The sequence below is a fragment of the Haliotis rufescens genome, unplaced genomic scaffold (genome assembly GCF_023055435.1).
Source record: "Haliotis rufescens isolate VD_foot unplaced genomic scaffold, xgHalRufe1.0.p SCAF_15, whole genome shotgun sequence".
Taxonomy (NCBI): Eukaryota; Metazoa; Mollusca; class Gastropoda; order Lepetellida; family Haliotidae; genus Haliotis; species Haliotis rufescens.
In genome coordinates this window covers 11365832-11476236 of record NW_025963835.1, presented here as the reverse complement: position 1 = coordinate 11476236, position 110405 = coordinate 11365832, and the positions used below count along the sequence as shown (strand labels likewise).

Sequence of the window (110405 nt, the reverse complement as noted above, 5' to 3'; positions counted from 1 at the left end):
AACCAAAATGGTATTTGTTCCTTGGAGTCTGAGAATAATTCAAGTAAGACCAGCGTTAGAAATTGGCACTAGTCCTGTAGTCCTTGTCAAACTGCTCAATAGTTAAGGCATCATGAGGACTAGTAGACATTTGCCATTTTTAAGGGTTTTGCTATGTTATCATTATATGGACTAGTGGGCTAAAACTGTTAGTTTCTACGATGCATAAAGCCGATGCATAAAGAATATTGCGTCATCTGCAGTTTATTTCTTGATGACAAGAAAAAGGTCAAGATGTAGCTGGGACTGACAGATACAGGTTAGAGAATATCATTAATTTTGGTCTTTTTTTTCTGTGAAAGTTGAAGCTGAACAGTGGTGAGATTTTTTCGTGTTTGTTTTTATCAAAATCCAGCATGTCCAATGAACATTTTTGCATGTAAAACTTGTCAAAGAACATCTTATGATATCACACAGTCCTTGCAACCATCTTGAGAAATCTTGTTCATTGTACCAACTTGTTATCAAGGATCAGTGGTATCATGGACACCTCTCAATATGGGGTCAATGTCATGTAGAGAACTCCAAAAGCTACATGTTTGGGATATATGATAACTAGAAGTGATGCATAAACCATATGGGGTTTCTACAAAGAACACTGCTAGATTAATATTTATAATGATACAATGACCATTCTTTGCTGTTGTCCTTTAATGTCTGCTTGGTTATGATTGGTAAAATTACCAAAGTGGTATGACTCTCAAATATGCAGATAATTTTTTCCTGTTATGTATTTATGTATCTTGTCACCAGGGGGAAATGTATACTGAGAAAGAAGTCACTTAGTAGTTGGGGAACCAGTGGTCAATTGTGGCACAGTCGTGCCCCTTACCCATGTCAGGTTCCACTGGTCGTTCCTTCACATACCAGATTTACCCAATTATGCTTCTTGGTCCAACATCAGCATTATACATTGAAGACACAACACAACTGAAAATCAAGAAGGTGCCCAGCCGGGTTGTAATAGGGGACTAAATGGATGGGCTGATCATGCCCAGTACTTGATTTATTGGGAGTGGTATCTTGACAGCGGGTACGTTCATCATATCAATCACTGGTTTGTCTGATCAAGAATATAGTTGATGTCTCATTTCACAGGTCTTTTTACTCTGGGAGTCTTGCGTTAGGGTTGTTTAAGGCAGCACTCAGCAATATTCAAGCTATATGACGGCAGTCTATAAATAATCGAGTCTGGACCAGTGATTGACATGATGACCATCGTTCTATGCAATTGGGATACGATGACATGCATCAACCAAGTCAGCAAACCTGTCCACCCGATCTCGTTAGTAACCTCTTACAACAAGCATAGTCGCCTGTTACGGCAAGCATGGGTTCCTGAAGACCTATTCTAAATCTAATCTCCCTAAAGTTTGTATGGTTCATAATTTCTTGAGATAAATTGTGATACTCCCTAACCGTCTCTTCACGTCCATAATATACCCTATTCCACTATCATGGAGTCAAGGCTGTAAAATCCGCTTCTGTTTTGTCTAATGATCAGACGTGTATAGACAACGTGTGTCGATTACCAGATAACAACAACACAGGCATTTTCAAAATTCCATTGCTATTTAATCCCCCTAGCATATTAAATTACGGTAGAAACTATACAGTGACTGTCAAATTAGTATAATGAGGCGCATAATGTTACCACCAAACACTAAAGCATTCTTCACACGTGCATGTTTAACATAATTCAAATCACGTCCGTCGCTGTTATTGATACATAGACACACAGAGGCCAGTGCTACTTCCCCATACCACGGACATACCTCAGCAATATTCCCCGGTCAAGTCCTCATCTATATATAATTGAATGATATTTGACGCCGCGGTCACCAATCGTTTCCGGCATGGCCAGGCAAAGCAGTAGTTATAGTATCAAGCGATGACACCAGTCAACCATGGCTCGCAGCCCAACCCAGACTACCTTTTAGTTGGGTTTGTTTGTTGTTTACCCCGCCGCACTCGGCAATATTTCAGCTAGATGACGGAGGTCTGTAAATAATCGAGTCTTGGCCAGACAATTCAGTGATTGATATCAGGAGCATCAATCTACGCAACCGGGATACAATTACATTAATCAACCAAGTCACCGAGCCTGACCACCCGATCCCGTTAGTCGCCTCCCACCACAAGCATGGATTGCTGAAGACAATTCTTACCCGGAATCTTCACGGGACCTTTCAGTTGGGTCGTACGGCAAGCATGAGGTTAAAGATTTCTTGGGTCCATTTCTGATCCGGAACCCCCATGCATGAGTGAGACAGTTGGATTTAACGCCGTTTTGAACAGTTTTTCGGTAATATATCGCTGCCTGCCAGCTTAAAATGCGGGAGGAAATTAATCCCAATGTGGTATTACTAATGTTGCAGTGGAAATCTGTGGGCGGGTAGTTTCGGATAATGTCTGTTGACTCATTTGGGGTACTTCCCACTTATCTACGACCACCGAAGGGCGACAAATGTGTCCGCTGGTTAACTTGCCAGGGTGAGTGAGTGAGTTGGTCAACGCTGTTTTAACGCGTCATCTTACTGTGGGAGGGACCCGAAATTTCTTCAAAAATAATTATGCATCAGTCTGTACTATACAATAGTTGCCTGCCACAAAAATGACATTGTTGCAATGTGTTATTTTTATTTTTTTAAATATTTAGGCTCATAGTTTGAAATAAAAACTATATCTGGTTTTGTAACTGTGGCTGAACAAATATCAAATCGCCATTCAAAATCCCAACCAACACAATACACGGATGATTATGTTCCTAAAACAGTCCACAGACACACGAGCTTGCTGTTGTCTTATGTTTTCCTTCTGCAGTTCAAACTGACGAACAATCCTATGCGCAAGGACACCACGACTTAGATTGGCATATAAACCTCATGACGATAACTAACCCCAGTTGACCACGAAGACAGGTGGGGTCTGTCCTACAGCTGCACATATTGATGCCGCCTGCCAATGAACAACATAATTTATCACATCATCAAAGTATACATGTAATCCTCATTCACTGTATGGCCACTTTGACCCGTTAAGATCCAGGTTAGATTTGGTCTTCTCCATCAATCCTGCGTGTAGCAAGAGGCGATTATGCTTGTCGTAAAAGACGGGTAACGAGTTTGCTTGATATTAAAAATCCAATCTCTTTTGGATAGGGACCAATTTTAACTTATTAGGCTGGCTCTTTTGATAATTCAAAACTACAAAAATGATAATGATTATAATTAAAAGTGACACTTGAAGTGAGATTGTTTATAAACATTGCTATACAAATAAAGCAGACACGGATATCACGAGCATCGCCGAATTAAACTAACCAATTAAATTAGCAGATATACTTATTATCAATGTGTCGATGACCATACGTTGCCAAAATAAAAAAAAGATATGAAGATCGATGAAGATATGCACACAATAGGGGTGCATTTTAATGAATATTTTAACAGGGGACTTTTGTTACATAATTTGGAGTCATGAAAGTATCTCACGGTTGGGATCCCAACTGTTATATTTTTCTACAATGACGAAAAGTATTTAATATGTCTTTATAATTGTACATTTATATACGACTGGTGTTAACATATAGGGTCTGTATCGCATAATATCAGAATGAAGTAATCATTAATTGATAAATAGAAACCCCATCATTTTTCACTTATACTAAAGCTCAAAGCTAGGACCAAACGACCGATGAAATTATGATTGCACCACAGTAAATGGAAATGTACTTATCACCTTTTATGAACTGTTAACATTTATTTGGGTCAAAATATTGTAGCTAAAGTTTTTGATACATAGCACTTGTTAAGGGGACTTTGAGACACACCTAATGCTTTTCACGTTTCATTTATAACTATTTGCTTGCTGTGTCCACAAGTTATAAATATATCCATTATATTTCCGACAAAGTTGATTTCAAAAGAAAACTCGAGTGGAATGTCAAATTGCTCTATTTTGGACCAATCATCAACCGATATTCTAGTTGGTGCTCGAAGCAACTTCCGGTGACGTAATGCATAGTGTTTCCTTGTTCGAGAGGTGAAAGGGAAAACAAGATTTGATACCCCTATACTCAAACTCTACAACAATGGTTGTGCGCTATCTAATCTTGGAAGTTTGAGGAACGAATTGGTTGTCACACGAGACGGAAACGACCTAAAGTAAGGTCTTTTCAGAACACTTTTTTGTTTGAAAATCGTAACCCCTAACGGCGCATGTCTGAATCGCCATATTGGGTCGGAAAGGAATTTACTGCAAGGTGCTTCATTATAGAAAACATTCTTGTATACAGTTCGTTGCATCGTTGTAGTGCAGATAGTCATTATATCCAATGTATTGTCACATTCTGTATGTTTTGGCGTAGTTTGTCGTACTAATCAATAGTGATCATAACCTACGGAGAATTATTTGGGGTCAGCTAACCGAAGAGTTGACATAGCAGCTAACACTCCCCTTGGCTTGTCTGTGATCGTCCTACTTTGAAATCAACACACCCTTGTTCGAGAAATTCGGCTACCCGTGCGCAACTGATCATATCACCACGAATACTTTACTTTCGTTTGCATGTCACAGTGTCTATTTGACATTTCGTTAAGTTAATGCTTGTCATAAAAAAAGTTGCCATGTACCCCCATGTTTACCTTGTTGAAATGTCAAAGTTGTCACATTATGCTACAGACATTCATAGTATTGAGTTTCAAACTTTGTTAAATTACTTTTAACATCATAGATCCACTGTTAATGCCATTGAGTAGCTATACATTGCATTTCAGTCACATTCGTATAATGCATGTGTTGACTGTTGTTTAGTATCTTAGTTTTATGAAAGTAATGTCCATTCAGATTTCCTGATGGTGATTCTGAATATATGTTATGCTCACAAGTATTTGGAATGAAATGCATAAACTAGAAGGTCTCACACTGTGCATCACATACATGACAAGACACATGTCATGAATATAAGAATAGTATTTTGACATTTTCTTTTTCCATTCCCAAATGATGCAATGATACTTTGGAAATTTCAAAGTTTATCCACACTTACCATGCTTGTATTTGAAATAGACAAAACACTGCACCATGTGTTTGTAATTAATGTTTTGTAATTCAGTGTTGATTGATGTTTAAGGTAATGGCTCATCATGGTAAAGATCAGGATTTGATTACTCACAAGAAAAAAGTGTGTGGGGCTCATTTTTCTTCCCCCACGCAGTGATGTTGTTGGAATACTGTTAAAAGCAGCATAGCACTCTTGTATTTCCCTAACTGTTTTGTTGTTGGTATTTAACAAGTTAAATGACTGTTAACAACATGAACATGTTTAAGGAAGAAGATGCTGAGATCACCGCTGCTCTGAAAGATGGATCAATATAATCAATCTTGTGTTAAATAATTTCATAATTATTCCCAATAATTTAATAATAGACCTTGACAATAATGACAGTTATAATTATTTTATAAATACTTATACGTCATTGTAACATCATGGCAGGCAGAATCAATTGCCGCTCAAGACATTGTTGTGATATGTTTTATGCAAAGGACATTCTATGTGGATGAGGAATTTACAAGAAACTATTAAAAAAACTGAGCTGACTAAGAACTTTTTCAGTCTCAGATCTCTTTGCTGTAAGTTTGTAGTATATGTCTCTGATCTGTCCACAAAGTACCCTCCTCAAAACTGACTGTAGGTTTGTGGTTATGTCTCGGACCCCTTCACAAAGTACCCTCCTCACAACTGACTGTAGGTTTGTGATTATGTCTTGGCCCCCTTCACAAAGTACCCTCCTCACAACTGACTGTAGGTTTGTGATTATGTCTTGGCCCCCTTCACAAAATACCCTCCTCACAACTGACTGTAGGTTTGTGATTATGTCTCTGATCTGTCCACAAAGTACCCTCCTCACAACTGACTGTAGGTTTGTGATTATGTCTTGGCCCCCTTCACAAAGTACCCTCCTCACAACTGACTGTAGGTTTGTGATTATGTCTCGGCCCCCTTCACAAAGTACCCTCCTCACAACTGACTGTAGGTTTGTGATTATGTCTCGGACCCCTTCACAAAGTACCCTCCTCACAACTGACTGTAGGTTTGTGATTATGTCTTGGCCCCCTTCACAAAGCACCCTCCTCACAACTGACTGTAGGTTTGTGATTATGTCTCAGACCCCTTCACAAAGTACCCTCCTCACAACTGACTGTAGGTTTGTGATTATGTCTCGGCCCCCTTCACAAAGTACCCTCCTCACAACTGACTGTAGGTTTGTGATTATGTCTCCGCCCCCTTCACAAAGTAGCCTCCTCAGAACTGACTTTAGGTTTGTGATTATGTCTCCGCCCCCTTCACAAAGTACCCTCCTCACAACTGACTGTAGGTTTGTGATTATGTCTCCGCCCCCTTCACAAAGTACCCTCCTCACAACTGACTGTAGGTTTGTGATTATGTCTCGGCCCCCTTCACAAAGTACCCTCCTCACAACTGACTGTAGGTTTGTGATTATGTCTCGGCCCCCTTCACAAAGTACCCTCCTCAGAACTGACTTTAGGTTTGTGATTATGTCTCGGCCCCCTTCACAAAGTACCCTCCTCACAACTGACTGTAGGTTTGTGATTATGTCTCCGCCCCCTTCACAAAGTACCCTCCTCACAACTGACTGTAGGTTTGTGATTATGTTTCAGACCCCTTCACAAAGTACCCTCCTCACAACTGACTAGGTTTGTGATTATGTCTCCGCCCCCTTCACAAAGTACCCTCCTCACAACTGACTGTAGGTTTGTGATTATGTCTCCGCCCCCTTCACAAAGTACCCTCATCAGAACTGACTGTAGGTTTGTGATTATGTCTCTGATCTGTCCACAAAGTACCCTCCTCACAACTGACTGTAGGTTTGTGATTATGTCTCTGATCTGTCCACAAAGTACCCTCCTCACAACTGACTGTAGGTTTGTGATTATGTCTCGGCCCCCTTCACAAAGTACCCTCCTCACAACTGACTGTAGGTTTGTGATTATGTCTTGGACCCCTTCACAAAGAACCCTCCTCACAACTGACTGTAGGTTTGTGATTATGTCTCGGCCCCCTTCACAAAGTACCCTCCTCACAACTGACTGTAGGTTTGTGATTATGTCTCCGCCCCCTTCACAAAGTACCCTCCTCACAACTGACTGTAGGTTTGTGATTATGTCTCGGCCCCCTTCACAAAGTACCCTCCTCACAACTGACTGTAGGTTTGTGATTATGTCTTGGCCCCCTTCACAAAGTACCCTCCTCACAACTGACTGTAGGTTTGTGATTATGTCTCGGACCCCTTCACAAAGTACCCTCCTCACAACTGACTTTAGGTTTGTGATTATGTCTTGGCCCCCTTCACAAAGTACCCTCCTCACAACTGACTGTAGACTAAGTTTGTGCTTATGTCACTGATCTCTTTGTAAAGTGCCCTCCTAACAACTGTATGTTTGTTTGAGGTTATGTTTATGACCTCTTTCCAGGGTACTGTGGGAATAACATGTTTATGTATATGGTCTCATTATGTAGCTTTAGCCTTCATAAAAGATTACAGATGCATGGCACATCGGTGCATTGTAACTTCTTTTTTTTGTGAAGATGCGGTGCATGATACATATGTATTGATACAAGACAACACACTTGCTAAAATATATCTTACTTCTCGTTTAATGACCTCAGCCTTTCTGTGAGTTGGATATCGCACAATGTGTTGTAATTGGCATGATTAGTATTTCAAGTTTACTACTGAAAATAGCCCCTATGAACATGTGTCTACAGCTGGCCTTTACTTTTGAACCTGCTCTGAAATATATTTTGTCAAGACCTTTCCATGTGATTTGACGTAAATAAGGGCATCGCAATACATATCGTATTGTGACCTAAGTTTGACCTCAGATGTTTCACAACATTACCTGATAAACGAGTCTTTGAAAGGCATTTAGAGGTGATACACATGAGGAAGAGAATTTATGGATATCAACTTCTTTATTATGACGAACACAACGTTTCGGAGAACATTCACGTAATGAAGGAGTAAGTATATACTCTAAAAACGTTGTGTTGCACATAATAAAGAAGTAGACATCTATAAATCCTCTTCTTTAGTATCGGATAATATTGAAAATATTCGGTACTTCAATTTGACAGTAAATCTTATATCAGGTTGCTACTATCTTAGGACAGGGAAGTAGATAGTGACCACTTGTCACGCTATCAGCGTTTTACTGAGCGTCCTTGAGTTTTAATCATTGGGTCATGTCAGTCTTGAACAATCAACGTTCTACATGGTTAGAAATTAATTTTTAGTTTTACTTTTCTGCAAAAATGATCTACTACAGAGCTAGTCCTTATGGAATTTTACTAATCTGGGACAAGCTGTCTTATGTTACAATGGAACTTTCAATTGGGTAATAACAAGGACCCATTCACTTTCATGCTTAATTTTGGAGTTTGCACATTCCTGTCCATTCTTTCAAATCACAGACCTGCCCCATTAATGACCCTCGTCAGGGCTCAGTTTAGCTTATTAAATTGCCCAAGTGCAACCTATTATTAGAAAATGCAACCTAATATTCATGTCTACATGCATCAAGTGCACGTCAAACATTTCAAATTTGTGTTTGACAGAACCTTTTTTGTCCACACACAATTTATCTTTGAACATACTCAGTACCTCGCAAGTTTATTCAGCACACTACACCACTAATCCCTGATCACATGTACTTGTCATGCTTTCTTGTAGGCTTGACATCATCAAACTGTGGGTACTTTAATATTATGTGCACATGTTCCTATTATGTTTTACAGCAATGCGCCATTAGTTTGTGTGACTGGCAGCAGACCAGCCTTTGTTTCAACTTTCATAAGTTTATGGGACCAGGTGCAGCCTGGTTTTGTCTGGTGCAACTTGGTTTTCATGTGGACATGCACCTGGTGCAAGTTAAATCAAGTTCCTTAAATCGAGCCCTGCTGGTCTGTGTAGTGCCATGGCTCTGCCATGTCAGCTGGTTGTTAAATGTCTGTGACCTTTGTCATTGTGGGCTCTCCTCCAAGTCGAATATTGAGATCACACACATTGTTTTAACTGAAATACGATTTCATAATAAAAGCTCAAATATTAAAACCTTTTTCATGTACATTTCATAGTATCAAACTAATATAAAACTTTCAAATATAATACCTAATATACAATAAAATTAAACAATGTTAAAGGGGCGTCCTGGGGTTCTTGAGGTCTTCTATCATGTATAGTCTAGGGGGCCCCTTAAAGTTAAATCTTCAACTTTTAATATTGGGGTTGTGACAGGACCTTTTTACTTTATTGCTTAATTTCAAACACTGTAACTTCTTGGTTTTAATCATGTTAATTCTGCATTTCATGTTGTTGTTTTTTTATCAGAACATTGTACATATTTAATCATTATAATATAAATACCCTCTGTGATATTTACTCCCGTACCTTGGCTAGTGTTGATCAAATAGTCGACTACGAGAACTACTGTTTATGTCTAGTACTGTATAAACATTGAGTTTTCAATTTCAATGGCCTCTTTTCAAATTCAATTTGTTTGTCTGTGAAAAGCCTTCACTGCCGTCTCTCCATGGAAGTGATCCACGGCCCTCTTTATGACCACCAAAGTGAATTCATGAAAACCTGTCTGCCTGTGTCAGTATTTGGTATTGAAAGTTAAATACAATACTAATGTTATAGATTGTGGTGATTATATTAACTTGATCACATTCACTGCTATGGTAGAATCACATGCATCTGTGTTAACATTCACAAACTTTTAGATGCGATTTTAGGATCATTATTATCCTGATCATGTACACAGTCTGTGACTTTAGCCTCTTGTCCGAAGCCCGAGTCTAGTAAACTTCCGTTCGGTTTAGTAATCAATGCAAATGCGAAATCCTTACATTAACACTAAAATCTTCAGAAAATGAGGTTTTGGCAAGTGCAGTGTGCATTAGGATGTTGCCAATAAATAGTAAGTTGAAAATACAAGGAGATATTGTTTGCTCTTTTATCCCAAAACCATCTTCCCCAGGCAAGTGAGTTAACAGACTATAAAAGTCCAGTTTCCACCCTTGCCGAACTAGGCTGGTATTATGGAATTAAATTTTGGCTGGGCTAACGAGTCTATGCATAGTTCAATCAAATTGCGTAACAAAATCGAAGTCCAGTTAAGAAACTGTCGTGGTGATTTCGGTCGATTGCAGGATTTGCAAAGCATGTGCACCGCCAACTCCTTGTCAACAGATATTTTCCAAATCTTTTCATGATTTTAATCAAGGTGCTCACGTGATCTGATGCACTTTGCGATGTAAGACCCGTTTCATCACAATAGAGATCTTGATTATCGATCAGATCGTCTTGTTTTAATCAAATGCAAGTGATACGTGAGGTGGAATCTGATTGGTCCATAGGAGAGGTTTAGAAGGGACATAACTCGTAATAACCACTGGTGGCGCTATGATCGAGCCCAGGAATTCCAGGATAGTTCGGCAAGGGTAGAAAGTGGACTTTTAAAGTCAGTTAACTCTCTTGCTTCGGGAAGATGTCCCAAAACAGAAAAACTATTTCTATTTTATTCGGTTTTCTGTTGACAATTCTCTAACTAAATAGTACTTTGCATGCTTTGTATGGATACTTATATTGAAAAGACAGAAACTGCAAGTTTTTGGCATATTTATGTTCTGAAAATATTTATGTTCTGAAAATATTTTGTTTGAAAAAGTAATGTCATGGAATTAGGCGTTTTAGGGTCAAATGGATTGGGTTTTTTTTCAAGACAATAGGGATGATGAGAGTTCAATCACCAGTAGCTTATAAACTGTGTAAACTTGAAGAAAATCTGGAATATATTTTTAAACAAATCTGATGTTAAGAATATTTATTACAACTGAAAAGTATCACTAAAAGTGAGAGTGTTGAATGCACGCATGATTTTGAGTCAAATTAGTTTTTTGTCACAAGGTTTGCAGAGGCTTTAAGAGGCCTTGAATCTGGAAGTTCAGTTTTGAAAAGGTCTTAGATTTCATGATGCTTTCAAAATGTAACACTTTCTAAACGTGTCCTCAAAAATTCCTTGAATTTGTCAACCAATGTTGGCTGTTAAATACTTTTCTTACAATTATTCATTTATTTTATAAGGTGTGATGACATCATGTAGCAAATAATAAGTTTGTCATAAAAATAATATTGTATGTGAAACACAGGCGTAAGAACTGAAATATTTATTTGGTGTATATGGATGTGCAAATAGAGCCTTTCTGGTGAATATGTTTGAAAGCACACTGGTGTCATACTTTAATCCTTGAACAAATTATTTGATGATTCCCCAGACTAGGCCTTAAGAATACCTCAAGTTTGTAGCAGGTTTTGTACGAACTATGTCTTACCATGCATGTTTGTAATAAGTTTGTATGTTGTGATTCAGGCGGAGGTGCAACTTATCAAGTGTGATCTATGCCGCTAACGTGCCCTGGCGGCGAGCCACTTCCCCGCTACAACTGTCGAGAGAGGTAGAGGGCGGCCGCTGCCGCGGAGTGCCAGTGCTGCACCTGCCCCCGCCATGCCCTCCAAACCAGGCAGCCTCAAAGACCCTGATGTAGCCGGACTGTTTTCCACGGAGGATCCGGAGAAGATTTTCACGGACCTCCGTGAGATAGGACACGGGAGCTTTGGGGCTGTCTACTTTGTAAGTTGTTTCTCTTTTTACGATGGATCTATGGTTTATGGCAACACAACTTTTTGTGCAAAAATGCATATCCTAGATGACAGGATCTGCTAGTTATAGGTTCAGTTTTTATTTTTGGTGTGTCAGCTCTATGCATGTGTAGGTGGGTTTCACAAAAATAGTTACTACACACAACCTTGGTCGCTTTGGGCTTTCCCCTCACATAAAGCTGACCCACTTTATTTATTGTTCGAAGTGATGTCAAAGCCAACATACTGACTTACCTTTTTTAAACGGATTCAAAGGCAGAAGTTAGGTCAACAGTGCTGAATTTTTGTATTTATAGTGTTCGCTAAAATTCCACTTTGTTCCGCCTAGAGCAGCATGGACAGTAAGTCCAATGAAAAACATGTTTGTGCCTTAGGCTAAACAAAAACCAGTCTTGGTTCTCAGGCACTGCCTGCATTATAATAAAGTTCACTGCACGTTTCGTTTTTATTTCCATTTGTAAAAATTTTTTTATTGATTACATACACACACACCCACGCCCCCCTCCAAAAAAAAAAAAATCAAAAGAAGAAAAAGACACAGCCCATCTTCACTATATTTTCAAAAAACATTGCCTGAGAACCAATTCTTTTGTTTTTTAAGCCTTAAAGTAAGATTGCAGTTAATTGGAGCCATATCATTTTTAGGCCTTAATTTAATGCTGTTTGTATATTAACATAACTAATGATGATGATGATGATGATGATGTTGTTTCTAACAGGCCAGACATGTCCACACCAATGAGATTGTTGCCATCAAGAAGATGTCATACAATGGCAAAGGATCAGCTGACGTGAGTAATCCACATCTTGCCTTGCTGTTAGTTGTCTGCCACATGCTTGTTTTAAGCAAATATTTCCTCAATATAAGTCCAGTTTCACACAGTAAATAATATTGACAATTTGGAGAAATAAATTGATTGTACAAGAATATTGTCTAGAATATATGTAATGGAAAAATATTAAATATTTCATCTTAATGTGAAATTAAGTCTCCTCGAAACACTTTAGTCTGCAGCATGAAGATTCAGTGTAAGGAATTAATGCTGATTGAATGTGACAATTTTTCCAGAAATGGCAAGATATCTTGAAAGAAGTCCGGTTCATCAAGCAGCTGAAACATAGGCACACCATTGATTACCGTGGCTGTTACTTGAAGGAGCATACAGCATGGGTGTGTATGACAGCTTTCAACAAACTCATTGACATCTACCTGCACCGCTTCAGGCTTTCCTCCCACACTAAACTGAATTGTTCAGAGCTTTTGACTCAAGTCAGATGATGTGTTGTAAGAGGCTACTATTTACGGACTACTGTCATATAGCTGGAATATTGCTGAGTGCAGCGTTAACAACAAACAAACATTTAAAATGAAGTCAAGTTCATCATGATTAGCTTTGATACAAGTGTAATGAGATATTGATGGATTACAAATGTTTGCCCTGCGTTTAAATTACATCGATAGGAATTTAAAAACACTTTGGATATCATCAATAGTATGCATAACAGTTGATAGTTTCGATAGTCGTAATGACTTATAAATAAAATGTAACTTAGTTTTTGCGGTCAAATTTCAAATCTGTCGTGTCAATAAGCAAGGTTTACAACTTCAGATTAGAGTTACTTCCCTTTGGTTTTAGTTGCAACAGGGAGGAAAATGGCCAACTTTGACTTTGCTGGCAATACTTTGTTCATTTCTATTACATTGATTAATATAGGACCACCTCCGTGGTCTTGTGGTAGAGCGTCTACCTGGCTGTGTCATACCAATAGACGTTAAAAGATGGTACTTGTTGTTACCCTGTCTGGCTCTCGGCATTAAGGGGCTAAAACAAGGACTGGTCGGCTCGGAGTCAGTATACTGTGTCTGTGTGGGATATTCATGTTAAACTGCGGCATGGTATCTCAGTGAGCTAGCACTATAAATCGGCATCAGTCCGGACTAGTACAAGCAGCCACACACACACACACACACACACACACTTGCATGCACGTTGCTATATAAGTGCAATAATCTTGGACGCGACGTTAAACCCCATTTCACCTCACCTGATTAATTTAGCTGTCAAGCCTTAAAGTTGGTTTAATCAATACTTTTGCAGTTGTTGACAACTGGCTCAAAACTATTGTAATAATGTGGGGTACTGTTGCCATACTATCAGGGCATTATAGTGGAAATAGTCCCTTTCATCTCTACGGTCCTGATGGCCTGAAAATTGGGGCCTTTCTTGTGCTGAAACCTGCGAAAACAACATACATATTGCATGTCATTACCATGGCATCTACTATTAGAAATCTTGTGAGGAAACCTACACATACGACTTAATTTGCAATGTTCTAGTAATCGTTGTTTTTTTTTGTGTTTCAGCTTGTTATGGAATACTGCCTTGGATCTGCATCCGACATTATTGAAGGTACGCTGCACGTGTCAGGCTGTTCCCATGTCTAATGATACAGGTGTTGTAATGATACACTCAAGTAGCAGTGGAAACTAAACTTTGACTGATTCACTCGAATGTTGACTGCAGTAATTCACAATGGCCTCTTCTTGATTTTTAGTTTTAAAGATGCCCTTAAAGGAGCTGGAAATAGCGGCAATTTGTCACGATGCCCTTCAGGGTCTAACCTACCTCCACAGCCAGGACAAGATTCACCGAGATGTCAAGGCAGGCAACATTCTACTCACTGAAAATGGCACCGTCAAACTAGGTGGGTCTTGTTGAAAGATTTCAACCAAGAAGGATAAAAAATGTTTTATGATATCAATTGGATCGATAGTATTAAAATCCTATTTATTGCCAGACACAAGTGTGACTGTTTCCTTCCTCCATATTTATACAGCCTGTTGTCACCAAGGTTGAGCTGCCAACACTCCAACAACCTGTAAAAAGAAGGTCATCATTTAGCCTTACACTCTGCTACTTTGGCTAAAACAAATATAGTCTTGGTTCTCAGGCACCGCCTGCATCATCATAAAGTCTGCCGCACGTTTTGTTTTCATTTCCTAAACAACACCCCCCCTGTCCGCACTATTTTTTCAAAAGCCATTGCTCGAGAACCATTTCAGTATTTTTTTTAAGCTTTACATGTCTTGTTTAGTGACTTGTATGAAGTCAATGTAGGGTGATGCATCTGTCAAATCGAGACACTCCACTCGTATTATTGGAAGTTGCTGTAGTCAAAATAACAACGTAATGATAAAAATGTTAACGGAGTTTCGGAATCACATGGCTGTATGTACTGTAGATGATTCATATCATCAGGGTTTGGTGTCCCGACCAGAAGATCTTAACAAAATTCTAACTGTAATTTGGGAAAGATGGCAACTACATCAGCTCATCTTCTGTCTCCGGTGGACCATAGTCTAGTGGTAGAGCGTCAGCCCGGAGAGCGGAAGGTTTGGAGTTCAGTCCCCCAAAGCATCATACCAAAAGATGTTCAGTGATGGTACTTGTTACCCTGCTTGGCGCTTGGCATTAAGGGGCTAAAACAAGGACTGGTCGGCTTGGAGTAAAAAAACTGTCTGAAGGGGGTATTCATGTTAAACAGCGGCATGGTATCTCAGTGGGCTAGCAATATTAAATGGGCATAAGTGCACACACACTCACACAGACACACACACATTATTTATGATATTCTAATATTTGAGCTATATTTCACTGATAACATGACAAATTAGAAGAAAAAGCATTGTGACATACTTATATATGTCAGTTTGTGACGTTGAAGACAACATCACGTTGTATTGTTCTCAACAATGAAGCAGTGTGACATTTCGCTTCAACTGATCCGAACAGTTATCGGAAAGTTATAACACCTGAATTTTCTGCCCTTATGGGTAATTTTACTTCTGTAGTGATCCAGTGTTAAGACCTTCTAATTCTTTTCATATTGCCATCTAGATTAGGACAGTGATACAAAAGATTGTTGAAGATGCTTTCGATTCTGTCTTGTAACTTGTGACTATTGACTGTTTCAGCTGACTTTGGTTCTGCATCACTATGTTGTCCTGCCAACTCATTTGTGGGGACTCCATATTGGATGGCCCCTGAAGTGATCCTTGCCATGGATGAAGGACAGTACAATGGGAAGGCAGATATATGGTCTTTAGGAATAACTTGTATAGAACTTGGTGAGTCTGTTAAAGATTTGGATGCTTGGATGGGATAGTGAGAGAGTTTGTTGTTTAATGGTGCACTCAGCAATATTCCAGCCATATGACAGCGGTCTGTAAATAATCAAGTCTGGGCCAGACAGTCCAGTGAATGGCGTCTTGAGCATCGATCCACGCCATTGGGATAGATGACATGCATCAACCAAGTCAGCGAGCCTGACCACCCGATCCCGTTAGTCGCTTCTTACGACAAACTTAATCACCTTTTACAGCAAGCATGCGTAGCTGAAGACCTATCCTACTGCGGATCTTCACGGGTCTATGTATGGGATAGATTGGTGGAGGAGAAAGGAAAGATGGATGAATGAATTCTTGTAGTTATGTCATGTTGCATTTTTACTTTTCATTGATATGTTAATGTCAAATTTTGTTTCGTCACGATATGGCTGACATATTGCCGATGTGACGTTAAACTTTAACTCACTCACTCACTCACTAGTCATTGAGGTGGTGAAATTCAGAAAGTTTACCGACCAAGCTATTCAGTCTAATAGAAATACAGTCCCTTGATAAACAGGCTATGCTGTGGCATTCAGTAGCTGTGTTTCTGTTTCAGCTGAGAGGAAACCACCTCTATTCAATATGAACGCTATGAGTGCTCTCTACCACATAGCTCAAAACGACTCCCCGTCTCTGTCAGCTGGAGAGTGGTCGGATGACTTCAGAAATTTTGTTGACGCGTGTCTAGCGAAAGACCCAGAAAACAGACCCTCAGCAGCAGAATTGTTACAAGTGAGTAGATGCTGAGACTTCCTGCTGCACTGTTCTTTCCAAGGTTGAAGTGTTGTATACACCACGTTTCACTCTTCAGCTCACTAGCCATGCCACAAACTGTTGGTTTGGAGTCCAAATCCCAAGTGCTGATTTATTGTGATCCTGCTTATTAGAAACATAACCATGGTCTTTCAGTAAAAGTTACTGATTCTTCAAGATGAGCTGAGTAATATTATTATTCAACTTATCCTGCAGTACTACCTTAATGCTTTTACTGCTATTTCCTTGACAGATAGACAGAGCTGTGAGAGGTCCAGGCTGCAGAAGAAGTTGTTCCAACTAGTTGTGTGGCTCACACCCTCCCACAGCTAATAAGTGACCGGAAGTGCCGGTGTCACATATTATCACATTTCTGCTAGTCATCAAACTGTACAGATGTTTGAGAAAAAACTCCCAGTTTCTAACAACCAGACAGCATCCTTTGCTTGTCCTTTTGGTTGCCAATGCATTCATAATTGTATTTGTTATACTCTGGTGTGTTATTGTGGTCCTTTCAGGTTTGCAATTAGCGTTATTTACGCCTGAATTTGGCTCTTTGTCGCACCTTACTTCGTGTGTGTGTTGTTCCATCAGCCATCTTGTTTTTGCCACATTGTCATGTCTTCATGTCTTGTGCTTTGATATTTCATATGTCAATCTTAGCTCTTGTTCATGTGCTATTAACACTTCTATCCTGGGCTTTTTAAGTGTAATATAAACTCCTTGAATTGAAGTTTTCTCTCGTAAAGTTATAAAAGTTTGAGTTATAATTATTTGCCCGTTTTACTTTGTTGGCATACATGTCATTCATGCTTGCAACGTTTCCTTACTTCATAGTTTATGCTGTGTTGCTCTCAGAGTCATGGCAGTAATTCAGCTTGGAATCCCCACCTCTGGTGCACCGATTGTACAGACCCCTGCTCCACGTCGCGGTGTGATCTTGGCCGTTCTTTTTCCCCTCATGACTTCACTGAATACTTTAGGGTCTTGAGAAAAGCCTGCAGACATCCCCAAATGGCTGACGACAACGTTGAGACTTCCCTGACACCTGAGGTTGACTCTGAGGTCTTGTTATCCCCTACCACACTGCAGTTTTTACTACTGTCTCTCTTCCCGACGTTGTCTTCATCGGTGTTCACACCTGTCATGTCCGCCCCCATGGTTACCTCTTTGTCAGCGGGACATCCAGCACTGGTGCCTGTGATGCCTCCCGGTTTTGGCTCCTTCCCTGCGCCGTATCTGGACCCCACTTGGGTTCACTGGATGCAATCATGTTCCCACCATCCATGGCTCAGATGGTGCTTATTGGCCCCTTCGGCGACTGCAGCGCTCACAGTTTTCCCCCCGCTCCCTTTCCAGCTTTTTACTACATCGGCGCCAATGGCGCATCAAGGATTTCTACCATTGATCAGTATGCCTCAGGTGCCCCTGGTTTCCACTTTAGTGCTGTTAGCGCCTCTTGCACATCAAGTAAGTACTTCCTTGTTCCTATAACCTACGACTACTTCATGTCCGTCCCTTGCTGCCTTGAGGATGCCACTACCCTGGGTTTTCTCACCACACTTCCAAGTCCTCTCATTCCTGGCACTGTTATTGCAATCATTCCCCGCTTTTCAGCAATATGACTACCCATCTGACTCTTTGGCGGGCTCCGTCAGTTTATCGTTGAGACTCCTTCTTTCGAGCCGGACATGCACCTTGGACTTAATCAACTACAGGACTGGATAGCAGACTGGTTGGCTATGGTTGCTCCTTCCCAAGGCCTGTATGTGGACAAAAAGGACAGCAGTTTGCTGGCTCAATAACTCTGGCCTCCATCACGCTCCTGCTTCACCTTCGCCCTTACCTTCGTTGGTGGACAGTGAAATTGAATGTCTGCAACGGCGTCTCCTTGACAGCACTTAAGCCGACACTCCACCTGTTCGTCAACACCTCACGCCTGGGTTGGGGGGCCACATATTGATGACCAGACTGCCTCCGATCTCCGGTCAGACGCTAAGCACCAGTGGCACATCAACAATTTGGAACTCGTGGCACTCATCCTGGCCATGTCTCACTAGCAGTCCTGTCTTCGGCACACAGTGATCGCCATATCTAAAGACAACATAAAGGTTGTCTGGTGCCTTGGTGGCCAGAACAGAACTGGTTCGTGGACCATCAAGACATCGTCAATGGAGACCCTCTTGGGCCCCCCGGTCGGCCACATCTACTGGTACATCCCCACAGTCAGTTGCCACATCCAGCTCCAGACAAATTTCATCTGCACGCTTGGTCCGAGTACTGTTTGAGCACAAAGCACATGGTGCTGTCCACCTTGGGCTTCGAATCAACTCCCAGGACAGCCGGACAGATCTTTTACCATTCTCCCCTTATCATCGAAGTGGGTTTCGAGGATGAGGATGAACTCTTTCTCTGCCCAGTTTGAGCAATCCTGGTTGTCCTTTGTCTTTCAGGATTTTGGAAATGACTGTTTATTCCGGTCTCTCCTACATTCCAGACAGAAGTTAGTTGCAACACTATCTATTTGTGGCTTCGTTCCATTATCCTGCAGGCTTATGACCTTGCCGGTATGGACCCGCCTAGAACCAACCCCCATGAGATTCGAGCCGTCACTTCGACCATGGCCGTCCATTACAACTGTTCCATCAAGTCCATCATGGAGGGTTGTTCTTGGCACTTAGATTCTTCTTCGAGATGTGGCTCTTGAGGATGTGCAAGGTGTCCATAGTTTTGGTCCCCTGGTGGTAGGGCAACAAGTCACAAACCCCAGACGGTCTTGACGTTTACACCTCTGAGCTGACCCTGCGACCTCTCTGGTAGAATTGATCCCAGACTAGAGGGTTTCATACTTCCGTTTGTTCCAGTTTCTTGGTCGGAATTGAGTTTCCTGACTGGACTTCATCTCTCCTACTCTCTCTCATGTGGTTCTATCAGACAGGAATGGTGTTTGGTTTCCGGTTTCCCGCTCAGGTTGCTATCTGGTTACCTGGACTGGTTGAGGGTCTATCCTGAAATTACATCTGGTATGAGGTAGGCCCCGCTCCGTTCCATCTGATTAAAAAGCTTTAAGGTAGTAATGCAGGATAAGTAAAACATTTAGTAAAATCTAAATGTTTTTTACATTTTGAATACCTATCCTGTATTACTACGTCTAAAGTGACGCCCATCGCTTTGCTAGCTCCCCACAAAGTGGTTCAGATGTTAGTTTCTGGCAGTAATGTGATTATACGTGACATCGCCACTTCCGGTCAAGTGGTAGCTGTGGGAGGGTATGAGCCACACAACTAGTTGGAACAACCTCTGCAGCCTGGACCTCTCTCAGTGCCGTCTATCTGTCAAGAAAATAGCAGGAAAAGCATTAAGGTAGTACTGCAGGATAAGTATTCAAGTGTGAAAAATATTCAGATTTTACTAAAGTTGATGGTTCATACTCACAGGCCTTTCAACCTCAGCAAGAATATGCTATGTTGACAGCAGAATTGTTTGTAAAGTGGGAGCTTGTCATGTCTTAAGTCCCAGTTTCTGTTGCCCAAATGGGTGTAATTTGAATCCAAACTTTGGTACCCCTGCCATGATGTTGAAATTCGGCACAAAACGGCAGCAAATAATAGTCCTTGGTTATAATCATGATTATATGCCTGATATTTGCAGAACCAGTTTTTAACACGTATTCGACCACCCGATGTGATACTGGAGCTGATACAGAGAACCAAGAATAAAGTGCGAGAGTTAGACATGTCTCAGTACCGTCGCATGAAGAAACTGATCATAGACAATGACGAGGGCAGCACGGAGCGGTCCCCTGCCCCATCCTCCACCGACGGGGGTGAGGAAGATTCTCAGGTAAGGTTCCAGTTTTCAATCTCCTTTACCATTGATTTTAAAATCTTCCCTAAAACCCAATTATTTAGTGTATTTTGAATGATATGACACTCAAAGGGGCCAATGTTTATCATAAGTGTTAACTTAAATCTTGAATGGATAGTAACTATAAGTTACACTCGGTTGCACTTATTCTCTAGGTATCTGTAATGAACTAAATGGAGGGGCCTGAAAAGTGTCACACATTTTTATGTGTATAAGGTAGTATGAGTAACATTAAATAAGTTTATTTTTGGGACCTTATTTTTGGGAGGTAGCTTTCATTCAAGACCTTGTATTTGTGACTGAAATAGTGTAAGCACCCTGTATAAGCTGACATCATCCAGTTGATGTGTTGGTGATGTCGTAAAACAACATTCACTCACTCACATGTTGACATGGTACAGGATGACGACAACTTGGATGGCAGCCGGTCGGACAGCCTGCAAAGTCACAACAGCAACTGCGCCAGTAGCCAAAGCAGCATCGCCAGTATAGGAGCCAACACGAGCGACCTGAATGCCATCCACTCTTTCTATACCCGCGATCGGAGTGTAAGTCATGTCACTAGACAGTACAACAGTTTTATTCCAGGAATTACATTTCAAAACCAGCTCTTGATGAAACTAAAAATGTTGGAACTTTCTTTCCAGTTCTGAAGACATTTTTATCGAAATAGTTTTTTCAGCATCACATTTTCAGAGGATTGACATGACATTTTGTTATGAAAGTGGGAACCAGTATAAAAACTTTGCTTGCTATAGGGACTGTGCTGAGCCTGCTATTACAGTAGACAGATGATGGATAACTGAAGGAACATTTATGTGATTGTGTTATTAACTTTGCATAACACCTGCGAAGATCCGGTTAGTATTAGCCTTCAGCAACCCATGCTTGTCGTAAGAGGTGACTAACCGGATTGGATGTTCAGGCTCGCTAACTTGGTTTGATGCAGGTCTCCAGTTGCGTAGACCAATGTTCATGATGTCAATCACTGGGTTGTCTGGTCCAGACTTGATTATTTGCAAACCACTATCATATGGCTGGAATATTGCTGAGTGCGGCACAAACAACAAACAAACAAAACAGAAACATTTGCATAAGTTAGTATAACTTATTTCAACAAACTATTATGATGCAAATATTCAGGATACTTGATGGGCATAGGATTGTGTTGAGTTTTGTCAAAGATGTTCATCTTTGCATTGTCAGTTGTCTGTTGGTTCCATTTCTTAGTCTGGATGACAAAGATCATGTTTCTGCACATGCTTCATCAACATCAAATTTCCCATCTTGAATCCTTATCATAATGGTAAATCTTCTTGGCCGGCCTTGTCGCAGGCAGGCTGGATTAGGTTGTCGGGTTATGAAGACATTCCCAGAAGGACTCTAATTAATGCTTCATGGATGCTCTCTTCATACATTACCTTGTCATATCAACATAGCTTTATACATGTCATGATATTCATGTTACTATAAACATGATAAATACAAAACATTATTTTGAACATACTACATGTGACCATCTTGGGTGAGGCACCAAAAGGTCATCATGGTACACATACAGCACGTGATAAGAAAGTGTGGAAAGTGGGGTTTTATTTCAACATATATTTAAGGAGCTGTTTTGGTTATAAGTTGAATGTGACATATATATACCTAACAAAACGATTTGGAGTAAAACATTTTTGTGTGCAAAACAGTAGATTTCATATGTAGTTTTAAGCAGTTTGCAGTGAACTGTTATTTTGTTCTTTGTTCAGGGTGTCAATTGCCCTTATCCATTCAAAATTTAAAGAACATTTGCCTTTAGATTGGAAAGAAAGATATGTACTGTGCTTGTATTGTCTTTTTCACTTGGCTAGATTCAGTTCAATCACTTATTCAATTTTGTGTAATTCTTCAAGACATGACAATGTAAATTTCACTAGGACAGATAGCAAACTTTCATGTATATTTTATTTGAAGTAACTTGTATCAATGATCCTGGTTAGGTAGCTCAGGGGTTTTTACTTAGGTTTGAGTCCCTTGTAGAAACATACTTCGAACCCATTGTTGTTTGTCCTTCGCTGTGATGTCATTGAAAACTTTCTCACTCAGATTAAGCACGGTTTTCATATTTTTTCCCCATCATGGGTGGCCCTTTAAGGCACTTCATCTTGTTGTGTGTAATCCTGACCCTTAGATATGCCAGGATCTGCTGATCATGGTTTGGAATACCTATGTGTTGGTCAGCCTGCACCAATTCCGTGCCCAGGTTTCCGGCCAAAGTAACTTGGGATTTTCTGACCACATCTAGTGGACACACCCACTCTCTGCCAAAGCCTACAAGGGGGAAAATTGACACTTGGCATAATTTTCAGTAGCTTTAGTATTGTATGGACTATCATTTGCTGAGCTTACTAGACCTAACAGAAGTTTTCAAGACTCAGGTTTTGGACTAGTGGCATAAGTCACAGACTACACACCATGATGTAATACTGTGCAAAGTTGTTTTATCCCAACTAACTCACTCACTTATGGTGCACAGTTGGTAGTAAGGGTTCCACAGTGCAGATGTAACAAGAATTTAATTGTACTGCTTGTATCTTCAGCCTCCCCCAACCGTACAAGTTGAGACACAGGTAACTATAGCATGGCCGTCACTCTGCATGCTGCCCTTGTCGTACCAGTCTCCCCAGTGGGCCAATATGCAGTATGTCATGTACTCATTATATTGTCCCCCAAGTTACATGTATACCTGTGGAAATTTTAGCCAAGGGAATTATATTGGGGTTCTCCTAGGCAGCTGTTCGGCGTCAGGTCTTCAACAAATGCCAGTAAAAGAGGTCCAATAAACATTCAAATTCTTATGTACCTAAATGTTACCATACCTCCCAATTAGGCATTAGGAAATGTAGACTTTAAAAAACAATCCCTATTTTGGACCAGAGACTCTTGGTTGAAAAGATGTGAACATTTTGCGGTATTTAAAAGACTAAAACAACTGAATTCTTGATCATAAATGTTGTAGGCTAAAAAGACACACTCAGAACATTATTATCTAAATGTGCTTTTGTTAGCAACCTCTACTGAGGTGACTTAATGGATCAGGTAGTCAGGCTCAGTGACTTGGTTGGTAGCATGTCGTAACACGATGGCATGGATTGTTGCATAATATCAATCACTGGATTGCCTGGTCCAGACTTATTGTCAGGCTGCTGGCACATAGCTGGAATATGGCTGAGGTTGGCGTTAGGCTAAATAACAACCAAGTCATAGTTTACAACAGTACATGTTATGGTAATTCTCGGTTCCGCATTAATGGTAAATGTAACTATGGTGTATTGTCTTGTGCTTGTCATCTGCACATTGATCTATAAAATGTTCATGACTGAGATGGGCAACACTTCAGCCACAAGGGTTCAGATGGCAGACATCAGATTGATGTTGTTTACTCAGAGTGGCACTCTACTTTTCCCAATGTGTATTCATATCTGTACAAGCGCTGACCTGCCATGTAGCCCGTCATGTGGCTAGTGCTGTGTTAAGTTTACACATCTTTAACTAGATCAAAAGTAAAACTCTACAAATATTGGCACTCAAACGTAACTACCTCACAAGGTCATGTTGCATGAAATTGATTCGAAGTGAATGTGCTGCTTAACTTCATCATTTGACAATAATTCGGCAGAGCATTTGAATTAAGCCTTATTTTGTTTTTCTCTGCAATCGTCTGCATGTTATCAAAGGCCAATGTACTTCTGTTTGATGCTTAAGTATTAAACATACAATACCAGAGCTGACAAGAGCAAGCATGTTGCATACAGTGTTTCTCAGTCGTCATACCGTAATTACTCTTGTATGAACCATTTAAACATTCAAGCATAAATATGCTGAATTTATTTAATGTTTCAAATTGTTTTTCTTTTTTATAACGTGATGGATATGACAAGTCATATTCTTACAAGATTAGCATCTGTAAATAGATAAGATATTGCTGCTGCAGGTTTAAACATTCAATCACTCCCTTGACTAAAATTTGACTGTGAAATGAATTTTATTTTATTTTTTTATGTAAGTGATGCGAATTAATGATAAAACATATTTTTAAATCATGATATGCCAAATGTGGTTGAGACTGCCTTTTTTAATTGTACTATAATCCCAGAGTACCACATACCAATGTTAGCCATGTTGCTTTCCTCGTCAAACCAGCTGTTGAATATTGTTTTTATTTTCCTGTTTATGTTGATAGTGTTATGAAAGTGTCTGATATTTATTGTAAGAATTATCATTTTTTTATGGTTGTGAAATATACATACATGAGATTTAATGTCCCATTTTGCATCTGGAAGTTGGCTGTTTGCTGTCTTTCACATCTGTGAATGAAAAACCGTCACAAATACATTAGATGAAAAATGCTATAAAAATATTAAATGAATTTATGGTGTCATCAAGAGAGTAAATCATCTAACCAGGAATCAAAGTAAGATTCCTTCCTCTCTTCAACAGCTGTGTTACCATCATGATCAGGGATCTATCTAGACTTGCTCAGAGGATGATAGTCAGCCCTCAGTAAAAAAGCAGAATAGTCAGAATAAATAATTTCCCAAGTCATGTTATTACAGTTGCAACTAATTATTATAACTCTGCAGAGGTGAGCTGTATTTTGCTGATAGCAGGACCAATAAGGAGGATGGGGCTCTAATGCTTAGTTTTTCATTTTTGCATTGAAGGAAATGTTAAAATACCTCTGACTTTAATATAATAAGAACTTCAGAACAAATTCCCAATTTTGAACCAAGTTACATGGTTTCTCTTCCCAATTTGCCTGCCAAAAGCACTTAGTTTGGAATCCTAGATAAATCCCTGATGTCATCTAATTACATTACTGAGTTCTGAAATACTGACAACTGCTTGTAGAAGAAAATAAAATGCTGGTACTGTTAATTATTGTAATAGTAGTCTCGGATATCCACCTTGCCATAACGCTGTTTGGCCTCAGTTTCCACAATAATTCACTGCTTCTGTAGTGTATTTGGTTCCTTCACTGATGAATGAATACAGCCTCTGCTCGCTCGCCCCACTGTGTTGACATCATGTGTGTGTGGCCTTATTTTGTTGTTGACTCACATTATGACATCCCCTGCTTCGTTATTAGGGTAATGTGCCAAATACTGACCAGTTCCCTTCACACGTGAAGACATGGTCATGGTTTTCACGGAGCGGTTCGTACAGTCCAAACTCACCAAAGGTAGGCTGGTTTGTGGGAATGAGATGTGGCCATAATGGCTTCAGTCTTTCACTGTGGCTGACGTCTTGTCGTGGGTCGCCTGTTTCACGAGGGCTCCATTATAGATGCGTCTTTAGATTCCGTTTTCCTTTTTTTCGCTTGATTTTGTTTCATCTGTGGATATATAAGTGTTGTTGACTTACTTTCCGATTATTTAGTTAACATAGCTGCTATGCATGAATGATATGACATTTTGTTTTGCCGTATTTGCACGTACCACAATTTACACTGCACAAGCCGTGGGGAGCTTTATCTTTTCACAATGACCTGACCAATGAGGACACCTTGGGATGCATTAGTGCTCATGTAGTATCCATTCATTATGTATGTTATTGATTTGGAAGAATTTGTCATTTAATGACATGTTCTAGTTTTCAGCCAGTTTTGTAACAGAATTTGATCTCTCAGCATATGTGCAGTTACAATTGTGTGGTTACCATTTGGACATAACCTAACCTAATGCTTCATTATATCTTGTAATAACATATCCCCCAGTATCTGTAAATAACTTATGCATGTTACCTTCTACCCTAATGCAACAGAAAAGTATTTAAACTGTATGGCTACTTTTCCTATGTGCATATATTCCGAGGTACCTTGTAGCCATGGTGGCATGTGCATGTTAGCTGTGTCATAACCAACAGGTACATGTACAGGATAATTAACACTTTGGGGATTCTGGATCATAGCTATTCCCTGTACCCAATGCTTGGTCACTGAAATGAGGATTGGATTGGCTGAGTATCTGATTAGGAGATAAACCTACTGCTTTCAGTTTGGAGGTGTTGAACATGCATTTGATACCTGTAAATATAATTCTAAACCATAGTGTGAGATTTCTATTTTGAAACATTTTAGGTATCAAATCATATTTGTAACCGTGTAAATTGAAAACATTCCATTCTACTATGACAATAAAATGAAGCTCTTTTGTAATAGTGAAGTGATGAGTGATGTGGAATCAGTCGAGTCTAGTATTTGTAGTAGATTGAATGGTCTAACTTAGCGATCGGTGATGACTGATTTTATCAGCTTATGTTTGCTTTCATATATTCAAAACATGATTTACACCATAATTGATAATGCTTAAATCACCTTGATAATAAAATCATCTACAGTCTAAGCATTATTCAATCCTTCTTCCTTAGAAAATATGAAGTGACCTATGCAGTACAGTATTATAGTGATTATATTCTCACATGACGGACTTGGTGTCACGCTATGTGATATGTAGGACTGTATGCCAAGCTCTGCTCATGAAAGTGAATCTATGAGTAGACTCTTGTGGACGATGTTGCTTTGAATAATTTGCCACACTTTACATAATTGAGAAACCACCTGCAGATGTTATCCAAAGCTTTTAAGCAATTTTTAAACTTATCCTATCTAACTCTATGCATTTCATCCTTCTTCTTCCGATCCTTGTTTGGAAATGCCCTAAAACAAAGTTTCCAGCTTCTAAGTTGATTTCGCCCAAACACTCCTTGCATCACCATAGCGCCCACACTAACAATCAGGCCATGCACCTGAATCTCGTGAGGCAGAGGGTGTCAGGTGATCAGATCTTGTAGGTCAGGCTACACTGGATTCGGGTGCAAGACTTGATTGTTAGGCTGGTTGCCATGGTGATGCAAGGTGTGTTTGGGCAAAATGAGCTTAGAAGCTGGAAACTTTGTTTAGACGTTTCCACACAAAGATCAGAAGAAGAAGGGTGAAATGTATAGAGTGAGATAGGATAAGTATTATAAATATACAATTTACTGTAAAATTTACAATAATTGCCTACTGGTTGGTATCGAGACAGAAGTGCTTTTGAAATAATTTCTTTTGCGGTGATGTGGTCATTAGTAGGATCATGGTCTAACATTGATTCAATGCCATTGACAGACTGATCAGATTGCAGGATTCTAAAATGTCATGGTAGAAAATGGTTTTGGTGGTCCCAGGCCTGAATGACTACCAGGCCATAGATGGCCCAGTGGTCATAGATAGCCCAGTGGTCGAGGATGCTAACACGGCCTGTGCTGTTGGTGCCCTATGATGGTCCCAGGCCTGAATGACTACCAGGTCATAGATGGCCCAGTGGTCGAGGATGCTGACATGCCCTGTGCTGTTGGTGCCCTGTTGTTGGTCCCAGGCCACGGATGGGCCAGTGGTTGAGGTTGCTAACACGGCCTGTGCTGTTGGTGCCCTGTTGGTGGTCTCAGGCCTGAATGACTACCAGGCCATAGATGGCCCAGTGGTCGAGAATTCTGACATGCCCTGTGCTGTTGGTGCCCTGTTGTTGGTCCCAGGCCACGGATGGTCCTGTGGTCAAGGATGCTAACACGGCTTGTGCTGTTGGTGCCCTGTTGGTGGTCCCAGGCCTGAATGACTACCAGGCCATGGATGGCCCAGTGGTCGAGGATGCTAACACAGCTTGTGCTGTTGGTGCCCTGTTGGTGGTCCCAGGCCTGAATGACTACCAGGCCAGGGATGGATCCCTTTGCTGCCCTGTTGGTGGTCATTGGTTGCAATCCTATTCCTTAAAATTATAATCCAAAGTTTGTTTGCAGCATTCCCAGGTTTCACAAAAGTGGTAAATGTTTGCGGCCTTCGGGTCCCTACTTACTAGAAATAACTGAAATACTGTTGTCTTGTTTATTTAGCTGAATATTTCATAATGTTGCAGTGTATACAATAATTTTGACCTGATTTTAGGAAACTGGAAAAGGTTAATTATTTAATCACTAATCATGTTAAGTACAAATTTGAGGTAAGAGGTTAGAAAAGAGATAACAACTGGCTGTTCGTAACATAAAGGACCATGTAGGTTTATGGGAAAATGAGGAAAATTATTTTACATTTAATCATGATGTTTTCATGAGTATTAAGAAGATAGGTTTTAGAATGATTTTTTTTTAAAGAATTTCTTATATATCTGTGCATGACGTTATTGTTATTGTTATGTCTGCATGATCTTTTAATACAAAATTTAGTTAACTTTTCTACACTTTAACAATTGATCAGTAAAAATTGATTTTCTAAGAAATAAGTTCTTTCTCCATTCATGTAGCATGGATTATTATAGCTTTTGTTAAAACATGTTGGTAGCTTACTCTCTTCTAAGAACAGCTTTTGTTTTGAAACAAAAACATTTTATGTACTTTTCGTTTTGAAAGCCAAAATTATTATTGAAAAGGTGGCTTGATTTGATTTGGTCAATAGGGGTACCTCAAGGTACATCCATTAACTCAGAATGTGAGATCTGGTGATGTTGTCTTTACTCCTTTACACATTTATTATGTAATTGATGGAACACCCAATAGTGAGAATACACAACTGTCTGTCGTCTAATTCATACACTTGTCTCCGTCTCTGTTCTAGGCCTTGTTATCAGAGCTATGTATTAAACAATAACGTGTCTCTTATGGATTGATGGACCAGTTTACATTTTGCTGCACAGAATTGTGTCCCTTAGCAATGGCTGGATACAGTTTTTGTGCGTTGGATCCCAGATTTCACCGTTTATGATCCATGGTATATCAGTAATATACCCATGTGGGTTACGCCATACTAACACAGATAATTTGCATCACTTTTGACTCTCCTGCTATGCTGACAAGCCATGATGTATTGGTAACTGAAATACTTTTACAAGCTGATTTAAACCACCTGTGCTTAAAATATAATAAAGCCAACAGTTATGCCAGATGGAGATATGTCTATGTTTTAGATGATAGATTTAAGCAGTTCAACAAGTGAAGGGTGTGTATATGTGTCTTTGCAGCCATCAGCAAGTAGTGCTCGAGGTATGGAGTTGTACCAACACAACTTTGCCACCATCCGGACACCGTCCATCGTAAGGAAGGAAATTAAGGACCATGAACATAGTAATGAGCTCCGGGAACAGTTTACGGGTTACAAGCGCTTGCGGAAACAGCATCAAAAGGAGTTGATACAGGTACCACATGCTTTTATCCGTTTGTTAACTTGAGGCCCAAGGGATTAGGGGGCAAGTCCCATGATTATGTCAGCACCAAACTGATCCTCACAGGTATTTGAAATGTTTGGTCCCTGCTTTCCCCTCACAATAAACTGATACGGAGATATGACTGAATACTGATCCAACCGGAATTAGACCCAACTCTCTCACCTCTTGAAACATTTCTAAGGGCAGATAAATCAGTGAATTTGAGCCTATTTTGTTCAGTTATGTTGCTCTTTCACCACCCACTCTCTGACACTGCAGATGGAGAGTCGGTTCAAGGCTGAAATGGAAGAACACAAACAGAAGTTGGACAGGGAGTATGAAAGCTTGCGGCAGAGGTTCTCAAGAGAAATGGAAAGACTCAGGATTCAACATTCATCTGAGCTGGACCGAGGGGTGAGTCTGTACTACAGATACTAAGGTGACATTTGACAATGCACCAAGACCTTGCATTTCTACCCTAACTAGTCCCATCACATGAAAGATTGCCTGTATTCATGCTAAGGCTATGGGCAGACAGGGCGGGTCATGTCTGAGTTGTAACATGTTTCATCATGGTATTATGACATGGGTGGCCCAGTCGTCTAAGGCGCCACCATTCACTCTGCAGAGCTCTGTCCCTTGGATACGCTACAAACCTATGAATGTGGATTTCAGATCCTGGTCCGGCCTGATTATATTCCTGGCTTTGTCAGCACCATGCTTTTGGGTTTCACCAAAGTGGCAAACCCTGAGACAAGTATCACATCAGGCTTTCCTCCCACATTAAGCTGACATGCCGTGATGTAACTGAAATACTGTTCAAAGCAGCATTAAACCCAAACTCACTCATTCATCATGATATTTGATGTTGAATCTGAAGTGTGTTAAGAGGGTCATCTATTTAAACAATCAGTAGTCCACTGCAACAACGGTTTTTATTCATACAGTCATCAAAGTAATTCCATTAAACCATGTACATTTCAAGTCCAATGATAGTGAAGCCAGTTGGTGCTTCCCTTTTACGGAGAGACCAATGGTAGTTGCTCTTACCTATTACGGGAGCACGGGTGGCCCAGTCGTCTAAGGTGCCGCGAATCGCTGTGCAGAGTTGCGTCCCTTGGGCACGCCAGAAACCTATGATTGTGGGTTCGAATCCCAGTTCGCCCCTATTATGTTTCTAGGCTTGTCAGCACCATACCCGTGCTGTAGGGTTTCACCGAAGTGGTAAACGTCTAAGACCTGCATCACTTCGGGCTTTCCTCCCACATTAAGCTGACATGCCGTGATATAACTGGAATACTGTTAAAAGCGGCGTTAAACCCAGCTCACTCACTCTCTCTTACCTGTTACAGCAAAGAACCAACCAAGCTCAGGAGAGGAAGATGAGGAAGGACATGAACCAGGCTCACGACAGTGAGAAAAGGAACTTCAGCCTGCTGATGAAGAAGAACTACAAAACAGATAAGGAGAGGAAGAAGAAAGTGAGTTGAGGATCACATTCTGTATTGTGTGTGTGTGTTCTCTGTATGCACTTTATAACATGGGGCAGTAGTTAGTTTTGGCTCATCTTGACCAATAACCCTGCTTTAATTCCCCACATGGGTACAATGTGTGAAACCCGTTCTTAATGTAACCCTAATTAAAGAAAACACTCAAGAAACTGAAACCTCTCTCTGAAATACTGCTAATGCCATATACAAATTTTGATCACTCACCATGCTTACCTCCCTAACTTCTGGGTCATGAGAGGCCCATTAGTCTCAGTTGTAGATCCCATTGCACAGAGTTGCGTACCTTAGTTATCCCAGGATCAGCTGTTTATGAAGTCCCAAATTGCTCTGATTATTAACCTTGGTCTGTCTGCATCATACCAGTTTTCGTGAGTTTAAGCAATCAGAGTTACCATCACACATTAAGCTGACATGTTTTTATAACTAAAATTGTGTTTAAGAATCAAAACAAACTCATTCTGAAACTAATGCAGTGAGGTAGATGGTATGGATTGGCACTAAGTCGGATGAGTTGTTGCAGGACTTGGATGATGCCACACCTAAGAAGGAGCGCGAGGACACAATGAGGAACTACAAGGAAAAGATGCTGCGGCAGCAGAAGGACGCAGAGTTCAAACTGGAGAAGCAGCAGAAGGACACCACAGAGTTTCAGCTGAGGAAGTTCCGCAGGAAGAAGGTCCTACAGTTCCACCAGCTGGAACAAAAGCTCTTGAAGGAGGTGAGCTACAGGACCTCGGACCTTGGAGGGATTCAATTATCATTAGCTCCATTTTCAGTACATGGATTACCTACTGGAGCCTTGACAACACAAGCAAGCAGCTCCAATGTTATACTTCTCTAGCTCTCCTCTGGCTTTTGAAAAAGGAAATTTATATCCATTGCTCTTTCTGGCTTTTAGACACTGTGATGATTCCAGGTCAGAAAAGGTTCCCAGTACCTCATGCTTGTTGTATAAATTACCAGCTTATTGGGGATAGAATAGTCTGTCTGGTTGTACCCACCTTACTCAGTATGAGTGCCTTTTACTTGTAACTATCTGACCAGTAACTGTGTCTGTCCCTGTTTTGTGACTTTGTTTCTCATCTTATCTATTGTAGGAGATTGGTCAGCGTCGGGCACAGCTAGAGTATGAACACACAATGCTAGTGCGGCACCATGAGTCCACGCAGGACCTGGAGTACAAACATCTGGCGGCCATACAGAAGATGAGGGACGAGCAGCTAAGGAAACAACATGAAACAGAGCGAGAGAATCAGAAAGAATACACAATAAATGCTGAAGCAGACCTCAGGAAAAAACATGCCTTGGAAGTTAAACAGCAGCCTCGAAGTTTAAAGGTGTGCCTTGTGTAGTTAAGATGTTGACAATAATGTCTTATAAGTTAAGATCTTTGGAAGCTTTTCATTTTTTATAAGATTTGTTTCCTTTCTGCTACTTACTTTCTTTGTCAATAAGCCACAGTTCAGGAAGCAAAACAAAATCAAAATAAATGCCAGAATTGACACAAGATAAATTTCTGAAAGGCATAGTTTGAGTAAGCATGGCAGCTGAGGTGTTTGGGGGGGGGGGGGTTGAAGAGAAAGAGAGGAAGTGTCTGATCACCATGCACTTTCTGTGTATCAAACTGGGTCATCAGTCGATGTTTCTCCTTCAGCAAAAAGTGGTGTTAATACGGCGGCAGTTTGACGACGCTGTGAAGACGCAGCAGCGGCAGTACAAGGCCTTGAAGGAACACATCCTCCAGAACACACCCAAGGCGGAACAGAAGGCCGTGGTGAAAAAGCTGAAGGATGAACAGATGAGGAAGCTGGCCCAACTCGGGGATCAGTACGAGGCCAGCATTGCAGATATGTTGCAGCAGCAGAATGTGAGTCACACATTTAAAGGTGTACAGACAGATATTGGTACTTTTGTATGCATGGATGAAAAGTATATCAACTTATTATATGACCTAGTTTGTTCAATTGAGAAAAAGTCTTACACTGTGGTGTTTATTAGTGATTGTGTATGTTGAACTCAACTAATTGAGACAATCTTCTGAGCCTAGGCAAACTCTGTATGACAAGTCATTAGTGTGTATTGTCATACCTTATTGGAGGTACTGTGCAAGAATGTTATATCATAACATTGACAACAGTCAGCATTGTTTAGGATGTTTCACAATGCTCACTTGGGTATAACTGGAATGTTTTTGCATCAGCTTGTGATATGCTCATGTCTCTCTCCGGCCCATGACTTCATGACCTTGTGTATATGACAGGTGCGTCTTGACGAGTCGCAGGTCGCTCAGGTCCATGATCTGAAGCAGAGGCTACAACAGGAGCTGGAACTGTTGATGGCCTACCAGAGTAAGATCCGCATGCAAACCGAGGCGCAACACCAGCGGGAGAAGAAACAGTTGGAAGAACGTGTGTCCCTCAGGAGAGCACTACTGGAACAGAAGGTCAGTAAACTCCTCTTGCTTAGAACAGGGGTGGCTGAATGGTCTGAGGCAACCTGCTGTTGTGTTCCTTTACTCAGCCAGGAGCAGTCATGGGTTTGTTTTAGAGTTGTCCCATTGTCCTTTTCTCTTTTTTGTCTATCTTGTAATATTTTTGGTAATTTGTTATTTGAATGCTTGCTCAACTCATCTTTCAATTTAAAGATAAAAGACCAAAATCTGTATATTTCTATTTGTGAGATCACTTTAGTTGTATCCCCCAAATTGCGGTAATATTACATAAACACTTAGTTTAATATGAATTAAGGAAGTGAATTAGCTCTGGTGGTTTTGGGATTCTGTTGGGACTTTTGTCATTGATCATTGGGGGCGGTCGGGTAGCCCGGTGGTCAAAGCGTTCACTTGTCACGCCGAAGACCTGGGTTCGATTCCCGACATTGGTACAATGTGTGAAGCCCATTTCTGGTGTCCCCCGCTGTGATATTGCTGGAATAGTGCTAAAAGCGGCGTAAAATCAGACTCACTCACCCACTCACTCATTGATCATTATCAGTTTGTTTCATCCATGGTGATGATTATTGTCTTTCCGTGTTTGTTCAGGGAGTGCATGTCAAAAGATTTGATTGGAAACTTGAAGTACCTTGGTCTAAAAATGAAAATACTTGATCGGTTGCAAACTAAGGGTGAATGTGTCTGTGTAGTTATTTACAAAGAAATAAATGAACATTTTGAATACAGTTTGGTATCAGTTAGTATATTTCTCAACAATCTATACTAATGATTTTTGACATTCATCATGGCATGGATAGAGAGTTATTATTGATAGTGATCATTCATCGGTAAACCACATTCTGATGGTGTCTAGCCTGCCTTGATGATATTCATGTTGTGTTTTGTCCACAGATGGATGAGGAACGGGTGACCCTTCACAAGGAAGAAGGGGACAAGAAGCGCCAGTTACATGAGAAGCAGACAAGAGAGGTGGAGGAATTTGATATTGAGACAACAAGTCTCGGACTTAATGCAATGGAGATAGCAGAGGCATCTAACATCCCTGATGATGACATGAGTTATCGGGGGAGCATGCTGAGCCTTAGTGGAAGTAGCAGTAGTAGTTCTTTCTCCTCCCAGGTGCCCACATAACTACAGCTCAGTCTTAAGTTTACTGTCCCCCTCCCCCTCCCCCTGATCCCCAGCAGGTGCCTGGGTGTCTGTAGATATATAAATATGAGCAGAACTACCAGAGTGTGCCTGAAGCACATGTGGATGCTCCACCAGTGTATGGAAGACCCGCGGCTCAAGGACGGTGATATTGGATGCCTGGCCTGGTCTTCTTTACGTGGCAATATGTGACAGTGTGATAGAGACAGCGGCGGCGGTGACGACGATGCGACTGACCGGAGGTGGGGGAGTGCGTGCCGGGGTCCATTATGTGCTAAACGGTGATAATACTGGGTGAACACGCCCACCCTACGGGACTAGCCACACAGTCTCATCCCTTTAATTCTCAGGCTTCCTCTTAATGAGACCGATGTACCAGAGATTGAGCAGAGTTATGCCATTCTTACTGTGGCAACCTGGCCAACGACTATCTCTTACAATGTATATATACCCTCTTCAGAAAGCATACATATATAGCCTAAGATGGTCACTCCATTATATATTCATGACATAAGCAAGTGACCATTCGAAACCAGGGAAAGCCCAAGGGGTACCTACTGAATTAGCAGCTAACTACTTTAAGCATTACCCTGTAACCCTAAGATATTTATCAAAGACTTCGACTTAGGATCTTGTCTAAGTTGCTCAAAGACTGAGATAGCTAAGCATAAATTATTGGCCTGTGGTAGCATTCTGAAAACTTATTACATTTTTGCATGTTCTTTCAATTCACATGCATTCAATTTAATTTGAATTCAGAATTTACCTCATATTTTGTACATGGAATAGTGATAAGTGATTATTCTGTTGATTTCTGTGTTATTTGTAATTGCGTAGGCCATTGTGAACTAACAGTTAGCATAAGGGTGACACTAGACCTGTTGCGACTTAACTCATTTCTGAACCCAAATATACTCTTCATGGAATAGGCTTCAATCTGCAGTCAGGCAGATGGTGATGATTGTGATGTTCATCACAAATTTCCTGCACAATGTCCAGGTACAATGTATAATAATTGTATAAATTTTGTAAAAAGGTAAAAGAGGTTAATTACTTGATGCAATCTTGGGAGTGATTGTTGTACCAACGGCAGACTCTGCCATCAGGGAGAGTTGTCTCCCTTGACTACATGCAAATGGAGGCAAACATGCTTACTGTTGGACCTACGTTGACTGGCAAAACAACCAGTGAGATATTTTAATATTAGGACTGACATACAACACTAGTTCAAGTGTAACAGTATACAGTATACATGTATTCTGCCATAAACTACTCAGTTGGTTGTCAACAAGAAAATTGCAATTAAAATGATTACCTAATTCAATCGGGTTGTGTTCTTTCTTACTGCTGGATGTGGTTGCCTGTGTGGCATAACCATGTGCCAATGGTCCAGTGGATGTTGATATATTATCTGTCACAACAAAGTCCAAACGAAGTGTGAGCAACACTTTCAGGACCATACACACAATGTTGCACGCATGAATAGCTCTAGTCTTAGGCCAAAATATATTAAGATTTTATCCATCTAGCTTCGCTTATTAGCATGTTCTAGTCACTTGGACTACAACGTGTATGCAGCTGAAGCTTTGTATTAACGATCCCAGCTATGGTGTGTCTGAAACGTAATTCCGATCCGAATTTATGCATGACTGCAATATGTAAAACAAAATGTCAGTTTTGCCCATCACTCGCCATAGTTTCAGAATAACATATATGTCTTTTGGCATAGTTTAATTTTTCATCCAGGTACGATCTTTTACTTAAATGTTTTGATTTAAGAAATGGTTTGTCATTTGATACACAACCATCTTGAAAAACAACCACATTTAAACAATTGTCTTTGCACTTGTGTGATTATTCCGGTCATTCCTATGCACACAAACACACAGTAGAGTTGGACATACGGCACCAGCCTGCATGTCCCAAGCGGTGGGAAAACTAGATATCAGTTTAGCTGCTGGGAGAACTAGTGCGAAATGAGTCGGGGTTTCACGTAAATACTGTTATCTCTTCATCATTAAAGCATGAGATACGAGTTGTGTACGTATCATGATCCGTTATTCACAGAACAAAAACTACCTACCTGGTGTATATAATAGGAAAATAATGGCCCTTTTAATCAAGCTCATTTCTGAAAGATTGAAATATTTAGAAAATTGGTTTGATTATTGGCAATTTCACCCTTCTTCTGTTTACAATCTGATATTATCTTTTTTACTGATTAATTAATCTACTTTATTTACAATATACTTCAATTTTAACATAAGTAGCTTAAGATGAGTCTGATTACATGGAAGACTGATGAGACAGTCTCTTTCTTTGGAAAACAGTTTGTCTAATTAACATTGGTATGTTTTTGTCGGCACATACAACGAAATATGAGATGCCTTCAATAAACTAGTTTATAAAGCTGATATTTCGTGTATGCTTAGGGCAACTGTTGAGTTGGTCACCCACATGAAGCCATCCCTTTCCAAACTAGACATGAAAATAAGCACACCCAGAAGTCGTCTAAGGCAACACTATGATGAACGATTTTGGCATAACAAATGAAAACAATATCAGGACAAGGGTAAATATTGCACGAGCTGGTAAACACAGACCAAAGTATCACAAGTTTATGAGTTACAAAAAAGTAACACTTTCACGTGCAGGTAACGACAATTGTTTATTGCTCTTTTGAAACAACCTTCGATTTCTGAATACTGATGTGGGGTGAAATGGGGTTTAACGTCCCGTCCAAGATGATTGCGCTTACACAGCGACGTTCTGAATACCGAGGGTCACTAGGTAGGCTAATGGTTAGTGTTTGTTCATCACGCGGAAGACCGAGTTACTTCCCCTACCTGGGTGCCCACTGGAACTGATGCACATGTTCAAAGACTGGTTACCGGTGGGGATTCCTGGTAAGAATACTAGTAAGTAGTATATTGGTTGATGGCATGTCGTACCCCGATTGCGTGCGTCGATGTTCATGATGTCAACCATCTTCACTGGTATCAGTGTATGACATTTAATGTTTCATATGCAAGTCTTAATCATATAATGCGTTGTCATATTCAGTGTTGCTGTTGATTAAACACATCTTAATTAACACCCGAAAGTGTGAGTTGCTAAACAGCGTACAGCAGGTTGAAATTGTATGGCTATCTGACCAACAACCTGTTTTGAAGGTTGGAGCTTGAAGTGTTTTCGCTGCGTGATAAAAGAAATAGGTTTCCATGTTATTTATTTCCCCGAATTCGTTACTTATTAAAAGTAAGACATTTACGAATGTTGTGAGGTATATGCTTCATAAAGAAGTAGCCCCGGTGCGGGTTTAGAAACAATAATCCGTCAGGACGTCATTGTGCTGTTTAAAACACGAGAAGTATAGCTCTTGTGCGTGTTTAGAAACAACAATGTAGTTGTTCCCCGTGCACAACATTCTAGATGTATGGAGGTGAAATAGAGAATCTCACCCGAGTGTCTTTTGATCAAATATATCAACACGAGTTGATAAAAGTGGAAAAATTCCGAGGCTCGCCGAGGATTTTTGCCACTTTTATCAACGAGTGTTGATATATTTGATATCAAAAGACACGAGGGTGAGATTTTATTTATCATCCATCATTCTTTCAACTTTTTCAATTTGTAGGCAGTGTCTTCAGTGTAAAAAGTATTGCAAACAGCTTCAGTAGCAGAGCCATTAGTGATGCCATTTGAATGTGACGTCATGGTAACCAGTGACGTCACAATGGTCTGCAAAGCATTGTTATGTAATTTCATTGCAGCGATATCTACAGTGTAGATATCGCTTGATCTCATCCAAGCAATATCTCCTGTGGGAGCCAGTTTTGGATGATAAAGTGTTTTAACAGCCAAACACGCGAATGTCTTAAATATAGGAGAATGGTCAACATGTTAGTTTTAAACACTTTTATAAGTACGATAAGATATTCACTTGAAGAGAAATTAAAACATTCAGCAAACTTTAGGTATTTGATATTTAGTGTGTGAGAGTAACAGATAGTTGATGCTTTACTGTAGAGTCACAGAAATAACGGTCATACGATTTCTCCTGCAACACAACCGACATATCCGTTAACTCCGGACATCCGAATCATAACCTTTATCATTATTATAGAAATGTATTACCTATAAGTTGGCGGAAGGATGACGTATGTCTCCACGTGTATTGTTGTTCACTTACGTTTTGAATTCGGTCAAAATGGTATCAGAGAATGAAGAATAAACTAATAGACATGCGCAGATTATTAACTTGGAATTTCAAATTGTACGATAATTTATCTGACAGCAGGGTTTAACCGGTCGCAAAATATTGCGTTCTATACGCATACGAATGAGTGAGTGAGTGAGTGAGTGTGTCGGGTTTAACGCCGCTTTGGACAGTATTCCAGTTATATCACGGCGGGTCAGCTGAATGTGCGAGTAATGTCCGCAATGCCACAGGTCTCAGATGTTTACCACGTTCTTGAAACCCACGAGCACCTATAGGCATACCAATTGAGAATTGACGCAAATAATGTGCACTGCGAGTCCCATCGATATTCATAAGAATATGACATTAAACTCAACTGTACCCCACACGTTATATAATTCTTTCCTGATAGATAAGTTCTGACATTCTGCGTCATATGTTTACTTTGCTTTCAACCATTCAAACAAGAACATAATAAACATTTCTCTCTAAACGTACTGGTGTTGGTCACCCTGCGTAGGACCCATTGGCTATTATACCAATGTTGGCTCTTCCAATTAGAAACTTCGTATGTCAATTTAAATAAATAATGAGCATATTTGCTAGTCAAGGAACCCCCGAGAAAGTTCTTTCATTATTTATCATACAATGTGTGTGCGTGTGTGTGCACGTGCGTGCGTGTGTGTATGGCAGGCAGGATAACAAAAGAGATAATCTTTTAACGTATTTTCATATGCCACAGGACCATTCAATGTAATTTGTAAACATATACTTGTAATGATAAACATAAAAACATTTACACTTTAGCACGGTATAATGCAGCTATTGGCGTACTGAACCAGCGCAATCGTACGTTGCTAAAGGGCGAAAAGATGTGCAGCAATACGATGTTTTTCAAAACCTCCCTTTCCCTGTGAAAATTATAGTTATTCGGAGTTACTCTACTTATCTGTTGTGGAAAGTGCTTTCGGAGAATGCCTGTTATGTGGTGTTAACTTGTGTCAGATCCATTTCAACACTGAAAAAATAATGTCGGTAAACATTTGATTCATTCACTCACTACAGCACTGAATTGTTACAATTTGAGAAAGATATTGGTTACAGTGAGTGAGTGAATATGGTTTTACGCCGCTTCTAGCAATATTCCAGCAATATCACGGCGGGGGACACCAGAAATGGGCTTCACACATTGTACCTATGTCGGGAATCGAACCCGGGTCTTCGGCGTGACAAGCGAACTCTTTAACCACTAGGCTACCCGACAGCCCCCGTATATTGGTTACATGGCATAGGACCACAAGCATCTTTTTCAAATGTTACTGCACTTACCCAATTGTTATTTCCGAATTTTCCTTAAAAAAACAGGGGGCACGGGTGGCCCAGTCGTCTCAGGCGCCGCGATTCGCTGTGCAGAGTTGCGTCCCTTGGGCACGCCAGAAACCTATGATTGTGGGTTCGAATCCCGGTTCGCCCCTATTATGTCTCTAGGTTTGTCAGCACCATACCCGTGCTCGTGGGTTTCACCGAAGTGGTAAACGTCTGAGACCTGCATCACTTCGGGCTTTCCTCCCACATTAAGCTGACACGCCGTGATATAACTGGAATAATGTTAAAAGCGGCGTTAAACCCAACTCACTCACTCACTTAAAAAAACACCATCCGGGGAAGAAATCACGTTCAAGAAAGTTGGTTTTCAAACATAACGTTCATTGCAGCCCGTTCATAGTAGACACAGCAATAGTGAATGTCCACCTCATGCTCCTCTCAGTTTTAAGTTAATTCACACCAATTCTGAAATTAATTTGACATATAATGGTGCAGTTGTTTTATATACGCCACGTCTGCTTCCATTCATGTCGTCTGGAATAACGCGCATTAAAAACTCGTGCAGCGAAAGTGAGCCCCGATTGGTCAAACTTGTATCCATGACTTCACGTGACATTGCTATTCATAGCGAACACCTGCGTGAAATATACAACGTTTCAACACTGATTTGAGGTTTGTTTGAGTAAACAGTCAACGGAAGAACCCGACTGAAAAAATGGAGAATTTCCTATTTCCAGCGTGCAAAGCTTATGACCTCTTTCAGGTTAGTTAAAAATGGCTTCGTCTTGGCTTTAATATAAGAGAAAGCCTACACAGTATTGATGTATGCTGTTTAAACTGAGAAACAACACCCGATCCGATATTATACATATCAGTCCTGATTATTACATAACAGCTCAAGATAAGTAATTTGTATTGCCTTAGAGAGAGAGAGATTACAAAGACACATATCACACATCCCTTGATTTTTACCATTAAAATAAAGTGTAATAATTACTATACAGGGTTAGTAATTCCCTACATTGTAGTGCTGATTACAGTTCAAATCTTAATATCACAGGTATACTAATTTCCAGGTGCCTTACTTTGAAGACTCAGAAAGGTTCATCTAGAAATCATATCATTTTTTAAAAATATCTTGTGGTGGCGTATAATATATGAAGCCAGTGATAAATGTTTTCTAGCAAAAATAGTGTACGCAAACATTCAAAACAGTTTTTTGGCAAGATTAACGAAATCTTGTAAACACTGTATAAAACTGCGCATCTTTCTTCAAGGTCACGCGGTAATTCTATGACGTCATTCTAAAGAATAAAACTAAAGAACAAAAATATGTAACGTCATCTGAGCCGGGCGATAGCGTGAAACAGGTTTTGGCATTGACTGCGATCCATGTGAAATCGATATCTATTGCTAGCATGTGAGGGCAGTGTATTGCGTAGCATGCTGAATAGGTCCTATGTGAACGTAAATGATGACGGTTGTTGTCACGGCGTCACACGCGATAATAGCATCAGGCTTGGTGTGTATCAGGTGGTAGCTATATATCTGGCATAGGTCACCATATCTAGTAGATAGTGGGAGAAGTATATATTTATTAGTCGTTGTAATATAAGTATTTTTGTGTTGTTGTTGTTGTTGTTGTACAGATCAAAATAAATGAATGCAGCATTTAAAGAGGGTTTAGGTGATCCTGGCACAGTCGGTCTGGTAAGGCACATCATCAGCTCAGAGTCCATGCTCCCGCTACACGCAGTCCAGACAGCGAATGGGACTCCTCCCAGGAAGCGCTGCTTTGTCGAATCCACCGGGAACCTTAGTAGTAGTAGTAGTAGTAGTAGTAGTAGTAGTGATGGTGGTGGTTGTAGTTGCAATAGAAAGGTATAGTCCTCGCCACTTGAAATAGAATCACGAAATATCGCGATGCTCAGTTAACAACGATAGCTACATGTGTGCTAATACAGTAAATTATGGTTATAACGAACTCAAATGGACCACTAATTTTATTTTGTTATATCCGTAGTTCGTTATAAGCTATCGAATGTCACACATCTTGGAAAATACATCTTATAAAATGAGCACGGCCACCCGAGTAATATTGCTGTTCTCCCTTTCCTAGTGCCCACGCAGTAACATTCCTGGAATATTGCCAAAACATACTCGATTATCCAGTACCTCTTTATCACATCTCTATTCTGGTATGATATATCATGACTGGAGATTAAATACACAGTATAAGCGAAATGTGCCGTGAGCGGTGTAGAAACAGCTCAATCGCTCAATGAGGCACACGTAAAATCTCTAAACTCGACCACGTATTCCTCGTCAGCACCAGTTGGTTTCATTTTTGCACAAAAAACGTTGCAGACTAAACCAATGAAAGGAACATGACTTTCTTACCTTCTTTGGGAAATTGTGTGTGTGGTGGACTATATCACACAAGTGCTAAAAGTGTCTAAAGAATATACGGTAAACTACGTTTATAACGAACATTTTTTAGTCCCGGCCATTTGTTGTATATATGCTGTCTATATGCTTACAACGAACTACGGTTATTACGAACTAAAATGAGTGGTCCCTTTGAGTTCGTTATAACCGAAGTTTACTGTATTTCTTAGTTTACAAGGGAAACATGACAACTAGACAACATAAGGACGCGCCATGTGATATGCTCGTACAGCATATATACATTGAAATCTCCCAGCACAGTACACTACGCTTCCTTCAACCCTTGTGTACTCCGTGTGTCCGTTATGGAAGGGCTTCAGTTTGATTTGATGACTTCAGTTGCCAACGAAGTAAAACGTGTTGTAGACATTATCTGAGACACCTGTCGTTGGAATTGGACGAAATAAAATATAATAGTTTGTTTCGTCTTCATGATTTCCATGCTTTAACATCTGATTCGTTTTATAGGACCTATTTGTAAATTTTGGTTTTGTTGTAAGTTCATTGTATTCAAAAACATAAGGCATAGTCGTGTTTTTTATCGTTTGGTCTGAATAGGAATGCTCTGAGAGAGAGTGAGAGAGGCAAGTGTTTTCCGAATTTGCAAGTGACTGAGTGAGTGTTGGGTTCTATTGCGTGATACTGCACTCACTTGCAAAAAATGATGGAGTCATTCACAGTGGACTTCTGTGCCATACGTCATACACTAACACCAAAAGGCATTCGCCCCTCATGGTTTATTCTGCCTGCAGTGTTTTATTTTACAAAAACAACCACCACGAGTCATTTATTTCTTATACCAAATATCAACATTTTGTAGAGCCACTTTAAGGATGTTAAAGAAAAGTGTACAAGCTTTAAAATATTTACCCTTATTTTAATAATGACGACTCGCTGATTAAAATCCGACCTCGGAAAAAGTCCACTTTATGAACAGGGAGTAGTTAAGTTTGGTATTTCCCGGATATTCTCACAACTTTAACGTCGATTATCTGTACCTTTTCCCCCAATACCGAGTGTCACATCCCTGCCCCTTCAGGATGCGATCGCTCGGCCATTGCGTCAATCTACACTGCCCAACTACGTCTATGGGGAACAATTCACTTCCTTCTGATAAAGACTTTAATCATATATTCGGAAGGTTCTTCGGCAGGATAAAACCAACGGATAAAAACGATATCAGCTGGGGTCATATGCGGATAGAGATGCAACTACTTTCAGTGTTTATAAACAAACCTGGCATCGCCGTTGTCAGAATTAACCATCGGGAATCGTGAGTGGTAGTGAGTGAGTGAGTAAGTAAGTTTGTTTTTACGCCGCTTTTAGCAATATTCCAGCAATATCACGGCGGGGGACACCAGAAATGGGCTTCGCACATTGTACCCATGTCGGAAATCGAACCCGGGTCTTCGGCGTGACGAGCGAACGATTTAACCACTGGGCCACCCGACCGCCCCCACCGTGACTGGTCAAGCTTTGGGTCAACCAAATACATAAACGATGCAGGAGTATATTACTAGTGAACATTAAGAACTGTGCACGTTACATGTTAACAACTGTTAAACAATGTATATGTAATACAAAAAATGTGACACAATACTTGAGTTCGTCTTCTTTATTTTTTTTGTGGCGTAATGACTTTACCTTCTGACGGGAGTCTGTTTTTCCCTGCTCCCATTTACACGACATGCATACTGCTTTTCCATTGGACGAGACGTCGGCCACATGACCTCGAAACTGAAGTTGATAAATGTGTGAACGACACAACATGACGTTCCTACGTTTTTAACGAGACTGCATTCTTGAAATGACGTAATCACTGACGGACTACTTCCACATTCCTTGGAGAAACCACTGGGAGTTCCCTAACACGGATACATATACCGAATCGTTGTTCCTGATCATTTATACCCTTCACTCTTGAACTCAACGTTTTAGCATACATTATGAAAAGTAGGAGCGCTGAACTGCATGATCGTGCACGGATACCCACGCTGCGACCCATCCTAATGAACAAAATTTTAAAATGCCAATCCAAACTATCGTATCGAAAAGATCCACCTCCGACGTTCATACAGTTGAGCCCCCACCCTGAAAAGGTTCATACTCCAATGAAATCACACAACGTGAGAGTCAATTCTTAAATACTTTTTTGTCCAGTGGAATAGCCGTATATCCTGTCAACCTCACATTAAAACAATATATGCTGTTAGAACCCTAGTCCAATTAAAGTCCAAAGTGAGACCCTTTCTTGTGAAATTAGTTTTTTCTATTGTTTTCAGCCTGGGTAGCAAGGATTCGAACCCAGGTTTCCGCAGTGACGAATGAATGTCCTAACCACTAACATACCCACTCCTTGTCTTCAGCATGATGCCAATGGTGGGCATTCAGTCATGCGCACTCAGCAATATTCAAGCACCATGACAGTGGCCTGTAAATAATAGAGTCTGGTCCAGACAACCCATGCAGTGATTGATATTTTGAGCAACGACCCGTGTTGTCGAGTATGACGATATGCATTTGAATCACTGGGCCCGACCATTTATTCGCTTCTTATGACGAACAGGTTGACCAATTTTAACCCTGAATCCCCAAGGCGTAGGGTAATCCGTCCCCCAAACGCTTACAGAAAACAGAAGTGCAACTATTTATCAATGTTTTATTGCAAATCCAGATGGTGTACAATGAGTCTATGGCAATCTTGAGCTGTGAATCGGATGAGGCCAACGTCAATACACAGCCGACAACATCAGAATACCAACATGACCAACAAACAATTTCCAGTTGCTGCTTGAATGCCAAAAAAATAATCAATTTAAGCATGATGTAATCTCGGTAATTTGAAAATGTACAAAAAACATTTATTTGGGCTGTCTGGTCCATGAAGCTATTCTGACATCTTCAGCCGGTGTGCTAACCTTTCATAACGTTCGGAGGAGTGAATGTGTCTGGGCGTACATCTTTCACTGCTGCTGGTTGTCGGAGGTCATGCGACTTATCATGTGACTTGTCAGCTGATCATCACATGACTATACATTTTATCATTGTTGTGACTAGTCTAGTAACACTCCGAGGTTGGGGAGGGGCTCGGGTCGAGTTATCTCCCTTTGAAGGTTATTCAGACAGAACTAATTACAGGTATTATTGCACATTAATGGTGGTTGTTGCAGATTTGGAGAAAAACATTTGAAGACAATCTCTTGAATTTACAAAACAAGTTCACAAAAAGCAGTTGAATGTGCTCACAAAATATTGTACACTGACAAAAGTTGAAACTATGCTAAATATGTCCTATTTCACTCACAACAGACAGAATAAGGCTTCAATCATTAATAACAGTACATGTGCTAAGACTGTCAGCTACAACTAGCATATGCATTCAACCTTGCTTCACATGTATTCAGTATTAAATGCTGATTCTAATGGACTAAGTACAAGTTGTACAGATATGCCAAGTACCGAAAAACATTATCACCTGTCGATTAATAAATTTTGGTAACACTACAGATCTTGGAGATATATATGTGTATATGTATTTACAATTAGTGATCAATGATAATTTTAATTATTTGTCAGAATCACCAAATAATCACCAAGATTTCATTTTCAAGTCATAAACTTAACTTACCCGCTGTGGAAAGACACACCCACAAATACAAAATACACCAATTTGCAATCACACAAGTACAGATTAGGAAAATAACTCTTCTACATATTAACAGATACTATAATAGATTTTCATATGAAGAGCATAAATTACTTAGAATAGCAACATTGTGGAACATGCACAGCTATCTACAACATAAATGCAGGGTCAACCCAAGTTGGAGCAGAACACTGGTACTTTTTCAGCAAATGCCACTAAGGAGAAAGCCATGTTAGCAAGGGTTACCTCCCTCTTATTACTGTACAGGTCCATTCTTGGCATCTGGTCTTAATAGTTTGTCAAAATATCATTGACAGATGAACGATACAATGTCAAATAAATCTTCAAGATGTAGATGTGTTGTCATGGAAATGGTTGAGGGGGTATTTTTCTATTATGTTGCAAAAATGTTAAGAATCAAACATTTGCTATTTCGGAACAGAAATTTGAGATGTATTTTCACAAACATAATTAAAGGAACAAGCCGAAATGTCAATGTTTCTGAAACCAGACAATAGTATCCAACATGGCAACTGTCATCATTATGAGTGATGGATTTAATTTCAAAAGCAACATGGTTCTAGTAGTTGTTACTTCAAGTATTTGGATGATAATTTAACGACCTCATCTATGTACCTTGCTACATGCTATGACAAAAAAAAGGATTCTTTTGAATGCCTGATGAGATGCACTTAATAATCACACAGGCATCGGTATATTTGAGGTGAATATGATTGAATTTGTCTCCCACACGCTGCTATCCTGCAAGCAATCCTTGGACTACTACTGTAACACAATGTATAATACACAAGCACGACTGATAGCCGCAAGAGGTAGAAGTATGAACGCTCAACTCTCAACGTAATGCCATACTGACGATTACTCGAGATAAATACTTTCTTTCTATACAGAGTTTTATATAAGTTAGAATACGCTTTTAGAAGTACCCTTTTCATGGTGCAACATTCTTATGGACTAACAAACATTTCACATCCAAAAACAATTTGAAAGACATGATGTGCAATACCTATGAAAAATTGTCTTCACTAATTAATTAGTTAAGTTGATTTCATACTGATATTCAACGAGTAAGAGAGAATTAATATATTCAGGAAATTGCAGAAATGTTTGAAAATGATATTTAGGTTTCCATATTTTTACTTTGGAACGTAGGAATCGAATCGGTGACATATGACTCATTATCAAATACTGGACTACCCAATCAATTTGCAGTGAAATCGCAAATTTGGAGAATCAATTTCAGATTGGTCTTGGCTTTGAACAATTCAATTTTACGACAGGAGGAAGCTGACATCTTGAGTGAGCAATATGCAATATTCCAGGAATATCCTGGCAGCATGTCAATTACCATGCCTGGACCTGGCACACCTGTTTTGACATCATTTCAAGGTAGAGCACATCATTCGTTCTATCATGTCTTTGTTCATATTACATCTGATGTTGTCACATGGTGTCCGACATGACATGGTTTTTACCATTAACATTCACTGTTTAAAATAATCACAAAATGGCTACGATAGTTTCATAAATTCCATTACCAACATCAAACACGTTTGTAAATTTTCAAACAATCTATACTTGTATAAGAAGAATAAGTCATTACAATATATTTGTTACAAAGCAGATTGGGTTGGAACAATAATCTACACACACCCAATATAGATAAAAAGCCAATAACAAAGTTTGTAAAATCGGACTTGGAAATGTTCACACGTTGAGCACTCCCGCTAAGTTTCCGTGGTGACAACATAAACGGCTATTTTGGTTTGGTTCGGTAGAAAGATGTAGATGTTTATCTGCCCCACATATACATAGATGATTGCTGCGAAGCTCACACTAGTAAACAGCACCCAGGCTACATCCTTCATCTTCAACAAGCCACCAAACAGGATAAAAACTGCTACAAAAACCAAGTTGATGACATCATTGACGAATTTGTAAAACTTTCATATTTCAGTACCTAATTACACAAAAACCTAATGTAGGACCTTGATAAACTGTTTTTGGAGAGTGTTTCATCCTGTTTGTTGCCTTGCAACCTATAGAGCGGTTAATCTCGGATGTAAATTGTCTATAAAATGACCATTTCTCGTATATATACATTATGGCCGACTATACAGCAACCGTAAAAGCTCACGTAACAGACAACCACGCCATCTACCCCCAACAGCTAATCCCAGTCTGTACAACACACTCCCCACACATAGTATATATTTACACTAATACTTCCGATGGAATGGCAATTTCTCAAGATGACCACAAAATACATGAGATGATGATGACTGGCTTTCACTGGAGTTACCTCCCTTGGTGTAGTTCATCAGGCAAGGACATACATTATGCCTGTTGCTATGCACATATGACAGCGGTATTATGCGTGAACTGAACCCTCAGTTCGTCTATCTGATGCCATTTCGCATGCTTCATTTACTGTGTTACCCTACCTCGGAGATGGGTATATCCTCGAGCGCTACTTGTGTACAAAAGTACAAAATAGACTTGATGTTGTCTACATAATTTCTCCTCGAAGTGTCTACCATTGTCCAGATACTCTAGAAAGTGTCAAAATGGTATGTACAACATGTCTAGCATATACATCACAACATCAAGAATATCTTGGTAGTTTGAGTCGTAAGGCAAGTCAGTGTTGATTGGCTGCCTGAACGTGTTGAGGATTTGATTGGCTTGCCATGGAAGTAGGGTGTAATAAAGCGTTTGTCACTCGATATTTTGGCGTATTTTTACTGGGAATCTGCCTTTCCCATGTTCTGTTTTGCAAGTTAGACATGCATAGATCTTTGAGACTGTATTGGATCTGATAATGCCACTTTCCAATGTCTGAAGGTTTGTTGTTATCATAAAAGTTAGTACAAAACAAGCAAACATAAATAAGAGAAATACACTACATATAAACAATACTGAACAGTTGCCTGTTTAGAGAGTATACCTAAGTCATGTGATAGTCATGTGACTGTCAGGTGGAATATCGTACGTCATGTGCTCACTGAGGGGAAATAGTGGCAAAATAAATATGGTGTAAAATGAGATCAGGAGTGGGTTCCAGGCGACGACGCACGCACATGCATGTCTACACACATGCGAGGCAGGTAACTGGTCGTAATGGTGTGCTGGCCCGCGCGCCATTGGTCAGGGTCACCACCACCCACTCACGCACATACTTCACAGAAAAAACACACGCACAACTCATGGAAAATGTACTGTACAAAAATAGTGTAGTAGTGATGGGTACCCAGAGAGGATAGCCATTGCTGTGAGCCCCTATCAGCACCAGTCTTGTTGCTTGTATCCTTTTGATGATTTTCAAATACTCGAAGGTCAATGGTTTCGCCAACTCTGTCCAACCTGTACATATTCATATGCCTTGTATGGCAAGTAGTCTTTTTGCTTCAGTAGAAGCCGTGTGATTCACCAGTTCAGCCAGATGCTGGTCTGTAAGCATGGGCCAATCAGCATGCAGCTTACATATTGACTAGGCCATTAGGAGGTGGATGCCAACACATTTCAGAGCAGTATTTCTGAGTGTACTGTACATCCATGTATGGAACTCAGACGAAAACAACAGCCACCTCCACTATATCATCAGTCCATGCTCGGCCACGTGTAGTCAGTGTTTTACCTCAAACAGGATGGTACTACCCACAGGTCTAGTATATCGACCAATCAAACACATTGTCACATCCAGTAGGCTGAAACTGATGTATCCGCGCATCCTGGCCCTGAGCAGTCTGTTCACATCTGGTCTGTCTTCCTCTAACATCCATACGGCAAGTTGGGCCCGCGGGACTTACTGGCCAGGTTCGAGTTTTGTTGGGAATGGGACTGGCTACGTGACTTGCGTCCCTTGACACTGAAATATCAACATGTTACACATTAGTACTATTCAACTCACAAATGACGTGTTCAATGCTGTTATCAACTATGTTTCAGCTATAGCACAATCTGTCAGCTGAATTAGAAACACAGGTTGTATGCTGATTGACATTTGTTTGTTGTTTAACACGGCACTCAACAATATTCCAGCTATATAATGGCGGTCTGTAAATAATCAAGTCTGGACCAGACAATCCAGTGATTGATATGAGCATCAATCCATGCAACAGGGATACGATGACATGCATCAACCAAGTCAGCAAGCCTGACCACCAGATCCTGTTAGTCGCCTCTTGAGACAAGCATAGTTGCCTCTTACGGTAAGCATGGGTTGCTGAAGACCAATTCTAACCCGGATCTTCATGGGACTGATTGAATACAGGAAACTCACACGCAGCATACATGTTTGTCTAGTAACTGTTTTCCAAAAAGTTTAGCTTCACCAATTTGTATAAATGTTAATCAAATCTGATGTAGATACTCATTACATAAAAAGGCAATGAAGGTCTATTCAGCTCAAACCATTTCCGATCTAAACAGTAAGATCAATTTTCGTTACAAGCTTACTCAACTAATTGAATGCATTGAATGATAGAATAAGACCTTAGTATGACAAAAAGAACAATAGGGTATATAAAACCACAGTTAATCTTGAATGAAAAAAATATCAGGTAAAATAACTCACACACACCTTTGGAAACTCTTAAATGAGATGGAATTGGGGTTAAGACAGAGTGGGACTCGCTTGGCTCGTTGCTGTTGTTCTGATATAAAGTGATGGAGCTTCTCTGAAAACAAGAAAACAAAATGTAAGTGATCCTGTTAAAATATGATTAAAGAGAGTCAATATTGTCTGATGCCACAACATCAGGTAAGCAGTCTGTACCAAACATTTTTGTCCGTGCCCATAATATGGCTCTTGCTGTAATTTTTAGGAATCCTTTGTGCTTAAGTGAGCTTACAAGACCAGATTGAATGTTACTAGACTCGGGCTTCAGACTAGCGGTTAAAGTTGCCAGTTGTCACCGAGTGCGGACATCCAGCAGCTGATACAAGAGCACTGATAGGTCAGCAAACACTCAGTACGACTTCACATAGAGGGCCGTTAAGAGCAGACTTGACATATTTGTAGTTCAGTATTGGCTACTAAAATCTGTACAGCTTTTCACATAAAGTTAATGCTGCCTCTTGAAAATTTCAGCTTTGACGATCTTGACTCTAGAATTTCAGCTTGATTTGTTGGAGAGGTATTGTGTAGTTGTATCTCACCTTTGACCTTTGCTACAGATGTGAGCTCATCTTCGAAGCTATAACTGAAGGGTTGGTGACAGGGAGGCTCGAAGTCCGAGGTATAATGGCGTCCGGCAGACGTGTTATAGCAGCACTTGCACATGCACGAGTGATACCGAAGTCGACCTTCATCTAGGTATGGGTGCGTTAATGCATCACTGGCTGTTATTCGTTTTTCCTGAAACACAGAGGGGTGAGTGAGTGGGTCTGTATAACAACAATAATCATGCTACATCAAATCATAACAAAGTGGCTCAGATAAACCAGTTGTCTATAGTGTGGGCAACTATCAACATCTAGTAAAGTTCTGATGACACACAATGTTTGTTTTTGTTGTTATTGTTGTTGTTGTTTAACGCCGCACTCCACAATATTCCAGCCATATGACAGCAGTCAGTAAATAATTGAGTCTGGACCAGACAATGCAGTGATTGATATGAGCATTGATCTACGCAATTGGGATGTGATGACATGCATCAGCCAAGTCAGCGAGCCTGACCACCCGATCCAGTTAGTCGCCTCTTACGACAAACATGGGTTGCTGAAGACTTGTGCTAACCCTGGGTCTAGATGTCACACAATAAGCCATATGACATGAGTTGCCTCTTTCCTATGAAGTGAGGTAGTAGTGAATGAGTGAGTCGATGACTGTACTTACTGGATTAAACACTAGCATCCTACAGAGTAGATGGACTGCCTCGTGCGTGGCCTGGCCAGAGAGGGTGTAGAGGGCTGCCAGTGAGGGCTGCTTGTGCGGCTGGCGGAGGATGTGGGCCTTGGCACCTTCACATGCTGTCCGCATGTCTTCCAGGTTGGGGGTGCCGAGGAGGTCGGTGATGAGATCAAGCTGCAAAAGACAGACACTTGATAAATACTCAACAGACACAATACTCATCAGCCACAAACAAGAGTGAGTGAGTGTGTGAGCTAGGATGAGAGTGTGTGAGCAAGGATGAGTGAGTGTGTGAGCTAGGATGAGTGAGTGTGAGAATGAGCTAGGATGAGCGAGTGTGTGAGCTAGGATTAGCGAGTGTGTGAGCTAGGATGAGTGAGTGTGTGAGCTAGGATGAGTGAGTGTGTGAATGAGCTAGGATGCGTGAGTGTGAATGAGCTAAGATGAGCGAGTGTGTGAATGAGCTAGGATGAGCGAGTGTGTGAATGAGCTAGGATGAGTGAGAATGTGAGATAGGATGAGTGAGTGTGTGAATGAGCTAGGATGAGTGAGTGTGTGTGAGCTGGGATGATTGAGTGTGTGAGCACATTTAACAGCAATTTTGCACAAAATTCTTTTCGCTAGGCCTTACATTTTTTATTTGTGGGTTTACTAAACCAAAATTCAACTCAGGTGGCTGAATTGATTTTCTCTAAATTTCAAAGTGCTACTAATCAATAATCTTTTTTTTTTTTAAAATGACAAAAAATGTTTTAACATGGCAAAATACTGAAACATAACCGACTTGTTTTGGTCCCCCAAAATACTTTTAAACATATTATTCACAATTTTATACAAACAGCAGTGACAAAAACAAATCTCTTGGTTTCTTTTCATTTCACGTCATCTTACAACAGAATCATCCAACTTTTTTTGTCAAAGTAATTTTTTTTTCTAAATTCATTTTATGGGGAGTTGATTGGTCGGTCTTGTATATATATATAACTTATTTTAGATGGGATCTTGTACATATTGAAAGTAAACAAAAGTTGCATCAGCTAAAGAATCATTTTGTTTTATTTTCTGTTCCTGGACAAGGAATAAGTGCGGTTATGCAGACCAAAACAAAACGTGTGTAAGCGATTCAATCTAACTCAAAACTACAATTTGGGGCCATCACAACAGTTCCAATTGATTTTCTGATCCAAGCAATAAATAAAGGTTGGTCTCCACTTCATCATGTCTTAAATATATTATAAGAAATAGCCAAGTATTAAAGCAGGGCCACCATCTGGTATGCAGTACTGGGAACCCCGGATTCAGGGCTTCACTCAGGGACAGTACTTCACAACACATACAGGAGAACATCCAAGTTTGCCATTGCCCATGTGTTCCCACACATATCCATCAGTATATTTGTTCCTAGTTCTCATCCATTAGAATAGATATGATGACCATTATCAAGCTATCAGTGGACAATGCTGCACTACAAGCAACTATTTGAGTGACAACACGATTTTGTTTGCCTTGAATACATTGCAATGAATCTGCACTACTACTCCAATATGTTAGTTGGATTTTCTAGTAAATAACAGTGTTCCAGTTTACCAGTAATAACCATTTTTTTACCCAGCAATTAGGCTTGGACTGGTAATTCAGGTGACTGCCAGTCCCTCTGGGCCGGCAAATAAAATACCTTATAAATCTTTGTTGTTGAACAAAACATTGGCAATAGTCTTGTAAATTTATTTTTCAAACGAAGTCAGGGTTTCCCCTTGTCTATTTTTATTGCAAGGAAAAAACATTTTGCTTTGCTTTGAGGTTAAATATCCATTTGTAGTGACTTTGTCTCGTAATATAAAAAAAAGGAGAAAATTGTGACTGAAGTTAGTGTGAATGATGTATAGATCTAATTAAGTTACTTCACGGTTATGTCTTTGCACTGAACATGATGTTGAAAGAATGAAAACCAGGTAAGTTTCATACGGTTTTTTTATTTGCTAAAAGTTGGGACTGGCAAAAATTAGTGGGGGGACTGGTAATTATTAGAACTGGCAGTTTCAAAAGCCAGCGGGAACACTGAAATAATCAATTCTACTAAATAATAATAATTAGAAGCTTGTAACAAAAATCCACAAATTACTTTTGGGGAGATAACTCAGTAACAAACACATCAAATTGGAGTCATGGGAACCTAACTGCTTCATTTAAACTGAAGATAACAAAAAACAATTAGTTAATTTTCGAAAACTGATGCAGGTGTGTGACAATGAATCAATTTTTATGTATTTTTTCTTTTAGATACTGTAATTCACACTAAACCTTTACATAAAGCCATTAATTTATCAAACAGCTAAGACTATTTTCATTCCAAAAATATGTGAACAGATACAAAACAACAGACTATAAATAACGCATCTACTAACAACATTTCAAGATTGTGCAGGCAATAATTTCCTTATAAATAATGTATTATTTAATTCAAAACAGTGTTATGAACAAAAACATTTTGCCCCATGTTAAAAATATTTGCTAATTTAAGAGCAAGTTGTCATGCATCCCCCACAAAAGGCCCCTGAACAAAGCTGGCCAGACAAACAATGCACACGCCAATAACGCGGATGTGGGTATGAATTAATAACGACTCCCTCTGCTTGGTGGCCTCACCGTGAACTCAATCTGGATGCACTGATAACAGACCTCCCTTCATCTGGGCGAGAAGACACGGATGGTTTTGCCGTGATAACAACAATATTGTCATTATTCTCACCATCATGACCACAATATCACAGGGAGGAGACAAAGCTCCTTGCACTGTTTCAGCATGTCAAGAGTAAGACTGTGTATTGCATACAATGTCAGTCTGTTAGATATAGAAGCTATTGTCTTATAAGGATTTCTGCAACTGCAGGAATTACGTAGGCCTGAAGACAATAATAAGCATCTCACAAAGCGAAGACAGACTTCAGTTGTATTTCTGCAATTGCAGTTGTTACAATTAGTAAAGACAACAACAGTTGTATTTCTGAAGAATTGTATGGTGTAAAATATAATGTTCGGGTCTAAACAATGAACACTTTAGACTATGATCCTAAACTACTCATAAAAAAATTAAAACTATTGGACATGATTTTGTTAGAATAATATGGATATTATCCTGAAACAATCAAGAAATAAAACACATATCTTATGCTTATGTTTCTTATTAATCACATTTTATGATAAACACAGAATCCGTGCCTTTGCTTAGAAAAGTAACAAACTAATATTAGATGAAGCACATTTTGTTCCTATGAAAGGAAATTCAATGACATGTTACTTAATAAATGACAAAGTTAGATAGATCAAAATATCCTCCATTTAACAAAGAACATTAGGAAGGATTAGAAATGATTAGCCATAATTCAACTTGAAAAAAAAAGTGATCTTCTCAAATTCATCATTTAAATGGGAGGGGAGTGATGTCAAAATATTGATAAAGCTGGCCTATTACTCAGAGGCATCTCAGGAGACGACCCACTGCCGTCGCGGCAGTGACGCCAACTCGGATGTACTCTTTAGAATCTGCACAGCATCTTGTAATACTGGCTACAGGAAGACGGTGGCCCTTCCCTCCAAGCACTGTCTCATCCACAGCGGTCTCCCTGTAACCCCTGACATGTTTGGCCTGGTTACCATGGAAACCACAAACTAATTGATTTACTTTCACAGAGTGGTAATATGCATTCATTGATCTGTGGTCGTGAGAAAGCGGCCCTTGCCTTCGTCTCTCCAGATTTCCGCCTATGTCCTCACAGAAGATGGCATAGGCCATTCCCCACCATGGTGCCCCGAGTAGCACTAATTGTTTTCAGCTTTCGTTTTTGAAAATATTGACGTTCGGTACATCATTAAAGACACCCTTTGTTCAGGCCGAGGGCCCTGAAGCCCTTTACTTATCACTGCCATGTTCAAAGCTTAGAAATATAATTCCTGACCACAATGCAAACATAGGTGGAAGCCACTCTCCATGATTGTTGTACAAGACGGTGCCTCTACGTAAACACTGTCACGGACCTGAGATTATAAGAAATTAATTCTGGAAGACTTTGGGAACAATACAAATCAATAACGTATGGCAACACTTGCAGCCATATTGCTTGATTGAAGTTGTCTACCGCAGCGCAGATAATGGTTAAATAGCTACATGAATATTGACGAGGATAGAGAAGCGTCAACTGCCTGAACTAGCATCATTGAATAACTGTGTCATTATAGAAGCTAGAGAGATAAATATAGAATAGATATTTTTGATTGGACAAAATGTCAAATTGGAACTCTATCACTTGACTGCATCACTGAACACACATAATAACTCAGTGTAATGTACAATATCATCACAAGATACAAACCCACAGGAAACAGTGCACAGGTAATATGTCCAATACGGTCTTGTGGACTTGAGCCATGCAAGTGTCTTATTTATATGACTATGTCAGAGGCTACGGTCAAAGAAATGCGCATGACATTTTTTTCAAAACTGTTTTGCTAAAACCAAATGTCCATGATTCAGATGGGTTAGGTTCCACAATCAATACTACAGATTTATATTACATCTCTTTGTTAATTACTGCACATTTCTATAGTTTGTCCAGGTCAGGTTTACAACGATGTTCTCTGTGTATTACAAGTCTCTAATATGAAACCTAATGACACATTATACCTTATATACCATTCTACTTGAATCTGATGGTATATAATGTTTCAATCAATGACCTGTCATCAGAAAAACGTTAATGGAGAAGGCCAGATTACTGGTACTTCTCAGTATCTGCCCACAATCAATCTAGACAGAGCCACATACATCCACGTTTATTAGCCCTACCATGTGTTTTGGCAACATATCAAGTACAATTCATAATCTTCACACATGGATTAGCATTAACTCTGCCGTCTAGTCCTTGGAATGAGTGAGACTTTATGAATAGTGAGGACAAAACATTTCTGCTGATTGTTTTGTTTGAATATATGCAAAAAAGATTCACATGAAATTGTTGAAATTGCAAGAATTCAAATGGTTTTCTTCATTAATAACAAAAAACAACATTACAGATGATCCAGAAAATATTTTGTGTCAGTACATGTATACGTATGTGTCTATCAGGCTGTGGTTACCATTCTCCACATTTGTTCATCTATTATAAGCTGGTCAGTGTGAAACTACTCAAGATTTCAAGCAGACTTGCTTATTATAAGTCAACAAGGAACAAGTATTCCATATTTAAGTTAAAAAGCAGTATCACTTTCATTGGGGCTGCCATCTTGTTTTCACTTCTGATACATATAATGTATACATATGGGAGCCAAGTCATAATGGAAGAGACAGGTATATGGAGACAGGTATATAGGTTCTAAAGGTATTAATCCAATCAAAGCTGTAGAATCGTGCTGTAAATCGACACCACACATTTGACAGGACAACTGATAATAAACAATGAATGGATGAGATATCCACCGCTGCATCCATTAGTGGCATCATGTTTCAACAATGTATCAGTGCATCTCAAATTTTACAGCTGACAATATGATGCATCTGTTTTCAAAGGTAATATATACACAGTTTTGACAACCTGACCTGATAATTACTCTGACCAGCATTACCTTACCATCTGTCATGAAATAAACTCCTAAATGTAACAGCACAATATATTTCTCAATAGCAGTTAAGAACACTGCTTTGTTCACGTGGCCATAGTTAATCTGTCATAGCCTGTGAGCACTGCAACACAGCCTTCCACTTGTGGGTGTTCCTTAACTTCTTTTGAGTAGCATGCAGTGAGAACAAGCCCAAATTAACCTGCCATCAGAGTTCAACCCAGGGGTCCGGGAAATTTAAAATCCCAATCGGACATTTACATTTATGCCACGCCCCCTTCAAACAGCGTGTTTTAGTACGACTTTTTACACACAAATTACAAGTTGTTACGTATTCATAATATGATGAATTATGAATTGTTTCAATTTAAATTGTTTAATTCACCGGACAATTAATAACAAATAATTTTTCATTTTAGATATATATGGAAAACATACGTTTGTTTCTGTTATAATAACGATCTGTCAACGTTGTGAACGGTCTAATTAATATTCATGAGTCTGCTCAAGTGTACGCGTTGTAACATTTGGATCGAGACTATTATCCCATATTTGGTTATCATGTGACCTCACGGGAAAAGTGTTTTTTTTAAACTAAAGATTATTTAAAAACAAGACAGATAATATAATCATAAATCCTAAACTATCGTTGATAGCAATAGTTATTTGAATACTTTTTCATCTGTACTTAATTATTGACCATAAAAAAAATTGATATCGATCATCAGCAAAATGGCGGTCAATCAAGATTCAATATACGACTAGCTACTGAAAACAATAAAATCTGCAAATCCTCATAGTATGTCAACCAAGTGAAAGTCGTTAGCCACGACTTACAAAATGATCATTCAGACTTTGAGGGTTTGGCAGATCCGCTCGACTGATCTGCATCGGTCGACTGGCTGTCGTAATGCTTTCGCTTCTTGTCTGAGGTTACGTATCGTAGCATTGTGAGGATAATGAGGTACATCGATGATGCAAGGTATTTATGTACAGTTGTAAACACATTTTACTCAAATTAACAAGATGTTCTCAGTAATTAATCCTCGATTAATCAGTGTCAACTCAGTTTATTGCCTATTACAGTGATTGACCGATTGGACTATCATTGTAGGTACGATGTATTTACAGCAATTAAAACAAACAAAGTTGTCAGTGTAGATAATCTTCATTGTGTTACAACCGCAGAAAGAAACTGCTCAGTCCTAACTGTTGATCATGTCCGGTCAAAATTTAAGAATGTCCGGACAATACTTTTTAAAATGTCCGTACAGAAAAATTTAAATGTCCGGTAAGCAATATTTTAAACCGGACATTTGAGATTCCCAATCGGACATGTCCGGCGCATATGACGGTTTCCGGACCCCTGGTTCAACCTAAGCTGGTTGACCTCTTGCTAGCCAGGAAAATTTTGCATAATTGTGCACATTAAGTATCATGATATGTATTAAAGGGAAACCCAACCATTCTGGTATGTATCTGTGAGCCAGGCAAATGAAGAAAGCCCTAATATCTGATATGTATCTGTGAGCTAGGCAAATGAAGAAAGCCCTAATATCTGATATGTATCTGTGAGCCAGGCAAATGAAGAAAGCCCTCATATCTGATATGTATCTGTGAGCTAGGCAAATGAAGAAAGCCCTCATATCTGATATGTATCTGTGAGCCAGGCAAATGAAGAAAGCCCTCATATCTGATATGTATCTGTGAGCCAGGCAAATGAAGAAAGCCCTAATATCTGATATGTATCTGTGAGCCAGGCAAATGAAGAAAGCCCTAATATCTGATATGTATCTGTGAGCCAGGCAAATGAAGAAAGCCCTAATATCTGATATGTATCTGTGAGCTAGGCAAATGAAGAAAGCCTTCATATCTGATATGTATCTGTGAGCCAGGCAAATGAAGAAAGCCCTCATATCTGGTATGTATCTGTGAGCCAGGCAAATGAAGAAAGCCCTAATATCTGATATGTATCTGTGAGCCAGGCAAATGAAGAAAGCCCTAATATCTGGTATGTATCTGTGAGCCAGGCAAATGAAGAAAGCCCTCATATCTGATATGTATCTGTGAGCCAGGCAAATGAAGAAAGCCCTAATATCTGATATGTATCTGTGAGCCAGGCAAATGAAGAAAGCCCTCATATCTGATATGTATCTGTGAGCTAGGCAAATGAAGAAAGCCCTCATATCTGATATGTATCTGTGAGCCAGGCAAATGAAGAAAGCCCTCATATCTGATATGTATCTGTGAGCTAGGCAAATGAAGAAAGCCCTCATATCTGATATGTATCTGTGAGCTAGGCAAATGAAGAAAGCCCTCATATCTGATATGTATCTGTGAGCCAGGCAAATGAAGAAAGCCCTCATATCTGATATGTATCTGTGAGCTAGGCAAATGAAGAAAGCCCTCATATCTGATATGTATCTGTGAGCTAGGCAAATGAAGAAAGCCCTCATATCTGATATGTATCTGTGAGCCAGGCAAATGAAGAAAGCCCTCATATCTGATATGTATCTGTGAGCTAGGCAAATGAAGAAAGCCCTAATATCTGATATGTATCTGTGAGCTAGGCAAATGAAGAAAGCCCTAATATCTGATATGTATCTGTGAGCCAGGCAAATGAAGAAAGCCCTCATATCTGATATGTATCTGTGAGCTAGGCAAATGAAGAAAGCCCTAATATCTGATATGTATCTGTGAGCCAGGCAAATGAAAAAAGCCCTCATATCTGATATGTATCTGTGAGCCAGGCAAATGAAGAAAGCCCTCATATCTGATATGTATCTGTGAGCTAGGCAAATGAAGAAAGCCCTCATATCTGATATGTATCTGTGAGCTAGGCAAATGAAGAAAGCCCTCATATCTGATATGTATCTGTGAGCCAGGCAAATGAAGAAAGCCCTCATATCTGATATGTATCTGTGAGCTAGGCAAATGAAGAAAGCCCTCATATCTGATATGTATCTGTGAGCTAGGCAAATGAAGAAAGCCCTCATATCTGATATGTATCTGTGAGCCAGGCAAATGAAGAAAGCCCTCATATCTGATATGTATCTGTGAGCTAGGCAAATGAAGAAAGCCCTAATATCTGATATGTATCTGTGAGCTAGGCAAATGAAGAAAGCCCTAATATCTGATATGTATCTGTGAGCCAGGCAAATGAAGAAAGCCCTAATATCTGATATGTATCTGTGAGCTAGGCAAATGAAGAAAGCCCTCATATCTGATATGTATCTGTGAGCCAGGCAAATGAAGAAAGCCCTCATATCTGGTATGTATCTGTGAGCCAGGCAAATGAAGAAAGCCCTAATATCTGATATGTATCTGTGAGCCAGGCAAATGAAGAAAGCCCTCATATCTGGTATGTATCTGTGAGCCAGGCAAATGAAGAAAGCCCTCATATCTGGTATGTATCTGTGAGCCAGGCAAATGAAGAAAGCCCTCATATCTGGTATGTATCTGTGAGCCAGGCAAATGAAGAAAGCCCTCATATCTGATATGTATCTGTGAGCTAGGCAAATGAAGAAAGCCCTCATATCTGATATGTATCTGTGAGCCAGGCAAATGAAGAAAGCCCTCATATCTGGTATGTATCTGTGAGCCAGGCAAATGAAGAAAGCCCTCATATCTGGTATGTATCTGTGAGCCAGGCAAATGAAGAAAGCCCTCATATCTGGTATGTATCTGTGAGCCAGGCAAATGAAGAAAGCCCTCATATCTGATATGTATCTGTGAGCTAGGCAAATGAAGAAAGCCCTAATATCTGATATGTATCTGTGAGCCAGGCAAATGAAGAAAGCCCTCATATCTGGTATGTATCTGTGAGCCAGGCAAATGAAGAAAGCCCTAATATCTGATATGTATCTGTGAGCCAGGCAAATGAAGAAAGCCCTAATATCTGATATGTATCTGTGAGCTAGGCAAATGAAGAAAGCCCTAATATCTGATATGTATCTGTGAGCCAGGCAAATGAAGAAAGCCCTCATATCTGATATGTATCTGTGAGCTAGGCAAATGAAGAAAGCCCTAATATCTGATATGTATCTGTGAGCCAGGCAAATGAAGAAAGCCCTAATATCTGATATGTATCTGTGAGCTAGGCAAATGAAGAAAGCCCTAATATCTGATATGTATCTGTGAGCTAGGCAAATGAAGAAAGCCCTAATATCTGGTATGTATCTGTGAGCTAGGCAAATGAAGAAAGCCCTAATATCTGATATGTAACTGTGAGCTAGGCAAATGAAGAAAGCCCTAATATCTGATATGTATCTGTGAGCCAGGCAAATGAAGAAAGCCCTCATATCTGATATGTATCTGTGAGCCAGGCAAATGAAGAAAGCCCTCATATCTGATATGTATCTGTGAGCCAGGCAAATGAAGAAAGCCCTCATATCTGATATGTATCTGTGAGCCAGGCAAATGAAGAAAGCCCTAATATCTGATATGTATCTGTGAGCTAGGCAAATGAAGAAAGCCCTAATATCTGATATGTATCTGTGAGCTAGGCAAATGAAGAAAGCCCTAATATCTGGTATGTATCTGTGAGCTAGGCAAATGAAGAAAGCCCTAATATCTGATATGTATCTGTGAGCCAGGCAAATGAAGAAAGCCCTAATATCTGATATGTATCTGTGAGCTAGGCAAATGAAGAAAGCCCTAATATCTGATATGTATCTGTGAGCTAGGCAAATGAAGAAAGCCCTCATATCTGATATGTATCTGTGAGCTAGGCAAATGAAGAAAGCCCTAATATCTGATATGTATCTGTGAGCTAGGCAAATGAAGAAAGCCCTCATATCTGATATGTATCTGTGAGCCAGGCAAATGAAGAAAGCCCTAATATCTGGTATGTATACAGATCAAGGGTGTTAAGGGGGGTGGGGGCTAGATCCCTGTCAGGCTGCATGGAATAACTGCCTACCTGTTGTATGGGGCTCTGGGCCTGGAACAAGATGCGTCTAGAGAGAAGTTCTGCGAATATACAGCCGACCGACCATATATCCACGGCGGATGAGTAATGTTTGGCCCCCATAAGGATCTCCGGAGGTCGGTAGTACTGCGTCACCACTTCCTGGGTCATATGTACAGATTCCTCAGGCTCTTCGATGCGTGCAAGACCAAAGTCACAGATCTGTGGAGGAACAAACATTGCAGGTTAGGCCATAATAAAATTAGTAGACTCTACTAAACGCCTCATTTTACTTTCCTCCAAGTACACACAGGTGGATGAAATTGATAAGATCTGTCAACACTTGATAGATTCAGTTGCCTAGGACAGTTTGTATAACAAAATAAATCCTGATAAATGTTCCAGTATCTCAGTTTCATATATGGGAATGAAAACCTTTGAAGAAATTTATTGTTGCCTAAACATATTCATGAATGGTTATTGCCTAAGAAACTCATCTGACATGATTGGTACAGCATAGTTGGCATCACGCCAGTCACATGTCACAGAGGCCTGTAGTTGACCAAGTGTCATCAAACCAGTGGTCGATAGCATGAGCAAGAAACCACTCAGTCAGGGTAAAAGGACACACAGTCAGTGAGGACACACATTGTTCCACCCAGCCCTACTTTAGCCGTCCAAGACAGTGCAATCAGACCAGGAATTACAACGAGGGCAAATGTCACTGTACTGATTGGAAAAAGTACCAACATTCTAAGAATCTGGCATGATTAAAGTACACTAACAAGGGAACTAACATAACTACCACATTTGCCATAATAAGCATAATAAGTACTTGTGAGAAGTAGGAGTTGTAGTTCTGCTCACCTTTAAACAACAATTACTATTTACAAGGAGGTTGCCGGGCTTGATGTCCCTGTGTAGAACCCGGGCGGAGTGGAGGTACTTGAGGCCTGCAACAGACAGACAGACAGACACAGTGAGTTGCAGTGGTTCACATCTGACCAGCAGATCTACTGATCCCTACTACTGACCACAACAATGTTACACATGACAGTAACTACACAAGGAAACAGTATGCACTTTGCGACATCCAGCACTCGTCCGCAGCCCCAGTCTTGGTCAATTTTGTTTGGTTTAACATGATCAGCTTATAAACGGTCCACATGTCAACACCCATGAGTGAAATCAACAGCAACCTTTCCCCCAAAACAACAAACAAACATTAGACGTCCAGACTATCATTTGATGGTTCCACTGGCCCTTTAAATCATTTACTAGACTGAAGCCAACAGACCAGCACTTGTGTAAAACAATGCATATTGCGCAGGGCCTTTATAAACAATTTGCCAGCTATTCCTGCACTGAAAGAAGATGACAGTTACACATACACTGTAAAATGAGCATATTCAGTTCCTTTCACGAGGCACTAATAGAATCAATACACCAATCACAGATGAACTTCACGTTAATAACTCTTATCATGTTAACACTTATCAACCAAAGTAAGTCATTTCTGAAGCATGATTAAGTAAATGTCACAACGCTTCCATGGAAATTTGCCTATTTAAAATCTCAGTGTGCCCAACGTGGCTAATTCCACACAGAGTTACTTCCCTTTAGCCAGTGTACGCCTACTCCCACTAGTGATGCGGCAACTACCGTACAGCACTCACAACCACTGTGAACTACTGGGAGTGAAAGACCTACATTGGGGAAAGCAAGACTCACCTCTGAGTATTTGGTAGAGAAAGACTTTGACGTGGTCGGCAGTGAGCGGCTGGGGTGACACGATGATCTTGTGTAGATCACTCTGCAGCAGCTCTGTTACCACATAGCTAGCAATGGTTAAGGAAACAACGTTCCTAGGACAAGGTGATGTTTATCATATTTATAAATCGGTGAATCAAAGATATTCTGTGGAATATCCTGACAAGCTCATTGAATGGTACAATGTATGGAAACACAATGCTTAACTTTTGCAGAATAATCAATTGATGAACAACAGATAGTAGCTAATCAGGAATACTGGAGAATTAACGGTGGACAAACATTCTGAAACTTTAGCCACTTGTCCAAAGCCCAGGTCTAGTAAAATGTATTCCTGTCCAGGAGGATTAACTGACAAAAGGTAATATTTTTAGCCTACAATCTGAAACAGATTCTGCAGAACATATTCAGGCCAGTTCAACTCACAGTGATACTTTTCAGAACAGACTGAACTGTTCTCATTGTGTCCATAATCTGAACTCTCTAAGTACTAACTTCAGATCAGAATTAAAGATTTATAAAGTAAATTATAAAGACCAAACCAAACAAAAGATTTCTTTAGATGATGTCTAAACTTTCTTAACCATGATAACCATTGTTGAATAAAACTACAAAATAGTTGAGTCATTTCATCTTTATACTTGAAAATAAAAAGAACTGTTCAAAGAATAAAGATAAAATAACATTAACATGGTTGCATGACTAAACATTAACATGGTTGCATGATAAAATGGAACCAATTTTGTAATGTCAGATGGCCATCAAAAACATAATTAAACAGTATCAGATGCCATTACTTTTTTTTATTAAATCACTGTAAATAACCATCAAAAACCTTTTTAAAAATTAATATTTTTTGAACAAGATATGTGCACTGTAAACAAATCACCTTTCACAAATCCCATAATTATGTTGGTTTTGAATGAATCATAAAAAGACCCGTTACACCAATCAGTGTGTCGATATTCTTGTCGCCAGGCAACACTCAAACAAAACCATGATTGCAAGTCCTTGCACGTTTCTCAGTGTACATAACGAAGTTGACCTCAAATGTCTACCCAGAATGACTATTGTTATCCACAAATATATTTCTCAAAAGAAGTCAATAAAAAGCAAATGGATTGTTGTCAGGAAGATATTACTTTACTTCCCTGATCTGTGGTAAAGCATGAAGGGAAATGCTATTGGCCGACAACTTACAATGGTTACACACTATTGACCTGAGAAGGTCTTTGTACTGCAATGGACTTGACTTCCTTTGTTAACACAGTCTGGTCATGGGATACAGCTCATAGTTCACTCCACCTTCTCAGTAAGGAAACAAAAACATGACTAGCAGCCATGAAAGGTTTCAAAAGCTGGACAAATCCAACTTAACATTTTCCTCCAAGAAAAACTACCTTCCATGTTCTAAACATTTATGAACATACTTAAAATGGTTTGAAATAAAATAAGCTTTATAAAATTATTTTGCGTAAAACACTAACTTAAATGAAAGCCATTTAGAAGCTACAATGTTTTGTAGTTCAGGTATTTTTATTTCAATGTTTTTAAATCAACTCATCTTGTGAGAAATATCTAAATGTGCTGTTTTTTGTATGTTTTTCTATTGTTGTTAATTCATTCCAAAAGCCTCAGTGATGTACAATATTTACACTATCAATGTATTGTTGAAAGAGTAATGTTACTCAGCACAACATCTCTCAGGTGTTAGATGCAAAGCAACCAACTTCTCAAACAGTAATCTTATTTTGAAATATCTTTAGGATCGTATCAGTAGTTTACATTAGGACTAGTGGACATCCGAAATAATTGATTTGAAGATACAAATGAGAATATTTATAAGAAAAACACTTTGTAGTGTCTACGAACAAAAATATTACACTGCCTTTTTCAGTGTTTACCAAGTGTAGAGAGTATCTGCACAGAGCTGAACCTCTCATTGTTAATATTTGCCTAAACAGTCCCTCACCAACACATGATGTCACTGATATTTATAGCCTTCTCCAGGACAAAACATCCCAGGAGCCGACAACGGCCTCACGCTTAGACTTGCTCGGTCTCACAATCTCATATCATATGGAATCCACGTACCGTTCCCAAAATACTTTTTAAAAATAATAATAAATGTATAATAATGTATAATAACATATATAACATGTAATAACATTTAAAAACAATCAAACATCCACATGGTTAAAGAAAATGGTTTCAATGAAATAATATATAGTCACAGAGTTAATTAAATTTGGAGAGAAGCCTGGCTCCAGTCTCCTTCCTTCCAGCTGATAGAAGTGAACTGCTAGCTATGTCAACAAAGACCCTGGTTGACTGGTCTAACAAAGCCAAGCCATTCCTACATGTCTTTCTCATTGTGTTAGGTTGCTTGTATCAGGGCACATCCAGAAAAAAATGTGTTGTCTTAATTAAACATACAACTTTCTTTTTTCAACTTATATTGTAGCTCTTGATAGAATAAGTACATGTTTCTCTACATCTTGAAGATAATTCATTAAAATTTCTTATTTTATCAAATCTGTTGAGATCTAAGAAACAGTAAGAAAATAGTCTTAAAAATAAAACTATCTGATTACATAACTTTTTAGCTTTTCATGAAGCAAATAAACATATATTTTCATGTACTTTGAAGACAATGTTCTTTTAAAATTATTGACCAAAATATTATCCGATCTGTTGTAATTTATGAAACAGTAAGAAAATGTCTACATGTAATCTGTGATGAAAATGATATACACACACATATATATATATGCCTGCGTGCACAGTTGAATATATGTCAGTTGAATTCATGATTACATAAAAAACTAGACTATTCAGCTACGAGTATATACAGCATGCCACATTCCAGTCACAGCTGTTCCTATCTGCACGACCAGTAAATCTAGTAACTCTAGTAATAACACTAATACCCCCAGTCACACACCTAGGGCTAGAATTGAAATTCAATTGTCTCCCTGATTCTGCCATATGGCACAATCCCTACTGTGAAGGGGACCAACCCATTGTTGTAAATGGGTGTGAATAGAAGTCACAGCTGTTTCAGAAACAAAGACCCAGATTCAAAAGTGACTGCTTTGACATTTGTATGATGAAGACAGGGCTTGTGAAAGTGGGTCACAATATTCTTTCCACAAACAGCTTTTCAGTCACAATAATGTGGTGCGGCAGAAAGAAATAGGTACCTACCGGTACATAGAAGATATGTATGATGCAGGTGGAATAACCAGCTACATTTATAGCAGAATAATTGTAGCAAGGCTTTATTTGTTTGAACTCTGGAAATATACCAAGTTAAAACTAAACTTTAAGTAGACAGGAGCATTATAACAAAGTTCTTACTTTTTCAAAACATCTCCCATGTAATGATCTAAAACTAGCGTAATAGTCATATGGATATGTTAGAACGGAACTACAATTATTAATAACAGATTCTTTTTCTTCGAAACAGAGTGGTGGGGGAGGGAATCACATAAATGATCACAGCAAATTCACAGTACCCAGTTGTATATAACTGAAAATGCATCCAAAGCAGGTTTTGAAATAAATCTTAAAAACAAATCAAGATGATATTTTCCTACAACTTGGAAATTAGATCACCTGCAAAAATACTCCTGAAATCTTTCCGTGGGTGCCAAGTTGCCTATCAAGATCTGAGGTGGAAGATCTGGCTGGTATGGTCTATTTTTGCTAACAAAGTGGCCTGAATCTTCAACTAACGACCAACATTTTCTTTGACTAAATAGGTGAGAAAAAAACATGCTAATAAGATCCAATTGGGTCAGCACTTGACCCACAAATCATAGACATGGCAAACAGCCAAGCTATTGATGGTGAGTTACCACTGCAACCATTTTTATAACACTGTCTCTGATTGGACAGCTGTGAAGCAACAAAAGTTCTGATTGGTCATTGTGACAGTTATAGGTCACTGGCATCTACTGGTTATTTTGGTCAGTCAATATTGACCACAGGTTTACAGACTTGAGTCCTATTCATCTCAAACGGCTGTGGAACAAATTAATTCTGTATTTAGAAGAGAAGGACTTCCTTTGTCACAATCTCACACCTACAATGTAGACAAAGGTATTTCGAGATCCACTGTTCATTCTCTCGTAAACAGTCTATAGGTTTTGTATAATCCAATAGAGAAAGAGTATACACTGGTCACCTTTGTTGATTTAATTAGTTCAAAAGGTCAGCTTTCTCTGGATACCTGTGCTATTCATACAAATTCTCTTCTAACAAACCGACAACAATTTGCCTCGCCAACCGAGTTAGACACAGCCAGTGGTTCGATCGTCCTCAGAGCATCTGGAAGCACAAGTCTGTTCTCCCCAAGTCTGTTTAATGTGTCACATAAACCACCAGTCAAAATAAGTAGATACACTACCCTAGATTGAGTCATGGCATAAAATAACTTGTGTTCAAAGAAATTGTATTCAATAGTACTCAAATAGTTCCCAGACATTTGAGCCTTCAAATACAGCAGTAACACAGTTCTACCTCATAGTAATTTCCTACCTTAAGTCTATATTCTGTGACACTATTGGAAGTAAATGACTTGCTTTAACTGATCCTGTGAGTTGGTGCATGAGTGAGTGTGTGGATGCTGTGAATGAGTGCGTGAGTGTGTGGGTGCTGTGAGTGTGTGGGTGCTGTGAGTGAGTGTGTGAGTGTGTGGGTGCTGTGAGTGAGTGCGTGAGTGTGTGGGTGCTGTGAGTGTGTGGGTGCTGTGAGTGAGTGCGTGAGTGTGTGGGTGCTGTGAGTGTGTGGGTGCTGTGAGTGTGTGGGTGCTGTGAGTGAGTGTGTGAGTGTGTGGGTGCTGTGAGTGAGTGCGTGAGTGTGTGGGTGCTGTGAGTGAGTGTGTGAGTGTGTGGGTGCTGTGAGTGTGTGGGTGCTGTGAGTGTGTGGGTGCTGTGAGTGAGTGCGTGAGTGTGTGGGTGCTGTGAGTGAGTGCGTGAGTGTGTGGGTGCTGTGAGTGAGTGTGTGGGTGCTGTGAGTGTGTGGGTGCTGTGAGTGTGTGGGTGCTGTGAGTGAGTGCTGTGAGTGTGTGGGTGCTGTGAGTGTGTGGGTGCTGTGAGTGAGTGCGTGAGTGTGTGTGTCGGTGCTGTGAGTGTGTGGGTGCTGTGAGTGAGTGCGTGCTGTGAGTGAGTGCGTGAGTGTGTGGGTGCTGTGAGTGTGTGGGTGCTGTGAGTGAGTGCGTGAGTGTGTGGGTGCTGTGAATGAGTGCGTGAGTGTGTGGGTGCTGTGAGTGTGTGGGTGCTGTGAATGAGTGCGTGAGTGTGTGTGTCGGTGCTGTGAGTGTGTGGGTGCTGTGAGTGAGTGCGTGAGTGTGTGGGTGCTGTGAGTGAGTGCGTGAGTGTGTGGGTGCTGTGAATGAGTGCGTGAGTGTGTGGGTGCTGTGAGTGTGTGGGTGCTGTGAGTGAGTGCGTGAGTGTGTGGGTGCTGTGAATGAGTGCGTGAGTGTGTGGGTGCTGTGAGTGTGTGGGTGCTGTGAGTGAGTGCGTGAGTGTGTGGGTGCTGTGAGTGTGTGGGTGCTGTGAATGAGTGCGTGAGTGTGTGGGTGCTGTGAATGAGTGCGTGAGTGTGTGTGTCGGTGCTGTGAGTGTGTGAGTAAAACGGGTATGTCTGGGGGTGTCAGATTAATGAGAAAATAAGTGACAAAAACAACCTTTTACTGAAAACTAAACCGGTATAGTTTCAAGAGTGCATACACAACCTCTCAGACGACTAAGCCAATGCATTATCAGTCAATGTCAGTCTCAGTTTGAACATTAATACAAAAATTAAGTATAAACACAAGAAAAACCCATCCCAAATATTTGTATAATTATTTTTTTCTTCCTCTACTCATCTATCCATAAATCTATTTCACACAACGTACCCAAGTAAACTTTTCAATATCAACCAATCAAAACTCATCAAGACATCAGGAACATGGCAAGGTGCATTGTGTACTTGAATATGAACCAATCAGAACTGGGACAACTCAACTCCCTCTCACCCTGTGGAATATGGCAAGGTGCATTGTGTACTTAAATATGAACCAATCAGAACTGGGACAACTCAACTCCCTCTCACCCTGTGGAATATGGCAAGGTGCATTGTGTACTTGAATATGAACCAATCAGAACTGGAACAACTCAACTCCCTCTCACCCTGTGGAATATGGCAAGGTGCATTGTGTACCTGTCTCATCACAACTGGGGATAATCCATTCAGGTAATTAATTCAGGTGTAGCATACAAGGTGTAGCATACACGCATCCTGGCCTGCCTACGACAAGCTGTCAATCAGTCAGCGCTGGCAGTGACCTCTGGTGACAGGTCAATCAAACAGTGAGGAGACAGATACAAATATGGGCAGTTTGTTGTGCACACATGAACCGATCGTCCCAAGGTTGTTCAAATCAAACCAGGAAGCCTAGTGCACCTACACGTCTTGAAAGAACGTCCAAAATTACAGAAAATATCGTAGATTGCATAAGGTGACAAAAACTGTTTGCAAAAAACGCCTGTGTGGGAATTTCACACCTTGTCCCTCCTCTTCATTATATAGAATCTGTGGCGAGAACGTCCACACAAACTGACCACGGTGTACTGAGTGGGCCAAGACAGGGAAAACGTAGCTGAATAAGCTATTACAGTCAGGAATGTATCTGGGCCAACACAGAGGCCCCTATTCACCACTACAAGACAGGGAAAACGTAGCTGAATAAGCTATTACAGTCAGGAATGTATCTGGGCCCACACAGAGGCCCCTATTCACCACTACAAGACAGGGAAAACGTAGCTGAATAAGCTATTACAGTCAGGAATGTATCTGGGCCCACACAGAGGCCCCTATTCACCACTACAAGACAGGGAAAACGTAGCTGAATAAGCTATTACAGTCAGGAATTTATCTGGGCCCACACAGAGGCCCCTATTCACCACTACAAGACAGGGAAAATGTAGCTGAATAAGCTATTACAGTCAGGAATGTATCTGGGCCCACATAGAGGCTCATATTCACCACAACATCTGCAACAAATGTCACTAGAAAGTCCAAAATTGGAATGAAAAATTCCTAGTTCTATACAGCTATAACTAATGTCAATGGGAAGAGTCTTGAAAGCTACGTCTAACACTACTGCATAACATGCAATATGAAAAAAACAATGTTAACACACTCCTGAATTAAAGAACAAAACACTTAAAAAAAGCGTTGAATAAAATATTTTACTTTCCGTGTCCACTTAGTTTGAAATACTAGAAATAGCCCTGACAATGTACAGTTGAAAACCTAATGGTATACCGTTATAGACATTCTATTTTAACAATATTGACGCCTAGTTTCTAAGTAACAGCTGAACTCAGTAATCTAAAAATAATACACAACTGTGGTTCATTCTTATTGTAACAATCATCTAACATTTCAATTCAACTATTCTCTTCTGTAGCGCTTCTAATCCATATCTAGTTTCATTAACTTAGGAATTACAAATCTAAACAAAAAAAACATACTCACCATGCATACTTATGTTCAAGTAATAGAGAGATTTGATTGGTCAGTTTTACCCACTCCTAGAATGGTTATATATAAGTACAACAGCAATTCAAGAACCTGCCAATATGGTAACTCTCTACCTGATATATTTTCCGTCGGAGAGATTGATTTTTTTCTGCTACAAAAGTGGTATAGACAGGCTGAGTACCAATGACGCGGGTCCTACTAAAAATACATCCAGGTACGGTTGCAATAAACGTCATTCCTTACTGTTATAGGAAGTGCTTTGGATAGATCTCCTTATATTCAGTTATTAAAGCAACATGGAACAAGTTCACACATGATTTCATCTATAATATTCCACGCACAAGTATTGGGGAGAAGGAAGAGCTGATGAGAGGGGCAGGATTGGACTTAAGCTGGTATTACTGTTACAATTTTAGGTCTTGGCATGTTTTTTCCAAAAAAAAGCAAATTAATATCTTGGGTGTTTCCACATTTCAATTACATTACAGACGAGGGGTGATATGTAGTTCTTGGGCTTCACATTACTCTAAAAATCCTTGTTTACATCTGACATCTGTTAAAACTCCAGCTATACCCCTGAAGCTGCATGACGTTTATCATGGACAGATTCAAACAGAATACCTGCTTCACACACTTGAATCACTGGTGAGATCATATTCAGCAACTTCATTTCCAGCTAATAAGTCATAGTAAATGTTTCACTGACTTCTCAGCAGGGCCTACTCATTGAGGATAGTGATAACCAGCCACAACCATACAGCCTTCAACCTACCCACACAGAAACAGACAACCATCGACCTACCCACACAACAGATAACTGTCGACCTTCCCACACAGAAACAGACAACCATTGACCTTCCCACACAACAGATACCTGTCGACCTACCCACACAACAGATAATTGTCGACCTTCCCACACAACAGATAGCTGTCGACTACCCACACAGAAACAGACAACCTTCAACCTACCCACACAGAAACAGACAACTGTCAACCTACCCACACTACAACAGACAAGAGTCAACCTGCCCACACAACAACAGACAACCATTGACCTATCCACACTACAACAGACAACTCATTGACCTACCAACACATATAAAACAGACAACCGTCGACCTCCCACTTGAACAGAACTGAAGGAAAAGACATAGTTTTCACTAGTTGCTTTACAAGACCACCAAAATATGAAATCACTTTTGCTTTTTCTTTCACAGCTAGGTATTACACTAAGAATATGTAAGTAATATTATTCCCAGCTGTCGGAGGAGCAATCACATCTGATGACTCCTCAAACTCCTTGTGAGTCTGCAAATGATGATATCGGAACAACACACCCTTTGATGTTCTCCTTGACTTTCCCTGCAAATATGTCTGGGTGTAAACAAAGACAACATCTGCTGAAATTTGTGTTGAACCATAAACTAACAATATACTCAATATAATGCAGAATGAAAAAATAATACTTTTAAGGCATCTACATTTTGGGGGCCAAAGATTTGTAAACCAATTATATAAGAATGAATGGCCTAAATGTCCAACACCTCAGTTGCTATTTGAAGCTGAAGTTTACAGCATATGATATTCCCAACAGAACGCACATGCGCCTCCACCCTGACATATACATGTGCACCACCAACACAGCAGGCTGACATTCAACCGACCTCCAAACCTATTCCTGCTCTAAATGTTTAGACTGGGTAGGGCAGGTGAAAATACAGGTAGCATACAGTCAGTCACAAATATTCACAGGACCTGACAAATAAGCACTATTCTGTTACAAAATAGATCACATGTTTGGGCTTATTTGTAGCAGTAACATGTTACATTTCTTATTTTGGGTTGACTGGTAACAAATGCTTGTACATTGACATTGCTAAATGTTTCCTCCAGAAACAAGAGAAATATTATACTCAAAAGTAAGCTTAAAATGCACATTTACAATAACAAATGTTGCATGATATGCCAGTAATGTGAGAAACATAAATAGTTCATGTCAATTCAAATCCAACATATCTACCATATTTCATGGAAAATATTCCTGAAAAATAATGTATGTCCCGAACATGTCAGAGGTAATCATCACCATACAAAGGATACATTTCTTGGAAGAAGTCTATGTGGGGTGGCTGAAGTATATCTAATGATGATAAGACCTGCAACAAAAATAGTCCATGTTACTGGCAATACAGTCAAGTCTCATTACATTCATAACAAACATCTTAACGTTCATCTTGTGGGGGGTTCTCAGTTGGAGTAGTCCCCAGTAACCTAAGGTTGTATTACAGTATGGGGGTTGTTCCTAACATCAATCACTGGTTTGTCTGCACCAGATTTGATTAATTCAGGCTGCAATCATATAGACGGAATCATAGAACATTGGAGGGAGAGGGGATATATACAGAAAACATAAATTTAGGGGTCATGAATATTTATGGAGGATATTTTTTGTAGCGAAGACTGAGCACACAATTTCATAAAAATATCCTCCAAAGTATTCATGATCCCCAACTTTTTTTTGGCTCAGTAAGCATTTCATGTTTTGGGTCTAACAGCTTTGATTACCAAACTTAATATCCATAACATCCTTGGTTATTATAGGGAAATCACTGGTTAGTTCCAGTCTCAATCCCAACACTGCATCAGACAATCTACAGATACAGTCTTCTAAGAAGAGTTTTGACCATATTCATGAGAAATGAAAGAAAGTGTTTAGTAGTGTGATGAATACATTTATCAGCAATGAAATAACATTTGTTCCTTTGGATCCCACGAGTTTTAAGGTGAAAGGGCATTCTACTGTAGATAATTTACTTCTTCTGGGACTATATCTATGGGCTAATCTTCCGGCCAGGTGGAATCCTGCTCTGTGTTGAAACATAAGCCTCAAAGTAAACAGTCACTTCCACTGCTAAGGCGTGGAGGCATTCTTCCCCTACAGTTGCCAGAGAGGGGGTAGAGATTTTATCACTTGACCTGGGGCCTACTCCCACAACTGTCGCAGTTTAAACAAAATAGACATGCTGACTAAGCACTTATTGTACAGGGACACATTTCAGAACATTGTTCCTGATTTCATAAACGTGTCAACTGGTTAAACAACAGAAAACTATTTTCATTCCCGATCTGAGCTCAATATTAGTTTTCCTTCAATGGAGCTATTTTTAGCATAACTCGACCTCTGTAATTCTATGTTCATAATTTTAGAATATCTTACTCTGATTTGTCTAGCTGAAATTATAATGAAAAACTATGTTAATTAATTTTGATATTTTACAAAAATTGGAATTGTTCATGTCAATAAAAAAATAGTTTACAAAGATAAACAGTTTAGGCAATTGAAAACATTGATCTTATCCACTACTCTTACAGGTACACATGTTTTGAGATAACCCTAGACATTTTTTAGAGCTTTATCCTTGCTTTAACATGTTTTCCTTAAACAATGTTGGCCAGCAGGAAAATACTGAAATCATCCAAATATAGGTTATTGAGGGATGCTGACAGGATATCTCACTTTACCACAAATACATATTCTGAAACTGGAATTTATTTAAATTTACTTTACATTACAGCTGCTTGTCTGCACATACACTGTAGTGCTTGTTCCCAATGGCAACCCATTATACTGACCAGATGACCACAAGTGTGACACATGGCTTATGTCCATAGAAGACAGGCCCATTGTACAAACATTTCCTCTACCAAAGGCCAATACATTGTCATGTGGTCTGTCCCTGGAGTCCCTGTCCACTGCCCTGGGGGGACTACATAGAAGGGGAGGTCACCAGGTTCCACCAAAAAATTGCATAAACACAGGTTTTTACACCCATTAAAGTGGTTCATACAGACAAATGTCAAGGACAATATTATGATCTGTCATAGTTGTCAGCATTTGGGTTATTCCAATTTCAAATCAAATGCCACTTGTGTGCAAGTGGTTTGTCTTATTCCAACCATATCACAGCATATGGAGTGCCAGTATTGGGAAATATCAAACCAAGATCTTTGCCATGACAAAGCAACACTTTAACCTCATGCCTACCACCCCCTAAAAAAACACTTGAAACCAATTTATTGTAAAGCCAGCTACTTGGAACTTATTTTGTTGCCTTAATTCACTCATCTTTTATTGGTAAACCTTTACTTGAAATTTGGGCACTTTTAAAGGAAATCCAATTGATTCCACGCCCTTTGTCCAGAACCCCCCACACTACCCACAGTTGATGGCCAACACGTACATTCAAGCAGTAAGGACCCTGTGCACATTCTGATTAAAGTCCTAAAACTGTGATGACTTCAGCTTGAATATTTCTCCCAACAGTAGCAACGTGGACAGAGGGACATCAATGGACAGATTTAGCTGTGGGCCTGCTGGTTCAGCATTTACTATTGCTGGTATGCTTCCCTGGTCCGTACCTACCAGAACTTATTTCAAGCCATCTCTCAGATCAAGATGGAAAGAGTGAGTGAGGAGGAGTATGGTGCCTGCTTGAGTGTTGATTTTTTCTATTAATAATATGATAAACATTTCATGTTGTCTTGGTATGATGTCACCAAGTCACTGAGCCTGATCACCCATTCTGTTAAGTTGCCTAGTACGACAAGCATAGGAGCAAGAACCAACCAACTCTGGAACCTACTGGGGATACAACTCTGGCACCAACTGAGTCCCAACTGAGGAGTATGAAAGGGAATCACCATCTGGTTTAATGATGACAAAAAAATGCTTCTCCTATTATAAGGTCACCTTTCCCTCAAGGAGTGATACAATTGATGACTTATTTTTTAAACTGGAAGAAGTTGTGTGACTTACATTATCATGCCTGAAGTGGCAGAGCATCCGAAGTTCTCGGTACACCCGTTTACAGGAGATGAGGTTTTGGAAGACATTAGGCATCTTCTTGAGCGCCACCCGTTTGCCGTCACGAGGGTCTGTCACAGCCCTGAAAACACAAAAAACACACAAGTGATAACAGTCATACAACTAACTACACTGAAGAAGTGCTACAGGTATGGTTGTAACGGTACATTGGTTTGATGTAAATGAAGAGGGACTATGTATCAATACTGACACGTACAAACAAGGCCATCCTATAATATATCCTGAGAAAAGGTGGTGGTGGAATGGGGTTTAACGTCGCGTCCAAGATTATTGCACTTATATAGCGACGTGCATGCACGTGTGTGTGTGGCTGCTTGAACTAGTCCGGACTGATGCCGATTTATAGTGCTAGCACACTGAGATACCATGCCGCAGTTTAACATGAATACCCCACTCAGACACAGTATACTGACTCTGAGCCGACCAGTCCTTGTTTTAGCCCCTTAATGCCGAGCGCCAGACAGGGTAACAACAAGTACCATCTTTTAACGTCTTTTGGTATGACGCGGCCGGGGATCGAACCCCGGACCTTCCACTCTCCGGGCCCTGAGAAAAGGACTGACTGAAGCTACATGTGTAATATCGCCACCGTACTATCCAGATATGTATCAAACTGTAACATGATGTATTGTTGCAGGACTATTGATCATTAACTTATACACCTATGCCCCAAAGCGATCTTGGTGCTGCAACTGTCGTACATCGATGGGACAGTATGGGAGTTTTTATTATCTTAGCGCTAAGATCAATTTGTGGAACTGTGCCCAGATCAGCAAGTTCTACACCACATGACACAACTCTACAGGACAGAATACTTGTACATCACTGAAGATGTATATTTGCCTCCTCTTGTGATGATGGGCAATTTGAAAGTGCCTTTTTGTTATTCATTGCCATTTGTTGATTTTCTGATTAGGAAAACATTATGTGTGAGAGATCAAACTTAAGATTATCTTTACCACTTTATTCATCCAGGGTGTCTTTTATGTGGTATTCACAAGTCTTGAAAAATTCAACACCATTCCAAATATTGACGTATACTTAAAAAAATAAATATTCTATTGTTACACTATTCGAGCATTTCAAAGTTAAAATTTATTTAATCAGAAATACTTGGAAATGGTGAATTTATTCAATGGTATTTCACACATCACTAATTTACATAAAACTATTATTAAACATTACTCCAAGACAAACTGCAGTAAACGAGACCACATATCAACATAAAACTGCTGACATCGACACTTGTCCATACCCTGCATGACAAATGTCATCAACTGAATGGCCCGTCTAGGAACGGGCTTGGCTGGTACTGCAGCAGGAAATCAGGGATATTGTTATTGAGTGGTCACACAAGCATAAAACTATCAACTAAAGACACCAACAACCCGAGGTTAGCCACCCCAGGTGACAAGTTCACAGTCCGCACACACTGACCACCTTTGTCACACGAAGAGGTCACACTAATAAAACTGGTTTCTTGGTCATGTTCAGCTGATTATCAAAGTCCAATGACCCCAACACTCTATCCAGCACAAGTCAAGTTTCTTCCTTTCCACCTAATCAAGTTGGCCCCGTGAAAAACAATGAAATCAATTGAAAATCATGTCAAAAGTCTAGTTTCAACAATACAATTGACATACAATTAGGCCAAAAAGTTCTCAATAGTTAATCATGTTAACAGATACTTCCAGAGAAACCTAATTCAGTAAAAATAATGTGGACAAAGAAATATCCAGAGTGAGTGAGTGATTTGGGTTAATACCAATATCAATAGTATTTCAGTCATCCCTGGCGACATGCTTAGGTCATTATTAGCTGAGTGAACAAGAAACATTAGTGTTACTTGATTGAAACCATTCTGTTAAAGGTACGGGAACAGCCGGCAGGATATTCCTCAACAGTAATACACACCCAGTGACATCTAATACACAGAAATGTAAGTGAGTGAATACGGTTTAATGCCATTTTGAACAGTATATATATATATTGCTGTTTGTCATCTTGATGTGGGAGGAAAGCCGGAAGTCACTTGACCACAAGGATAGTGCCATTAACCTCGAGATATAATCAGAGCTAATCCGGCATTCTGGTTTCTGGCATGCCTAAGGGACACAACTCTGCACCCCCATTTCTGGCGCCTCAGACAAATAGATCACCATGTCGCTGCAAGATCGTAGTGCAAATACTGATTCCGTTACGTCATCTATGTCACGAAAGAGATCACCTATATGGAGCTAATGGAGAAAACCGACAAGACTTAACTGTCATTGGTTCACTTCATGCATATACACATGATTCAGCCTCTGAGTGGGAGACAAGCATCACCAAGCTCCTGGGAACAGGAGGGGTGTACGTTTGGGATCACATGTTAACAACACATACCACTCAACATTTACAAAAGACCAACCTTTTGACTATTTTGGTCTTAACAATTGTTGAGCAGTACACAACTATGATGAATGCATTGTGAGTTATTTTCGTTGGGTAGTCGACCTACTTTTGTTGAAAATATCCACAAGTGTTTGTTGCATGTTAACATTTAGCACATCAGGTCACCCATGAATCAGACTGAAGCAAAAGTGTTTAAGTCTAAAAATGGAAAAGAGGTGCACACCCTGCCCCCACACACCCCTCTCTGGGTGTGTGGGTGAGAGAGCTATGATTTAACTAATGTGACCTGTTACTGAACTACCGCCCTGGCTAGTGTGTATGGCTATAGATTTCTACAACATAATATTTGTTAATAGCACACTCCAAGGTATAACTTCATATCTATACAGTAAGAATCCTTGAAGCATAGTCAACTCAAAAAGTGGCGAGGTCTGGCTGAAAAGCTTCTTTCACAGGCAAGGTCTTGTTGAACAAGCTCTGTCCTGACCTCAGTGACAAAGGGCCCTCTTTATCATGATCACAGAGACTCAATGTTATTGAAAGGGACAAGGAAAGAATTATGCCTTTGATCTGATCCTATCTGAGCTTCAAATGCCATGGAGTTATGAGGTTTATACCACAGTCAGTGTCTATTGTCACATATACACCAGTCGTAACACATGGACAAGCCTGGTGAAATATACGATTACAATAGTGTGAAATGTCAACTATGTTGTTAGATCAGCATCACTTTGGGACCATGCTGTATTGGTCGAAATCCTGCACTTATTTTAAAAGCTCAAGCAATGCGACACTTATGTGTAAGATAAAATATTGATTCTGTTGCTAGACATTCAGAAAAAGGAACTACTGCATCAAATCTGTGTAGTCATCATCCAATCATATGGTGTATAGTGTCTTAAATAATAAAATTACTTAAGTAAAACCAATCACTTTTTCATAATATGTTTAAGAAAACGAAAAAAACCATGAAATGTCTTCTAACATATTGGATCAATATTCATCAGATCGTGTAATAAAATATTTATGGTTCAGGCCGACAAAAACACAAAGGTTCAAATTACACGAAAATTGGGTTTGGTTGGTAGACAAGTTTTATTAACTTGTATTTTGGAAAGGCAATAGATTTTATAAGATCATCAACGAATATTGTCGCGGTTTTCAACTAATAGTTAATTGAGAAATCAATTAACATGTAGAGGCTTTTTAGGGCCTGTTAGCAATTTAATAATCTGAATGTATAGCAACTGATTGTGTGTGTGTGTCTGGTTTATCGCCACTTTTAACACATCTAGTTATATCATGGCGTGTCAGCTTAATATCGGAGTAAAGCCAGAAGTGATGCAGGTCTCAGACATAAATCACTTCGGTGAAACCCACGAGCACGGGTATGGTGCTGACAAACCTAGAAACATAATCGGGGCAAACCGGGATTCGAACCCACAATCATAGGTTTCTGGCGTGACCAAGGGACGCAACTGTGCACAGCGAATCGCGGCGCCTTAGACGACTGGGCCAACCGTGCCCCCAGCAACTAATTGAGCGTCTCACATCCTGACAGTATCGATGGGCACTGGTTCTACACTACAAGATACTGTTGTCCTGAAGACTGGGTGTTGTTGAGGGGAGCGTCTCACACACTGACAGTATCGATGGGCACTGGTTCTACACTACAAGATACTGTTGTCCTGAAGACTGGGTGTTGTTGAGGGGAGCGTCTCACACACTGACAGTATCGATGGGCACTGATTGGACACTACAAAATACTGTTGTCCTGAAGACTGGGTGATGATGAGGGGAGCGTCTCACACCCCAGCTGAAAGGGTCTGGGCAACATCTGGTGTTCATTGCCGCCTCTCAGCATGTCTAAATAGATAGCCATACCTTCTCCCTCCAGCTGGGAAGAAACCAATTTGAAAGGCTGACTGGCTCAAAACCATCAGCTTGGTAATAAATCTGGATGATAAGCAAGAAACACATCCCTTTGGAGGGGGTTGATTGGCCAGCTATATGAACTCTGCCCTGATTTACTGACTGTGTATACACTCCAGTCAAAATGACGGCTCTCCGTTTTTAAAGAGTTATCTGTCATGATAAAGTGACTAATATAGGTTGGCCAAAGACTAAAAAACCTTTTAGCAGTATTTCTGTTAGATCATGGTGTTAGTCTCAAGTGGAAGAAGATCTGTAAGTAATGCAAGCTTTAACATTTTCCACTTTGGTGAAATCCATGTAAGTATGACAAGAGACTATATGTCCAGTATTGAGGTCTATCTGGATCTGAACGAAGCACCAGTGGTTCATGGCTGCTTACAGTGGGGGACAACTCTGTACAAACCCCAAGAACACACAGCACTCGTATCATCGCTCACAAAACAGTGAAAAATATTTCCATTCCAGAATAGGGTAATATTTTATTCATTTCTAGTAAGTAGAACAAGAATGGATCAATTTGCATTATGAAATATTTCAATGCATTCATACAGTATCATGCATATCCCATCAACATCAACAAATATATGCCATGCATATAACATACAGAATTAGTTTCATTTCCAGACAAACTGCTGACAATATTATGCCCTATAAAAAAAACATTTATCCAGCATATCACATCGCGATACCAGGCTGTAGCAGTAATTAACACATCGGCATGTCTAGCTCGGAGCATGAAAGCACTCGCTGACTTGTCAACACTTACATCAGCCCCAGGAACACAAGGCAACATCTTCAACTGTGGTCTTGTGTCATCACGCAGCAGGGTTGACAACAATGGAGGATTACAGTAAGTCAGGTCATTGAGAGGTACACAGAATCTTGAAATATCGGCCTGTTATTTATCAGTAGATAATTGACTATTTTGTTATAGGTCATGTCATCGAGAGGTGCAGAAAATGTTTAATTTAGTCTTGTTATTACCAGTAGAAAATTGACAATATTGATGATAGGTCAGGCAATTGAGAGGTAAAGAATCTTTAAATATTGTCTTGTTATTATCAGTATACACATAGACTGACACGTCAAAGAAATCTTTTATATAAAACAATAAATGCTCTTAAGGATTATACCAGCAGGTTGGGGCAGAGGGGGGCATACAGGATCTTCAACTGGCATTGTGTTCCATTATATCACTGGAGAACTGACTGGATCATTACAGCAGGTGAGAGGTCAAGGAGAGGTTAGGGGTCAAGCAGTGGTAAAACACAAGGTCTAATTACTGCTTCCTGATGAACTTCCCTGTATTATTACATGCTTGAAGTGGCTTGACAAGGACATGTCTGTCACCCACTTCCTGTGTGGTCTGTCACACACTGAGTCTCTTGTCAGTGAGTCGGCTCTAATGACACTTTGAACAGCAACTGACAATATACAATGTATTACACCACTGCCAAAACACTTTTACATGACTTTATACACTATTCAAGCAATATCACAGAAGGGGACACAAATTGTATTTATGTGGGGAATCAAACCCAGGCCTTCAGCATTACTGGCAAATGCTTCCACCACTAGGCCACTCTACAGCTCACTCAGAAGGAAAGCTCCAAGAAACATAGGTCATGCAAGTTTGTGGAACCTAAAGTGTGAGAATGGTGGTGACAAACCGTGACTCAGAAATCTGAACCCAATACATGGCTCACACATTCAGATGTGTAGTACAGATTTTTGATAGCAACTTAAAAATGTAAGAAATCCCATTAACAAGCTGTCTTAGTAAAAGTCACCTTGGTTAAATATAAGCCAAGAAATGATCCCTGAACATCTGAACATATGAACCGTACGTCATAATTAAAGATCAATTCCTCAGAACAGAAATCACTTAATGTAACTTTCTACACACCCCTATTAATCTGATTAGTGTTGTACAAGGCTCTGGTAGTCCACTAGCAAATTGTAGCTTGATTTCCCTTAGGGCTATCAACTGATGGCAGCTACCAATGTTGTACAATGGGTCTGGTAAGGCAAGATTTCAGAATAGGCAGTCTTACACTCAGTTGACGACATTTCATTCAATATTTACCCTGATTTTTTTCCACAAATAATGTGTTATTGATTAGCTAAATTTAGGACTCCACAAATATGTGAGCCATACTGCAGTGGTTCGGGGAAGATGGTTTTGCTAAACATGTGTATAATGTAAGATAGGCTCATCTAGAATCTGTGTATCTGTACCATCAATGTGATAAGAAAATGATATGGCAAGCAGGGCCACATGAATGGAGAGCCATGAATGCCCTTCTTATCCACAACTACACAACACTGGTAATATTAATATATCCCTTGGCAGGTTACACTGAAAAGTGCATTTGGTTATCATATGGCTAAATGAGTATAAATATATATTTCTAACTGGCGAGGAAGGGTGTTTTTAAGAAATTGTTAAAAGTAATGAGGGGGTTCGAATGGAACTAAGAAAGAGGTGAGTTTTGCAGCTTCTTGGGCGAAGTGAATGTAACACTGCTTGTCCACATCATATCAGCACTTGCTCTGTTTAGAAAACCATATACTCAACAGCTTCCAGTTACTCCTTAAACCTGTCTCACATGTTTGTGAATGGGTAACAGAAACACTGACCACACATTTCAAAAATAGAAACAAGAAGGCCTGATGAAACGTCACACATCAATGCCAAAGACACTTGTAATTGTTTCATCCTAACCAATAAGACACAATGTGTCAGCTAATGATTAGCCATTACAAACATCTCAGTAATTATTAAACAGTAACTAATCCTACATACAACCTGTCACTACATGAATGAACCAGCTATTTATACCGCGATGAGCCTGCCACAACCTCTGCCACATATCCCAGCAGTGAAGTGGCATGGTTCATATGTAACACATCACCATATTGGCGCAATGCACGTGCAGCAATTCATATTCACACATACATAACATAATTGACTCGGATATCATAACATCGACTCCTACAAGCGTTGCCCTAACTCAAGATGTCTGGACAATGTACAGGGCAGAGCCACTTCCTGGATGGGTTGGACTGTAGGACTAGTTGGCACAGTCTTGTGCTGTTAATGTCAGCAAGGACAATGACATGGGATGAGGATTGATGGGGATTTATTGGAGAGCATCATACCGAGCATCACACATAAGACTCTTCCTTGATGAGCAAAACTCGCATTTAGCAGTACAGGAGTAGAAGACGATTCAGGTCATGTCTTGTAAATTATTTACAAGTTGTTACATGAGTGCAAATTACATCATTCATAGACTATTTGGTGGAAGAAATGCTGTTTCAGCAAGCTAGTATAAAGTATAATATTATAGCGCCAGTCCACGGGTAAATTAAGGGTTAGTCAGATCACATTTATGTGTATGACTTCATACAATATGGATATTGCTGCAATCCATATGAGCAGACTGGCAGTGTAATAATATACTATCATATTGGAATATCAATGCCAGCCTATCGAGATAGTTACCCTATAGGATTTTGAGGTATCACCAACATTTGTTGAGAAAGGTTGAGACTACTGACGGTGACAAGACACATCTTACCATATTCTCCTCAACAAAGGACAGACCTGGTTCATTTATGCATATTCCACTTGATAGTTGGCACAAATTTTGTACTATCCCAAATGAGGGTGTTTGTGCAATAGAAATTTTTATCTTTATCTTGTTCTATAATTCATGTTTTTATATTTAACAAGCCCTATCAAACAAGCCATATTTGCAATAATGTTTCCTCAGTGGGAAAAAAGTGGCAATAATTTTTTTAAAATATTCTAGCACATGGAGATTAAATGAACATGTCCAAAACCATATTATGATAATAGTTTCCAATATATATTGATATTATTCATAAACTAAACATGCTAAATGTCTCAAACTGCAATACAGAGTAATGCTGCCGATGTTTATCCCCAGAACAGTTATGATATTGGCAATCTGTCAGTCATTCCACATCAGATATGTATGGTATACAACAGCAACTCTGACAGGATATGACATCAACACATTCTCCTGAATTACATACCTAACTAATGCAGAGGTTGATTACGTATGTTAACGGTAGAACAAACTTGTACCCAGCAAATGCCCTTCATAATAATCAAGCTACCGGCATTCAAGGAAGGTACATATCATATTTTCATCTACATGATGTAGGGAATATAAAACCTTTATGTCCGGAGGAGTATTCAAGTCGTATTCCCATTGGTGAGAAATGTTTAGTTAACCCATGATATGAACTGATATGATATCACTGTTAGATAGAGTGTTGATGTTAACTCCTACAGTAGATGGTATATATGTGGAGGGTCTGTATATGTTTTGCAAAATGTGCAAGTCTGAGCGTTTCCCACTGTATGTACCTTCACTAGAACTTTAGATAAAAACATGAAATAATAATTTTTTTCTGGCTGCCTGAAGAAGTCATCATTCGCTTCCTCACTTAGCAATATTTAAGCAATCTGATGGTGGCCTGTAAATAATCAACTCTGGGTCAGACAGACCAGTGATTGATATTATGAGCAAGATCCATGTTGCTGGTTCACTCTATAAACAAGTGACTGAGGCAGACCAACTGATCTCTGAGCCTGTACACAAGGAGGCTGCATAAACCTGGTGATACTCTTGTTTACGGAACATATGAAACATGTTTCCAGGCACACACGTGTTTGTTTGCTCCTTCTGTGATGGGTTGTTTGTTTCTTGTCTGTTGTGCGTAGGGGGGACATTCTACATACACTTCTAAGGAGGCTGAAGCCAGACTATGGACTTTCATCAATACCAGTGGTTTGTTAGCTGTACACTGTGCAGTAGACAGCACTCATGATGAGCAAAGGTGAACACCTACTGTGAGAGACTGTCACGTTCTAGATAATCACGTTATCTTGTACATGTTGTACTAGGGTGAACCTTCTCACCTGGCCGAGTAACCCCACATTTCCTCATCACATTAACACACATTGTTACTGTGACTTGCTGATAGGAAATAACTCGCCAATCTACCAGCTCACGTACAGAATCCACAGATATCATCTTAGCAAGAGCATGAATGCTGCATGTATATAACAGAGATTGATGCTGTTTGTTCCACATATGGTAAATAAGGCAACTGAATCTAAAAACAAAATTTTATCTTTATCGTAGAACATCCCACCAGCCATAAAATTCCATTATCTAATTGTATCCTGAACACACAAAAGTTTCTGATATGAATATTTTGGGGGATTTTCTTTCTTTCATTCAGTATATAATCATCACATCCAAAAATAGTCCTGAGTGAAGGGTATTTGTATTATGCACATGAAGCAAGAAATACAATTTTTAATGTTTAGCATAAAGTCTGTTCTCAATCCCGTTTGTTCACACTGATCTAAATGGAAATAAACTGATTGACAGACCACTGTCATACATAAACACGATAAATAGTTTTGTAATATGTTCAACTCAGATTGTTTTAGTTTATTATATAGGACTTACATCAAAATCATCCATTGATCATAAAGCCATTTTCTTTCTTTTCAATTTTGCATAGGAATCAGGTGCCTAATGAGAACATAATAAGTTCACTTTCAGTCAATAGTGTTGGAAATAGCTAGCAGCTCGTTACCCAATCAGACCCAAGGCTAGGATAGATTTAGGCAGAGAAGCAATCATTCAAGTGTCCTTTCCTGTCTATCATATTTCTAACTTTCCACATAATCTATGGCAATGCCAAATACCCATATAGAAGATGTATGTGAACTATTTGGAATTTAGATTTCAGTTTACTACTACCACCAATGCCTGAAGCTCCTTGTGACTGCTGCTAAGGCTAGTGACAGGGTAAGATTCAACTAACATCCTATGGGCCATCAAACCAGCCACATATGTGGGGACACCTAGAGGGGGCCTCAAACTTTATGTTCATCAGGAGAAGCCAATGCATTAACATGTTTAAGCAGGAGAATGAAAACGTCAGTCCTATCATATTTTCTCTCAATTCATACTACAGTTCTGATGAATGTTAACATTACATCAGTGAGTGAGTGAGTGAGTGAGTGAGTGAGCAATATCATGGTGGGACACAAACAATGTTGTAAAGGCCCCACTACCCCATGACATAATCACAACATTTAATGGTATCACAACAGTCTGTTAGCAGTCTGGCAAGGGTCCTGGCACACCAGCTTGTCTTACACACATGCACCAACACACCCGGCCATGACGGCCCCTGATACAACTACAGTACATCACAGACTAGAAGAATTACACCAACGCTATCACGGTGAAACCCATAGGATTATCCAGCATGTCAGACGATCGTTTAGAAACACTGAATGACCTCATCTCAACATGACACCCTCCCAATCACTGTTTCTCTGTGCATGACCAGACACTGTGACTGTTGATGATGCCCCACCGTTCAAATCTATGGGAATCCAAAATAATCTCCATTTAGTTTAACTTTCCCTTTAATAAAGAGTCCTCCACAACAGAGTCAGTGAAGTGTGTAACCTTGTTTAAAGTCATCTTAGGACCTGCTTCAAAGTTTCCACAGACGGATGTCAAGATTTCTTTCACTGTTACAGCATTGTCCTAATCAAATGTGGCTGAGTGTTTGTCAATCACCATTCAAGCATAAAGCCTGGTTCAGGGAGACAGGCATTATACTATAGATCCACAGCAAACAGACTTCTAATGTCAGATTTTCGGTTTATCAAATGTCAGATTTCTGTCTGAGCTCTCCACATTCATGGTATTTTCAATGTACATGCACTTGTTCATCAGCACTGAAGGACATCAAGATGAGGGCTATATTGATCAGCAAACACAGGGTAATATCATCGACCTACAAATCATTACACCATCATTACAAAACATCATGCCCATCTTGATATAGGTAAAACACAGTCAACAGAATCCAAAATAAAATGTTGATAAATGATTTGAGAGAAGAATATCATTTACAATTGAGATGTTTCTATGCAATTCTAGTGTGCAAGTTATTCAATATCATTACGTTACAGCTCATATAGGCCACCAACAAAGCACTCAAGGCTGGACCACACAAACTAGGGCTGGGACGGGTAACTCGGGTCGGGTGGGTCCTGAGTAGGACCCGGGTACCCACAGGACTACGCGGACCCATGGTTAGTCATGTGATATATTGTTTAATGACAAAAATTATCTAAAGTCACTAATGTACCCATTTCTTTCTGACAATTCACCCATTCCTTCTGACTTGTATATGTTTGAATAAAGATAAAACTTCATGCAGTAAACTTCTGTGTATGCATGACCGGATTGTTTTACACGTATATCTAAATACATTTTGCCAGGGCTACAGTCAAACTTTTCCAAATCGGACAGTTTGTACCTGTCTCTTGATATCTACAGTGGGTACCCGGGTAGGGTCGGGTAATAGGGTGGTGGGTACCCAAGTAGTAAATTTGGACTCGTCCCAGCCCTAAGACAAACCATCTACAGTATGAGCATTGGACACCAGCCACATGTAAAATGAAAACTCAGCATCTTCAGTAACCATGTCCAATCATTTTCAGGAGTGAGTGAGTGAGTGAGTGAGTGAGTGAGTGAGTGAGTGAGTGAGTGAGTGAGTGAGTGAGTGAGTGAGTGAGTGAGTGAGTGAGTGCTGCTTTATGCCCACCAACACTTCCGCTCATCAGCATTTCAAACACTGCATAACCCCCAAAATATTTTTGACACAAGTATTTCTCTAACTGATCAACTACTTATCTTCAGCCTCATCTTTTGAGCAAGATGTACATACATGTAGTTTACAATAAAAATGTTTGAAACCCTGCGATGTATGGAAGTTGGCTCTGGTAATAGCCTCGTGGTACATGCAGTGTGTACCACTGGCAGCTGGGTATGTAGGTAGGTGCCATCTGTTATCACTGTGCCTATCAGTGTAGTAACCTCTCCGGTCTTCTTCATCGACTCCCCAGCCTGTGCGCCTGGCTGCATGAGTCATACCCAACTACTACTACATAGCTCTACATCCATACAAAAACAGTTTCTGGAAATAGATGGGAGACACATGCACCACACTATGAATATGTCTCATAGGTTCTCATGTTGTGGCCAGGCTATATGTTTATGAACATCAAATTGTAGTTTTTGTTAAGATTAAGCAAATGTCAGGTTACTTTTCTTTGGCGAAGAATTTAAGGCCAAACAAATGTATGATATAATATCAAGCTATTTTTTTCAATCCCTGCAAAAACATATTGCAATGTTGCTTTTTCAACAAAATATTTCCAAAGACGGTAATATTACGAACTCCTAAACTTGCCTTAAACAATACTAGTGAAGGCCTCAATTCTTAATGATAACAATAAAAATGTAACTATTTGTAAGGTAGTAAATGAAGTAGTAGCTTGAAATATCTAAAACCTGATTTGAACTTTAGTTTGAAGCTTTTAACTAATTTAACGAGAGCTATTTTCTGTGTCAGCAATGAGAAAGCCACACCAACATTAAGGCTCTTAAGAACCGTGCAGAAAAGACTGGGAAAGGACTGATATGCATCTAAGATTAGCTGCATCTACTGAACCAAAAACCATCTTCATTATTCATAGTGCCATCAAAATTTGATAAGAATCAATAAGTGGACAAAAATGCAGTTCTTCCAAGATGTTCTTGAGGCAGCTGCAAGATGTGTGTCTGACACAGATCTAGCACAATGTCGCTGTGCAGGCAGGAACGATATTGTGGTTATGTATAGTTGTGTGTGGTGTACTGCTGTAATGCCACAGGTGTGGATACAGAGTATGCAATATCACCAGGGTGTGTGATGTGCACAAAGCATGCAGTATGATGAGAGTGTATATGATGTGAGGATTGTATATGATATGGAATGGGTATGAAGTATGATCACAGAGTATGCAATATTTGAAATATTTCACTTTGCATATTGAATAGGACACATGTTGTACTGATTGCAAATATCTGAGATCCTCAAAAAACAAAAACACATAATTTCCTGAAAATGAATTCAATGTTCAGTCACAGAACATATATAACAAATGGAGAGGACTTGGAAGGGGTGTTCTAAATGCAATAACAGATACCAGATATAGCCATACTCAAGCAGGACAATGTGGACAGTAACAGCAGCATACTGTCAACACTTGACCTTTCACCTCCTACCCCTGGCCATGCCTCAGCTTTCAGGGGTAACAAAGAGCTGACCCCACCTCCTGCCTCCACAACCAGAGTCAAGTCAAATAATACCTCACTAGGTCTGGGATTGGCCACAGACAGGAGACAGGTGAACACGCTTTGCCACCGCTTTGCCACCGGACAGCTGGTGTGGGTGGAAACGTGTCTCAACCTGTTCCTAGGGGGAGCTATTCAAAATTGTTAATGGGGTACATCCTCTGGCAGGATGGGTGGGAAAGAGGGATGGCGTGCTGGAGATTATACACAGGACTGGCCACTTCAGATAAAACAGCAAGTCTACAACATGACAATGCCCAACACTGTGTTGTCATATATGGATCAGGATTTAATACTGACACTCATGCCCCCACCCACCCACCCACCCACCCACCCAACACCAAAAAAAATGAAGAAACAGTTTTTTTAAATGACTGGCTGGATGTAAAAAAAAGAATAATTGGGAAAATATTCATAAGCCTAAAGACACATCCGGTAAATGGCATACATGTTTATAAAATTACATTTAAAAAATTGCTCAATCTCTAGTGGAGTGATTTATGAGTTTTTCAACATAGTTGGATTATATTTTCAACATATAGTTTCAAAATGGATAAATTATACAAAGAATTATAGATTAACAAATTCATTTATAATTACTGATATCAATCTTATTGTTCTCATTTTAATGATTTCATTTCGATATTCAAATAACAAGCATCAGTGTTTAATGTGTGATATAAATATATTTAGTGAAGACCTCAAACGAACATATGCCATACATATGGCACAAAGTTGAAGAACAAGCACGCCATACATATTACTGTCAAAGAAACTTTCTTCATGACTACCACATTGGCTGTGGAGCAAGCCAGTAAATTCTATCGCAAGGCATAGCCAATAAATCTGGGAGGTTTGGTCATAAAACACTTAATGTTATAAAGTAACTTGGAGATACTAAATGTCAACTCAGCGAAATAACTGAGGTTATGAGTGTTATCAAGTCAACACTGGTACTATGGACAGGCGATTCAGTCCCCCTCAGCCATTCAACTCTGTGACGATGCCAGGGATCCCCAGGGGTCCCAGGGGTCCCAGGGGTCCCAGTGTACCCACTCCCCCATGCTTGTCACAGACTAAAATAGGAAACATGCAGTCACATGGCTGTTGATTCTGTCTCCTGCTACCCAGCTGTATCAATTGATGATCATGCACTGTGTATGGGGGTATATGAACACCAGTTTGGTTCACATGAAGACAGGGATAGTAAACATCCATTTGGTTCACATGAAGACAGGGATAGTGAACACCCCTTTGTTGAAAGCCCTGCATCTTCATGTCACACATCAACCATTGGTCTGCATGGATAGAGGTGATCATGTAACTATTATAATGATGCAGATTGTGAAACAAAACCAGCCACGAGTCCCACATTCATACACTGTGAACTTCATGTACCCTGGATGTTTACTTGTCATTTGCTGTATAAATATAAACCTGGGCTTCATCTATCCAGTGGAGACAAGAATCAGACCTACACAAGTTTTACCTGCTAGCTGACAGCAGCACCATGAAATCTGGTCCCCAAAGGGTTGTAATCAATGCATCTGTTCAACTGAATCATCAGATTTAGACAGAGACTAATTCTGGGGGTCACATGTAGTTCATTATACCCCAACTGACTCTAGAAAATTGGCACTAGCTCCATGATCAGCGAGGCGACATCGTCACAGCAACCTTTTCTTACAGAAATAATACAAGCCATACAATGACCAGCTGATGGAATTTGTTATCAAGTTACAACAATTATCCCGAAGATCATTGTGTTATATGTTTCTTAAAAACGAAATTGGTCACTAATCAACTGTTTTCAATGACTTAATATGCAAAGACAACTGAACCAGAGACAGCGAGGAAGTCTACATTGTTTCAGGAAACTAGGAGCACAGATAGACAGCTGCCTGAGGAGGGGATGTCAGCTAGATGGATAATGCCTGATCTGAGAGACTGGCAACAGTCTAGATGGTCCTTGCAGGCTGATTTCATTATTGACCAGGGTTCCACCTCAGTGTTGTCAGCTGTGACCTTGTAATGAACTCATAGCCCAGTGGCCACAGATCATCACTAGTTCACTGATCGGACACACATGCTAAATACATGTTCGGGGCTGGTTAAGCTGAATGAATGCAACTCAATAAGGATGAATACTTTCATGACAGTTGTGTTCAAATCAGTCTCACAAATGTTTACACTGGATACATTGTTGGGGCTAGTATGTCAGGCTGAGGGGCCCTGAAGAATGTATGGATCTAGGGAAATCATAATGGATAGTTATGGGTAAATTCCCATGATCCCTTGTGAGATAAAGGAAAGGAAATGCTATGTCTAGGTTGGGAAAGATGATAGCCAAGTGCCTTAAACCCACAGTGCCTCTCTCTGGGAATTGCTTCAAAGGTTAGGCACATTATGTTGAGTGCTCAGAAAATGCTGGATTTAATATCTGTCAATTATATGTTTGTCAAGATGGCAAGGTTAGAGAGATATCATACAAAGGATGTCTGAATCCACCTTTGGGCACAACAGTGGGAGCTTTATTCCTGTAATTATTGTGTTTTGAATTTCCAGAAATGTTGGAAAACATACACAGAGTTGATGATTTCAAATTTTAGCTGTTAGTAAGAAAACACCTTAAGCAAAAAAAATTTCACACAGTGTCATATTGGTAGTCATTTCAATCCATAGTATAATGAATTGGAGAGAATGTTCTGTAATCATGGTTACATTGACTGACCCACCGGTCAACTCCTCTAATTCTTTCAGAAGATAAACATCAAGTGTTTTCAGATGTGTGGGAGTTATTGAGTATTTGAAGCCAGGAAGCAATATGGAACCAGCAGCATCATTTAGGAGTAATATCCGTAATACTCTCTCCCTATGTGAACACTCATGATAGTAAGACATATGATGTCATGCTGGAATAACATAATGTCATGATGTGATCTATGCTTCCATGACAAATAACCCTGTTCTGTTTAGCAGACTCTGGACAAGAGCAACTAAACTGAAGTTGTTTTGATAAATATTAATCAAACCTAAAATATCAATTTTGTTGAATACTATGACTGTTTTGAAATTTGGAATTGAAAAGAATTGCACTCAGAAAAGTATTCACATGCAGTCAAAAGGCCAACATATTGCAGGGATCCATTCCTGTTTAATGTTGTTTTCAACCAATCTGATTGCAACACACTCCCATCCATTTGGCAATCATGTATAGACATAGTGTCATCTTCCAATAGAAGGTATGAGATATTTAGAACGATGATCTACAATGGACAAAACATCAGTCTCTATACTTCATGTCTTACATCCCAGAACATTAACCTCATCACCCTGTATTCAAAGCAGTAATTAGAAAGCATCACCCATCCAAGTCTTAAACGGTTTGTTGTCATGCTAATTTCATTGCACTTTGAACCAGATGACCCGCAGTGGCTTACAGGTATCAGAAAACACTAACTCACATTTAAATACACCATAATCATGCACTGACCTAGCAAGCTGGATATACAATACTGTTAGCACCCACATTACCAGGAACAATGAACTGAGTACAACATTGTATACATGTCTGTTCAGGGCTGTACATGTTCTCTCATGAGGTGGTCTTCAAACAATATCACTAATCACACAGCTGGTGGAAGGTGGGAATATTTATACAGGGCAGACACCAGGTACATGGATCTAGGTCAGGGAGGACAATGTTGATGGATGGATGGGGCAAAATAGGGCATCATTCAGAAACATTTTGTAAATAGGTCACAGGACGTTTCAATTTCTTTTAGCACTGTTAACCTAGGGTAAGACCTAATGGAGAAAACATATGGGGAAATATTGATGCAGTGCTTTGAGATTGGTGTGATTAAATGAGTAGGTGGGAGAAGAGACTCGAGACTCCAGAAGAAATGACAAAATTAATGTGGTGGGTTTTGAGGGCTGAGGATAGCTGTAGAAGCCTGAGTTGAGACGGAGACATAATCATGATAATGGAGGACTGAGACAAGATTCACGTAAGATGATCGAGTAAGACATATCGAAAGGATGTCTAGTCAGAGGCTCAGAGGGAAGGGACAGGTAGAAGCAAGGGAAGGGACGTGTAGAAGCGAGGGAAGGGACGTGTAGAAGCGAGGGAAGGAACGTGTAGAAGCGAGGGAAGGGACGTGTAGAAGCAAGGGAAGAGACGTGTAGAAGCGAGGGAAGGGATGGGTAGAAGCCAGGGAAGGGACGGGTAGAAGCGAGGGAAGGGACGTGTAGAAGCGAGGGAAGGGACGTGTAGAAGCAAGGGAAGGGACGGGTAGAAGCAAGGGAAGGGACGGGTAGAAGTGAGGGAAGGGACGGGTAGAAGTGAGGGAAGGGATGGGTAGAAGTGAGGGAATGGGTAGAAGTGAGGGAAGGGACAGGTAGAAGTGAGGGAAGGGACAGGTAGAAGTGAGGGAAGGGACGGGTAGAAGTGAGGGAAGGGACGGGTAGAAGTGAGGAAAGGGACAGGTAGAAGTGAGGGAAGGGACAGGTAGAAGCGAGGAAAGGGACGGGTAGAAGCGAGGAAAGGGACGGGTAGAAGTGAGGAAAGGGACGGGTAGAAGCGAGGAAAGGGACGGGTAGAAGTGAGGGAAGGGACAGGTAGAAGTGAGGAAAGGGACAGGTAGAAGTGAGGGAAGGGACGGGTAGAAGCGAGGAAAGGGACGGGTAGAAGCGAGGAAAGGGACGGGTAGAAGTGAGGGAAGGGACGGGTAGAAGTGAGGGAAGGGACGGGTAGAAGTGAGGGAAGGGACGGGTAGAAGTGAGGAAAGGGACAGGTAGAAGTGAGGGAAGGGACAGGTAGAAGTGAGGTAAGGGACAGGTAGAAGTGAGGGAAGGGACGGGTAGAAGTGAGGAAAGGGACAGGTAGAAGTGAGGGAAGGGACAGGTAGAAGCGAGGAAAGGGACGGGTAGAAGCGAGGAAAGGGACGGGTAGAAGTGAGGGAAGGGACGGGTAGAAGTGAGGGAAGGGACAGGTAGAAGTGAGGGAAGGGACGGGTAGAAGTGAGGGAAGGGACAGGTAGAAGCGAGGAAAGAGACAGGTAGAAGCGGGAAGGGGCGGGTAGAAGCGAGGGAAGGGACAGGTAGAAGCGAGGAAAGAGACAGGTAGAAGCGGGAAGGGATGGGCAGAAGTGAGGGAAGGGACAGGTAGGAGCAAGGGAAGTGACAGGTAGAAGCGGGAAGGGGCGGGTAGAAGCGAGGGAAGGGATGGGTAGAAGTGAGGGAAGGGATGGGTAGAAGTGAGGGAAGGGATTGGTAGAAGTGAGGGAAGGGACGGGTAGAAGTGAGGGTTTCAATAAGCTCCATCTCTGATGTGACTGCCATGATGTGGCAAGGTTCAGCTGCACTGTTTACGTGCCACCAAGTTTGCCCCAGTCTACAGACTTCATTGATTCCCCATACATGCCTGAGGGTTGCTTCATTGTGCAACCTTACATGTCAACAGCAGCTACTACAGCATGAATCAATTCACTCATACACGCAAGCTGTGGAGAATTATGTCACCCTTTGCTGGTACAATTTACCATGTTTACTGGAGTACGTCTTATAGAAAAAACTGACTTTAGAATCCATGCCTTAAAATGACATGTCACACCCAAATTTGTTGCAAATTGCATAACCCTGCCATGAAGAAGTGGACTAACATTCAAAGACAGTTTAATCAAATACAAATACTGCATTTAGCTGATTGTGAAAACTGAATACAACTTGCAATGTTAAAAATCCATGTGAATGTCAGGCCTTGTGTTCAACACCAGACTGCAATACACTTGCATGATATGTCCTAATAATTGTTAATCAAGATATCCATGGATTTATCAAAATAAGTGCCCCTAGCAGCCAAATTGGGAAACATCACTATTGTGTTCAAACTTTGGTTGTTTTTAGGTTCTTATTTTTCTAAATTCAGAGATATTTTACACTTGAAGTTTAATATTGAATTCAATGGAATAATGTTAAACTAACCATTAAAGCCTATTCCTAAATATTGGTCCTGTTATCAGTGACTACAAAGCCATAACAACACAAATTGGGAAATGTTTAATTCCAATTTGGAAAACTAACTGCTGAGGTAGGGCCTAAAATCAGCCTCTAATACAGCTCTAGATAAATCCCTGTTCATTAAGACATATCAACCAAATCATCTAATATCATTTAGATGGCTACTATACCATGCTATACATGAAAGCCTGTTAATTAATTCAGAGTACAGAACACTAACGCATCTAGACTTCACAATCATAATCCTAAACAATCTTCACAATGATTCTTCTATATTCCTGTTATCACTAAATCTTTCATGTACACCTCTAAGAAGACAAGTGTTTTTTCTCATTGCGGTGTGACTCTACATCACAGACAATTAGCGTCGTAAAGGTCACCAATGTACCAGAATAGTGCAGAGGAAATTACTTCATCCTTGGCCTGTAATGTGTGCAATTTCATCCTCTGCATTTGTCACTTTCAATTATTCCTACATAACACGCGTCATGTTGTCTTGAAGAGCCACTCATATCACACACACAGGCCAGTGTAGAACACATACATAAGTCTGACAACTCCAGGTTACTTCTCAAATGTAATTGTGGGCAAATTGTAATGTTTTAATTCTAGTTATAAAGTATAAAGGACATTATTATTTTTAAATAAATAACTTAAATAAAACTGCAAGTCTTTTGGACGACAACTTTTCAACATGTTGATAAAAAAATTCAAAAAACCTAACAAGTTGAGTTTGTTGTTGTATCTTTTATCAAATCATATCCAAAATAACGTTTTTATCCCAAAAAAACCTTATTGCATCATAATAATTACTGTGCATGACAAACAACTGAAAGGAATCTCAAAATGTTTAATAATTTGGGCCCTTGTATTTAATCCTTCTACTGCTCTTTGTGTCATCTTCTCTGACCTCTAACCAATATATACCTCATTACTCCTGTTTGCTGCAAACATACAAGTATTCAGAGACTGATATCGATATGGATCAAGTTTAGAACCAAGCCTTATCAATAGAGGGTATTGTGTTTCATATACTAATATTACTCATGTCTACTCTTCTATGTTCATTTGTTCAACCAACAGCTGCTCTGAAACCATCTCCTTATATTTCTGATACATCAAATTATCTTCAAACATACAATATCAATCATTCGTGTTCAGGAAAACGTATTTGGAAACATACTGACAAATAATGAAAGGTAACTTTACCATTATGCTGATAATTGATGCTAATCAAAATTGGTTATCACGGTTACTTAACACATTACAAATTGTAATCAACTCTTTTTTTAAAGCATACTTATATTAAAAATTTACTACAATGTTATTAACCATGTTGACAGTTGTCCATGTATTGTTTTTAAACACTTCAACACAGGAGTGTGATAAACACAAAGAACTTGGTGATAATCTGGCACAGTTAACAAAAAAATAGGTAATAAATCCTATATGATATTTATCATGTAAATGGTCTACACATATGGACAAATGTACAACCTAGTTGAACAGTAAAACTGTTCCTTATATATTGGCCATTAGCTGAACTGTGCAGAGAATACATGTGAAGGTATGTATGTGGATAGAGATTTATGCACAAGACACAAGTGTCATCCTTGCGAATTTTATATTACATATTTGTATTCAGTGTATCTACTATTGTGACATATACCTTGGACCCACCATGACGTCATTTTGAACGAGATGATAAAAAGAGAAATCCCAACAATGTACAACAAGCAGTGATATGATCTGTCTTCTCTAACACAACTGGAAACACCTCCCATCCTAAAACACAGAGTACCATTGACTGCAGCCAAAAGAACATTATTTACAGGCTTACGAATGTGTTTGTATATTGAGGACTCACTTGTAAGAGGCACCAATTCTTAAAAAAATCTATGCCAGAGAAAAGATTCATTTTGATTGGTCAGTTATTTTAAGCTCATGCAAATGAAACTGTTAGGTATGTGATGCGGTACATGGAGATGATGCCACTTCTGAAACAAAGCTATTGCAGCGAATGGGTCCAGGGTATTTATGGAGATATAATACCCTTGATAATCAAGGGTGGTAAAAAGGATGATTCTGAGGTTTTGTTGATGCCTACAGTTTATGAACAACACACTAACCATGGCACCCGGCCACGATGACCGTGGCAATCAGACAGGTCCCATATCGTAGCCCCCCAACACTTGTTAGGGGTGTCTTGTGACATCCTGCCAGGGGACAGAGACACCAGGACAAGGATTCACACAGTACTTTTCTGGCTTGTTGAGAGTCGAAGCTAGTCCCTTGACATAAATCTCCCCACATATCTGTTGTCATCAAACACTAAAACCACAGGCAGAAAACTACACTCAATGAATTCATGAATTTTTTTCACATCAGTCTTGTAGATCCAAGCTTCAGTTCCAAAGTAAAACCTATTCGCCTACAATGAGCCTGTCCCACTTTGAACCTAGAAGTTGAGGAAACAATACCTCAATCTCCAATACCAAGTCTAAAATGAGCTTTATCATTGTTAATCTCTCGCAAACTCACAAAAAGGAATGCTATGTAACAGTATGTGACAGTGGTTAAAGAAGTAATCGGCAGAGGAGGCTATGAACTGCTGTAATCAACTCACTTGCCTTAGCCGTTCATCAACCAACGAGCCCACATATTAATCACCAGACTAACTCATGTCTTGATCACCAGACTAGCCCATGTCTTGATCACCAGACTAGCCCATGTCTTGATCACCAGACTAGCCCATGTCTTGATCACCAGACTAGCCCATGTCTTGATCACCAAACTAACTCATGTCTTGATCACCAGACTAGCCCATGTCTTGATCACCAGACTAGCCCATGTCTTGATCACCAGACTAGCCCATGTCTTGATCACCAGACTAGCCCATGTCTTGATCACCTGACTAGCCCATGTCTTGATCACCAGACTAACCCATGTCTTGATCACCAGACTAGCCCATGTCTTGATCACCAGACTAGCCCATGTCTTGATCACCAGACTAACCCATGTCTTGATCACCGGACCCATGTCTTGATCACCAGACTAACCCATGTCTTGATCACCAGACTAACTCATGTCTTGATCACCAGACTAACCCATGTCTTGATCACCAGACTAACTCATGTCTTGATCACCAGACTAACTCATGTCTTGATCACCAGACTAACTCATGTCTTGATCACCAGACTAGCCCATGTCTTGATCACCAGACTAACCCATGTCTTGATCACCAGACTAACCCATGTCTTGATCACCAGACTAACCCATGTCTTGATCACCAGACTAACCCATGTCTTGATCACCAGACTAACTCATGTCTTGATCACCAGACTAGCCCATGTCTTGATCACCAGACTAGCCCATGTCTTGATCACCAGACTAACTCATGTCTTGATCACCAGACTAACTCATGTCTTGATCACCAGACTAGCCCTCTTTGTGACCTGTCTTAATTCCCGACCATGCACCATTGTTTCCAAACATTGTAGCCAAGCCATGCAAATATTATCTTCATGGCGCATTTTATAAAACAACTTTGGTTCATGGATGCACTGGCACAAAACATTCACAAGAGAATAAAATATAATTTTTCCCATTCCTCTTGAATCTAAAGTAAAAAATCAAAGTACCGGTAGGCCAGGAGGAGAGCGTAATAATCTGTTGATCAGACTTTAAAAGGGTTCATTCAATTTGCACTGTTGTTTATTTGACCATATTCACCTGATTACAATACTAATAAGAAGCAGTTTTCAAAAGGCAATTATCTCCTTTGCATCTTGACCACATACCCATCATGCACAACCGCTTGAGAAAACAATCTGGAAATAAGTATTGAAAAAGTCTCATTTTGTGGATGCTGCCCTGATGAACTATGAAAAATGTGGACTGATCAATGACGACCCTCTTCACTTCGTAACCTGCAGCCGCAGAGGTGTGACGTGTTCTGTTGACGCACAACACTGCATGCGGACAGACCAAGACAAAACAAGCTCCTGGTACAAGCACCACCGGAATACCACCTACTCCCATCGATGATGCCTCGAGCAGGTGACTAAGGGATGTGTTTATCAGACTGCCCAGCCTATTAGACCATCACATGGTCAACTACATACACCCCGGGGCAGAAAACAAGGCCAATAAACATGATAAACAGAACCCTAGTGAGAATTATCTTCACATTTCTCACGGCAAATTTAAATTAATTTGCAGATAAACCAATCCTTACCAAATCTTGTGAAAGTATTACATATTTGTAATTGTAGTAAGGTCAAAAGAGGCATATTATCGACATGATAAAGCATATATAAATGCATTAGCTCTTTAAGCATGTTAACAGAATGAACATCTAACTTTCCACAAGAGGCAGGAAAATTGTTAGGAGTAATATTTTTATTGCTAAAATAATGGGAATAAAATAATATAATTAAAGGATGAGGTATGAGAGACCTTTTTGGCCCCTGGAAACGGCAAATTGTGAAAACTTTAATATAACTGAGCTAGAAACTAGCCACTATATCAGTACACAAGTGGGGGATACAATGAGGGTGATTTTGTAGAAATTCAAAAGACAATCTGAGTGTGTGATGTTAGCAAGCCTGTGGCCCACAATGAATTGTCGTTACCTTTGTGTATATCAGAAAAACTGAGCAAAATCATTTTTAGAAAAATGTTTCCCAAAACCAGTTGAAATAAGTCCTATGCCAAAATCATTAGTTTCCCATTACAATAAAACAAATCTATTTCTCATTCACAAGAATCTTTTATGATTTCCAAAAGGGTTTTGTCAACCCATGATTAAATTCTGTCGAGTTCGTGACCTTGTCCTTTGAGGCTTGCGAATGTGCGATTCTTGATGTAAACGGATAGGATCGACAAAATCATGTGCTCCTGGTAGATCTTCACATGCTAACCCAATATAACACTCTGGGGTACTACCAGTTTACAAGTAACACTTACATAGTTTTAATTTCATACCTTTTCTTCCTGATTTTCTGTATATACATACAGATATTTCCAACAGAAATTGTGTATTGGGTCACAACATCTCAAGTGATTCCTAAATTGTGAGACCAGAGGCATTTTGTATCTTATTTCCTTGTCATCAATGGATGGGATTCCCATGCAGCATGACTGTTTGGTCAGATGTATATGGAGAATTTCATCAAGTACAAAATGAGTGAGTATGGTTTTACGCCCCTACTAGCAATATTAGAGCTGGGGACACCATTAATGGGCTTCACACATTGTATCCATGTGGGGAATCGAACCTGGGTCTTCAGCATGACCAGTGAATACTTTAACCACTAGGCTACCCCACCACCCCATTAAGCAAAGAAGGATTGGAGCACACAACACATCTTCATCTGTAAAATGATGTGAGGCGGGCGGGGATAAAAATATAAACACTGGTAATATATCATGGCCTAAAGGGGGATTCACAGACAAATAGGATTTGGGTTAACAATGTCTACTGCATACAAACCAATAAAAACCAGTAATAAGCACCTGACCGCAATAAGAATGCAAATATTGTATGTATATATATCCCATCTGATGGCTGATGGATAGAGACAGCTGACTGACAGCTAATTACTTATTCATTCACCGGTGTAATTAACATGTGTGAGTAATGATGACTATCATATTAGCACCAGCCGGCTCAGCAGTACACACCTCACCCTTGTGTTCATTCCGTCAGCAATTTTAACCTACCTCTATTGTCAACAGCAGAGAATCAATACACTTCCACCACACTGCACCTACTGAATTCCTAGCCCATGAGCACACAGATCTTGCAACAATGTCCCAGGCAGTCAGTGAGGGTGATGTTCTGATGTACACTGCTTTAAAGCTTGAGTGCCAATTTTAACCTTGTCACTTGTAACATGTAATAAGTGACCCAATTTTGAAAAAGAAATGGGTACACAAAATACTGAAGTGTCTTGGCCAAGGGCACAGGTAACATGTAACGGGGTGCGTACTCCCTGCACCCCTCTCTGGATCTGCAAGGTGACTGGGAAAGTTTGTTTGATTGGTAATTATCAACGGCCAGATTGACACCCATCATCAAATTTCAGATTAAAGAAAGAGGTTTAGGAATAACTATGCACTGACCTGAGACCAGTCTCCCTCTATACAATTCCCTAACCATACCTGATGAAGGAGTAAGTATATAGTCTGGAACATGTTCTACATAATAAGGAAATCAACATCCATGAATTCTATCTCTTATGTGTATCACTTCTAAATGGCGTTCAAAGACTTCATATCATGGCACACCAAGAATTGGCTTCATGTAGTGTATCGATGCGGGGAATTGAACCCTGTCATCCACAAGGCAAGTACTTCTAGGGTACCCATTTCATACCTAAATGACATGTATACAGATAACAATATAATTGCCGAAGAATTAACATAATTTGAATCTGTGTATTGTATACATATGACTGATGTCAATGAACAGTGATAGTTGTGTGAGGATGTTCTAATGGCATTCATTGTGCTTGTGAAAGCCACATACAATGATTGAGTGGACACACTGGCTTTACAATTTGTCTCGATTCTGTGTAATCGTACCCAGTTATTGCTATCACCTTGTTTGTGTGGTCCACACTTGATTATTTATGGGCTACTGTAGACACAAAGTGAAATACAGCTCGAATATTGCTGAAGTGTGCGATAAACAAACAGCTATTGTGTGATAAATATTTTTATATGCCAACTTTCGTAGAAAGGTATGAAATTTTCTACACAAACAAGCCAAATACACATCAATAATAACACGCATCAAAATAATAACAGTCTGCATAATGCACCTGCCGATGACCTTCCCGCTAGTCAACAGCTAATTCTTGTTGACGCTGACAAACAACATTCTCAACTCAACACCCATCCTCATGGCAAGTCAATACCTGATACAAGTGTCATTCCATGCCCAATACACGCTACCTACACAAACCAGCCCTGCTAATTGACTTGTCAATTGTTGAATATGCAACGGTAAGAGAAGCAGATAAGCTGAAGTCCCTGTTTCAAATGCTATAAAACACCTGAGCTGGCTGAACCAGCTGGCCGCATGTACATGAAGCTTCAGCACCATGGAATCAGCATAGCCATGTCAAGTTCACAACTGTGTAAACAGACTAAACTGTTTTGTAAACAAGGACAATTTCCAGGACTTGATATACAATTAACACAATTACTATTGAGTATGAACCAGCTGACTATACTATTGAAAAACAGTTCTATATGCCAGAGTTGAGAACACAACAGATATTCTATTTAACAAGTCAGAAAATGCTACAATACCGTAATACATTAGTGGGACAGTATGAAAGCCCTTAAGAATATTACCTTAATAATTTCACTTAACATAAATATTGTAAAATAATACTTGAAGAAATATCATTAAATATTTTTAAATGTCATGTATATCAGAAAATAACCACAAACAAATGTCAATGTTCTTTACAAAAGGTAAATTGATCATAAATCTATTTAAATGATTATTAATCACAATATTACAATTTGAAAAGAACAATGTCAGTGTGTCAGGTTCAACATAAAACTACTTTTCAATTGGGAATGGTAGATTGTTGACCAATTTGATACTTTATTCAATTTACATTTCCTTGAGTTTTCATTACTACTATTTACACACAAGTCTGTGATAGATGCTGTAGAAACACAGGTGAAAGTACCACTAGCAACACAAGCATCTTTTTTCTCTGCAGCAAACATAAAAAAACCATGTGCGGATGTCACTAATCATGTGACAAGCCCTGGTGTAGACTGATACAGGATTAGTGAAAAATGTGTGTTGTATGTAGGATGAGCTAAAAAGATTGATAAACAGAAATACTGTCGATGAGAAGAAACATTTAAGATTATCGATATGAAAAATGTGTCGTTGATATCTTATGTAAACGATTGTGATGAAATAAAGGTTTACTTTACCGAAGCATACCTGTTTTTGTCCATTGTCGAAGACGGAAAGCAGCTGATTTTGTTATATTTTAAATGTCCACAATGTAATCCATGCATAAACGTGTCACCACTCACCAGTGAGGTGAGTTGTTTTCTCTCTCAGCTTTTTGCTCAAAGTTACATCCCCGATATTTATCGATAATTGATGGATATTTAGTTAACGATTATTGACAATTATGATCTATATCGATAGCCAGCCCTAGTGATATGTGAGCTGAATCACTAACTAGTATCTGCTATGGACGCCCTGAGTCAAGGATGGGATATGTTGTTCAGTAAACATATCTAAAATGGTTGTTGGTTTTTTGTTTAACGCCACACTCGGCAATATTCCAGCTACACGGTGGCGGCCTGTAAATAATCAAGTCCAGTGATTGATATCATGAGCATCGATCCATGCAACTGGGATCGATGACATGCATCAACCAAGTCGGCAAGCCTGACCACAAAAAGAAATATGCAACATACACTGTACAGCATAACATAGCTTTGTATCACTGAATGATATTGTCATTAGAAAAAAACATATAAAGATAGGTAGGTACTTGTGGGGATTGGGCAACAAGGCCTGCTTTGGTATTAGCCCCAAAATCTATATTAGTTTAACACTAAGCTTGACCTTCATATTGTCTAAAACTTTTTACACAAGGTTATTTATGAATACTATAATCGCTATTTTCCTATCAAAGTTGATGTTCTAAAAGATGTTCAGCATTACAATAGGTCATACATCTCTTAAAATTGGTCAGAATTCTCCATGTATAATAGACAGATGGTATCATCATGAATTCTATGTTAATAGAAGGATGACTAATTATATATAATATATAACCATTACAGTAATCGGGAGAAAAAGGGCGATCCCAAATAATACCCATTACATGAAACAAATCAGTGAGAGAAAGTGCTCATTGTTACATACACTGTTTATGACAGTGATGAATATCCATTAAGCATGTTGAGTGAGCTGAATTTTAAACCTGGTTGATATAATCTTTATTACTGTTTGAATTTTGATTGTTGTAACTGTTTACACATTTCATAGTAATTACACCTCAAATGTACAACAATGTTTTGACTGCCACTGTTGTATAGCTGAACTTTTATGGTTTTATCACATATTTTCAGCTGTTCTAGAAAATGATCGAATTAGATAATGTGACTTGCAGATTAGGTCAGTTTTTGGCTGTCCTTTTGCTTAACCAGCAAACTGCAAAGGAGCTTGACACGGTTTCTACCGATTTATACTTGGAAAGGTGAAAAGCAGCAACCCAGACTGTGCAGGTAATATGACATGCATTCAGTATGGATGAACGGGTGTATATAAAAGGTAAAGCATGGCATGAAGACGATTATGGGCCTAGTTCACGACAGACGTCTAGAGTTGGGGGAAGAATGCAAATGGGAGATAATGTACTGCACAGGGCGAGTTATATTTAGCCACATGACACACTTCTCAGTTAGAACACGTTTAGCAGATTAGCCCAAATATTTGTGATACTTTCATCAACTATGAATACAATTTGAGAAAAACGGTACATGACTCGACTTTAGTACTGTGACAAGTGACTAAATATGATGAATCAGTGTACTTGATGAATCGGCCAAACCCACATTGCCCTTAGAATTAAGTGCATCATTTCACAACAAAGGCGAACCACGACAGCCCACTTGTGAAGCCAAACACAGCGTTTTACTAGCATATTTCGCCAGAATCGAACATACAGACACGCGAATATTGACTGTACATGCACGCTAGGTCGTTTTCACGTCCAGTTTCATTTATATTGTGTATGTAATAGGCGATTTTATGTGAACGTTTTACACAAAGAAGATCGACAATGGAATGTCACTAACTTACCATACAACACCAAACGCCCCGTATCCAATGGGTCTATCTGGTTGAGCGTCTTGGGCAGGAACCACTTGATAATATGGTACAGCCACTGCCGCTGCCAAAATCGCCCCTTGGGTGGGGGTTTGGGCCGGTCCCCCTTGGAAAGACATCATGTGTCGAGAGTTGTGTCGCTGCCCAACTACCGCCATTGCCTAAATCACCCAGCACTAGGCTGCCGAAAAATTATATGAATTGCAGGTTTTATCACGTATGCATGTCCAAAAGCGTGGTTTTCGGTTAGATGGAAGTCTCTCCTAGTCCTATGGAGAGTTTGGTGGCTATATGCGGGAGAAAACCAACAAAATAAACCGAAGAAGTGGAGAGCAACGGAGCACTGACTCACACGCCGAACCAGCGAAGCCAGCACACAAAGAGGGTCACGTGACCACGCGCTGCGTTCCCAAGATTCGCTACATCGAGGCTTCCTTTTGAGGCCCCTATTATTTTTGGCATTCCTTTGAATTTATGTAGGTAAATGATATCAAAGTAGACTGTGTCAACTTAATGACTGCATATTATTCTTATCGAGATATGAATAATCTCTATAACGTCATTATGATAAAATATTTATCTTTATTATCATAAATGAATCTGTCGGTATTTTTACAACTTCAAATGTATCTCACAACTTATAGAATCATAGAGACTTGAATGGAAAATTCAAATGGTGTATATTCAAACTACATATTTATAGGAGAATGATACCACATTTTTAACATTATTTACTAAAGTTGTTGAAGGGAGTATTGTTAGCGGATAAAGGCAACTTCGCTAATATGAAGTTATCAATAACTGAAATTAATTATACTTTATTTCATATGGACTATCTGGTTTCCACTGAGTGAGCATGCTTTAAGTTTGCGTTGTCATCATCATCATCATCATCATCATCATCATCATCATCATCATCATCATCATCATCATTTTCTCAACTGAAGGTTTGTTTTTATAATGAAGGAAAATTGTTAAAAAATGCCACTATGCATAAAATGTTAAAAAAGAAGAAATTCAAAAGTTACAAAAGCTCGTATTTTAATAATTTCTTTTGAACAATTTTATTTTCCACTTGATACTGTGTTATAACTAATTCATTATTAATAATACATTGTTCTTGTTAAATTCTCCATTGTATTTCTTGAATTGATTTATTACTTCAAGACAATACGACACAAAAGTCTCTTATTGTCTCATGTATGCCAGTTTTGACAGGACACACTATTAATTATTGCGTATCATGTGTGTGCAAATAGGTATACCTTTCTGTTTTTGTGCGCTTGACACATGCATATACATGTAATGTCTGCTACTACTACTGCTGCTACTGCTGCTGCTGCTGCTGCTGCTGCTATAACTACTACTCCTGTTGGAGAGCCGCCCGTCTCCACGACGACCTGCACGACTCCGGCGTGTTCTTGGACTGTGTGCGTCACCACCTTCGTGACTTCTATAATAGCACATTGCCATATATCTAAACATTAAAACTGCAATGTTACAAAAGTAAACAATGAGATGAAATGTGGCGAAACAGAGAGGTTTTTATTTTATCTCTTACAGAAATATCAATTAACAATGAGATGTCCTTGTCTTTGTTTTGTTTTGAAACTTGGAATTGTCTTGTTCTACAAATTGAAAAGTCTAAACAGAGTTTAATTGACCTGTCACGGTTATATTGTAGATGTGTTTTAGCTTTAAAATAATTTCTGGTTTATCAAATATACCTGCTTGATTTTCATTCCTTAATTTGAGAATACAGCTTTTAATCTGAAACTTACATATGTACGAATACACTACGTATATATAAGATCGGTAATTCCGAAAAATGACATTTAAAATGTATGTATACGCCCTGTTTTGAAAAGTGCAAAAACACAAATCAAACTTTAACCATGTTTGGTAGGTTTTCTTGCCTTAATGCCATTACAGCTTTCAATGTTTAAAACATGTGCGTGCGTGCGTGCGTGCGTGCGTGCGTGCGTGAGTGCGTACGTCTGTACGTACGTACGTATGTATGTATGTATGTATCTATGTATGTACGTGTGTATGTATGTATGTATGTATGTATGTATGTATGTATGTATGTATGTATGTACGTGTGTACGTATGTAATATTTATGCATAGCGACAGCAGCACTGACATCTTTGTAACATATTAAATTTGTTTATTTTATTTTTCAAACTATATCTGGTCTTTATCTCATGATTGATGGATTTCCTTTCCCTAATTACCTCATAACAGATTCAAACCTGAAACGTTATGTTTGTGGATGTTTTTTATGTACGAATATACTATTGAAACATTGAAACTTTGTACTTGTACTGATCTTGACAACTTTAAACAACTTTCTGTCTCTGTCCGGCGTCATGTAGACCGTGTATATTTCTCACTCGTAGTGTAGGCCAGTTTGTGAGGAAATTTAATTTTACCGCATGTTGTGACTAGTACACGTTATTTGAAAGGATTTACGATAAGAAAGTAATGTTAAATTTTCCTGACGTTTTTAATTCTATTTTCCTGATGTTTTTAAAACTATTTTCCTGATGTTTGTTTGAGTGACCTTTCAGGTGATTATGAAGACAGGGTAAACGTGTATTAAGGACCAAACCGACACTCCAACAGGAAGTGTTCCTCACAACCAGGTATTGATAACCCTGTCCTGCTTGACAACGTCCATGGCGGACTGCCCCGACTGACTATCTTTTACTTGCGCTTCATTGACTTGCTTTCCCCTGTAATCGCGCGAATGGGAAGAATCGATCCTGGTGTGTGTGTGTGTGTGTGTGTGTGTGTCTGTTTGTGCGAGAGTGTGTGTGTGCGTACGTGCGTGTGTTTGTATGTGTAATAGCGTTCTTGTTCGTGTGTGTGTGTGTGTGTGTGAGTGAGTGAGTGAGTGTTTGTATGTGTATTAGCGTTCTTGTTCGTGTGTGTGTGTGTGTGTGAGTGAGTGTGTACGTGTGTGTCTTTTCAACTTTTGCTTTTATAATAAAGCAAAATGTAATAACCAGTGCAGAAATCACCGGAAGTAATTGTTTCTAACTTGAGCACAGCAACACTCGGACCGCCACACTCAAGTATAAAGTACACCTCCAAACGCTGTTCCGCGTGGCTGCCTTGCAAGTTAGGTAACATTTCTTGAGATAAGAAGTGAATGACACAGGTAGACAGGTGAACTGAACTACGTTACATGACCTGTAGACAGGTCACGCATCACGTGACAAGTAAACAGGTCAAATACTAAGGTGACTTTCAGTTTACAAGGAAACCTGGACGAAAATCTGTGTTCCCCCACTTGAACCGTATGTCAGTGATACATATCTCAGTTCAGAAGGTAGATTATAGTCACAAAGTTCATACTAGAAAATCATGTAATCAGTCTTGACAGATTAACGGGATACCGACTTAAATTGTGTAATTATAGATAACGGGATATTTCAAAACCTACCATCATTACAAAATGACAAAGCTGTAAAAATATTTTACACTCATCCTTTAATATTCCAAAAGAAAACTGACCCCCCCCCCCCCCCCTCCAGTCCTGTTGAACCCAGTCATACTTAGATAGTAAGCTGTTTCCTTTATATATTTAAAGAAAATAATCTTAAAGTAGAGACAATTGAAATCATAATATTCATTTGCATTTTTTGTTAACTTGTATAAAGATATTTTAGGCATTATTTACATGTTATTATATACTCTGCAAAAAAGAAAAAAACCCCGGAAAAGTAGTAAAATCTTAAATGTCTGCCGACCTCCAAACTTAATACAAAAAATGAATTGGTCATTTCA

At 39.7% G+C, this 110405-nt stretch overlaps 2 protein-coding genes across 6 annotated transcripts; one reads left to right on the top strand and one right to left on the bottom strand.

Moving 5' to 3' along the window:
* Positions 1 to 4038: 4038 nt before the first annotated feature.
* Positions 4039 to 36234, top strand: LOC124110427 (serine/threonine-protein kinase TAO1-like). 4 transcript variants are annotated; one of them, XM_046469792.2, is made up of 20 exons: positions 4039 to 4205; positions 11497 to 11757; positions 12506 to 12577; positions 12856 to 12957; positions 14152 to 14197; positions 14343 to 14492; positions 15763 to 15915; positions 16514 to 16689; positions 20362 to 20553; positions 20979 to 21125; positions 23166 to 23195; positions 25715 to 25807; positions 29616 to 29789; positions 30078 to 30212; positions 31151 to 31279; positions 31830 to 32027; positions 32407 to 32646; positions 32964 to 33176; positions 33570 to 33752; positions 34653 to 36234. In XM_046469792.2, exons 2-20 carry the CDS (start codon positions 11632 to 11634, stop codon positions 34890 to 34892), a joined length of 2799 nt encoding a protein of 932 aa, XP_046325748.1. In that variant the 5' UTR covers positions 4039 to 4205; positions 11497 to 11631; the 3' UTR covers positions 34893 to 36234. The 4 variants fall into 4 exon arrangements, with proteins under 4 accessions (XP_046325748.1, XP_046325750.1, XP_046325751.1 ...); XM_046469793.2 differs by having other exon boundaries at positions 4201 to 4303; XM_046469794.2 differs by lacking the exon at positions 25715 to 25807.
* A 9296-nt stretch (positions 36235 to 45530) lies between these two features.
* On the bottom strand, positions 45531 to 106984 carry LOC124110426 (serine/threonine-protein kinase NLK-like). 2 transcript variants are annotated; one of them, XM_046469790.2, is made up of 10 exons: positions 106586 to 106984; positions 77051 to 77180; positions 74335 to 74390; positions 64660 to 64766; positions 63796 to 63881; positions 62941 to 63150; positions 52392 to 52580; positions 51713 to 51911; positions 51129 to 51231; positions 45531 to 50420 (listed from the first exon to the last, which is right to left on the bottom strand). In XM_046469790.2, the coding sequence occupies exons 1-10, from the start codon at positions 106768 to 106770 to the stop codon at positions 50324 to 50326; spliced, it is 1362 nt and encodes a 453-aa protein (XP_046325746.1). In that variant the 5' UTR covers positions 106771 to 106984; the 3' UTR covers positions 45531 to 50323. The 2 variants fall into 2 exon arrangements, with proteins under 2 accessions (XP_046325746.1, XP_046325747.1); XM_046469791.2 differs by having other exon boundaries at positions 51135 to 51231.
* Between the last annotated feature and the right edge of the window lie 3421 nt (positions 106985 to 110405).

What these genes read in the sequence shown, in the direction of transcription:
- LOC124110427 (XM_046469792.2), top strand. Translation starts at nt 11,632, where the DNA reads ATGCCCTCCAAACCAGGCAGCCTCAAAGACCCTGATGTAGCCGGACTG. An exon ending in TGCATCCGACATTATTGAAG is followed by an intron (nt 14,198 to 14,342) that starts GTACGCTGCACG and finishes CTTGATTTTTAG; the next exon opens with TTTTAAAGATGCCCTTAAAG. An exon ending in AACAAAAGCTCTTGAAGGAG is followed by an intron (nt 32,028 to 32,406) that starts GTGAGCTACAGG and finishes TATCTATTGTAG; the next exon opens with GAGATTGGTCAGCGTCGGGC.
- LOC124110426 (XM_046469790.2), bottom strand. Translation starts at nt 106,770, where the DNA reads ATGGCGGTAGTTGGGCAGCGACACAACTCTCGACACATGATGTCTTTC. An exon ending in GCCACTTCAGGCATGATAAT is followed by an intron (nt 74,391 to 77,050) that starts GTAAGTCACACA and finishes TTTTTGTTGCAG; the next exon opens with GTCTTATCATCATTAGATAT. An exon ending in ATCTGTAGCAAAGGTCAAAG is followed by an intron (nt 51,232 to 51,712) that starts GTGAGATACAAC and finishes TCTTGTTTTCAG; the next exon opens with AGAAGCTCCATCACTTTATA.